Source organism: Pholcus phalangioides, unplaced genomic scaffold, assembly GCF_987345545.1.
Source record: "Pholcus phalangioides strain wild (caught in Gottingen) unplaced genomic scaffold, Ppha-v1.0 ptg000011l_1, whole genome shotgun sequence".
NCBI classification, from domain to species: domain Eukaryota; kingdom Metazoa; phylum Arthropoda; class Arachnida; order Araneae; family Pholcidae; genus Pholcus; species Pholcus phalangioides.
Window position 1 is genome coordinate 5,263,706 of NW_028301604.1, and position 117,555 is coordinate 5,381,260.

General features: G+C 33.8%; 3 protein-coding genes across 7 annotated transcripts; 2 read left to right on the forward strand and 1 right to left on the reverse strand.

Annotated features, from left to right (window-relative positions):
* Positions 1-6,834: 6,834 nt before the first annotated feature.
* Positions 6,835-63,132, forward strand: LOC149079974 (protein Wnt-2b-A-like). Of its 3 annotated transcripts, none has more exons than XM_089238891.1 (5): positions 6,835-7,527; positions 52,017-52,273; positions 56,934-57,202; positions 60,738-61,003; positions 61,486-63,132. In XM_089238891.1, the coding sequence occupies exons 1-5, from the start codon at positions 7,454-7,456 to the stop codon at positions 61,688-61,690; spliced, it is 1,071 nt and encodes a 356-aa protein (XP_089095017.1). In that variant the 5' UTR covers positions 6,835-7,453; the 3' UTR covers positions 61,691-63,132. The 3 variants fall into 3 exon arrangements, with proteins under 3 accessions (XP_089095017.1, XP_089095019.1, XP_089095020.1); XM_089238893.1 differs by having other exon boundaries at positions 6,862-7,527; positions 61,489-63,132; XM_089238894.1 differs by lacking the exon at positions 6,835-7,527 and adding an exon at positions 50,753-51,053.
* Positions 63,133-76,120: 12,988 nt separating this feature from the next.
* On the forward strand, positions 76,121-99,345 carry LOC149079975 (5'-AMP-activated protein kinase subunit beta-1-like). 3 transcript variants are annotated; one of them, XM_089238895.1, is made up of 8 exons: positions 76,121-76,242; positions 83,120-83,338; positions 85,214-85,374; positions 86,942-87,035; positions 88,733-88,850; positions 89,201-89,334; positions 92,487-92,555; positions 97,795-99,345. In XM_089238895.1, exons 2-8 carry the CDS (start codon positions 83,150-83,152, stop codon positions 97,870-97,872), a joined length of 843 nt encoding a protein of 280 aa, XP_089095021.1. In that variant the 5' UTR covers positions 76,121-76,242; positions 83,120-83,149; the 3' UTR covers positions 97,873-99,345. The 3 variants fall into 3 exon arrangements, with proteins under 3 accessions (XP_089095021.1, XP_089095023.1, XP_089095022.1); XM_089238897.1 differs by having other exon boundaries at positions 89,222-89,334; XM_089238896.1 differs by lacking the exon at positions 76,121-76,242 and adding an exon at positions 76,555-76,723.
* Positions 99,346-102,429: 3,084 nt separating this feature from the next.
* Positions 102,430-109,607, reverse strand: LOC149079976 (trace amine-associated receptor 8c). The gene is made up of 3 exons (XM_089238560.1): positions 108,760-109,607; positions 107,083-107,379; positions 102,430-102,830 (listed from the first exon to the last, which is right to left on the reverse strand). The coding sequence occupies exons 1-3, from the start codon at positions 109,192-109,194 to the stop codon at positions 102,531-102,533; spliced, it is 1,032 nt and encodes a 343-aa protein (XP_089094686.1). The 5' UTR covers positions 109,195-109,607; the 3' UTR covers positions 102,430-102,530.
* Positions 109,608-117,555: the final 7,948 nt, after the last annotated feature.

Sequence of the window (117,555 nt, forward strand, 5' to 3'; positions counted from 1 at the left end):
TGATTAGTTTTCGTACCGGTGGTCATTAGAGAACTTTTTCGAACGAAGTAATAATATAGTGACGAAAACAGTGCGTATTTTTAATGCTTTATTTGATTTTCCCATTTAGATGCTGATAAACATGACCATTGAAATAGTTACAAATTTTTATAGCCTCTTCGCTCCAAAGGTACCTCATTTGTAACGGTTTTATATGGTTTCAAATACTTTTTAATGATACTTTTTTCAAGTTAAAACGTGAGGTACACATATATGTACCTAAGTAAAATGGTTCTAGTAAAGATATCGATCCAAATAAATTAATTTTTTTTTCTTTTTAAAGGGCATTTTGACATGCAACAAATACAAATCAATCAAAAACATTTTTTTGAATAGTCTGTTACGGCTCAGGTGTGAAGATGCTACGGGAAACTGTTACACATTGGAACACATTATTTTTCAAACATTTTTTTCCAAATCAGTTTTCTCCGTAAAATTTCACTTAACTCATTTTAGTATCTGTATACTATACGAAACATCAGTTGACATTTAAATTACCTTTCTTTTCTACTATACCCATGAGATATGGATTTAATAGCGCGGGCTAAAATGTTCCAAGGTACAACATTGAGTCTTGCCCTGAAACGGTAAAATTACAAAGACAAAAAAGTACAATATCACTGGAAAAGTAATGTAATGAGTATTTTTAATAGAAACCATATATTGAAATAATGACACAAATATACTTATTAATATAGAGGGTGCATAGCTAACAGCACGGTATTCGCGAACCGTTGATCCTAGGGGCATACTTTCAATTGGAAAAAATTATCCAAATAACGTATAGAACTCAGATACGTCATTCATATCGAAAGAGGCTTATATAGTTATTAAAATTAAAAAATTAACTTTTCATACGGACACCCCGTGCTCAAAAACCCAATTAGAAAGTTGTTGTGCTGTTTCCAACAAAAAATTCCATGTTACTTGGTGCTAACAAAAAAATTCCACCTTTCTAAGTGTAATATTCACGTGGAGAAAAAAAAAGTTGGAAAAACAAAAACTATATATATAACGGAAAACACCTTTTACCCTCATTTAGACTGTTTTTTCTCAATTTTTTCTCCATTTATCGAATTCAAATCTCTCAGTAAATATTGCACTTGAAAATGTGGAATTTTTTCTCGTTGGTATAAGGAGAGACAGGGAAACAAATTTCTAATTGGGTTTTTGAGCACAGGGTGCCCGAATAAAACGTTAATTTTTACTTTTAATAACTATACAACCCCTTGCAACATAAATAACGTATCTGAGTTCTATACGTTATTTGGATACTTTTTCTAATTGCAAGTATGCCTCTAGGATCAACGGTTCGCCAGTAAAATGCAGTGCTGTTAGCTATGAACGCTGTAGATGCTACAGGTCAAGAATTCCTTGGTGAAGGTGGTTTTTTTTTTTTTTTTGCAAGCACCCATGCTTTCTTTGAATTTTTCGAGGAAAGCGTGGAGGATGTGATTCGCCATTTGAAGAAACATTGGAAATTCCATTTTTGTATAAATTTTAGTTTTTCCTCAAGCTCAAGATGATTTTTGGTTCATCGGTTACCTAAAAACCCGTTAAGCATGCGAACAGATATATCCCAAGCTTCTTTATCGGTCTTTGACTTTTGTTTTAGAAGTTTTTGTATTCCGCATTCTTTACACAATAATAACAATAATGGACATAGGGGTATTTATGTACTGTATATGAAATGTATAACTATTCTATATTATAGTTGTAGAAAAGAAAAGTAAATGTTTTTAAATCTTTAGTGTTCTGTCAGTTCCGTTGATTCTAGGTGACTTCATTAGTGATACAACATGCGTGATGTCAACATTTGCTATATCTGGCGGTGATAAACCAGAAAATATCTTCTCGTGTGTTCCCTCCTAAAAAATTCACTTAGTAAAAGTATTAGTTGAACGCATCCCTCACTGTAAACTTTGTTTTTTCAACAAATTTGACTAAGAAATAAGAAATAATCAAAGGTGAATGGAAAAGAAATTATACTAGCTGAAGTTTTTGTAGGAGAAGTATGAATAGAAACTTGAAACATAAATTCCATTTAAAAGCAAAGTAAAAAGTACTAAAAGATAGTGTATAATTTGAGAGTATGCCAGGGTAAACTAGAAAAATTTCAAGATTTATAGTGTTCCAATGTAAAGGATCTTTTTTATTTCAAGGTACACGAGAGAGAGATGTTCCATCATTGGTCAAAAATATTAGTAACTTTATTCACAGTGCTTGGTGTGATTGAGCACTTGTCATGGTTCATCAGGTGATCACGTAGGTTATAATTATTAAATATAGTTCACTAAACTTGTTGAGAAGAAACACGGCAAAAAACAAGCTTACAATTATTGTTTTACTAAAACGTGTCTATTTGCAAAATCTCTGTCAGCTCATAGAAGAGCTGAAACAACATTCAGTTGTCAGGTTATGTACTTCTAATCTCTGCACTCCAAAAACATCAGCCGGAATGCAATACTATAAAAACTATTGAGATGTTTCAATGTTCATTATGGTCAAGGTAGAAGTTTTCTCTACTCGTAGAATTTTTGGTATTGAGAAAAAAGAAAGATACTCTAAATATTTGTAACCAGGACGTTTTTAAAATAGTGAGTGATCAACCAATTTTTCTGATAAAAATAACTATTCATGTGTGGTTGATCGGCAAAGAAGCTTTGAATAGATGTCTGTGGTTTTGATTACTTACTCATATACATCTTACTTTACAGTTTTTCATGAACAAGTATATGATAGGATTATCCCCACCCATATTCAGGTGTTGTGAGTGCCATGAAATGGTCTCGATGAATCCACCTCAAACTGTCACGCAAACACGAACGTCGGCGACAGGAAAATGATTTTACTCATTTCGTGATTATGAGTCACTACACGATGATAGCGCGTTCTCAGTGATTCAGCGGTGAACGTTTTCAATAACCTATGAGTTAAGAAATCCTTCACTTGATAAAACTCGAATATTAGTGAATTATATATGTTGTTTTTTGTCACCGTTTTTTTACTTGATTTTTTTTTTCACTAGACAGGCCAAAATTCCATGATCATCAGAATTCCATATTAAGTATCAAACACTTTGAAATGAAAGGTAAAAATAAGAAAAAAAGACATTAATAGTTACAAAAAATTTTCCATTAGTGTCTATGAATGGTTTTCTGTCTTAATTCAAAAAAATTTAAAGTAGGTACAGAGTGGTTATAAATAAACTAACACTACTCAGACCTATGTAGCGCCCATTCTGATGGAGGTATTTTGATGAAACTTGGATTATTTAGACCATGGAAAAATGGTAACTGCAATAAAAAAGGGCCACTTTTTCACCTGATGGACAAAAATTGGACTATTTTTTATTAAATCTTTATTTTTCCCATGGTCCATATATCCTACGTACCAAGTTTCATAAAAATACCTCCATCAGAATGGGCGCTACATACGTCTGAGTAGTGTCAGTTTATTTATAACCACCCTATATTATTATTTATAAGGATGCCTTTTTAGTTTCTGTAAGTGTTATTCGAAATCTGTTCTGACAGCTCTTGATAATTTTTAATAGATAATCGTGGATGAATTATTGTAAATCGTGTAAGAGTTCCAAAATATCAAAATTGAGCTTTTTTAGTGGAACATAATGTTTAACACTTTAAGCTGTTAATCAAACTGAAATCTGAATGAGCCTACGATTATTTCATTTATAAAAACTGTAAAAGTGCCCTACTAAGTAAAATAATTTTTCTCTTTCAGTGAACAATGTTATTTTTGGCACTTAAAAATATATGGTTTTTCCATTATAACTCATTAATTCATGCAAGATATAGGGGAAAGCGGAGATTAATGGGACAAAGAACTAATCAGACAAGACCAAATTTCCCTATTTTGTTTTGTATTATTTAAATATTTCTTTCACATCTGAATGATTATAATCAAGCTGCTTTCATTACTTACAAGAAGCGAACCATTCCTGAGTATTTAGAGAAAAGGAAAGGTGAAAATCAGTTTTCCACCCTAAAATGTGTTTGATTTTTTTCTTTTGTTTAAATCATTTTGAATTATTAAATTTCTTTACATTGGTAAAGATACTGCTAATCTCTATATTTTAACATTATACTTTTTATAAATTTCAGTTAAATTTTCTTTTGATAAACGTGATGTTTATACTTCAAACAATGCAGGGGACTAATGAGGCAAGCAAAATGGGGTCTAATTGGACATTTAACAGTGATTTAGAGAAGGTTTTTCTGGTTTATATATATATATATATTTGATGTATTATTTTTCAGATATTCAACAAGTTAGGCTATATAATGGAAAAAGGAATGCTCACACAACTTGGATGCATTTAATTGTATACTTAATTAAAATAACGGTTGCATAAAAAATAATGTAGATGAAACTCACAAAATAGTTTGCTAGTGTACTATAACGCTACAGTATACTTCTATTAACCTATAAGAAAACCAATTTTTTTAATACTGTCCAAATAAGCATAAATGTGAACTTATTCGAAATAAATTTTGTTTTGAAACAAAAATTTACATTCGGTATGGTTTAGTATGCTTATGTGACCAAAGACAACAGTATTTGATAGGGTATATCCAGATTTCAGTTGGTATATTTTTCTTGTCCCATTAGACTCCAAGCTGGTGGTCTAATCGGATAAAAGAGTTGATGCACCAATGGTTATAAAATACGGCAAACTCAACAAGTTTTGGATTCAACTCTCATTCATTCTTGAAAGATCGCAAATATAGATATTTCACTCAATCACTATGACTGTTGAAAGGTATTAAAGTTTTTATATGTTTTTCCAGAAACGAAATAACAGCCGTTTTGATATGATTTATCTACGGCCTATTTTCTAATCTCAACTTTGATATTTTTTTCCACCGCCTCAAAATTCGTCCTCTATCCTTAAATATTTGATAATGATTCGATATCATTCTACTGTTATAAAACATCGGCACACAAGCAATAAATTACTCGTACCCGTAATAAAATGCCAACTGAGGCTTTTATCTCATTTCTTCTGAATATCGTACGTTAGGGGGGAAATCGTGAAATTCAAGCGTTTCGATTCCAGAGTAGATATTGCAACTACAATTAAAAGCAAACAACTGCTCCAGAGATATGAATTTGCCTGTATCAGTAGCAGAAACGATATGTTGCGGTGGTTCTTTAAAATATCGCATTTCACCCCTCCTACTCCATTTATGAGTCATATTGGATCGGCGGCTATGCATAGGGAGCATCAAACATTGAGTGAGATGTACCCACAACCATCCACTTTTGTAATTTTATCGAGAGGTTTCTGTATCGTTTCCAACCTGCTCCTCCTCCATTCGATTATTAGTGCATGGGTGAGAGGAACAGCCTAATTTCGGTTAGTGGCTTTTTCGGGATCAGCAATGAGGGGAGAAAGATATAGAAAAGGTTCGTCTCTCTGCGCAGAAAAACAGCATCTTAGCCCTCGAATAGGCCAGGAGTTGTAGGAAGCAGCTCTATTGGTCAGAAATAAAAGAGTTTCCCATTGCGCAGGCCACAGATAGATGACGTCTGGTCATGGAGGTTACCCGCCAAGTGACTACACTGTTGCTTTCCTAAAAGGCTGTTTTATCGCCAAAAAAATTATATCTCCATCCCTATTTTAATGTTGACGGCAATAGAAAAACTTTCTCCAAAAAAAAAAAAAAAATTATTTTCTGTCTAAAACTTTTCTACAGTAAAGTGGATTTTGAAAAATCTAACAAAATCTGAAAGTTGAAATTGATTTAAAATTTTATAATTGGTAATTTTTTTTAGATTTTATTCACCAAAAAATTGTTTTGGCATATCTAAAACTCCATTCCATAACTGGATATTTTGAAATGAAGCAGAGCCTCTCTTATCATGAGTAAATTGAACGGGTAAATATCTCCTGTAAATGGGACTAAAATGTTAGGGAAATTAATAAAAATGTGAAAATTTGCTTCTGTAATTTTTAAAATTTATACAAATACAGAATCTGAAACCACAACAGGTAGATTTCCTAACGAGGTGGCTAAAAGAAAATTGAAGAAAAAAAGATAAACAAACAAACAAAGATAAAAAACATATGAGTAAAATTTTTTGTGTGTAATTAAGGAATAACATTGGGAAAAAGCAAGCTAATAAAAAATATGGTTGGCAAAGCAACCATAATTTTATCCTACCAAATCCGGTAAAAAATTGCTTCGATTGTTCTGGGCAGGAGCACAACTAGATACTTCGTCAGCCAGGAAAAACACGAAGTTTAGCGCAGCCATGTAATATAGAAGAAGTTGAAGGTTGTTGAATTCGGCGCCTCCTCTAGTCCAGCACCCGTGGCACTAGACTCGGCTGCTCCCACCTAGTAGTGGCCCTGGTTTTGGGTATTAGAGTATTAACTATAATTATATTTATCTATAAAAATGAAATCCATAACTTTGTGAATCAATTAAAAAATATAAAATAGATAACATCATTGAGTAAAAAAAAAATTGAAAATTCCCAGGTATAAAAAATTTAATTCTATAAAAAAATCCCAAATATTTTTTCTCTGAACTTTTCTTTATTTAAAATACTATATATTTATAATAGTTGATATTAATAAATATAATATATTTATATAACATTTTACATTTAGAACATTTAATATCAATTTATTATAACAAAAGTATTTTTCTTCATTCGAAAAAAAAAACTTCTCAGATTCCAGTAAAAGATGGGAAAAAGTCGCCAAATGTAGCAACCGAGACGAGCGGGAAAACGTATAACGTGGTCGGGCGTTGCGGGAGCGATACTTTTCGGACGGTAGTGTTTCTCAGAGTGAAGAACAAATAAAAGCTTTAAGCGAGAGCCTCTCGTAACATTCCTTTCCTCTAACAAGGGAAGCCAAAAAAAACGGAGGAAAAGTTAAAAAAACGAAACAAAAAAATTGAGATATATATATATATATATATGTATTTTTTGCTGTTATCTTAAAACGTCGAAAGGCGACTTCAAGTCCTACTTCGGTCTTATATCAGCTTATCTAAGCTATAAGAGATTAAACAGAAAGTAAATAGGAAAAAAAAAAGAGAACTAACAATTTCTTTTTAAATAATATAAGAAAAAAAAAGAGGAAATATATAATATATTTTTTTTAAACATCATTTTTTGCATTCTCCCTGGAAAACACGTGGACATGTGACTTGCAAGATCATTACTTATACAAAAGTGTTGGCTCTTTTAGAAATAATAGTAACAGTAATTATTGTTATATCTAATAGAAAAAAAAAAAATTAGGAATCGAATAAGATGTGAGAAGAGTTGTCTTCTCACATTAATTAAGAGTTTCTGAATTCGAAACTTTTGTTGGAAGATGGCTTGTATGCAGTGACGGATTTGGTAAACGAATCAGCAAGGATCACACCTGAGGATGCGATACGTAGTTAGGGGAACACTACTTGCTCTTCTTGTTCTCTTACTACCGTTCGTTCGGGCTAGTTGGTGGTAAGTACTAAATTTATTTTATCAACTTAATTTTATCTAACATTTAAATTTCTAGAAGTTATTATTTTTTCAACTTTTGTGGTATATTGTGTGAAAATTTCGTTGATATTGATATATTACACATTTTTCTTCCCTAGTTAAACTGTAAGTTCCCCACGATTTTTGGAATAACAAAACTATTCTGTCGTCATCATTCAAATTGAATATTTATTGATTATATTCTGAATGAAATTATATTGGGGAAGAAAAAAAACCACTCTTTTTTCATGTTTACGAGGTATACGTGTTGTTGTAACAGTTGATATACATTGAAATTTTGAAAATTATCTTCTCAACCCTCTATGGTTCACCCCCATAAAAAGATAATGAAAAATATTTTTTTTTTACAAAAACAGACATAAATTGGTTTTCGCAAAAACAGATGTAACAATACATCAACACAGCAATTTAATTAATTAGTGCGGATTTTTTAGTTAGCTAAAATGGTTAATTAAGGGTGAACTATATAGTTTGGCTTGATTTTAATGTAATCTATAAACAAATGAAATCCTGGTTAGCAAAGTTGAATATTTTTTACGTTAAATTTTATTTGCAATCATCTCAATTTGGTGCGATTTTATAAATATCTGAACAAGTAAAATTGCAGCAGCTCTGAAAAAATTACACCAACGAGGAATCCACTCTTTCTAGGTAAAAAAGTTTTGTGCTTATATATCCGTATTTTTTGTACTGAAATGACACTAAAATATGTACTTTATAAAATACCAAAAAAAATTGAGAAAAGAAATTGGTATACTGGGTTTTTTTACCGTGTATTTGCCATGTATATTCAAATATACACTTCGCACACTTGACCATAGAGGATCAATTAATCTAAAATGAATTATAATGACTTAAGTAAGTAAATAATTTATTATATTAAAATAATTTCAAATTTAAAGTGCGATAATTCTGAATTATAATATGATTTTATTTCCTAAATTTCAAATGTGTAATCTAATGAAAACGTTTTACTAATATAAAATCATTGTTATATTAACCTAAAATGTTTGAACATGAAATTTTCCCCATTTTCTACTATTATTTTATCAAAATAATCTTTATTTATCTAAACAAAAATCTTACATTTTACCGCTTTTTCATAACTTTAGACTCCAAAGTTTCGTACACTACTTTTTTATTAGAAAATAATTGATTTTTTTAAATAAATTTATCTTCACGTAAAAGAATGTAAAAAAAAAGTAAAAAAATCTCGTCAATATTTTGATAAAATTGCAATTTTAACGACATTACTGTATTATGTAAACAAAGATAATTTTTGCTTGGATTTACGATATATTTTAATAGTTCCTTTGTTTTACTGTATGATAATTGTATTTGTGTGTGTGCGAAAAAAAAAATGTGAACGATGATAATTTACATTGATTAATAACATCATATATATACGAGGTTATTATAAGTTAAAAAAATTGCTAATAGCTGAATAAGCTCACGAAATGATGATGAATCGAATGGCTGAGGTTATGGATGCGTATGCCGATTCGAAATCGGTTCCTATTTCAAATGAAATTCAGATTTAAATGTTTGAAATTGCGTACAAAAATTATTTATCGACTATAATTTATGAAATTCATAAATGTATTGTTTTTGGAAGACATTTTCTTTAAAAAAAAAAGTTTCCTATTGAAGTCCATCTACTTTTCACTCTTACCAGTTGCTTTTCTAGAATTTTCTTTTCATCAGAATCGTTTAAACTGCATTTGTACATTTTCATTTTTTTATTTTTGACTGGTATTTCATTCTTCTGTAAAAAGATGTGATCATTCAACTTGCCGCTTGTAAGCGTAGACAGTACCAGTTAATTTTTCTCTGCAAAATCTTGTCCCACCATCTCGATAATTGATACTGCGGCTCTTGAAGAAAGAGGATCCGTAACCCCTACCCGGTAATACTTGTCACATTATCGGACTTTCAATCAGTCAGGTGCTGAATGCTACTGACAAAAAACTTTCCCATTAATATTGTTAGAAAAATTCCACCTGTAATTTCACAGAACTTTCTGATATCTTTTGTAAGAGTTCACTCTATTTCTCTTCTGATGTTATTTTGCGATAACTTTTTAACATTTTAAGAACGTTTTAATCGGATTTCTTTACGAAATGGGAAAAAATACATCAAAGAGCACAAGAAAACACATCATTCTTTCACATAACATGTCTCATCCGTTCTTATAGAAATATCAGTTGATATTTCCAACTGTGATGCTGCGACTGTCTACCTGAGGCACTTTTTTTGGTGCAGTTTTACAAAACACATGATTTTTATATAAAAAAAATTGGCATTTAGTGGAAATTCGAAAATATTTTGATACTTTTTTAAGTTTTTAAGGCAAATTACGCTACACGTTTTACACGGAAAACCACTTGCATATATTCAAACACTTTTGATACTGTATGCTGCTATGACAATTAACCGTCAGTGGGCTGAAGCTTTTAGCACACGTTAAAAGGTCTTTTAAGTATGTCAATTTTGGTAAAATAATACTTAAATATCGACAAAAAATGTCAATATTTATCTTTAAAAATATCTGTAAAATAATAAATTCTTGACATGTACCCAACTGTGTTTAGTTTCTCGCACAGAAGACAGTGAAAACATTTCTTGAAGGTACCTCACATATTTTTTAAGAAACTAAAATTTTCATGCGATGAAGTAAAAAAAAAACACAAATCTTCAGAAAACACATTTGAAAAATTATTTATTGTCGCTAAAAGTTACGTTTTTCATGCCAAATACTGGCTACATTGTTGGGATTTCGACTTATTGCATGCATGAAAATAAAACCATTTCAGAATTTACAAAACCAACGCTTTCAATTAAATAAAAAAAGTAGGTAATCTCAGCTGCCTTAAGATTATTAATTTCACTCATTTGATCTAATATAAATTTTACTGATTAGATTTCAAGTGTTAATAAGATAATAATCAACTTTAAGTGTCACGAACTTTCAGTTCCTATTTTTCTCACGATTTTGTTAATATCAGATTGATAAATATGTGAATAGGAATATTTCACTGAACTAATAAAATTTCTTAAACTTCGATATATCTTTCGCGTGTTTTGCTAAACGCGTTATCAATTCGTAAGAAAAATGTTCCTACTTGAAAAATAAAAATAAAAATTTCCCGCGATAGCTGTAATAATTGGGTGATATTGACCGAATATAAAGAAGTTATATATTATTTAATGAGTCCGATTGGCGACGCAGATAGGTTTTTTTCTTCATGATCGAATGTTGCTATCGGTTGATGATGCTCTCTTGCGCTGATAGCACTGGTTAACGCTTCCGATTAACGTGTTATTGAAGTTTATCTGTCGTCGCCGCACTCGTTCCCGTCGATGATTAAGAGTAAACGGTTCTTTCTTTTTCCCGTTCTTAAGAAAACGTAAAAGTTCAAAATTGATGTTGGGAGGTTGTGACGTCCAAATTTATTGAGTGATGTGAACCATCTGGTACTATCACATGATTAAAAGCATGCCGTGTTCGGCACGTGCTTCTTAATCCTTTAGACAAACACAAAATGATAGATATTTTTCAATTTTGTTTTTGTTTTCATGTATTATTTTCACTTTTTTCCCCCATTCGATATGGTAATTTTATGCCTCCAGATGTAATAACACTGAACAACAAATTTTGACGAAGTTTCTGCGTCCGAAGCTAAAAGAGTAATTTCGTGTGTAATTCGGTGTGCTGAACAGGAATTTGACCATAAAAGGATAGATTGTCTAGGGCCGGGGTTCCCAAACTGTGCTCCGCCAAAGATTCCTTGGTGCTCCGCAAAGACAGGAAAATAAATAAATAATTTTTCAAAATATTCAAAAATTCACATTTATTCCAGGTAAAAGGTAAGAGAGATTTTTTTATAATCTATGAAACAAAATAATGTTATTTTTAATATAATAAAATGTTTTGGATCAAATACCGGAGCTTTCGTTTTGCACTAAACTGCATTTATCCAACCCCCACCCCCCAGTGGGGAAACATTCCACTGGCATTTCTTTCCGGGTTAGGTCAAAACCATCTATAGCCATCTGTTATAGATGGTGTCGGTTGGGCCCACGCGTTAAAACGCCCCTGTACCATAAGTCATCACTGATCACTGCACTTTTACCTACAATTTTTCAAACCACTTCCTAAAAGAATTCTGAAGCTTTTCAGCTAAAAGACTGTTCAGAGTGTGTCAACCATTCCATTAACTGCTATTAGTGCATTTGGAAATCATATTTGCCATGAAGTCCCTATATAGATTTTTTTCCAAAATATTAAGTTCTAAGGACATTGTGAGGCCTGGCATCGTTATAGTTCATAAAACAATTAACGGAAACCTGACTTTCATCATTGCTCCAGAAATGTATTGAACACAGTTGGCTAGCGCACTTCTCAGTAACATTCTCAGGTATGAGAACTTCTGGTGAGGAATGACAGGCGCTGCTCGAAAATTTTGAAATAAAGTGACAAACATTTGCTTTACAGTTTTATTTTATTTCATATTTTTTTTCTTTTTCTCCTTTTTTGAGATCTGGTCCGATTCTCTGAAACAATGGATCTTGTATGCATGAATCAAGATTCCATCGTCTTTGACGGTTTAGAAAAATATTTTTAATGTCTTCTGTGGAATTTTTTTAGAAGAAACTGTCACCTAACTTGTAAGATTTAGATATTTTTTCACGTAAAAAGCGATATAAATCAATAGACTTTATAAACAATATCTCGATGTGTTGTTTTCTTATCGAAGAAAGTTACGAAGTAAATTTCTTTCGGTATAAAGAAAAATAGCACAATTTTACCTATTGACCTCTTGTTGATTGGGGAACATGAAAATTTCAATGTCTCCGCAATTTTCAATTAGCGGGGATGAAATTATCGCTACTGAATTTTAGCTGATAATTTTTATCATTTACGTGCCGCTGAAATTGTACCTTGGAATGTCTATCCCTATCAGCCACCCTTCTCAAAAAACACCAAGTGAACATCGCAGTTCCCCCCCCCCCCCGTTCAGATGCATAGACGTGTGTGAGTGGCGTTAGAAGAACGTTAGGGTGGCCAACCCGCGGCACGCCATGGTAGCAGAAGTAGCACGTGAAGTATTCTTCCAAAATATTCTCTCTGATTTCTGAACTATCTTTTCCTCATCAACAATCGTCTTGCAGGCCACCAAACCTATATTTAGTATGGTAGGCGTAACTAACAAAAAAAGAGAGAAGATAATTTTAATTCAACTTTTCTATTTAATTTTATTCAAATCAAGACACATTCGAGGAACGTTATGAGATAAGCAGGGCAGTAAAAGTATCCCTACCAACAACCGGGCAGAGAACATACTGAGTCCTTACATAGCTTAAAGCAGTGGTTTTCAACATTTTTTGACTCGCGGAGCCTTTTTTGGCATGTAATTTCTATGGCGGAGCCCCGTAGGAATATTTTTTACTTATTCATCAAAGTTACTGATTTAATTTTATTATTTAAAAGTAATTATAATTATCTTTTTCAAATTAACTGTTTTTTTACTATTTTCCTCGAGTGGCCGCGGAGCACCGGTTGAGAACCGCTGGCTCAAAGCATCTACCTACCGACATGACCCCCCCGGGTGAGGCTGAGAAGGCTCCAGGCCTGGGGCACGGACAAAAAATTGTCATCAACCTTTTTTTTGTTTTTTCATACTATAAATTCACTATAGAAAGATCCGTGAGAAGTCCGACTTAGGAGCCTGTCAAAGATCCCAGCCTAGGGCCTTACGTCCGAGTGGCATGGTGGTAAGATGCTCGTCTCCCACCGTGGAGGTTGTCATCGCAGTTCCAGGTTCAAACCCGAGGAAGAATTTAGGTAAGACATTTTCCTTAACGAGCTGTAGGCGATTACGATAGATGGGGCGTTCAATTCCAACTCATTAATGACAGTCAATTGCGATATGGCCAAAGTTGGTGTTTGGTGATGTAACCTAGGACCCCTTTCTCCAGGATGTCGGCCAATACCTACCGGTTGCTTTATATACTTTCGACGAATCATAGCACCAATCTCATTGTCACGAGGCCCTCTGGCCCCATCCATTGAGACAGAGACAACCTTGTAGGTAATTTTTATTAAAGATGGTTTCGATTTTAATTTTTAAAACAAAAGTGTAAAGGGGGAATAAGGGATCGCGGAAGAGGAGGCCAAGTTGATGGACGTCTCACATGTATGAAATTCAAGGACGTCCCCATAAATCAGTTAATTCGTGAATTATTTGGGAAGGGGGCAGTACCCTGAGCTTTCGGATTCCGATGCCTATATGCACATCATACTGTACATAAAATAAGCTTCTATCGACGCACGCACACGACTTGCATTATGGGAATCAAATTTGTGAATGAAAAACCTAAAGAAAAAATATTGCTCAAAAATTTGAGAAAACTAGTATTTTTATGTTAAGACAGCCAAAAGGTGAATTGAAAGTGCTGTATCCCGTGAAAGCGGTTTTTTTTCAGGGGTTTTTTTCTTTATAGTGGCACATTCGGGAAAAAGTTGGCCACCCCTCCCCTGCGTTAGAAAATCATTTGCACACGTATTGCTTATAAAATTGCTTATTCCGTGCTTTTAGGTCGTATAAGTACTAAGTGAACATTAATGCTCCGCGCGGAGAACGTTTCGCCAAAAAAGTTCTCCGCGACCTAAAAAGTAAGGGAATTGCTAGTCTGAGATTTTCTCTGAAACTGCACATTTAGCACATGCATATAATAACACAATGCAATGAATTGAAACACAAGTACTTATATAGAAAACAAAATAAATATACAGAAAAACAACACAAATAATATAGAAACTTTCCCAGTATTTGGAAGCACAACGTTATATTACATAAAGACACGACACAAATATATAGAAACGCAAATGTATTATAGCACAATTAATTCATTTATCGGCGTCTGCCATGCACTGCGTTTTGCATCACCTTGTACTGGACATAAGGAACATCTCTCAATTGTTCAGTAGTCAGCCAGCATCGAGGTTGGCCATTTTCCCTCTTAACGTTGTTATATGGGGATACTTATAACTTTTTCACCATATAATACCTTTCGTATAAAGCACTTTTTTAACTATTAATATGGTAATATCTCCAAAACGGTAACCAATAAAAAGTTTTCATGGCGATATATTCGTGTTTAGCAGGTCAACCGAAATTGTATATTTTCATGTTGAGCGCAATTTCATTATTGTTTAGTGAGACTGGCATCTTTAAAGTTCATTCCAAATTCCCCGACCTGTTAAACCGAATTTTTACAAGCTTATCCTTTCTCTCGCTAATGACTGAGACTATGTGAGATTACCAATAATAAAATGGTTTGCTCAAAAAGGAGGTGTAGCTCTATTTTCATAAAATTTTGGAAGACACGAAAAAATTTCGAGTTGCGTTAGCGTTTTTTCCGGTTATTATTTCTATTATTTTAAGTTATTTTAGTCTAAAAACTTAGAGCAATCTTCCTAACTCACCAATCAATAAAAGTGAAGTTTTGTTTCTACACATAATAAAATGTATAATTCAAATCTCATTTTTGTCGCACGAAGGTCATTTTCTGCACACGAGCGTTAATTAGACCGGGACCTTGAAGACTCCGAATGGTAGCCTTTTTTATACACACCGAGGGTGCGCTAACCCCTCGGATTGAAACTCCCTGAGACAATCTTTTTCTGTGGTCATGTCGCCGTTTCTGTTGTATTCTCGTGCCAGGAAAGTTTCTGGCAAAGACGAACCGGATATAGAACTCGCGACACCTCTCAACATCCTTTGGTACTTTAGGCGAGCATCTTATCGACCTGGGGTCCCACACCCTTGAATTTTCGGATAACGCTAATTATTACAAATACAAATACAGAAGCCGCAACAGACGAAATGTCCAACGAGGTGGCTGAAAAAAAAAGATTCCTATAGCAACAGCTATACAACAGCCCAATAAGATCAATAAAATACCAATAATTTTTAAAATATAAATATACTGCCCATAAAAAACACTAGATAGACTTGCTTACGAAAAAAATGTATTAAAAAAAATGTTACGGAACACACTCTTACATTTTAAATCCTCCCTTTGTCATTGGCTTTGAGTGCATTACAGCAAAAGTGCATTGAGGGAGAAAATTAATTCACTTCTGTCTCAGATAAATTCACATATCATATTTTTATATACATGCCTTTAGCTTCATGACTCTTACCACGAAGCTGAACTGGAAGAGATCTTGGAAACGGGTAAGTCCGGCGGCGCAGAACTCATTCAGCTTCATGTTTTCAACACGAAATCCATTAAATAATCTCGAATTGAGACTTCGGTCTGAAACGTAGATATTATTCTGCTAAAATTATGAATACATTTAGATACATATAGATGAATAGATAAATATATTTCTTTTAGATACATAAATACATTTTCAGTATATCATTCTTAATAATCGATTTCAAAAGAAATTTTTGCTAAGCAAAAGCGAAAAATTGCTATAATAACTAAAAAATTGAATAGTTGCCTAATTGTCGGAACGGATAAAACATTTATTGGTGGAGAATTCGTAAACAAAATTTTCATTCATCCACTTTGATTCTTGTCCCGTATTTGTGAATTTTCTGCTGAGCATTAGCAATTTTACATTTTTAGTAATTAATCTTAAGTTTTACTGTTTTTTTTATTTATGAAAAATAATGGTAATTGTCTCTAGAGAGTGGGAAGACATATTTTATTTTTTAACAATATGGGGAATATTTACCTAAAAATAATTTATGGTTAATTTAATAATAAAAAAAATTTAGTATTGGTAGTCAGAAAGAATTAACAGTTATTTTTTGTGACTTTAATTGTCATAATTTTGTTATTTTATATTGTCGTTTATTTCGTGAAGGAAAAATAATAACTTTGTTACTTCTCTTTAGTTAAAAAAATATTTTCAAACATCTTTTTTAATCCTATTATCAGATGAAAGTTATTGTATACAAACTAGTTTCTAATTTTAAAAAAAAAGTTCATATCTCTCTGAGTTTCATGTAAATCGCAAAACTTCGAAACATTCAACTTGCGAAATTTTGTTTTCAATCATTACTGTGTCTGTCTCTCGTTGTTGTTTCTATTTTATCTACAAAACTTCATTAATGGTGGGATGGAAATCATTAAAAAGCACTAAAAAAATTTCCTCGCAGTGTTGAGCAATATACGAATTCTACTGCTCGAAACAGAGGGAGCTTTTAATAGATAAAGTGGAAAAACATGTGGTACTAAATGATTCGTACTATCTTGGCTTGCTTCCGGTGAAGTTTAAATCGTTAGAAAGGGAATAACCGGGACTTCATTTGGCATCGAAGCGGTATGAGAAAAAAAAAATTGTTAAGATCTGTTATCTCATTACGAATCAACCAGAGATAAGGTCTTAATTAGTAGGTGGTCCCACGGAATCAAACCACGAGAAAGACAGTTACGCAGAAGGAGCACAATTTCAAAAATTTTACGTATGTTTTACCCTCCTCCACGTATCAAATAATGTGATCTTCATTATAACAGGTAAGAAATAGAACCAACATGCACAAACAAGCGATTTCTTTTATATAATAATTTTAACCATGAGAATCTAAAAATAGCTGAAGTTACATGATAAAACCAGATTGTTTCTTTACTGTGCTTTGTATAAAAAAAACTAAGTACCATACATATTCACCTATAAGACGATTTTTTTCCTCTCCAACATTTGGGTACATCTTATATGAGAGTATTTTTTTTTTTGAGACGTGAATACTTCTTTTAAATCATCTGACGATACTGGGAGCATTCGCAGAAAGTTGCATGATGAAATTTTTCAAACGCTTATATCCCAGGTAGTACCCAACGCAGGACAAAAGCAATGGTATCGTCAGATGCACATTGCAAAAACAAATCCAATGATATTCCGGTTTTAATGGGTTTTAATATCTTTTCCCGTCTGGGCACCAGGCCCGCTGCCCTGATTCGTAACAAAGTGATTTTTGCTATATTTCGAGCAGTTCACAACAAAAATAAACGACATTGGTATCGTCCGTTAGCTATTCTAAAGACAAAGCCGATGATAATGACATAATTTCATTATGACTACCTATCACGCGATTCAAGGCACAAAAAACGTATTCATATCAAAACTTGCGGCCGTGTCGATGACACAGCCTAGTCCAATTTTTTGTTACGAAGCCTCAGATTTACTTGTATTCGAATTCACAGTATATTTAAGAAATCGTCTTAAATGTGAATTTATTTTACAGTGATGTGATAAAGGAATACGTTTAATTTTTAGTTACGCTGATATCTAGTGAATATCATGTAACATATTTTGTAATGATTAGCAAACAAAATTTAAAACCATTGACTGTCCTGTAGAGTCTCTCTACTATGAGTTTTTTGATATAACGTGATTTTTACAGTGATATATATATATATATAACCATATTTCTTCAATTAAACTTAAGATTGAAAATTATTTAGAATATATATATATTTTTGTATTTCATATTTCTTAAATTTTTATGATCACATTTCGCCCTGGGTAATTTCGTGACGTTATTAAATTAACTCAATGATGGAACCGTGTTGATTTCGCTCGATGATCACTAAATTACAATTTTTCGATATCTCTAGTCAAAATCCTACAAATGATATAAAGAATCACATGATATATTTATTGTTTTAACTTAACCCTTCATCTATAAAATTATGAACGGTAGAATAAGAACAAAATGATAATGAATGAAAATACAAATATAATGATGATAATAAATAATCAGCATGTGAACTACTTGGTTAATTTTCTAACCTGGTGCTTTAAAATATCATCAGTGGATGAAAGACTAAGTACATTAATTATAAGTGCAAATATTTTGCTCATCTTCAGAGTCATTTTGACAATTGTAAGATATTAAATCATATTTTTTTGTACAGAACTTTTTATCATACGACGTTTGTCATGAAATATAATCCATATCCTAGTAATTATATCGTCGTATAGTGCCTATAGGTCTCATAGTGTAGGCTATTCTTGTCTTATTTATGCCTCTTCCAAAATATGTATTATGCAGTATTTTGTTTTAGTCTTTGTGTTTTTCAATTTTGCGATTGGTCCACAAAAAATCTACACAGAACAATTTCTGTCAAAGACAACTGCAAGATTTAAGCCGTTTTCTAGTGACATAACTGTGAGACCGAGTCCAAGTTCTTACATGGTAATTACGTAACGATAGCTTCATTGCTCAAGAACAAGGATTTTCATAATCTATTCAGAGCCATATTAACTTCATTCAGATCTCGGGATCACTCCGAAATTTCTTAGAGGTTGAACCAAAGAACAACACACTACTTCGATGTTTTTATGCGTGGTAATATACGGGATGCAAAGAGATAACAGGGTGCATGGCATTTTACAGGCGAACCGTTTGAGGCATACTTCCAATTAAATTAAATTTCCAAGTAACTTGTAGCACTACGATGTATCATTCATGTTGCAAGGGGTTGTGTAGTTATTAAAATAGAAATGTTAACTTTTTATACGGACACCCTTTGCTCAAAAATCCAGTTAGAGTTACTTGCCCAGTCTCTCCTGATGCTAATAAAAAAGTGTTCTAAGTGCAATATTCACTGAGATGTTCGAATTCAAAAAAAAAAGGGAGGAAAGAGAAAAACAGCATTAAATGCGGGTAAAACGGTTTATCCGCCATCTTTTAGTCTGTTTTTTCCCACTTAGAAACGCGGATTTTTTTTTTTTTTTTTTTTTTTTTTTGGCATCAAGAGAGACAGGGTGGGCAACAACTTTCTAATTGGGTTTTTGCGCACAGGGTGTCCATATCAAAAGTTAACATTCCTCTTTTAATAACTATACAACCCATTGCAACACGAAAGACATCTGAGTACTGCACGCTATTTGGATGCCTCTAGGATCAACGTTTGCCAGTACAACGCCATGTGCCCTGATATTTATGCACCCTGTATTTTTTTTCCCGAACTAGATGCGTAGCGCTTTATTAATATATTTGCTATGCGTGGGAGCTATTCGTCAGCCACACCATGTTATGTGCGATAAAAAAACTCGGTAACTCGGAGATAGAGTTAACTGAACTAAAGCATAACTTAAAAAATAGTTATAGTCATATATCAACTGTAATATAACTAATAACTAACTATAATTTTTTCATCCATTTGAATTTTATTCGTCTTTTTTAAGTTAGATTAATATAACTTTTTAAATATCTGCACACATTCATCCAAAAACCATTTCTTTTACCAAACCTCTAATTAACTAAACAACATTAACTAAGAAAATAACTAATTGATTTCTCTTAAAATTAATAAAGTATGTGAAATTACTTTGGAAAATATAATGCAGACTTACATACCACGAGAAGTTGAAATACCTTTTCTAAGCCTTCCAGCACTCACGATAAAAACACCTCATAATCTAGGCTCAAAATAGCTTTAAGGGGGTTGGTGCACGCAAATTTTCCAAAAAACACATTTTCCAATTTTTCAATTTTTATATACTATAAAATTTTCTACGTCTAATTGTGTTCAAGTTTTTGCTCTACCTGTACTAAAAACATTTTTAAAATATTTTAATATAAACTGCTGGCAGGCATTACACTTGCTAATGTTTTTCACTAAAAAGCGTTTTTCTCAAAACTAAATTTTTTGTTAGAGATGAGGAATATTTTTTTAAACACCACTCATTCAAATGTCTTGAAACTTTGTGTGTCTCTCAACACTATAGTGTTACATATTTTAACACGAGGATTTTTTATTAAATATATTTTAAAAAATTTTATGGCCCAAAATATTGGTAAATTTTGATGATTTTTGAAAAAAGTTGCATGTTGTTGGAGTTAAAATTCGATAAAAAAATAACCAACAATTAAAACCCTAAAAACTCGCGTTAAAATATATAACACAATAGTGTTGAGACACAAAAAGTTTCAAGACACTAATTTGAATGAGTGGTGTTCCAAAAAAATATTCCTTATCTAACAAAAAACTTAGTTTTGAGAAAAACGCATTTTAGTGAGAAACATTAGTATGTGTAATGCCTCCTAGCAGTTTATATTAAAGTATTTTGAAAATATTTTTGATACAAGTAGAACAAACACAGTTAGACGCAGTTAGACAAAGAAATTAATGGAAATTTATCCAATTTACCAAAATTCTCGATGATTATGCATAATTAGCCAGTTGTTTATGTGTAATAACCGGATTTATCACACTTTACCGTAACAGATACATCTAATTCTTCACTCAAACTACCAAAAGTTAAGATGTATAATCAAAAGACGGATAGTATCACCCACATAAAGGAAGATTAAAACTGCTGATGCTGAAAATAGAAGACTATCTCACCATCATCATTAAATTCCCTCATCAGACATACAAAAAAACATAATAGTGAATTTCTACTCATTGCTACGAAACATGAATCATATCCGATCTACACGGTGAGAGAAAATGAAGGAAAAAAAAACGAAATTCGATAATTCTCTCTCTCTCTCCATTAAAAAGAGAATAATGCAAAATCTATTCAACGTTTTTCGATCTTTTTTTAAAAAAATTAAAAATTTCTTGGTAAGAGAGTGTTTTGGGCTTTATTTTTTCCTTATCTCTAAATCTAAGGATTCGAAAAGTAAATGAGACTACGCGATATTTTTTTATTTTTACATACAATATTACTAAAGAATTTTTCTTAATATTTATGTGTCCCTCTGTATTCACCAATGGCGCTTCCTTCTCGCCCCTCCCTATAATAACATATCATCGGAATATCTTTATGGCAATGCATAAAGATGAAATTATCAAAAGAAAATAAATTTATCGTTTTGCCCTTCGACTGTTTACTCAAATATCCGGGGGCTACTTTACTTCGATTCCTAGTGTGCTCTTCCATTTTTCTTTTCCTTTCTTTCGACTTACTTATTATTATTTTTCTTCTCACAGTCCTCAATTTGAATCAGTACTTAGACAAGGAAACCACCCAGAAAAAAAAAATGCTATTTTTTCCCCTATTTTTCTTATATTATTTTTATTCTTTCTCCTCCCATTTTATAGCTGTTGCAGCGATGAAAGATATCGTGATTATCTTCGATGAGAAAACGATAATCATGACTTGCTTCCAGGGGCCCACACACGTTTTATACGCTTACATATTTTGCTTCTTTATTATCTTTTTGGTTTGGTTTTTTTTCTCTCTGTTTTTGCCATAGGGTATGACAGAGAGACATAATTTGCGGTCGTCTTTCTACACCAATTTTCTTCTAAGTACGAATTTCATTAGAGGTAAGGATCATTGCATCGGAAAGCAACCTGGTCTTATACCTTTTCCATTTCTCTAAGATGGCTTTCGTCGTGTTATTAAGTAATGATAATTTAGAATCAGATGATCATCTTTCAGATCAGTGCAATGTGTGGAAATTTTTTCCACTTTTGCCAGGAAAAAAATGTTACTCGCTTGGAATACTGATACTTTATCTACATAATGAATTACATATTCGGTTTATTTGATATTGTTCAGTAGGAAAAGAAATGAGTGGTATTTCTCTTCCCTGTTCCTGTTATATTTATATCTGATTTTTCTACCTATTCGTAAGCCTATTGTGAGTTTCTTATAATTCTGAAGTTTCAGTGGTCTTGTAGATTTTGATAAAAGCTTGATGGATATTTTATTATGCGCACGTAAAAGTGGCTTCAAAAATTATTAATAATAATAATAACGGGATCCTCACGTATTCCCAAGGGATCAGCACGATCCGTCCAGGGAATTTGTTAGTGTTAGTAAACATCCATGCCCGAACCCAGACCTGCACAGTGAGAAGCTAGTTCCCTAACCAGTCTACTGCCAGGCGGACTTACATATCGAATATTACCCACTTAAACTGAAAATATTTAGACGTTTTTAAAAATAAAATAATTACAATTTTTCTCATTAATAATAGCTAGTTTGTGATTTCTTCCTCCCCTTCCCCATTCTGTTTTTATCTGATTTTCCTACCTATTAATCCTATTCTAAATTTCTCATAATCTGAAGCTGCAGTGATCTTTTTGTCAAACGGTTTGATGAAAGCTTGATAGTAATTTTAATATACGCACGTAAAGGTGTCTTAAATGTTATTCACATGGAATTACAGTATAAATATTACCCATAAGAACTGAAAATATTTGTCGATTCTTTTTTTTTATTAAATAAATTTTTAAATTTTTAATCATTTTTTTTTATTTTGTGTGTGTGTTAATTTGAATAAGATTGGGTTTTTTCTACCTATTTTTAAGCCTATATTATAAATATCTCTCTCTCTTATAATTGATAAAAACTTGATAGAAATTTTAATGTTCGTCCTATAGGTGCTTTAAAAATTATTCACAGAATTACGGTAATAAACAAATATTACCTATACAAACTGAAGATATCTGTAAAAACGAAATGATTTAAAAAAATTCTCATTAATAATAGCAAATATATTATGTGGGTTGTTCATTGAAAAAAAAGTTACTTCATTAAATTTCTCCAAAGTCTTGAGACATTTGTATCAATCTGCATGCCGAATAAGATTTATTCTTCACGATTACATGACGTTACATTATCGTGATTTTATGATCGAATATAATTATATTACGTGGGATAAAAATGAATATAACCCAAATGTGTTGAGTCAACTGATTCGTTCTCGCAGTAACCCGTAATCAGGTGAGTTGTTATCAAATTGTATCAATTGACTTCATTGTTATGTTGGCATGGGCATCCATTTTTCAAGAGTTTCCTGCCATCTAATGCATAATTTCCATATGTGTCCCACTTTGCAGCAGATTAAAGAGGTTCTCGTACGGGACCCAAGATCCCGTATTCGATTTCAATGCGCTCTGTTGATCTGTCTGTTTCTGAAATTTCTCAACATCTAGATATAGAGGCGGTTAAGGTTTAAACCGTTTCGGATTTCACTCAAATATGTTCATTTGTCGTTACGATTACTTTGTATTATATAATTGTGATTCCGCCTGAATGATTCGTAGACTCCATCTTAATAATATCCTATTTCGTCATTTTTTACGCGGTCTGCATAAATCTCCCTAAGCGTAGAGATTTTAGAGTTCTTTGAAATGGATTACCTTTTGGGTTTGATAATACGATTAAATACTCGACGTTTGGGTTTACCCAAAAGAGTCAAATTCCAAGAGTCGAATTTGACTCTTGTCTACAACAGCGAGTAACTCCCGCTATAAGGAGTTTTTTCAATATTTCTTTTTCTTCTTTGTTTCTGCTACTGATGAAGGAACTTCATATAGTTCTGAAACGCGTATAGCCGTGATCGTTTTGAATTTTGTGTAAACCCAAACGTCGAGTATTTAATCGTATTATTTTAGAGTTCATCTTCAACACCATATCTTTTATGGGCATCTTTCTTTCAGCCACCTCGTTGGGCATTTTGATTGTTGTGACCTTATTTATTGTTATTTATTTGTATTTGTATCTCATCAGAATATCATCCTATAGTTTTCTGAGAAGGGTTTCGTGAAAAGCAACATGTGAAAGCCCGTGTTGAAAGTCCTAAGACCGGAAAATCCTAGGTTTTTCTCGGTGAAACTTGGGATTACCAGAAGCTAATGGGCAAAGGCTACAAATAAAAACGTTTATAGGTATCTTTTATAATAAATTAATAATGAAAAAATTGCAAGACGTAGAGTTAACCATTCAGACCGATTGAGACTCACCAAGCCTCTCGTGCTGGGTGGATGGCACTCGCAACTCAGATCCTCAGATCCAACTGTATGCCCTTAGGGGAGGGACAGGTAACAGATGCATTGCCATTCAGAGAATTTATGATCAACTTTAATAATATTAATTTATCAATAAGGTATCTATATAGTATCAAGTAATAATAAGTGAGTGATGATTAATAACACATTGGTTTTGCTAATTGGTTTGGCGAAAAGCCCAAAATAAGAACGCTCACCACTGTGCACAGAAAAATTCCTCGCTTGGAATACATAAAAAATATCCAAAGAACTGTACCTGTATGACCCATAGTTTTCGAGAAAAATGCGAAAGAAAAGTTTGACGTCATATCCGGTGCAAGGAAAAAACTATTGGAAACATGAACATCGGTATTTGCATATGTTTACGTAGGAAGATGTTCAAAATGTCCACCGTGCATATCGAGGCATGCATGCTTGCGCCGGATATGACGTCACACTTTTCTTTCGCATTTTTCTCGAAAACTATGGGTCGTACAGGTACAGTTCTTTGGGCATTTTTTATGCATTCCAAGCAAGGAATCTGGCTGTGCAGAATTTGGGCCGTCTTGATGGGACACGCTGTATATCCACATTCATTTCTGTTATTTAACCCAGAAGTGAGCGTTATCTTTAAAGCGTGAAAAATCAACATTTACCACCCACCATGATGTGATATCTCAAGATCTATTAAACATATGCCGGTAAAAACCAAAATATCAGACGTTTATTATGAAATAAGAGTTTATTATGAAATATCTATAATAGAAAATTATAATTTTCTTAATTTTCAAGCCACAATACGTAAAATGATACATTACGTATAATTTACTAAATAAATGACCGGTCTTGGATTTCTCTAACAACTATGCGCGAGGTTCATAATAATGATAATACCAATCCTACAAAATGGCCAGACTTCAATGAAAAAGTTCTATGGTGTCTGGTTGGCAGGTTTTCCAGACTGCACAGGTATAAAAAAAAAAGCGAAGAAAAATATAGAAAAGCGATCGCTATGGCCATAAAAAAAAAATATTCAGTAACTGAGTATGCAATTTTCTATAGAAACGATGCTAGACAACTACCCGTGGACCTTTAGAATTATATTCTTCTCCTCCACCTGCCTCAAGCAACAACCCACGGCCCATCACTCCGTATCCATGTTGAATAACACGAGAAAGATGGAGGACCTATAAAATTTATAGTTCACGTGTATTGTATGTATTATTGAGCGTACGGCTACCGAGACATCGTGTGCATGATTTTTGCTTAGAGGCTTCGGGGATGCCTCTGGTTCTCAAAAAAAAAAAAGAATATAAAAGCCGCATTCAACTAACTTCATTCTAAAATTCTTTCTTTCTTTTATATATTATTTTCCTTTACCATACGGTAAATAGCGAAGGAGGCCACCACGAGGGAAAAAACGCGTAATTTAGTGAGGAGTGCTATGTCCAAAAAAATGTATTTTTGGGGACGAAAAATATTAAGACTCCCCAACCGACTACGGGTCATCGCACACGTCAGACGTGGGTGGGCTTCTCTGATCTCGGTAATGATAGCAGTGAAACCGCAAAACAGTCAGTATCAAATTACAGCCCTTCAACATCTTCTTGACGTACATATAAAAAAACATGAAATGAATTCCTTTTGGTTCTGGAATCAAAGCCTCAAAACATACAAATTCTTTTTAGAAAAAAAACGTAATTATTGTTTGTTTCCATTTCCGCATTTTTAACCTATTAAGCTATGGTGTTTTTTTTTCTTTTTCAGGTGAGTGTAATAAATTAAATTATTGCTGATAAAGCTAGAGGTATGTAAAAACAATTAAAAAGAAAATTAATTCAGGATCTGAGTTCGTTGAGGGGTGTCATCTCATACCTTTCAACTCTCTATGGTTTACCCCCATAAAAAAAGAGCTGAAAAAAATTACAAAAACGGACTTAAATTGGTGCTGATAGTATATTTTTAATCAACAAAAATGCATCAACACCACAATTTGGTTAATTAGAGTGGATTTTTTAATTTGTTAAAATAGTTTTACCCTAATTAAGGTTGAAATATGCAGTTTGTCTTGATTTTAATGTTATCTAAAAACAGATTAAAATCTTCGAAACAGATTTTAAGACGTCTATCAAGTAAATGGTTTTTGTACTTTGGTTTTATTTATTTTACTTTTCTGTACTTATTTTGTACTTATTATATATTTTTTATTTTGTACATCACATGCTGTGTTGTAATACAAATAAATGTTTTTTCTACTTATTATTGACCTTTTTGTCCCAGTCGACGTCACACCCTTCATAAGCATTTTTGCGATTTTCCCCGACTTTACGTGGTTTGCGTCGCGATGTTCTATGGAAATTTTTGTTCCTCTTGTTGCCTTATATCACCCCTCTGAGTTCGGTGCCACTTCAAGGCAACACCCGGTATGTAGCCGTATTTTTCGCAAGATGTACTTTCTGAAATATCAGAAAAAGTAAAGAAAAAATTTCTATAATGGGGTTTTTGACCATGTATATGCAAATATATATGGGACCATGGACAATTAACATGGTCAAGTCTCGAAAACTGTGCTTTTCTAGAAATATCATTAAAATATTAATTAACCATTGATTTATTTCGAATTCGATGCACATGTGTGCGATTGTATATGCTATGATATGCCAACACAGTGTATGTGACTTACATATCTATAGTAATTATTTTTTTGGGAATTTTCAAACATTGAATAAAAATGTGTTGTTTACACCTTGTGCGCATGAAAAAATATCAAAGGATCAACAAGCGACGTCACTTGAATGAACGCTTGGCCGCCACAAATCAATTAACATGCATGATATTTGTGTAATTCAATAGAAATTAATTCCGATAAATATATAAAATTGTTTAGTTCATCAAATGACGCAAAATATTAGAAATTCCTTTATAAATTCATAATGATTTATGAAAAAAATAATTTGATTTTTCTAAAATTTTAATTTTAAATAAGATTGAGCCAATGAAATTTCAATACTTTCCTCATTTGATGGACAGAGCAGTTTTCTTTCTTTTGAATCAAATTTTATTTAATCATATTGATATCATGCTGCTTTATCATGTGCGCAAGTTTTTATCAGTACACTTTTTTTTATGTTTAAAAATTTACAAAAATATAAGTAAAATGAGATATGTAAAATATTGTCTTGGAATAGCAAAGCAAATAAAATCAAAAATATATACAAATACAAATACCAAGGCTAAAACAGGAAAATTGCCCATCGAGGTGGCTGAAAAAAGATGCCCATAAAAAATATGGATGTCAAATATAACCAAAACTGAGCAACCCAATATAAAAGCACCACATTATCACGAAAGAAAAACTAATAAATAAATATATAATAAGCTATATAATATATAAAAAAGATTATGGTTGTCTTAATATAAATATGTATAGCTTCTCGATTTACTCCACTTTACTCTACTATGTCTATCGTACTTCTTTATAAACGCATCAATTGTGTTAGAATTCACGACCCCCGGGTTTAAGCTATTACATTTATTATATAACAACCCTATTAGAGATCAACTTCCACAACCTGGAATTTTCCCTTACTAAACGATATTGGTGTCCCCCTTGTTGAATCAGTTGATTGACGGTGTATTAATAACTTATGGTCCATCCGGAAAAGCGGCAGAACGACTTTAGGAGAACGCGAAGATACCTTTTTAAAAATGAAACCGAACATTTTATATTCGCTTTTCTGACCGCCGCTGAACAATGTTCAGAAAACCCAAGCCGCTACATATTTGAAATAAATCAATAATTAAATATAATGTTAATGATTTTTCTACTATAGCAGTGATTCCCAACGTGGGCGTTAACGCCCCCTTGGGGGCGATGGAATGTTCCAGGGAGGCGGTAGAAGCTACAGGTATAACATAGGATCCTATGGGTTAGATTGTGTTGGGGGGCGATGGGACAAAAAAAGTTGGGAAACTATGTACTAGAGCATGGGCTTTTTGTCCATGTTAAAAAGTATGAGTTCCCTTAAGCCATAGAAATTTTGTTCGGTGAGTGTAATAAATTATTACTGATAAAGCTAGAGATTAATAAAAATAATATTAAAAATAAAACGAATTCCAGGACCTAAGTTTCTTAAAATGAATTTCGAAATCATGTATAAGTTATTCGATCAATAACGTTTCTTTCTTTCCGCAAAATTTATATATTTCCCGAAAACACTAAAAGCTTCAAAGGTTTGTAAATGATAGGACTTTCTAGAAACGCCTACACGATGTTCTTTTTTCAACTCAAATATTATTCAATATCTTACGTAATGATCGAACCGACTAAAGCATTATTACGATGTATCTCAATGATGGTTAGAATTTCGATTTTTTCTCCCCTAAAGTAGACTAAGTACAATTTTTTTAGATACTAGAAATAAGTGAAATTATTCTGGGAAAGCGTAGGTGTCTGAAAAGTTTAGTTCATTCACGAATAACTAGAAAGTGTATTTTTCCTAGAAAGAAGAATATATTCCTAGAATGACAAAATGAGTGACTGTTTTTTATGCATACAATAAATTTTTTTTTCCTCAAAAAAAGTAAAAAAATAACATTAATAAAACGTGACCAAGAATGACATTTATATCAAAGTTAATATATATGTAGGCCTACTGAAATTTTAACCAGACCACACGCATCGCACTGTAACAATACGTCATAAAACAAAAACCCCACACCTTAAAAGTTTCATCATCAGACTTTTATTATCTTATCGGATCTGCCGCTCCTGTTTTTTGTTATAATTATAGTTCTAAGAAATGACAGAAAATTTCATGAACACCGTAATATACCATTGCAACAGAAGCAGCGCAAGTTTATCATTTCGGGAACCATAAAATTTCCCACGCAAATTGGTGGTAAAAAAAAGTCAGTGAAGGCTTGAGAGGTTTTCCCATCGATTTATAGCTCTGAATCAGATGTTTTTTTTTAATATGTTACTCAGAGAATCTACGGACTATACAACAAATTCAGAGAATTTTCAAATTCATTGTCATTACTGAATAACAATGACAATTTCTTTTAGATACATATTAGATTTTATTCTTTAGATACATATTAGATTTTATTCTTTAGATACATATTAGATTTTATTCTTTAGATACATATTAGATTTTATTCTTTAGATACATATTAGATTTTATTCTTTAGATACATATTAGATTTTATTCTTTAGATACATATTAGATTTTATTCTTTAGATATATTATCGGATTTATTATATTAGATTTTATTTTCAGTTGTATATTACGTTCTTTAGTAATACATTTGTTTAAGGAGATACGGGATGTTCAAATCATGAAATATATATATATATATATATATATATATATATATATATATATATATATATATATATATATATATATATATATACGGGAAATAATATCTCCACACTAGTTTTCTCCGTGTTTGTTTTTCGTCACAAACTGATATTCAAAATGTCCCTTTGCGAACCAAATTTCATTCAATTTACTCCAAATTTTACACACTTGCTTGCTATCACATATTTGAGATAACTAAGCATCCATTTTTAAATCCATCAATATTTACTGCTAAAAATGTGAATTAATTTTTAAAAAGGTCAAAAAAACTGTTGTTTGATACGATTATTTTAGTCTTTGCTTTTTATTTTTTTCTCACATACCGCTCGACACATCTTAAAATGCATGCTTATAAATGTTTGTGCGTGTCTTTGGAAGCATGCTAAAAAATATGAATGGATTTCATAAAATAGGAAATAAGACACAAATATAGGTCATTTCATCTTTGCAGTTGTTTTTCGATAAATTATTCATTAAACATAGAAATTTTCCAAATAATTTGATTAGATACGCCAAAATGCATTTATTGTGTGTGTTTACGCGATTTAAAAACGCATTAGCTGAAAACATTAAAGAAATATAATTTTCATTTTGAATGTTCCTTAGCCCTTTAATTTTACATTTTTCACAGTAAGGGATACCATTTTTTTTACAAATTTGTGAGTTAGGCAGCAGGTTTAATCACGTAGTTAAGAGATTAAATAGTGTGCAATATGGTAAATGCGGCAGAAAATTCAGCAAAAATTTCATAGAATATACAATAAATATAATGATAATAACATCAACATTTTTCTTGAGGATTATAGCGGTAGTTTTTAGTGTGCATCTGAGATGATGTAAAAAATCTAATTTAGTCAAAATTCAAGTTGAAAACATAACGGACTGTACTATCTGTACAGGCTGTCCCAAATTGTTTGCAAAGCAGATATCTCTGCAACAATTGACTTTAGAAACATGCTTTCAATAAAAAAAAGCTTTCAATACGTTTGTTTGTGGGGTCGGGGTTCGTATACGTAACAAAATAAGGAAATTAATTTTTTATACAGTCCCCGTGTGCTCAAAAACCTAATTAAAAGTTGTCGTATTTCTTCAGAGGCAAACAAAAAGAAAATTCCACGTTTACAACATTGCTGGAATATTTGAATTCAAAAATTGGATAAAAGTTGGGGAGAAATGGTTTAAACTAACATAAAACGATTCTTTCCCTCATTTATGCAGTTGTTTTCTGATTTTTCTTCGATTTTTTAACTCAAATATTTCAGCGAAGATTGCACGCAGAAACGTGGAATTTTTTTGTTGGCCTCAAAATAGACAGGGCAACAGTTTTCTAATTGGATTTTGAGAACACGGGGACTGTATAAAAAGTTAATTTCTTAATTTTTTATGTATACGACCCCTCAAACAAATTTTAAAATTTTAAGTAACTGCACGTCATTTGAAAACTTTTTGTTATTGAACGTATACTTCTAAAGTCAACGGTTACTGATATATCCGCTGTGCAAACAGTTTCGGACACCCTGTCTATTTAGATCCTTATTTTTTGAAGATCTGGATTCTCTGATAAGACTGCGGTTATAGTGGAGCAAAGAGGGTTAGCGGTACGAGAATTGAGAAGGAAATAATGCATAGGTGTGGAGGAAGAGACGTCCGCGCATAGTAAAAGAGCAGGAGGATTAAGAAAATGGCCGGAGTGGTTCTGAAATGTAATGGTGTGGTGATGATGATCCCTCCGCAGAAGAAGGAAAGAAAAGTAGGGAGAAACGGACCAATCAGCAGAAAGCGAAAATCAGCAGTTCGAGGTGAAAACAAACCAGATTGTTCAAGTCGCTCACCTCGTTGAGTGGCCTCTTTCTCTTCTTTGTCCCGCTGCTCGAGTATGTGAGGTGTAGGAAAAAACAATACAATCGGTTTTTTTTTCGTCGCTAGTTGCTATTATGCACTCCCGTCACTCGTGGTCGTCTCACTATGTGTTCCGCCCAAGTACCAATCTTCAGTTTTCCAGGACTGCGTTCGAATCTCGCTAAAGAGAGCAGAAGCATGCAATTGAAAATCAATTGTAAACTACATGGTGTGTCGGTCTAATTATCCTTCGTATTCATAAAGCTATTCCCGGTCTAAAAACAGTTTCGAACGAGCTCCAGAAATACATACTGTCTACACATTGAGTGTACTGAAATTGAATCATTTCTGGGATATTCAACGCTTCGAAAATTACGCTAAAGATCTACTTTAAATGGATCTTATATGGAAATTTAAGGTCTCCAAGTTTACTTGGTTTGGCAAAAAAATTAGAAACAGGGAAATAACTCTTAATAAAATTACCTAAAATTTGAAGAAATATTTTCACTCTTCATCAATATTTTGAGGAGTGAAATTGAATTTGGCTGCATGAATCACGCATCTAGATGCGTATTGGCCGACACTGGATGTGTGGTAAAGACCTGTGGCGCCATATCATAATATATTTTATGCTAAATGTGAGGAAATGCAAGGTGTAGATAAATGTTAATGGCCTTCGTGGTTAGATCCCGTTCCGATGTACTAACGATACATCTCCAGCTTTGCTAACTCGACTGAGCAGGTCGTATTGCTCTATAATGAGGTGTAAAAGACACTACGTATTACGCATAAATACAAAACACTATTGAACTTGCTGCCATGTCGACAACACAGCCACTAACAGCCTACGCCCCATTTCTTTGTAGTAAATATACGAATTAAAGTATTAAATTTTGGAAGTGATTTCCCATGTACACAATAGCTAATGTGCATTTATATATGATATTAATAAACTTTTATTGGATATAATTTTTATTCACATTTACCGTTTTATTTTTATTCAGCTTTGTCTAGCTCTCTTATCTGATTTTTTCAGGACTTCACGTACCTGAAAATATCTCCCCATTCCAGCATTTTTTCTAGCAAATAGAAATAATATCTTCCTACAAATTTAAAGCTTGACTTCCATACACTGGACACATGATTTTTTTTCCTCGAGGCATTCTGAGTCTAACATACAGACCACAAAGATAGAATAAATACAATAAACTTTCAAGAACGTGTCAAATGAGCCTGACATTCATTGTCAGAATATATATTTTGGCGATAAAAGAAACCATCTCTGTGCTGATTTAAATTGCCCTCCATCTGGTCTTTGGTGTAACGGAGAGCCACGGAAATAAGAAATAGTTAACAGAAAAATATCAGGCTTAAGAAATATTACATTAAGTCTATTATAAAAATTACTAGCGCATTATATTTTTTTATCAGCCAAGTCCATCGCTTTTATGAAATCTCGAAAAAAAAAGTTTTTTTTGGCTTTTTGATAGGATAAGAGAGATGGTCGCACGAATTTCACCATTACCCTCCATGAGGGATTTACGATAAACGTTTTGGCATTTGACTAGAAAATTCTAAGACACGTTTCAAGTCGGAGGATCCAGAAAATTTAATAAAAGCCGCTTTATCGATTTCAGTTGAGAACTTCATTTCGAGCAGCTAAGTAATACTGACCTTTGCATTAACAAGTGTGGTAATCTTATATGCCATCTTGCTTTTTGAAGGACGTAATGGAAAAAGAAATGAACGTGACTAGCACCTTTTATGTGAAACTTTTGAAATGCTTATCTTTTTCCCTCCTGAAAGCTTTATGCAGTAGATCTCTCTTTTGCCTTTTCAAGCATCAAAAATATACTCAGATACATTAAATTCCTTTTTCTTTTATTTCCATTTTTTTGTAAGGAAGCATCAACCTGGTTTTTCTTTCTGTATAAGCTCGCTTGATTGTGCAAAGTAGAGAAATGCTATTTATGGATAGTACAAAAAATGATATCCTTTCAATGTCTAAGATTACCTGAACCTTTTTACCATCTACTTGAAAATATGATCCACAAACAACATATATTGTATTATTGTTCAATAAGCCATTTTCAAGATTGTAGAAAATCTAAAAATGAAGGTAATGAAAGTTAATAAAGAAGTCATTTCACGAACATGATACGTTCTTCATGTATATTAAATGGATAAGAGAACTAAAATTAATTTCATTGGTAGAGAAATATATAATAAGTTAAAAGTAACGTGATATCAACATGCATCATTTTATATTAATTTCTCTTTTAGTTTACGACCACAAATGGGAACAAAATTTTAGCTTCAAATATTTCCCTTGTCTAGAAATTCAACAAAACTAATATAACGATATAAAATATTCTTGCCTGTAATATCTTTATTCATCATTCCCTTTTAAGAATGTGGTATCAAAAAAATAAAATCGCTGATTTTTATCTACTTTTTATTTCCCACTCGTACATGGCAATTTCTATATTAATGTATTCAAAAAATATTGATAAATGATACACAGTAGTTACTCAAGAAATTTTCGACATTTCAAATAGTTTCTTGCAACTTCTGCAATTTGGAAATCCCGGATGAGGATTATATGCAAATTTAACCCCTAACCCTCTATGGTCCTGTGCATATTTGAAAATACATGGTAAATACATGGTCAAAAACCCATTATGCCAATTTCTATTCTCAATTTTTTTGGTATTTTAGAAAGTACTTCTTTTAATATTCATTTCAGTACTAAAATGGCTGTATAGGTACAAGGTAAAAACCAAGTATATTTAGCAAGAGTTGACTTCTTGTCGGTGTCATTAGAGAGACACCAGTATTGATTAGTAAGGGACAATTCCAGGTTGCGGTGTCGCAGGGAATTTTTCTCCAATAGGGTTGTTAACAAATGGAATAGCTTACCCCCGGGCGTGGTAAATTCCAATACAATTGACATGTTTAAAAATAAATGCGATAAACATGTTGGGGTAAATCGGGAAGCTATCCATACTTAGAATAAGACAGCCATAAATATTTTTATAGGCATTGTATAATATTTTCTCACGTATATATAGTTTTTAGTTTTTATAATTGCATTTTTAATTGGAGGTTGCTGTATTTTAGAAATATATGATATCCATATTTGTTATGGGCATCTTTTTCTCAGCCACCTCGTTGGCATTTTACTTATTGGGGATTTGTATTTATATTTGTATTATTTGGTAACGGCTAGAATTTTTTTTTTTTATGTGTTCAAAGATTTATAAATCGCAACAAACTGAGTAAATTGGAAATAAAAATCAATGTATTCAACTTTATGCTAAACAAGATTTCTCACCTGGCTATAGATAACAGTAAAAAATAAAGGCAAAGTGTTACAGTTTACCTTTAACTTTTTTGCCATTTTAGCTAATTAAAAAATCCACTCTCATTAATTAAATTACCGTGTCGATGTATTATTTCAATTAAAATTATGCCAAAAAAACAGCACCCATTTACATCCGTTTTTGTAAAAAAAAAACGTTTTCATGGAGGTAAACCATGGAGAGTGAAGTATGACTAAATAATCATTATAAGGGGAAAATATACAGAGAAAACATTGATATAACGATATTTTGCGAATCAAGAAAAAATGCTGTTGTAGAGGGGCTATCGCGTTATATCGAGAGATAGCGTTATCACCAGGCCCCGACAAATTTCTGCCCTTGTTGGCATCTCTTCTGAATAGGCGTTGTTAATACCACGATATGAAATGCATTTTTTAGTATTTATTCGCGGCAAAAAATTCTAATTGATTAATTGATGAATAAAATATAATTATGGTTTCACCCTGTAAAGTAGTCTCCCTGCACAACACATTTGTGTGTAATACACAGAAATTAGCTTCACAGCAACTTCATTAACACTTTTGTACATTAGAGAGGGCAAAATACCGATGTTATTGAACACCCTCCAAAGAACAAATACTAATGAGAAATTTGAAATAATACTGAAGGTGATTTTGAGTGAAATACAAAGAAGATCGTTGCAGCGGTTTCGAAATATCCTAAAAAAATATCGTTATAGAGGGATTCATCGTTATAAAGAATATCATTGTATCGAGCGGTTTTAAATGCTTCCGTAAGAGGTCCGCATGTATGAGAAGGTTAATGGTGTTTTTTCATGATCACCCAAACATTTACTCGTACATTGTTATTAAGTTTTATAGAATTATAAAATCTCGATATATGTGTCAATATTCATCCTATCATTTTAAAAGTCATTATTGAAATCAATTTATTAACTCATTAGCCTATAATGATACCATTTATACTCATCAGGCTATTTCAATTCTATAATCTGGATGATCCCTCTGAATGTTGTGGTTACAGTGTATATCTCCGTATCAGTTGATTGGCATTCATTCGCAAATGAAGCAAGACAAATCTTTAAACTGGAAGATATTCATCCTATCATTTTAAAGTCTTATCAGGAATGAAACGTCGCGTAACCACAGCATGTCACGAGTGTCATCCTCAGGACCGGGACGTGATTAAGTACTCGTATTGTTTCCCCCCGTGGACACACTTCAATAAGAGGGGCATATTGAGAGAGAATTCCACTTTGGAGTCACTCAGTCCTCCGGGGTGACCTCTTCTCGTAGTGATACACCAATATTCGCTGATTGCCGTTGTTCCTCCTTGGTACTGGTGAAAATTCCAGATCGTTGGTTTTCCACCATGATCATTTCAGCAAGTGGTGGTTGCTCAACCTCGAAATCTCGTTCTTTTTAACAAGATGAAGAGATTTTTGGGGAGGGAATTGCTCTCTTGAGAAGGCAATAACAATCCCTGGAGGTAGCAGTCATTATCGTATTCATCTTTGAGCAAACTTAGAAAACTAAACAAGCACTTCTTATATTCGGACATTTTTTTCTTTATGGGGTAGTTGTATCAGCTCGTATTTTTTTTAATCCACAAAGAAATTTATTTAATTTAAATAATAAGTTATATTTTTGTGTAGTTCGCTAAATTTGTGAGAGACTGAAATCATTCTCTCATCTCTCTCATTTTGTAAACAAGATTTATATGCATAACTAATCCAAATTTTCAAATGAGATACCGTAATCCGAGGTTACTTTGCACCTAGAAGTGTAACTTGTGCACCAATCCTGTGAAAAAAGATTCATCGTTGCCTAGCCGCTATTCTAATGAAAATTTCCGAATGGTTTTGATTTTTCGTGACAGGAGACACTATCTTTCAACTCATATATATGACCGAGATAGTGATTCATTCGCTATTTTGGATATCGTTTGCTAAATATATCTGTGATAGTTGATTTTACCTGGAATTTTTGTCACGAAAAAGTTGCATCTTGCTGTCAAAAAACGACTTACCGTATATACTCGTGTATAAGCCGATCTCCTCACTTCAGGACCACCAAAACCGCAATAAATTGAAAACCCGTGTGTATATATGTTACAGTAAAAGCTCGAAGACTGGTAAAACCTAGGTTTTTCTGGTAAGCCCTAGGTTTTACCAAAGCAAGTTGGTAAAAGCTCAAAATGCGCTTATAAACGTTTTTATTTCAACGATTATTTATATAGTCGGAGTAGATTAATTAGTAAATTTTTCATTATAATTACTAATTGCTTTCCGACCCCCCCCCTCCCCAAATTAAGGAATAAATTTTTCGACAAAAAACTTGGCTTATACATAAGTATATACGGTAACCAGAAAGTAAATGTTGTTTATTTATACGTAGAAACTAATTGTCTTTTAAATCATACCTATAAAGTTGTAATTCAGTGATTATTCATCATTATATGCTCGATAGTAATTTAATATTAATGTTCTGGGCATAACTGAGACTGTCTTGCACCACCCAAAAAGTGGTGTTATGCGACCACTAGTTTTTTTTACTTCGTTTTACGCTTAACTCAGCTCAGAAAATCGATCCTATTACGTTCAAAATTAATACTGCTTGTGTCTTGTTTTTTGATAAAATAATATACCAGAGATCTTATTCATATTATTTACTTCTTCTACACGTTAAAATGAGATGAGTAGCACTTTTGTGAATTTTTATCATTTTTTCTATTCAAGACTAAAAAAATCCATATCCTATCAGCTTCCCGTAGTACTATGTGGTAACAATAAATTTCAAGTGGGTCGACAGTTCTATAAAACATTGTCTTGTGGATAAAAAATCAATATATAAGGTGGTTCAAAATAACCCACAGGAGTAGATTAATTTGCATCAATTTTAAAAAATTCATATAAATTTAAAAAAATTGTGATGGTTTTTTATGGCAACAGACCTGTTCTCACATAATCTTAGAATATATCAACATCATTTTCAAAAATCATTTTACATATTTGCTATGACTAGCATGAGGTTTTCCTAATAAACTCTCTGAAACGGTGAAAGGTAACAAGGTAATCCCGTGTTACGGTATAAGTAATTAAAAGATTTTAACAAACGAAATTGTTTTGTCCATTTCATTAAATTCAATAATGCAAACCACGTATGGAATCCAGAAAAGAAATCGAGCTATCAACTAAGTATTTCAGTCGTCTACATAGTGTTGGGTGATAATTTAACTTTTTTCCTCTTAATTCTTATCTTATTATTATTATTTTCGTGGAAATGAATCACTTTCACACGATTCACATATTCGCGCACGTATTCTGATAGTGTTAAATTGAATTTCATATTTTCAGTTAGAACACACAGAAAAATAATGAAAAGATAAAAAAAAGAAAATATTTGACGTCAATACGATAAGAAGAAGCAATATCAAGGAAATTCTTTCATGGCTTTTTGTGGAATTTTCTGTACGAATGTATGTTATCACAAGTTTTACGCATATCATTTGTCATGCCGTTCAGGAAAAAAATACATTCATATTTATAATCATCTTCCTATAAAAACATGAAAAGCACCGGCACATTTAATGTGAATAAATTTTCAATACATTGGATTAATTATATATGCGATCATATTATCTCATAATATGAACGTTATTTACAGGAATCTATAGTGTGTTTATTTTAAGTTGCTATATCAGTCACCCATTATTTTTATATATGTCTGCACGTAGAGCTTATTGTCTAATTAACTGATTTTCGTAACTTGAAGCTTGAACTCTGTGTTTGCCACAAATTCTATCTCGCCAATTTCTCAACTTATCACTACAGATGACAAATGTTTCGAGTCTAGCATAATCTTTCAATTCGTTGGGCAGTCTAGTTTCTAAATTAAACCCAATTAAAACAAATTAGATCAAACTCTCATTTGATAAAACTCCCTCACTAGAGATATATCAACTGCTTAGTAGACTTTAAAAAAGAGCATAATGTGAAATATGATGAGCCCTTGGTAAGTTATCACCACTTGAACAACGAAGCCGATTCGTTGATCACCACAATTTAATTTTTTTTTCTTACAATTCAATGCGATGAGAAGATCAAATTCTAAGAAATTTACGAGGACCAAACGCTTATCTTTCAACAGTTCATATAAGCCAACACTTGACACTTTGACTTGAGTCGCCATCTCAGTTTTCGTGCTGATATGCGTGTTCGGTGAACGAACGTGAAAATATCCTCCCTTTTATTTAAGATATCTCTGTTTGCTGTTTATTTATTGCTTTGATCAAGTTCATAGGCGACAAAAGTTGTCAACACATGCACTTTTTTTAATCTTGCAAAAGAAATGGTTTCAGTTTGTATCAATTTCTTTTAAATGTGCCAAATACTGAGTAAGTAAATAAATGAGACTCAATCTTTTTACATCAAGTAAACACCGAAACAAATGTTAAAATCAGATTTTATAAAGACTAACGTTTGGAGCTATACAAAAAGTTTTGCAGAAAATGAGAAAAGCTTTTGTGAATGCGGTAAAACTTCTCCGAAGGCACCACCTTCATTTTCACAATTATTTTTGCTTTATCATTTTTGACAGCTCTTCCAATTCGTGACCAAATTGCACATTTTTTTTATGTATCGTCCTCTTCATGCTAGAAGCACGAATGTGAAAAATTTTCAATATTTTTTTTATCAGGTGGTTGGATACCTTATTGTGCTAAGTTTTTCCTGAAACGCGAATGTGTATTGTGTATCCTATGTGTATCCCTATTCAAACACGTGTTACAAAACATTTTAGAAAAATAACTTTTTTCTCCAATTACATTCCATTTTCATGCTTCTAGCGTGAGGTGGACGATATGATAACCAATCAATAAATTTCTTACCTCTGGGGGTCGTGGATTCTAACACTATAGACACGTTTAAAAAGAAATATGATAAACATATTGAAATAAATCGAGAAGCTATCCGTACTTAGATGAGACAACCAAAATTTTTTGTGGGTAGAAGTATATTTATATTTTATCATAATTATTTGGTTTTTTATTACTCTGTTCAATCGGGTTTTTGAACACACGGGGACTGTATATAAAAAGTTAATTTCTTAATTTTATTTTTTTCATTTCTACGAGCCCTCAAACAAATTTTAAAATTTGTAATAATCACATACATCATTTGAAAATTTTTTATATGAGAATGTTTCCAGGGGCGGCTTAAGCGAGGGTGCAAGGGGTGCGACGCATCCGGGCGGCATGTTATGAAGACGGCAGTTTAGCTTTTGATGTTTAAATTTGGACATCAATTTAAAAAAAATTCAATAGCACAAATTCATATGATACAACGCTTTATAATCATACCTCAACGATGGAGATGATGAAACTTCCTGTCGGGAACAGACAGCGACTGGAAACGTATAATACCAGAACTTACTCTATCACAAGAGGCAAGTGTGCACTTTGGTGAACACCAGCTTTAGTAGAGCTAAAGCAAGTGTGCATTTTGGTGCCCCCACCCTGTCATATTTCCGTAACAATCAAATACGTCAATGGTGGCCAACAGCTGGCCCCGACAAGATGAAAAAAACTATATTTTTGGTATTAGTTTCGATCGACGAAATTGTGGTTAATGTAGAAAAAAAATTATTTCTGATTAATTGGGGCAAAAACAATTTGTATTTTCCACTCACAAACACAAAAGCTCTTTAAATAGACAAGTCATGATTGAATTCAAAAACCTACTGTGAGATTTATGTAAGTTTGCCTACAGTAGAGCAGATTTTCTTGCGCAATTCATCGTAGGTCAGTGATGGTAATCTCGACGAGCAAAATTTCCCTCGAAAAGTTTCCTTTCAGTAGGTTTTTCCATAAAAATTCAAAACTAATATGCTGCTGTCTATTGGTAAAAATATTCAGTCAAGTATTTAGCAGGAAAAAAAAGCAAAAAGCAGACTATAGAAAAGCACTTTGTGCATGAAATTCAGAATAACAAATTTCGAAATATGAAATTATTTTTTTTTGTTTCATAAACTTTAAAAATTTTATGAAGTAACATTCTCCAGACAGACAATGGTTAGAGCATTCATTCATAATTTTCTGAAAGAAAAGAAAGATGGAAAAGTTTTCTCAACAATAATTCATTAATAATTATTTATAATTAGTATATTTAATTGAATGAAGAGTTTAGTTAATTAGTTGAATCCCGTCAAAATGCTTGTGGCCCTCGATGCTATAGAAAACAATCATTGTGAGTGCAGATCATATGCCACGACACTGCGTCTGACCATTATGTTGGCCCTCAAACAGAGAGAAGTTGGCCACCCCTGAAATACGTAAAGGCTAAGGAAAAAAATTCGGCTTCCCACTTGTCTGGTCTCTGGAGCACCCGAAACGCCTTTGAAATAAATTTCTTAATAAAAGTCACCTCATTATAATTGCTTTTCACAGAATAAGTATAAATAAGAGCAGGGACGATTCTCATCATTTTTTTGTTTATCACGCTTTAAATTCACTATACAAGAGCCCACCACCAAAGATCCCAGTCTAGGGACACTGCTCCTGGCTGTAGGGGGAGGGGGCATAATCTGGAATAATTAAGAATGATAAAATAATACTGGACCAAAGCGTTAAACAGTTTCTTCAAACGTGGGACGTATGATCATGCACATTCTGGTCAGTGAACAATTGTGTGCGACTGTGTGCTATAAAAAATCATGTTTATCACAGAGTCTATCACTAGGCTAAAGCCTTGTCGGCTTCTGCAAGAGTCTTCTTCATGGAGCGGCATATGGGGCTTTGCATCCGTCCGGCAGGTAAGCTCGAGCAGCCACTGTATGTTTTTAAAGTCAACGCGGTTATACAGATATCCGCTTTGCAAACAATTTGGGACACCCTGTATATTTGATACCATGCTACGGGGGAAGAAATCGATGGCAAAACGTTCGTAAATGAGTTTTTATTGAGTATAAATTAAATGATTAGTAAAATAAGGAGGTTGGTTACTGGTTTTTTCCACGATTTATACAGGGTGATACACTACCGCGTGTACAAACTTCTGGGAGGCGTAGGTAACTCAAAGACGAATGTAAATTAAACAGCATTGCAAGGTCGGAAATGTTTCCTTGACGCGGTAGCACACACCAGAAGTGAAAGAACGCCACGTAAGTGTAAATGTATATCGACAAAAGTATAACTGGGATAAAAGGTGTTTTAAGTACCGTCCATGAACTGTAATGCAGGACTCAAATCTCTCCAACGCAGGAAATTCCGAACATTCAGGAAGATTCCTGGCACGTCTTGGAACTTCACTGCCATTCGTGCAACCGGTTCCTCAGCACTGTCAATGAGGGCGGGGCCAGACTTGGTCATTTAGCGCCGTGGTTCTCAACCGGGGCCATGTGGCCTCTTGCGGTCCCAGAATATTCTAGAGGGCCACAGAAGAAAATCAAGTCAAGGGGGAGCCATGACAGGTGCTCAAGGGGCCACAGAGAACTGTGGAAAAATTGCAGATAAGAAGAAATTATGCTTTCAATCGAAAATATGGTCAGAAAAAGTGTGCCACTTTTTAGCAAAATTGTCCTTAGAACCAGGGTCGTCCTAAAGCATGTACCAATCCAGGCACTGTCCATGGGACCTCATATCCACAGGGTGCCTACTGAGTACCGTCTTAGCTCGTGAGATCCCGGCGGGTATGGTGTGTTTCTTCGGACAGTGGGCAAGTAATATTTTTTGGACCCCTTATGTTTTGTATTCTTTGAGGCAGAGGTATGGGTGGGATATAGGCCCGTGCTATAATACATAAAGCAGCCGATTTCGCGGCCCTAAAAATCTGTAGGCCTTGGGCACGTGCCTCGTTTACCCATGCGAGAAACAGTCTCTGCTCTGGGGGCATAATGATAGTGAGATGTAATTATACAATTCTCGAGAATGAGTATGTAAATGTGTTGGCAGTTACCTCTAGCCAGGTAGGGAAAAATCAGAAAAATCATTTTGCTATGATGCTGTTAAGAACACCCTGGGCCTACATTATCAGATTGGTACTGAGATAGATCTATTTCTATGGTTTCAAGATTAAATTCACAAATATATATAAGCTGTCAGTTCCAGCTCCAGAACATCACTTTACCCTGAGGGGACCATGATGTTGATACGGCCCTGCATAGAACCGGGGCAAAAAGGGAATTCTAACCCAGGGATCCGGAATCTGACTTTACTTTTTGTTCATTATATACATTTACTTTAAAAAGTCAATTCAATAAGTACAAAGAGCCTCGCTCTGAAATGAGAAGGGGAATACAAGACTGGGGTGGAAGGGTTCCGCGGGAAGAAAATATTGTCCAAAGGGGGGTCATGGATTGAAAAATGTTGAGAAACACTGATTTTGCAGACCGGTGCAAGAAACAGTTTCGCGACCCTCTTCAATATACGAGAGAGATGAAAAATAGGAGTTAGGCACAGAGAGAGAGAGATTATCTAATCTTTGCTCCATCCATCGAAATTCAATTTCGTTGATCCGCTAAGTCTTTGAGTTCGGATCTGTCAAAAAAAAACCTTTCTGAGGATGTCCCAGAAAGTAGTGCCGTCTTAACGCATAGGAAATACTGGATAGTGCAGGTGGTTAAAGAGCCGCACGTTAACGAGACATACTGTATGCAAAACAAAATAATGTCTAACAAGATTTTTAATCGGGATTCACTGGTACTTCAAGTCTGATAGAGTGACGGGCCCAGAGATTCTCTTTTACCGAGGGCTCATGGCACTGTTAAGACCATTGCTCCTTCATGGAAAAGGCTAAAAGGGCTCCGGGGATCTTAAGTATCGGTCTTATATATTTTTCCGATATTTAAAGCTATATATATATAATTTTTAAAAAAAATCAATATAAGGAGCCGGCTAAAAATCTTAGCCTGAGTTCTTGTCAAAAATCAAGACCTCATTAAAGGATGTGCAGGCCACTGATTCACAACTGCTGTTAATAAATCAACAAGTTCTGGCTTTTTTGACTTTAATTAAATAATTAATTAATTTTTTGAATTATTTAGATTAATTATTTTTGTTGTTTCTGAAATGTGATGCTCTAATGAAGATGGTAGCTACAGTGGGAGGTGGAAAAATAGCTTACCATGGACATTTAAAAATTGATTAATTTTGTGGGAAGTATGCTTCCCACAAAATCAATGCAATAAAATTCATTTTTAAGCCTGCCCCTAATATTTGCCGCCGGTGCGATCGCACTCTTCTCACCTGCCCGTTCGGCCCTGAATGGGGGCTGTCATATACCAGTGTTTTGATATGACCCCAGTCTGGGGGCCCCAGAAGAAGTAATCAAGGCAGGGTAGATCCGGTGATTGAGATAACAGGGCTAATGAAAAAAAACCGTAACTCTTGCGCCCGTACAACGCCATTTACCACGTTAAGCTAGCATTTCCGACCTTGCATTGCTATGTGATTCCGATTCGTCTCTTTGAGTCACCTACTCCTCCCAGAAGTCCAGAAGTACATGCGGTATCCAATCATCCTGTAGATATCATATGCAGTATTAAATTATCAAAATAGGTCACTACATTTGAAACTTGAAACATGGTTTTTTCCATGTTACGCCAAGAATATCCCTCGCTAATAAAACCAAATTTTACATATTATCCGCTATCAATATAATTGATTTATCTACGGTGATGCATTAAACAGCTAGAGTAATAATGGGCCGTTTGGAAAATAAATAAGGCAAATATAATTCTGATAGAGATGGTTTCTTCTTTAAAGAAATAGCTAGGAGGGAAGCCACAACATTCCGATATTTTTTGAGTGTTCTTTTCTTCTTTCAACTTTTTTAGCCGTTTCAGTTCTTTATTTGGAAACAGGAGCTTGAAAAAAAATAGGAACGAAAATGCTCCTTCGCTTTTCCAGATGAGAGAACGTCATGACAGGTTAAAATCAAGAATAGAAGATGGGGTATATATATATATATCCAGATATTCCGATACAAATTAATTACTAATGCTCGTCAGGTTACATTTACATTTCATACTTCTCAATTACTTTAGTACCTTTAGAATGTTGTAACGCTTTTTCTTTACGAAATATTTCCCTAGAAATCCGACTAATCCCTTTTTGGTGCAAGTAATTGACTTGAAAAAGAAATGACTCTTATTTTCAGGTAACCCTAAAAAAAAGATATCACCGTCTTTTGCTCTCGCTTAGGGTATCTGGGAGAAGGGTATATTCTTCTGGCTTAGCGATTCTTTGGAGTGCCATGTGTAGCATGAAGCATGATCTCTTTTTTCGTTAACCTCATTCTATGTTGTGAAACAGATGCCGTTACAAGCGCCTCACTAGAGCAGTAGATAAACCACAAAGCAAATTTTTCATCCCTCTCGAAACCATAAATCCTGCATTTGCGGAAAGTTCAGTGAAATCGTTCGAGAAACTTTTTACGCATTGCATATGTATACGTAAGATTAGTGTGGGTACGTTTTCAATATAATTATAATGGGTGCGAGATGTGCTCATTATCTTAGGTTCATTTCCATAACTCTATTCGAAATATTATTTCGTATTTTACATGCCAATCCGATTCAAATAGTATTTCTAGTAGAATTTGAGAAAATATGGTGATTCTTTTTCTTGCATATCATGGGTAAATATTATAATACTCTCCGTTTTTGTCTCTATGGTTTAACTCCGTATGTGAATATTATACGCAACTGAATGGTTTTTCTGTTCACTTTTAGAATTTTGAGTAATTTTCTCACCACTTTCAGGAGTTCGGATTGATTTTGATGAAAATCCATTAAAGAGTTCACAGTAAAAATTTATATACATCCATCGTTTTTAATCCCACTGTAACTCTCACCGTTCCTCCAACATGAGAGAAAGGTACCACCGGGCGTGACGGAGGTATCATGGTCTTGACAGATATCATGTTAAATGGTCGCACACAGCTTCATGTGTTTGACAGAGTCAACTGAAGTCTCAGAAGGTATAGCAAGGAGAAATAGTCATTTATGTGGCTTTTCAATGGCGCAGTTGGCGCATATTTCATTTTTTATGGGCAACACTCGTCCACATCGAGCTGAATTTGGGAACAAATGTCGAAAAAATGAGGATATTCTGTTGATTGATTGGTTAGCCAGATTTCCAGACTTTAATCCAATTGAACATTTCTGAGTGTACTTGTAAGTGCAATTGCAAATTGTCAATAACCGAGAACCATCCAGGAGCCAAGGACTGCTTAGTCCAAGATCACCACAGGGACTCGTCAACTGTCTCATCAATAGTACTATCGGTGTATCAGTTAGAGATCTGACCATACATCCTACTATCCTCTCGTTTCAGAGGACATCTTACAGTTTCAGTTTTGGACATTGCTATTCTCTTGAGCATTATTGAGTGTGTATGGTTTCACTCTGTATGGTGTAATTATTGCTTTCTCTCTTATAATATGAATACATGAATAATTTGTCTGGGCCGGGGTAAGACTCAATGACTACAATATATTTTTTTTAATATTTCAAATTGACACATCTAAGATTTTGCATTACTGATGTAGTTAAATTTGTGGCATCTTTTTATTCTCAATCACATAATCATCCATTCTGATAAACCATGTCACATATCTCAGATTCTTACCGAGAAGTGTTGGAGTGGAAGTAAGGTATTGTTTGAGTAAAAATAGAATAAAATTAATTATCATCTCGAATATTGCTTGAGGATTTTCAGAAATCGTCAATTCACTGTCTCTTCAGTGAAAACAACAAATTATTTCTGAAGATCTACTTCCTTGGGAATGAAATAATGTGTATAAGAGTACGTAAATTTAGAAAAATAAAAAAAACTAGCATATAATATATAATGTGCAATACAAATAAGAAAACGTGCCGTTCAATGCGAGTAGAAATCTTCGAAGTTTTCCTTTCCACTCGGTTGTGATTTCTTTATCGTTCTGATGAGAGGATGGCAATAAAATAATAACAATAGAAATTCCATCGGTATAATCCAGCAATGAAGACTGAAATGGCTGTTAAAGAAAGGATCACAAAGATTTTTGGGCGTGATATCATCATTTTCCATTCTAATCTCGGTAATATTTTCTTTTCCCGGAGGGGATCGGGAGAGTAAAAACTCTTTATTGCTAACTATATTCTTGTCTAGCACTAGAACGTTTTGTCGTCGTAGCCTTGGGTCATTTTGGAAAAGGACATCACATTTGATTTATACGGTTTGAGGTCCCTTTAGAGAGGGAAAAAAATATAGAGAACAGAGGAGAGAGAGAAGAGGAATATATATATATAAAGAAAAAAAAATCTGGAGTTTTTAAGTTGGGCTCACTCTTGATTTATAGAGCGGCTTTAAAATCTGCCCACTCTTTTGTTGTACGAGGTATATGATGAACGCCACAAAGCGTAGCCATTGTCACTTCGCTTTCCCAACTACACACGGTTCGGCATAAATCTTTTCCCGCTCAGTTTCCTTCGGTTATCTTCGGTCAGCAGCAAGAGAAACATATATATATATAAATATATATAGTAAAAAAAAATAGCATTACAAGAACCAGAGTTTTAAAAACTCTATTTATGGCCCTTACTGAATCCCACTGTCATAAAAACGACTTCCATAGTGGAATCTCGATCCCAGCTAGTCAGCTATGTGTTTTATTTTCCATGAACCCGTCCTTGCTTTTTTATACCTAGGAGGTGCTACCGTACATACTGGAAAAAAAAAAGAGAATTGCTACGATATTCAACTCTTGAAGGTGATGATAGCCAAAATTGACTATATGTACGCAACAGTTGGAGCCAACAATATGTACGGTACATCGTGCGTTCATTTGATCATTTTTGTTACACACGGAAGCTGACTGCGACCAAAAAATTCTAGCAGATTCCAAAATAAGAGACCAACCCCCCTCCAGTGTCCATAGACGAGACTGTCATGAAACTGGGCTAGAAGAGATCTCAGCAACGGGATAAGTTCGTCGGCAGAGTTCCGACGTTAATGTTTCTTACTTTCAGTGTTTTTATAGCCGTAAACATTTTTAAAGACGGACTCGCCCCCTCCAATATTTATCACTCTTTCCATAACACCTTTAGAAATGTTGGGTTTGAACCCCTTTCAATATTCTTGAGCCCTCCCAATATTTCCAATATTCTTCGATTTCTGCCCACCTCCAATGTATAATGAATTCCAGGAAACCATAAAATATTGAGGAACAAATTCACGCAAAGTAGTCTTGCCGCCTGTGCTTACATTTCAACAAATAAGAATCAGAAACATGGTGCAACAAAATATTTAGCTTAATGTTCCAAAATATTTTTCTGAGAGATCAATCGTTAATGTTAAAATTTTTTGAAATTGATAGCTAATTTTTTCCCAATTTCAAAGTCTATGCCCATATTCTTTGTTGTCATTGCTGACAACCAATAACTTAAATGAGTTTCGCGAAGCGGTAGGTATTCGACAGATGCTTGTCATCAATTAGAGTGAACGTAAGGATAGCGTAACTCCGAGTTCCACGGATAATCAACTTCCATCTGAAAGATAAGAAACAGAGAATAAGTAGCACAAGTAAAGAATGGATGGTACTTTGCAGTTTTTACGTTGGAGTAGTAAAGATATGAACTAAGGAAGCGTTGATGTAGCTCGTCAAAACAATAGGCGCCCTTGGCAGTTGCTTGGGATTCCTAAATAAACAAAAAGGGTATGTTATTTGAGTTTTTGGCGCATGACTGATAACAGACCCAAAAAGCCGGCGCCAAATCTCCTCGAAAGAGCGTCCTTGCTAAATTTCTGTCATTAGTGGCATTCAACCTTCCGGTACCTACTATCATTAATGACTATCAGAGGTTTATTTAGCATAGTTTTATATGAAGAAATACCGATGGATGGTAAAGATTTTGCAAATTTCAAAGAGATCGGTATCCTTATAAAACTTACGTAACCTTTCCTTCGAGTTTTACTATATGCCTCGCAATCATCAATATCTATAAATTTCTTTCGGCAATTAAACTTTTTCTTTCAAACCGAACACCACTAAGCCTCTATCGACTTTTGCTAATTTTCGTCGTTGTTCCTGTTTAGAGAGGGGGCCGTATTGGGGAATTATCCAAACTAAATTCGGGATACAAGTAAAATTTTAAAATAACAAAATATATAAAAATACGATACGTATAGGCAAACACAAAAAAAATAAATCGTCATACTTTTCAATAAACACAAATACAAACACAAAAGCTACTACAGGCAAATTACCCAACGAGGTGACTAAAATCTGAGGTTAAATGCGGATAAAATGGTTTTTTCGCATTTAATGCTGTTTTCTCCCAATTTTCCTCCGTTTTTTGAATTCAAATATTTCAGTGAATATTGCACTTAGAAATATATAACTTCTTTTTTGGTTGGCATCTGGAAAGACAGGGTAGCAACTTTCTAATTGGGTTTTTTGGCACAAGGGGACGGTACAAAAAACTTTTTTTATATTTTATTTTAATAATTATGAAACCCTTTGCATCATGAATGACTTACCTAAGAACTACACATTATTTGGATACGTTTTCTAATTGGACGGCTTTCATATAAAAGGAACCAAGCGCCATTAAATCTCACAACTGAGAAAAAGTTATTTAAAGTTATCTTCGATTCAGTTATCTCTTCGGTTTGGTTGTTGGTTCAAGTGCGCAAAGACGGCATCACAGCCTATATGTCAGAACCAAGTGACATTTTTTATTTAGGTAAAAAATCTCACCTCTTTCAGATGTTGGTATATCTCAAAAATGTTAAAAATGGCGCTTGGTTCCTTTTATATAAAAACCGTCCAATTAAAAGTATGCCTCTAGAATCAACGGTTCGCCCCAGTAAAATTCAATATGCTCTGTTAGCTATGCACATGCACCCTGTATATACAGGGTGATTCAAAACTCAACGTACAAACTTTTAGGGGAGATAGAAAACACAAAAACGAAACAGAATCACATCGGAATGTATGATCGGAAACCCCAACCTGATCAGCTGGAGTATAAACGAAGAGGCAGAAATGACAAGCCAATAATGGGTGGAAAAACTCTTTATTTAGCGATACTTTACACGAGGACAGTACGTGTACACGTTAAGGTTCACAACAAGTGGTCAAAGTTCTTACCATCCACAGTTATGTAAGTTTGAGGGCGCTGATAAACCTCGTCGCAAGAATCTCCGTCACAGCTGCAAACGTCCGCTAAATGGTGGGTATTTTTGAAAGGACTCGACAATCAGTGCGTCGCCGATGTGAAGCGTGGTAAATAGAATTTTTCTTTTTACCATGGACCATATAGCGTATATACCAAATTTCAATGGAATACGCCCTCTAGAATGGGCACTACATGCATCAGAATGGGAAAAAGGAAAATTCAATGAAAAAGCGCCACTTTTCCACCTGGTGGTCGAAAATTGAACTTTTTTTTATTTCATAAATCTATCTCCCATGTTTTCATTAAGATGTCATAAAAATTTGGCTGTATTCGGATAAGCAGTTTTTGAGAAAAACTACTCAGAGTACGGGTACTTTAATTATATAATCACCCTCTATATCAAAACTTCGGAAACCAGAATTTCATTATGACAGTGACATACGTGAATCCGACGTCGGGAAAATTGTAATTGCGAGAAAGGCCGGATGTAAAATTTCAGCAGCTGTGGAACTTTTGTAGGTTTTCGGGCACATGTGTAATGCCATTTCCGTTAACATTCAAGGGGCAATAAAATTTAGGGATAAAAGTGAAAAAATTATTTTATCTCCGGAATATAATGCAAAAAAATAAAAATTTCATAGAACTACGGAGTTTTCCAGTGGAGGGGGGAAATGCAAGATAAATTTTGCCCCTACTGAAAAAAAATTCTAATTACGTCCCTGGCTCAACACATCGCTCACGAATAACGAAAAATTATCTTTAGGAGCATTCTAGTGGGACCACAAAAATCAATTGATGTCCATCGCCTGGTTTGAATCTAATCGAGCACTTACGGGATCAACTGGAACGCTAACGTCGAGCTCAAAGCCCATCACCAGGCCACCGGAGTGCGTTGTGGCAGTTCTTTCTGAATTCCTCGACAACAATACCAACATCTCGACTCCAGCACCTCATTAAATCATTACCATAAAGTATCACTGCTGCTATTCGAGCTAAGGGGGAATCTACACGCTACTAGATAGGTATGTATAATAATTTGTCCTCTCCGTATATATGACCTGATGTTGTACGAGTATATTATTTGAGTGTTGCAACATCATAGACCCTTAAACCATAGAAAACCGAAAGAGTTTTTTATAGCAATAAGAGAGAGAGTTAGAGAACGTGCAATTCATATGAGTAACAAGCTGGTGAAATGTATAAATAAATAAATGCATTATAAGAACATTAAAAAGTGTTGTTTCTACATCGCATTAGCCTGTCCAAAGACAGTTCATCATTTCTACACACCATTGAAATTCTGGACACTCGTATGACAAAAAAATATTGAGAACACTATAGAAAATGTTCAGCGCCGTAAAGAGCTAAGTTATTCATTCAGTGGATTTATCGAGTGTCTCCAAACTTGCAAGCAAAATATGAGCGGGGGGGGGGGGGAGAAGAAAGTTATAAATTACCTTGTGACGACCACGTGAGTCCCATAGGCCAAAGTTCAACTCCCGTGTTATCGCTAGAAAAAAAATTATACGGACCTCCCAAAATAGAAAGCCCGTGTTATAAATTCTAGTTGTTGCAAGTATCTTTAGCAGCAGGAATTGGGCTGGGACACTTGTTTAGAGGTCTTGCATGTTGTTAACACCCGTGTACTCTCACATGTCGGTATCTAAGCATCTATTACGCTGCTCAACTGAAGATATAGCTCGACTGAAAAATAATAACAAATGATAGAAAAACATTCACTTTAGATTTGCCTCTAGGTAAGGAAGTACAAAACAACGAATAAGTGTGTATTTTCTAAACAGGAATGCACTGATATTAATGTTCATTGTCTCATTGATTTGTAGTTGTAAGGAAACAGATATAAATGGATCGTTTCTTTTTTTTGTGTACGAAACATTTTTTTGGTATTTTATTTAAGTGTGTAAATAATCGTGTCATCTAACCCGAGATTTATTTTGTGCATTCGTTTTGTTTTTCTCTCACAGGCTGTTAGGAATGCCAAGCACTTACCAGAGTACACTAGAGTTGAAGCCAAGCACATACCTGAATTACTGCAGAAAGCTTCATTACTTAGTTGAAAGGCAAAAAGAGCTTTGTGGTCTCAGTCATAACATTTTACAAGCGGTAGGAAGAGGAGCAAAGATGGGCATTGATGAATGCCAACATCAGTTTTTGATGAGCAGATGGAATTGCACAACTTTCAATAACTCTAAAACAGTGTTCGGTGGAATAATGGATGTCAGTAAGTATTATATAACAAACTGCAACTATATAAACAAAGCCTGTCTCTAAGCTCTTCCACCCTTTTTCCTCATTACCTTCTTCATGATATAGCAACATTCGAGAGTTACATTTTGTAAATACACAAAAAGTACGTTGTGTGACGACCTATCATAGAAAAATGGCATATATATCGTCTTTGCTTCAGAGCTGATCTATAAATTTAAATGCTGCATAGAACAGATAATGCAATAGCAAGAAAATTTTTTAGTTCGTCTAAGTCACGTATTATTTCCAAGTTTACTGAATTATTTATCAATGTTATGGAAATTAAGTTTGAGAGAAGATGGGGTATTAAAATTTTTCCAGTGAGCATGCGCTATTAGTTTTGCATAGAAGAATACAAACAAAATTTACTCGGTCAAAATCATGTGTCAGGCCGATCCCAAAACAGGTGCTTAAATGTAGCACCTAGGGGGGTCTGGGTAAGTTCGATCCCTTTGAGTAACTAGGATACAGGATTTCTCAAAAGGAGCTTTCGAAAACTCGTGACTCGTTGGGCGTGACTAGTTCTCAGCAGCTACTGAATCAGTGATATCCGTGTTGGAGATATGATGACTACCTGATAATGATGCTACTAGACACGATTTGCCCTTGAACAATGGGAAAACTTCCTGGAGGGCCTCCAATTCACAACAAAGAAATAGAACTTCTGGGTTTTTTTTGGTTTTTTTTAGTTCAGGACCAGCAATTAAATACAGATTAAGGGAGAGAAAAAGAAACATTTTTCTTCTACAATTCAAACAAATAATCTCATAAATCTTTAACACAAAATCATTTATCTCAGTTTAAAGATCAAATCTTTGACGTCACTTTTCCCAATCAAAATATTGGTGACTTGGTTTGTTGTAATAGGAAAGTATATTATTGCCAGGTTTACCTCTTTCGTAGCATTGAACTTGTTTGTGACAATCAAATATCTCTTTATTACACAACAAAACTACAACATTTAAAGTCTAATCAGTGGGCCTATATTTCTCACTAATTATACGCTAGATAATTTACGCATAGTATATATACATAATAAAGTTAATGCCTTTCGGGCTGATATGCCGTGTTCCAGGCTTCTTTGAAACAGACGTTTTCTCCACTACTGCGGTGGATAACTGCGGCATAACAGTCCGAAAGGTATGAAATTTATTATGAACTCACCGACCGATAAACTGATGCAGCCATGAATAATGAGAAGGGCTATGGATGTGTTCTGTCAGAGTCATTTAAATACAAATATAAATACATCTATAGCAGTGTTTCTGAACCGCCGGGCAGCGACCAGAAACCGAGCCATGACATCAGTCAAACTGGGCCGTGGCAGGGGTTTACAGTTTCATTTTTGCTCATACATTTCACATTAGTCGTGTGTATGACCGGGACTTCCACTCACAAAAAGGTAATAAACCTCGTTGCGGGCTCCCAAAGGTTGAGAACCACTGATCTATTGCTAGATGGCAATCTTCCAACTATATATAGTGCTGGTTCTGTTCATTCTGTTCATTGCTGAATCTTTCAAATAAAGATTGATCGTCGTAACCACAGCTTCGTTTATGCCAGCGTTTCTATGTCTTTGTAAATCCCAGGATTATTAAAATGTCTGTAGCAGTTCAATGGACCACTTAAAGCAACGGTTCTTAAACCTTTGTCATTCCCGGCTCCCTTGCCTCAGTCAATGTTTATTCGCGGCTCTTCAGAATAGTCTAAGACGGAGTTTCCAAAACTTTCTATTCCACATCGTTCCCCCTTCTTCATAATGTTTTTTCCTCTCACCGCCCCCAACTCAAGTTAATCCAAAAGATCGTATGTTATTTCTGTAGCTCCTACCACCCTCCCGGAGCATTCCATTGCTCCCAGGGGACGATATTGCCTGGTTTGGGAAACACTGGTCTAAGAGAACCACTTAAAATCTGAACTGACACACATAAAATCGACAGATTGTCTCTAACATAGGTTGGAGACACCCCTACAGCCACGACATAGACTTTGATAACCACTGACTTACAGCATATGGGTCTAATATGTTTTATTCAAGTCCATGGTCTATGTGAATATCGTAAATATTTATGGCATACGTGAATAATTTTCATTTGAATTGCACTGTTCAAAACAATTAAGGGATATGTATTATTTATTTAAATTTGTAAAAATTTAGTTGACGATTAACTCTTGTGACACACACAACACTTTTTTAATACCTAACAATGTTCTTTGTCAATAATTTATCAATTAAAATGTTTAAAAATAACAATTAAATAAAAACCACATTTCCCCCCCCCCTATTAGTTTTGAGTAGTGTATTGTATTATTAAACTTTCAAGTCTGTCTGAGTCTAGCTGTCCCATATTCGCGGACCATAGGTTGAGCAATGCTGCTTCAAGTAGATTCCTCTCATCAAACTTGAGCATTTGTCGTGTATCGGTTATAATGAATATCGGGCATTGTGAATGTTTTTTTACCTTCCCGTGCTACTTCGTTATATCGTGCTCGACTGTGTATGAATTTATATTTTGCAAACCAGGGTTGTTGTTTTTTTCCTTATGAATGATTTTATTAATTCTTATTAGTCAGAGAGAAACTACTTTTTTTACGTTAATGAGCATTCGGCAAAAACGAAATGTTTCTGTGAATTCTTACTAATTTATAACAAAAAAAAGTGATCGAAAAAAAAAATGATGTAACAGGGACCGAATTTTAATTTCGTTATTTTTAAATGGTGGCATATAAACCTCCGCTTCTAAAAAAACTGGTGCTGTCATTTATGGAGAACATTAAACTGAAAAATCTAAGTTTAGGGCAGCTTTTAAGTAAAATCTCATAAAGTTTTCTGTAAAAGTCGTAAAAAAAATATTGCCCACGTTCGATGTGTTAAAGTATAACGAGAGAGAGAGAGAGACCATTGTCCAGGAGAAAGTTTGTTGTTCATTGCTCCCGTCTTCAAATTTATGGCCTTTGGATCAAAGCAGAGAAATAACGCAGACCAGTTCTAAACTAAACTGAACGACATGTGAAATTGCATTTTCACACGTTACGTTAGCTATAAATCCGTTCATATCTGCTTTCTAAAAAGTTCGCGTTGGCTTGGGAATTTATACAACACGTTCCATACAACAATAAAAAAATTTAATAACATCATGCTATCAAAATTTAAAGAAAATTACACACACACACATCGAATATATTTTTTGAACCTATAAAAATTGTAACGTTCGTTTAAAATTACGATATCCTAAGACATCGAGAATGAAAAGAAAAAAAACAAATATATTCTACTTAAAATTTATAGTTAAAAATTGAATTCCCGATTACTAAAATTTTCAACCCTTTCAGACCCAAGCATTTTTTTTTTTTTGGAATTTTAAAGATGTTTTTGCGCCATTGATATTCAACAAATATATTAGAAACATACATTTTTCAGCAAATACTTTTTAAATTTTAAAATTTTTTGTCAAAGTTTTGAGAGTTATAAGTAAAAAAAACAATTCACCTCATTTTAATTTTTCAAAATCAGCCGAAATGATGCAAGGAAAATATTTATATTCACTATATTCACCTACAATTTTTTTTTCCAGAATCTTATTGCTAAATTTTATGTAATACACTCATGCTCAAAAGTTAAGCAACAACCTGATAATTCCCTATTGTAACAGTATGATGATCTGGACGGAAATTGCTATTGCTCCCGCATTGACCTTCATGTCTTCACTAGAGGTTCAGAGACGGGAGTGCTCTATCGGGATGACATCCTTTCGCCATATGTTCACACCATTTCTTTCTGTCATGGGACTCGATGCCATGTTTATGGACGATAATGCAAAAGTTCAGTTGAACATTTCGTTCAATCCCACTCGTGTGGAATAGCCACTCATTTCTTTTGACTTGAACCCAATAGAGGATATATTAAACATCCATGGAAAAAACATTCAACTGCTCTTAATGACTCTTCCTAAAGCCTCGGTGAGCTGAGAACAAGTCTTTCGTTCAAACGGACCCTGATACAACAAAACGTCATTGATAATATTATTGGTATGAATCGACATTGTCGATCCTGTGCATCCAGCATAGGTCACCATATCCCATATTGCCCTACCTTCTCCATTTTGGGGCTCAGTATATGATTATTCTTTTCTACACCGGTTATTCGATTTTGGATTTCCTATTTTCTTTGTAATTTCACCAGAGAGTGTCCTTTGCTTCACCCTATGATCTGTGTAAACTCCAACAAAAAATAAAAATAAAAACATTTGCTTTTATAAGCATTTTTTATTTTGTTGCTTAACTTTTGAGCTTTAGTGTGCATCGCCCTTTCTCCGGAAGCACTCTCCTGTAAGCCATCTTGGAAAAACATTAAGTTCAACTTTAAGTGCTGCCCTCTTATGTAGCCCCCAAAGTTCATATTCACCATATTTAACGCAAAACATTCACTCCTTAAAGTCAGAGGTTAACATCCTGAGGTTGAAAAAAAAATCTTATAGTGACAAAAAGAAACCGCCACATTTTTGTGCATAAAGGTTTTGAAAGGGTTAAATCAATGAAGAAAATTAAATAATTTACACATATATTTCAATGTTTTCTGATCCTTTTCATTAAGATTTATAAGATTTTATTTAATTTTTTTACACCATTTCTAGAAAGTAGAGAGAAAGCGTATGTATACGCTATATCAGCCGCCGGTGTAGCATACAGCATCACTCGAGCCTGTAGCAAAGGCGAACTGGCCGAATGCCGATGTGATGAACAGATAAGAAAACGTGACAACCGAGGTCGGTGGAAGTGGGGAGGTTGCTCAGAGGATATCAAATTTGGTGCCAAATTCAGCAAGGATTTTGTGGATTCTGGAGAAGACATCCGATCGGCGGAAGGTCTCATGAATATCCACAACAATGAAGCCGGACGAAGGGTAAGTATTTATCACATCATTCACCGGCTAATCAACAAATAAGAATACTGCACGTTCTTCATAATAACTGGAAAAAGACCAATACGTTCGAACAAAATAAAATTGTAGGCCTATGCATATTATTCAGATCCTTGAATTCTCACAATATTCGCTTAAGAGTTTTTTTTTATTTTATTCTTTTTTTTTTCTTTTTTTTGTAGAAAAATATTATAATCTCTCTAAATTTTTAGAAAAAGCATTTCCAAAAAATATAAAGAAATACGTTTGTGTTTCACTGCTTTGCATATGGAAATAGAAATCCCCCTACTTTTTTAAAGTAATTCATCGGTAATTCCAGTTTGTTTCAAAACAAAAAAAATTTCTTATCAAAAAATTGAATAGTTTTTGCTAGAAATTTCAGTCATCTCAAAATTCTTTTCATTAAACTATGATGACTGGTCGTAGAAATGAAATGTAAAAATAAAGTGTTATTATATATACACACTATTATTTAACTTCGTGACTTCTGAGACGTTCAAAGAGGTTTCTTTAAATGGTATGCGTGATATTCTCCGCCCTTTTTTCTAATGTTCTAGTGCTTAATTTTTATATGTTTACAAGGAAATCGTTATAATGAGAATGTTGATTTGTTTTTCCCCTCTCCCTTCGAATTCTATAACCGTTCTAAAATCTAGATTAAAGTCACGGAAAACGTACAATCCAATCACGAAAATCTTATTACTGATACACAGAAGAACGAAAGTATCGAAACATTGGTGTTATTTGATGGAAAAGTTTTCCTTATGATACCGTAAACATTTTTATAGAGTCAATTCAAAATTCTTTCTCGAATGGAACACACTGGGTTCAATCGGATCTTGCGATGTTTAATGGTATTTCCATTTTGATTCGAGGTATGAACTTTAATCTATCTTGCAATTGTTTCTAATTATTCTTTCGCAATCACTGTTTTATACACGTCTGAAAGGCATTATATTCAACCTTCTAGAATTTTTATGATAAGATAGGGATAATTTCTCTCAAATATTAGTTTTTCCCAGCGTAGTTGAGAAATCAAGTGATTTTTTTTATTCGTAAAGATATTATATTTATTTTTATTTTTAATTTTTAATCCAACAACGATGCATAAATTTAATTTGTGAAACCAAATGTTTTAAACTATCTCAATCCGATTATATCTTCCCTACTTGTTAATCAAAATGATGCTATTAGAAATAAATAGAAAGTGCATTGCCATCATTTATTATCAGACTATAAAAGATGAGTCCGAATCCCGTGTTCTTCGAATGAGAATAAATTACAGTTCAATTTGGATAACAGCTCGATATTTTAAAGAAAACTTCGTCTACTCTGTCATTCAATCTACTGAATTATTCGGTTAATCGATTTAGTATATATATAGCTAATCAATTTTTATATCCTCACATACGAAGTCATTTGTGAGCATCAGACATGGAATCACAGCACAAACTTGCAATAGAAAAATAAAAGTAATTTTTTACGTCGTTAGTTGTCTGTCTAGCTTTAGAATAACAGTCGATATCTTGTGGCTAAAAGGGTATTTCTGATGTAATGCTATTGTGAAGATTTCGGACTGATGGAGTGCAGCTGCCCGTTCTGGTTAACCGGAGAACGAGGCGTCCGGATTTTATTATGGGATCCAAGCGAAAGAGGGAGAGAAAGAATAAAAGGAACACGAATGCCTGTGTTGTTCATTGCCGTTGCTAAACCATTACTTGCCAAGCTCTCGACGGCTGTATTTCGGGGGGCCATTTACAGCCCGAAGCGGAATGTTATTCCAGGCCAGGGAGAAGTTATGCCCACAAACAATAATGACCGCTGGGCTTAATGGCCCAGCATTTCAAGCCGCGCCGGGCCATTTCGTGTCCCTGTAGGTTAAGGGACTATAAACACCGAATTCCACCCTCACTCGTAAAACTTCGCTTCTCCCACACATTCTTTTTCTTGAAAGCATTTCGCTACACCGTTATTGCAACGACATCACAAAGAGAAGGTCTCGGTTGATAAACCAGGGCCTTACGCTGTAACGAATTGCTCCGAGGGGGAAAACAAAGGATCGAATTCTATTTGAAATAAGAATGTTACCGGAGATGTAAATTTTAAGACCTACCCCGAAAGAGACATAAACGCGAAAGTATGTCTTCTGGTAAACCGTCATTAGAGAAAGCCATTCTCGCGAATAGGTTTCGAAGAACAATTTCTGGAATTTGCTGTAAAGGTAGTAAGCAAGAGTGAGAAACAGAGAAATACCGGTTGAAAATCGTTTATGTTTTCTTTTCTCGCCTAACCTTTCAAGTTGAAACTTTTGAGTTTTCCCTTTTAAGGAAAATTTCCACTTCATTTTCTTTTTCCTCACACCCATCCAAAAATAATAAATGGCAACGTATGGCCCGAAAATGGACGGCCATTTCAGTTCTGTTGCACGCAATTTGTTTCGGAAAGGGAGAGCACTTATATAAACGTGAAAATCGGAATATCTTTTGAACTATGTTAACATAAATAATATTAATTTCCTTACGCTTTTTCACATCCACAAATGCATTTCCTTTGCTGACTACAGTTATTGTCAAGTTATTTTCCGGGAAATAAGGGAATGCTGCAGCCGTCTGTGAATACTTCTTTTAAATGACGTTCTTTATCGAAGCATTAGCAAAGTAATAAGGTTTTAAATCGAAATTTTCGGCACTTTTTGCGTTAAATAACAATGCATCATTTCAACCCGGTCATTAGCAATAATTTTCCAATTAAAAAAAATGAGATTCTTAGTTATTTCCTTCAACTCTGCAGTTTAGTTATTGCAAACTCATTAGCGACATTTCTCATGAGAGAATCCTATCGCTAGGAATTTGATTGTAATCATAAGTTGAACGACGTACAAAATCAGAAGTGAAGATCAGCAATTGTGATTCCAAACATGCCTGTTTAAGGATCTCATTTCACTGATATATGTTCTCTGAATACAATTACATAAGACTGTTCTTCAATAAATGTGCTCAAGTTTATGCAATCGGTTAGAGATATTCTTAATTGTGCAAGTGAAAGCATTAATTTAGTGATCGGGCTGAATTTATCAAGATGGGACATGTATTTTCATCGAGGTGTCTTTTCGAGAAAACATGTTGGACTTACTCTCAAGGTAAAAAAAAATTAATTGTTACTTCAACTCTTAACATCTTTTCCATTCTGAAAGCAAAGGATTGAGCAGGTAAGAGTTATGCTTTTCGGGCACATGCAACAAGTTTTACTGCTCCTATTTTCTTATTATTTGAAAACCAGTTCTAGAATTCTCTAAAAACAAACCCTAACAGAGTCCTAACATCGAAAACCTCTGTAAACTTTACAACAAACAAACTACAGTTGAAGATCAAAAATTAGTTTATCTGATCATTTAAAAATCGTTATATTGAGATTCTAAGAGTTTTCAGAATTATTGTTGGCTTATTATTTTTGCACTTATGTGAAGTTATTGAACTTTAAAGAAATTTCTACAGACACAAAAAATTTTGCTTTGAAGGGTTTGCGGGCAAAAATGGAAGTAATTTGCAAATGCCATGGTGTCTCTGGTTCCTGTTCGATGAAAGTTTGCTGGCGTCGTCTACTACCTTTCCGAGAGATAGGGGATTTGCTCACATCGAAATTTGATGGAGCCACCATGGTAAAGGTCATCGAAAGGAGGCATAAGACAAAGTTGAGACCCATCAGAAAGAACATCAAGAGGCCCAGCAAAAAAGATCTGGTCTATTTGGAAGAATCTCCAGATTATTGCTATAGAAATGAGACGTAAGTATCTGCTCCTTTTTTCTATATTTTAATGAGCAATATTTCTCTAAGAAACATCGAAGATGGGTGAGTAAGCTATATTGCTTCCCAACTAGGCATTTCCTCTCATTAGATCGTCTACCTGTTGAAGTAAGCTCGAGGACTTTTTTAGTTTAATATCATTTTATTCTTCATACCTTCAATTCTCAAACTGGCATTTTACACCTCTTAAGATTCAATTAATAGTCTTAGCAATGCGATACTATAATATAGATATGAAAATGTTTTTTACAAGTTATAATCAATTTCCCATTCTTAATTTTACATAAAACTGACTTCTGTTAATTGTATATAAAAACACCATGACTATATATAAAATCTGTTTATTTTATCTTTACTACGATATTTTAAAGCCATTATTCATTACATCCATCAGCAATTGATGTTCATGATTGATCATACTTGACTGAGATAACGATTTCAGAAACCTTATTTTGTCTCAGCAGAATAGGTGTACTCGGTACCCAAGGCAGGCTTTGCAACAACACAAGCTATGGTATGGATGGTTGCAGGCTCCTCTGTTGCGGTAGAGGATACCACACAGTCATCAGGGATGCCGAAGACAAATGCAACTGCAAATTTGTCTGGTGCTGCAAAGTTCAATGCCAGATGTGTAAAGTTAAAAGAGAAGAACATTATTGCAATTAAGCAGTTTGACAAGATGGAAAAAAAAGAAATCTCAAGGTCTATATACTTCTGTATATTCCAAAAAAACCAACATCATTATATTATAAATGTGTCATAACAGCTGTTTTCTTGTAGATTCAATCTCAAGAGAACATCCTTAGTATAAAAAACTGTTAACTGTGCATATTTCATTAATTCATCGCATAAAAATCGTCTCATTTTTTTAATGAAACGTCCATTTTCCTCAATGTCTCTTTCAGAAGAGGTCATTTCTTGATTTAAAAAAAAAAGAAGAACAATGAATATTTCGTGCCGGTTCATCATCTCCCAATCACCTGATTCCTGTCTTTTACAAGTAACTACACATAAATGTTTCGTCTGATTGTACTGCTAGTAAAACATTAAAGCATTCTCTCAACATGAAAATTTGTCCCCCCCCCCAACTTTCCCATCGCTGATGAAAAAAAAATGTTTTGTTTAATTAATTGTTCTAGTCGTGTACGTGTTCATAACTTGACTTTTCAAAATCAAAGAAAACGAACTCTATCAAAATACCTACCACGCATGTATACCTATCCTACCATGTATGAATTACGAATATCACCTATATTGTATTATTAAAAATCAAATTTAAATTGTTGTGGCTTTTACTCCAGTGTGTGAAGTATACACTTTGTTTTCATATTCTACATATGTATATATTATACTTTGTATTTTTGTTTTTTTTTATATATATTTTTTGTTGAGTCTTCATTTTTTCTCTATTTTTGCATTTATTTAATTTCTATTCCCATTGCGGTAGCAAATTTTTATAGTAAAAAGAAAAATTTTTTTAAAAAAAGTCCTCCCCTCTCTCTTGTGAATATCAAGCCTTTTGATGCTGTATTTATAACGTCATAAATTCTAGGTTTAACTGGATCGTAACTAATTATTGTGCAGGCTGTATAATATATGTTGTGAAAAGCTATTATATGACTAGTTGTTTCATTATTTCTAATATGCTTCATGATATATCATTGCGTATTGATTTTACACGTCTATAGTATCACCAAGTATTTTTTTCTGATTAAGGTCTCATTAAAATTTCCTTTTAACGGAATAAAAAACTATATGGTGTTTTTTCCCGTCATATAATTTATTGATATGATCTGATACGCAATTTTGTATACGTCGTTAATCAGCGGTAACGTATTCTGATATCTAAGCATATGCTAGCGAAATAAATGGAACCGTCTCTGAGTTAGATGTGCTGCAGCGTCCACTTAATAACATTTTACGCGTAAATCAATGGACATGAAACTATCAACATGACAACGACAGTATCATTAACATGATTTAGTTATTCTGTTAGTGATTAAATTGGATGTCATTCAAATGCATGTTGTACGTTTTCTTTTATGAATGATCCCTTTCTGTACAAAGTGCGTTGTTTACATGTAACAATAAATTTTTCATAAGATGTGTGCATACGGCTGTCTCGTTTTTATTTTTGATGACTTACTGTGTATATAAAGCTGAACTTTTTAATTGGTAATTTCTTCAAATGGTGACTAGTTTGATTAACATGTGACAAAACTCACTGACACGTCGTCTTTCACAACAAAAGTGTTTTTAGGATTAAAAAGTTGTCTCTTTTCTCAATGCTTTTAGTCAATAAAAATAAATCAATCTTTTGCGGTTATACTTCGATAATTGATTTTGTGTAAAAGTATAAGTTAATATTGGCATGAATCGGATTAGAAAAATATTGAACAATAATTTTGTAAAATGAATTAGTAAGCATTATGTGAGATAAGGCTCGGTGTAAAGCCCGTCAGTGTCACTTCGGATAATGAGAGAAGATATTTTATATTATTCTCTTAAAATAGCGATTCGTATCAAAACGATCTAAACATATAGAATCGTACTTAGTTTGTTTTAGTCATATCATATGTTAATTTTTCGTTTGTTAATAGCCTAGGCCAATGGTTCTCATACTCTTAAACTGTGGTCCACTGACCACCAAAAGTCTCCAATGTAAAATTTTTCTATTTCGTGTTTATTATTGGTATTTATTGTTTTCTTCGTGAAAAAAAAGGATAGTATTAAAAAAAATGTTTAATTATGTATTTCTGTGTGCCTTGCACTCAGTGTTCTGAAGAAGAGAATATCAATAATTTCAATCTTAAAGTCTGGTGGGATTCTGAAAGGGTGAATGATGGAATTGACTTAGCCTATTTGTGCTGGCATTTTTTAGCAACCTTTAGGCTAAAAAAAGTATCCGCTTAATAGCACTATGATTTCAAGTGATTCTAGAGATTCAAGTGATATCTCTACTTCATCTGCAATTGTGTTTAAAAATAAATATTTCCTTCAATTCTCGGAAGTAAAATAATATTCACCTTAAGAGCTTTTTTTCCCGATTTCGGTATCTGAATCAAGTGATCTTTTCAGTTCAACTTTCTATGCAACGAGGAAAAAATGGCACAGTGGTTAAACATAGGCCTACACATATTACAATGAGAGAATTATACGAAAGTTGTGTTTACCACCCACAGAAGTTTCTTGCCGAGTCGGAGCTTCTGAGAAATCATTTGATTTAGAGATAAGCTAAATAACGAGAACCTTCCGTTCCAAGTTTTTAAGACACACATGTGTTTAGACTGCTATAAAAAGAATGTCGGGAGAAAATGACATTGAAAACTTTAACATATGTGATAGATTTCGTTTCGGCAGGCTCATATTGAGCTTAAAGAATGATTCACGTTCGTTTCAAGGGAAATCTTTCTTTTTTCAAGAAATGTTTAAATTTTATAATTTTATTAATATTGCGAATACACGTGTGCTACGTATGAAGTGAGTGAAAAATAAATAAAAAAATTTTAAAACAAATGTTTTCATGAAATTGGCAAATTATAAAAAGAAAACTTTTTCAATATGAAAAATATTATTATTAAAGCAACCTGGCTTGAAAAATAAAAATTTGACCCGGTTTGTGGCTTCACAGACAAGGATAATAGAGAACCATATTTCTTTTCTGACGATCGTGGCGCCGTCTTTATTCTGAAATATATATCAATCATGCGATATAGCAATTCACAGTGGAACTTCGGTTAACGAGCTTAATGCGTTCCACCAACGTGCTCGTTAGGGGCCGTTAAAGTATTACGTAAGCAAATTTTTAGCCATTTTTGACCCCTCCCCCTTGTCCGCAGAAGTCAGCAAAACGCTGACCCCCGCACCCCCCACCCCTCGTCAGCAAAATTTCGTCAACAGCTCTGCCCCTCTGAATCCTAACTCATATTTTCATAAAGGGTGGCTGATGACGTAAGCATTATCCTTGTCATCAAAAGTCAGCAAATCGGAGACCCCTTCCCCCCCCCCCATCGATGATGACGTAATACTTGAACGGCCCCTTATGCAAATCAAACTTCCTCATAGGAGATAACGGAAACTAATGTATAATTCGTTCCACAATGATTCTTTCGCATGAAAATGACTAATAAAAACGTCATTCATTCAATAATGCAACACAATAATAATACAATAAGTAATACAATAAATAATACAATAAATAATACAATAAATAATACAATAAATAATACAATAAATAATACAATAAATAATACAATAAATAATACAATAAATAATACAATAAATAATACAATAAAATATTTAAAAACTAATAACACCATAAATAAATATGCAAAGTACGATCATGTTTACAAATTTACTTACTCTAAACGACCAGAGAGAGGAAGAGGAGGACTACCGTTTAGGACGACTTATACACTGCACTCAAAATGGAATCCTATCTATAATACTTGCTTTTGCCTCTTTTTTTTCGGTTTTTCGGAAATGAGAAATCGCACTATCGTTGGACAGATTTATTGTTCACACTGCTACAGCTTTATTTGGGGTGATTCTCTTCCACAAATTTTTGCACAGATTCCCACGTTCTACACATCTCTTAATCTCATTTGAAGTGTGTGTGTGTGTGTGTGAAGGGACTTCTCATTTCTCTCTTCGTCTTTCTCAGACGAGATCATAATAAACTCTTGCGTTAATCATAATAAGCAAGATCATAATAAGTTCTACGTGCATAAGCTCTTGCTATTATGCGCAATGGAGATCCATCAGTTTATCTGTGGATATGACCATGTTCCTCCACTAATTCTTGAATGTCAGGCTCATGCACCTCCAGTTTCATGGTCTTTTCCCCAAGGACACAATCTCTTCGGAAATGGTGGCTCTTGTTGATGAGCTAGCCCCTCAAAGTCACGGTCAATAATGCAATCAGCCCAAAGTTTTTCCTCCAAGCAGAATAAAAAAAAAAAACTTCAAGCGCACATACGCGTGGTTACAATGCTACATCCAGTTTCATATCGTAAACAGTCACGTTCGTAGGGGTGTTCATTTTTCGAGTTACGCACGCTGACCGTAACCTGTAGGGGAGAATATTACCCACAATTTCACAGCACTTGTGTTGATGAAAACGAAAAACCATCAGCTCAGTTGTGGTAACGTGAAAATAAATAAACAAAACGCAAAATTTTTGCTCGTAATGCGAATCATCGCTCGTTAATCGAATCAAAATTTTTGCTCGTTATCCGAATTGCTCGTTAACCGAAGTTCCACTATATATGAATTTTTCTCAAGAATGAGATCGAGTACACATAATTGCCTGTTTATTGACTTTTTAAATTTCCCGGCTGCTTTCTTTTTTTACTATTAAATGAAATTAAATTACCATAAACATTTTAAAAATTTCTTCTCTGCTGTTAAGTAAAATAAAGCATTTTATGTGATTAAAAAAATATGCCTTTACACATATCTTACTTCTGAAAATTATAATTTATGCTGATATCGTGTTTATATGATATATGATTCATGTGCCAAGGTGAAATGTTTCAACTACAGATTCTCAGAAATAATTCATCATTTGCTGACATAATAGCCGATACTATGATGGAAAATATGCGGCATTTATGAGATGTTAAAGAATCATGGTCATCGATTATCTTAGAAAACATAATAAGTTTTTCTTTTTTAAAGTAAGCGGAATTTGTTGAATGATCATAATGAAACAGTGGTTCTTAACCAGGACGGACTTAAGTATTTTGCGGCCTGGTGCGTAAACAGCTTTGCGGCCCTCCGAAATTATTTTTCATTTTCTTTGAGGGGACTGAAATAGCCTCAGCCCTCAGGTTCCGGTGCCTATGATATGAACTCTGCTGCAAAATGTGGGTACAGGCAAAATGCATGCTTGCCGCAACTGAAAGGGTATTTAGTTGAAACTCTGGACAGATATTTCGTCGTCTAGACCCCACAGCCCTTCCATTGTGGTGCTACAAACATACAACGTTGTATAATATCTGTATATATAAATACTCTTTCAGCTGTCACAAGCACGCATTTTTCCACCCCTGGTAATTTTAAGTGCAGTACGTCGTTAGTGTGAGAATTCAGGGCTCGTTCTTGTCCAGCATCCGGAGCAGCAAATCCGTGTGCACTCTTAGCTTGGGCAGGGCCTGTTTCTCGCTGGGCAAATGGGGCACCCTGCCCACAAATTTTCAGGATGCCGAAATTGGCTGTCTTTTGCATTATAGACATTCCCCCTCCCCACGCCTCTGCCTCAAAGAACACTACATGTATAAGGGGGCCCAAAAATATTTGCCCAGGGCCCGAGGGAGCGATTCGTCAAAATCCTAGACTTCGAGGGTCTTCTGTCTTGGAAAGAATTTTAAGCCAGCCTTTGTTAAGAAGTCAAAATGTAACTCGATGTAATCAAAGTATTTTTCTTAATGTAATCAAAGTATTTTTCTTAATGTAATCAAAGTATTTTTCTTAATGTAATCAAAGTATTTTTCTTAATGTAATCAAAGTATTTTTCTTAATGTAATCAAAGTATTTTTCTTAATGTAATCAAAGTATTTTTCTTAATGTAATCAAAGTATTTTTCAAATATTTTTCAAGTATTTTTCAAATATTTTTCAAGTATTTTTCAAATATTTTTCAAATATTTTTCAAGTATTTTTAATCCCTTTTGTGGCCCTAAAGTTTAGATGCCCGGTGAGGCTGCACCCTTCGCACTTGCTTAAGTTCTGCCCTGTTCTTAACCAGTGGTCCAAGCACCCCTTAATGGCCCTTATAGAGATTGCAGGAGGGCGTGACTTTCGATAAGAACACAGTTAACTTTTTTATATATTATTATGTGCTGAAATATTATTTTGTAAAGGGGGTCCGTTACCTTCATCTTATTGCCAAGGGGGTCCTTAGCACGCGTCTTATTGGCACGAAGGGTCAGTGGAACGCAAAAGGTGAAGAACTCCTGCTAGAAAAAAAAACGATAAAATTTCAAAGACACGACGTGTTGTCTCTGGAAAACCACATGAAGATTTGATCCTAGACGTAGAAGTCGACTGAGCAAAAGCTGATGAAGGCTTTACCAGCCCATTCACCGTTAACTAACTGGAGATTCATATGACAAACTAAAAAAGTACTTTTTAAAACAGCAAAGCTGTAAATTCGGCGGTACATTTTTCCAGATTAATCCCTGAAGGCATGGTCATAGCCAGAAGTGAATTTATGGTTTTTCTGCCTGTGGGATGCACGAATTTTGCCGCCCTTCTCCCATTCTAGTCTAATTTACTTGACTACTCTTTCCTTGCATTTCCCATATTGTGGTATAACCCACTTGGCCCCCCCCCCTCCTGCAAGTACGCCTGTGTCTCTAAAGTCACTCCTTCAGTCATTCACGTGCGTGAACTCTGTTTCATTCACTCAGACGCATGAACACTGTTTTGGTTATACAAAAAAAATTCGCTGCCTTTCTCCCATTCTACTAATTTGCTTGGTCACTCAAATGCTAGCACAATGTTTTGGTCATACATACTGTTTTGATCACTTACACGATTGCACGCTGTTTTGGTCACTCACATGCTTGCACACTGTTTTTCTTACCCAAATACTGGCACACACTTTAAGTCACTCAATGATCTTGTCCCTTGCTCTGTAGGTCACTCACTGACCTGGTCCCTTACTCTGTAGGTCACTCACTGACCTGGTCCCTTACTCTGTAGGTCACTCGTTTGGTCATTCACATGCTTGCTCACGCTCCAGGTCACTCAATAATCTAGTCCTCTGCTGTTTGTGCAGAGGTGGGCTTAAGGAGGGTTATACAAATTTCGCCACCCTTCTCCCATTCTACTAATTTTCTAACCTGCCGCCCTGGGTTATAGCCCGCTAAACCCCCTGTAAATACCCCACTAGTCATAGCGAGTGAGGAAGTGGGCCATCCAAAATGTTGAAAAATGACTGGTATGTGTATCCAATAGACACTGGAGGTCACTCATATGGTCACATAGATCTACCATCATAAACGGTTTTAATTTTTTTGTGTAAATCTCACAGGTAATGAAACCAAAATTGAAATACTGTAAATTCCTTTTTAATTGTGAGTCATATTTTGAGACTTTCAAGTTTGATAGAAACTACAAGAATGAAAATATGGGAAACGGCTATAGCATATCACTGGGGTTCTTTGGTTCTCTCGATGGTTGGCCAGGAAGTGGGGAGGGGCTCCTAGATTCATAGTACAGTAGATGGTCCTGCCCGAAGAAAGGGGTTTCTCTTCTCTCTCTCTCTCTCTCTCTCCAGCCCATCTGACTGAGATTCTAGCTACACGCATTCTGAATATCAGTAGATTCACCATACATACAGTAGAATTGTGGTTTTTTTTCTTCATTGTAAAATAATGTGTACAATAGAATTTCAAAAATCGATTGAAGGTCTTTTATCAAGTTCTTTTGTATGACTCTTCAGATGTTTCTGCTATTTTCATAGTAAATCCCGTTGGCATATGTTAGTTCTAGAGCAATTTTATTTTCCATGAATATTTACAAAATCAATCTTGAATGAATTTCGAATTGATTTTGGTTTTTACCTTTTGTCACTAAAAAAAAAAAACACCTCTTTTCAATAAAACAGATGTTTTGGACACTGACAATAAAATAGCTTTAAATCTATGCATCTTGTTGAATCCTTTCTAAAGCGTGTTCTTCCGTTTTAAAAACATTTCAGTTCATCATCGATTCATGAAAATCATGAATATGTAAACATCATGTAAGAGTTATGAAGTTCATAATTCATCATTATCACAAAAACATATTATATAATAAAGGTGCACCCGTGATTTGAAAGGAAAAAAAACCCTTTTTTTTCAATGAGGCTTTTTAGATCACGTGATATTTCCCTCTTTCTTGAGTGAAATACAAGTTAACCAATATGGCGACTTCCTGTGCGACTCATGAAAGACACAAATCTAAATTAAAGAAACATAGGAATGAATCTTTTTTTCTTTTTAATAGGAGCTAAAATATTTCGATTTTTGTTTTCCACTTCAAGTTATCGATCTGTCTGTTTTTCCTTCAAAAAATGCTTGATTAAAGCTGTGGAATTTCTTCAATGTAATTTATATGGGCCCATAATTAATTTCAAAACATCCTAAACTATATGGATTGATGCAATTTGATAATATAAGACAATACGGAGACATTAATTCTCATTTTTGCGCTTGAGAAGATATAAATAAAAAGTTGAAATTAATGTAATTGCATGGATATCCACCTCAAAAGTGGGTCTAGCTCATTATTTTATATTTAATTTTTCTGGGCTTCGTATCTCTAAGCAACTCAATATTTCGAAAATCAAAAATTCAATTCAATTTTTAAAGTTATTGATGTAGTGGAAACCCTACAAAATTTCCGCATTTCTACGCTAAAATCAGCAATTTTAACATTGATCTCTACGGGAATCATCTATTGTTCGTCCCGCAGAGTGATGCTAATGATGATTATGACGTCTATTCGAAAAGCCTGATAGTGAAAAAAAAGTGGTGTCACACCATAAAAGTACTCTCTTAACGCATGGGCACATCCGGCGAGAAAGGGTCTGCCCCCCCTCCCGCCCCTCCGCGGTTGAAATGTCAGAAAATGAATGATATACAAGTGAAACCTCACTACAACGATACTCAATATAACGATAAATCCCTCTACAAGGACATTTTTTTCGAGTCGTGTTTGGAAATGCCTATACTCTAACCTTAAACTGCTGCCTCTCGATATAACGATAATCCCTCTACAACGATATTTTTTCTAAGTCCGCTGAGTATCGTTGTATCGAGGTTTCATTGTATACGGAATAGCATGGTTAAATCAATTGTTCTAGAACTTTGATTCCTCCTCCATTCAGAAATACCAGCTTTCCCTCTCCAAAATGAATTCATGGCAACGGCCCTGAAATCCGCGCACCGCCGGGGCGACTCAAGTACGTAGGGGGCTTCGTGATAATGAGATTTGGTACTCTGACTTCCGAGAGTGTGAATCGCGTAGGCAAGCACTTCCAGCTTAGCAGGAGTTATCGGGGGGGGGGGGCTGTTACTGTTTTAAGACGGCCCTGATGGCTGTCTTTTATATATATGTTACTGCCAAAGAGCCCGAAGTTGGCTACTTCGTGAACTGGCCAGCCTAGTTAACTCGATGACCCAAATTTGGGCTTTCGATGGCCCCTATACATCGATTCCTGTGATTCGGGGTCATCACTGCGTTGGACATTTTTTTTGTGTGATAATTATGGTCATTTATAATTAGCCACAGCTAACCATAATTATTTTGGTGAGCTATGGGAACCCTAACGGTCAAAGGAATCTGAATATCGATATCTTAGTAATTCATATACAGAGATGTATAGGGATCGGCATATAGGGGCCGACCAAAGCCCAGCGAAAGCCCGAATTTCGAACATTGGTCGGATCAACTGAGCTGGCGGTTCGCAAAGTGGCCAACTTCGGGTTTTTGGCAGTAACATATATAGTATATGCTATTTTTTATTTCTTTAGTATATTATTAATCTTTTAGTAACCCGCAACGTTAAAATTACAATCATAAAAATTATCACCCATAGCTAGGGCGAGCGTATGACCCTTATTTCACTGGACATAACAGTGTTTTTCCGTTACTTTGGCCATCCCGACTTTTTTAGAAAAATGTCCCGTTTTTCCCCTCACTTCCAACGAAGTCCACAAATTTTTAATTTTTTACTGAAATCAAGGGTTAAAATTATTTTCCTCAATTTATAAATTATACTGTATTACAATAATTATGACCGAAAATATATAAATATTCGTCTCACTTACACTCATTGTTTCATTCATGTTCATATTTTTCTCATGCATTATATTTTGATTCACTGCGATTTACAGTAGTGATTTATTTCTCACCATGTGGGAATTTTTCAGGTTATTTTTTTTATTCTCAACTGGCAGTTTAGATTACTTTTGACACCATTTTTGACGTCAATTAGCAATTTCCTGTGTTTTTCCCAAGGAAATACGGTAGGCCTACCCATTGAAAGTTTCAAGCTAATTCGTGGACGAGTGGCGCAGCGGTAAGATGCTTGTCTTCCACTATGAAGGTTACCGTCAAGGTCCACGGGCTCAAATCCGGGCATAAAACATTAGAAACAAGTTCTTTACCTACCAAACCGGGGGTGATCACCGATAGATTGCTTCTGCATTTCTCACCTAACCTATCACCACAGTATGGCGATATATGATCGGAGTAAGTTTGCGGTAATGTAGTTTCACACTAAGATATAGCAGCCCCTCCTGAACGTATAACATGCATGATACACACATATACTGTAAGTGCCACAAACACAATTCAGACGTATTTCTCCATTTCAGAGATAAAACGGTAGTATATAACCTCAAGGGTGATATATATCGGGATTGTGAACCGTCAATAAAGCATAAAATTAATAACAAGAGACTACTACTAAATCAAACGTGCACCTCGTCCATATTACTCTGCGAAACTTCTAATTAATTGGTACATGTTGGAATGTGTGTTTATGTATAGTGAACCTTCCGTGAAGTTTGTTTCTGTGTATTGCTTGCTATGTGTAGTGCTGCAATTAATTTCTTTTACAAACATACAAGAGACTTGATCATGTGCGGGGACGGGAAGGCATCTGCCCCCCCCCCCCCAGCATCAAAGGTGAAGTCAACTGATCTAATGCATATATGTATAGATGAATAAAGCAATACCAATCATTTGAATGGCATTGCTCAGCAATACCAATCATATCAATCACCATTTGAACATAGCTCAAATATTGCACTGAAAGCGCTTTTTTTTTAATTAAAATTTTTGAAGAAATACCCTTTCCTTGTGAGGAATTGCATAGCTGTAGCTCTTTTTGTTTGCTAGTCATTTCACGTCCAAGGGACTTTCCCATACATCAGGGCCATCTTAAGAGCATCATGGGCCCCCGGGCCAAGTGGTTTTTCTGAGGCCCTACCTGGTAAATCCTAGAAAATTTCAACCGGATCTCATTTTTGTGAGAGCCGTGCCCGGGTAGGCCCATGCGTTCAGACGGCACTGCCATACACCCTGTATATCCATTAAGCATGAGAATAAAATGAGCATCATAGAATCTGAATACCACAACGGTAGTCACAGCAATAGACTTGAGACAGTACATTTCATCGCTGATTTCAGACGGATCTCAACCGTTTGAGTGGCATTGACAAGATAGCTCGCCTTCCTATTTTAGCATTGGCAAGCCCAAATATTTTGTAAAGTTAATCCCTCTCTCAGTGGAACACTTTTCCCTGTACCAATGGTTCACAAAATTTTGTCGACCACTGCTCCCTTGCCTAATTCATGATTTCTCAGCGGCTCTTCAAGATAGATTAATAGATATTTTCCCGTATAAACATTTCCCGTAATTTCTTCAAAGCATAGATAGGTACAAAAATCAATATCTCAAGCTCGCCGCGACACCTCACATAAGGGTTGTCGATGCTCCTAGAAACAGCGACGCACACTTTGAGAAAGCTGCTTTATACCATAGGCGGCGATAGACTTGGAAGTCTGGGAAGGCACGGTCAATATTGCTTCACGATGATGATGTCAATTCCTATGTAAATATATACATTAGTCGACTCCACCTTTAACGCTGGGGGGGGGCATCGTAACTCCGCCTATGCTCTATACCCATTACTTTTTCATTACTTTATACTCATTTACTGCTGAAAATCATAAGGAAGCTTATTGCTCTTATACGTGTAAGTTATATTGCTCTTATGCCGTGTATAAAAGGGATAAAAAACATCAATCAATAGTCTCATCAATGCAGTTAAAAATACAAAAAAAAAAGTCGCTGAGAAAATAAAACTTGTAAAATAAAACAAAAAATAATAATAAATGCAATAATGACAGCTTTGTTATCTGAAGTTTATACCACAAAAAAAATCATACTACAGAATCGTTTATTCCAGCGCTACTACCAAAATTAAAATTTAAAGCTCAACATAAGTATAAATAAATACACACAGACACAGAAACATGTATTAAAAAAACATCCTAGTAAAATGAGAACTCTATTGAAATAATGGAATAAGATAATTTTCAAAAATTTTATGATATTACGACAGAAATACAAATATTCACTTCATATACAGGGTGATCAGCGAATAAGCCCTTATTTCAAAATTAAATATCTCTACAACAAAGATCAATAGAATTATGCGGTAAACGGTACGTTTATTAGCAAAACTGTAAGAATGTTGTACAGAAATTTCGAATTTTTTTTTTTTTTAATTTTTTAAAATTTAAAAAAAAAAAAAACTGGAGATTTTGGGGTTCCGAAAATCCTCATTTGTGTGAAGAGAAACCACTGCATTCGCCTAAAGTTACTGCATGGGCTGTGGTATGCGCCAGAGGCATTATCGGCCCCTTCTTCGTGCGAGAAACGATTACTACTGAACGTTACGTTACAATTTTGGAACAATTTGTCAGCACACATGGCGCATACCGCAGCCCATGCAGTAACTTTAGGCGAATGCAGTGGTTTCTCTTCACACAAATGAGGATTTTCGGAACCCCAAAATCTCCAGTTTTGGTTTTTGTTTTTTTAAATTTTAAAAAATTAAAAAAAAAACAACTAAATTTTCGAAATTTCTGTACAACATTAAATACGCTAATAAACGTTCCGTTTACCACATAATTCTATTGATCTTTGTTGTAGAGATATTCAATTTTGAAATAAGGGCTTATTCGCTGATCACCCTGTATTTATCATATCTAACGTATTTTTCGTGAAGTACATTTTGAGTTACTACTGAGGTGACCATACATCCCGTATTTACTGGGACATTCCCTGACTTTCACGTAATTTCGACTTTTTTGTAAGAAAGTCAGATTTTTTAAGTGTTTTGAATGAATCTACTTGAATTTTTATTCTTCATTGAAATCAAGGATTGAAATTATTTTTCAACTCATAAATTATAATACCATAATTACAACTATAAATAGGAATAGTAGCTAGAAATTTTGTTCGCACGGGGACCACTTGCATTTCGGGGAGGGGGGGAAGAACCAAAGTGGTCGAATTATATAGATTTGGTATAGATTTGGTATATTCATATAGATTTGGACATCTTTTCCCCTTTTTTCAGTCATTTTCTCACATTTCGGGGGGAACCAGACCCCCAAGTCCCCCGCTATATACGGGGGGGGGGCCTTGATTATAAATAAAAATCTTCACCTCATATATTTGTCATGTTAAACATTACATTTCGTGCAATTCATTTTAATTTACTGTAATTTTCAGTAATGCTTCATTTATCACGATTGACGTTTTTTTTAGTGATTTCTGCAATAGTTGACAATTTTGTTTACATTTGGTATGATTTTTGGCGATAATTGGCTATGTTCTGCATTTTCCCGTATTTTTCTCGAGGAACTTTAGTCTGTCTAGAAACTGCGTTTTGCAAAAAAATGCTCATTTTGTCACTGCTTAATGTTTTTTAAAGAATGCTCAGCCTCGCTCAATAGTGAATTCGGTACTTCACAATAGACAGTTACAGACATGCGGATAAAATAAATTAACTTTTTTTAAAAATATAAATATTTTCAAAGAACGTTTGTTTAAAATATATAAAATCAATATTTACGACTGAGACGAGCTGAATTTTGCTTAAGCGCAAAATCACGCAACTTTCTTTCAAAATCATCAAGATTTCTAATAAAGTGAGCTTTTAATTGGTAACAACGATGAGACAAAAACGTACGTGGAGGTTTTAAAATTAAAAAAAGGAAGCATTTCTGGCAACTGAATATTAAAAAAAATTAATTTCATGAAATATTTTATCAAGAGAAAACCGATACAAACGAACGTCCCGAAAACTTTTGGGAGAGGTAGAAAACTGAAACTGTGTCCCAGAAAACTAAGAAAACATACAAGATATACACAAAGTTTGATTAAATTTGAAAAGCAGACTTGATGGAAATGACAAAAAATGTGAAATAAATTTATATTTGTTACTACAGCTTAAAAAATATGCAAATTTTTTATCCATAATTACGTAACTCGCCGCATAAACCCAACAACTGGGTGAAAAGAGCCCAGCTTTACTAATACCCAAAGTAACTATGTTCCTAATTTCTATTTCGTAATAACGTGGTTCCCTCCAGATGATTTTATAGATGGTGGATGATTCTATATAACAACATAATTTAAAATATTAGGTAATTTATCTTAAGCTATAATTTTGAAAGACGCCACATATATGCCTATCGCGGAAGGAACCAATCAAAGACCTGCAACGTAATAGGGTTCAAATATTACATTGTTGACATTGTGTTGCCAAATACCAAATTTTTTTCAACTTCTATTTTTATATATTATTGCATGTAGTAGAGGGCTCAACTTTTCGTTTCTTGAGATTTATTTTTCAATATTATCGTAAAATTCGTAGAATCGGAGTTAAGTGTCGTAAATGACCCATGGGGTTTTTACCTTGTGTGATTGTGGACGATATGAGATAAATCGTGACAATTATGTAGAAAAGGGTAAAGCATAAACTGGGCCCCACTGACTGAGTGGTCATTTTCATCTTAGCAAGACCATTGTCCGCAGCATCGAACAGGGATTTTTTAATTGCTCTATTATTTTTTTTTTTCGTTAATTATTTTCAATTTTTTGATACTTTTTCAGCTTTCCAAGATGGTATGTTTTAAATATTTATCTAATTTTATCTCTGGTGAAGTACAAGTAATGTTGGTAAAATAAATTTGCCTTGAAATTTTTGTCAAGTACTTTAGGTACTAGGGTGGATGTTAAAAATTTCCATTCAGCTTCATATTTAAAGAGTCGAAATGCTGTTGCAAGCACCTGTTTTTTTATATTTAAAAAAAGTGAAACTTGGCAACTGATTTTCCAATGCCAAGATTTATAATTGGTTGGTCTGTTTTTGATAACTTTTAAGCAGAAGCACAGATATTAAAGGCGGCTGAGAAAGCTGCCAGTTGTCCTGTATAGGTCTTTTTTCAGGATTCTAACATGTATACAGGAAGGGAAGGTTTCACTTTATATTCATCACTTACTGGGGGCCCCCCTCAAAGTCAAGCCGTGGGATTTAGTTTTCAGTACAGTAAAATTAAGTGTTGTAAATAGTGGGTTTACCTTGTGTAGTTTTGGTTGGTATGAGATAAATTGTGACTGAATTATTTACAAATAGGTAAAGCATAAACTGCGCTTTTAGTGGTCATCCTAGCAAGGCGATTGTCTGTAGCATCGAACAAGGATTTATTTTTATTCATTTACTTTTTCATTTTTTGATACTTTTCAGCCTTCTCCAAGATGGTATGTTTTTACTATTTATTAAATTTTATCTCTGAAATCCAAAGTGATGTCTAAAATTTTGGTTAGTTTTCCATAAGTTTGGTCAACGTGGTGTTTTTCCCGCCAAGTAATCGATTCAAGGTGTTCGACAAATAACACAATTACACAAAAAATGAAATTTATTACATGAATCTAATAAGTGATATGCGATAATCATTAGGAATATGGCGTGAAATGTGAAAAATTAGTTATACATAAAAAAATTGAATTAAAATATTTGGTTGGTAAAGGGTTGTTAAAACTAGCAAATATTGATGCTCTGTCAGGGGTTTTAATTTTGGCTGGAAAAAATTGCGTTATTATAGAACTGGCCATGTTTATGGACAATGAACATAAATTTGCCTTGACCATGGGTGGAGATACAGGGAGGCATTGCCCCCAGCATCAAAGGTGAAGTCAACAGATCTAATGTATATATGAACTGACGTCATCATGTCCCCCATCCGCCTATGGTCTTGACGTTTTATGTTAATCTATTTCAGAGCAGGACAAATTGCCAAGAAATCTAAGCACCAGACAAATTTTTAGGTAAATTTTTACCCAAAGAAAAAGGTCTAAAATATTTCTTGACTTTTTCAGATCATACTGACCCGCTTTCGTGTTAGCAGATGTGCTGTTATAAATTCCAAATATTTTATGCTGGTCTCAGCCAGCAATTTAGTAACTAGCCTACACCAAGAAAAAAATTTTTAGGTCCCAATACACCAACTTTATATGCGCTTGGGATTTGTTCAGACCTGTTCTAGGTACTGTGGTGGATGTTGAAAATTTTTGTTCATCTTCAGATTTAATGAGTTATAATGCTGTTGAAAACACCTGTTTTTCAATTTTTAGTCTTTTCTAAGATTTTGTTGCATTAAGCAGCAATTCTTAACTTTTTTTTTGATCCACAGAGTCCTTTCCGGTATATAATTTCTATGGTGGAGTCCTGTAGGACTACTTTTTATTTATCAAAGTTACTTATTTTTTTCATATGTACTGAGTTTTTTTTTTTTTTAATTTTCCTTGAGCAGCTGCAGAGTCCCTAGGAGTTTACACAGAGTCCTTAGGGGTCCGCGGAGCACCGGTTGAGAATCGCTGCATTAAAGGGTTGTAAAACTAAAATTTATGTGTAGTTATAAACGTTGATGTTTCATGGCTGTCATTTTATATACAAATGGTTTGTGGTATATTAATAGAAATTTAAAGGAATAATAATTGTTTTAATTTATTGAAAAATGATAGGCCTAGTAAAAGAATTTTAATGCAGGGGATTCAACAACCAGAGTGAATGTAAACTTGGCAGCATTATTTTCCAATGCCAAGATTTATAGTTGGTTTTGCCTTCTTTTGATTTAATTTGCAAATAGAAGTGTTGAAATGAAAACATTAAAGGGGCTGGAAGTTGTCTCTCGTCCTGTATAGTCTATATAGCTTGTACAGGATTTTGTACGTTCCATCATAATCCTCCACACAATTTTTTTTTAACCATCAAATTGGTACATTTTGGCTTGGTTCTTTCCGCATGCCTTTGGTGCAATACTTGGTTCGTTGACACACAATGTTCTTTTCACGCGTCTTCGACGTAATACTAGGCTTGTTAGCATGATAATTAAGTTTTTGACATGATGTTTCACAATATTATGATAAAAAATATTTAACAGAATATCTATGTAAAGCTGTACATCTGAAAGCTGTATCAAAGATAATACACCTTTGACTGACTCTCCATGTCAATAGTTCTATTGTAACGTTGAAGATGTTGCTTGATTTAACTTATGTTGCTGGGGGAAACAATGTGGTTTTAACTAAAGAATAATGAAAATGTGGTTGCGTGAGAGAGCTAGACTCTAAAAAATATTGCGAGGAAAGAAGCTGAGCCAAACTGGCAGAGCGAATTTGCCAAGACCTATTGGTCCAAGAAGTGGTCCCCAAGACAAATGCGTCAAGTGGATGGTTATAACGGGAAAAATACTAAAGATCTAAGCCTGTAGACGGGCTACCCCAGGGAAAAAGTGTTGTATATTCATTATTGAAGGATTCTCCATGTCCTTAACTGAGGCAATGGTTAAAATTGATTGTTTACAGAGCCTAGGTGGTGTACTGTTAAAAAACCTTGGCGCCCCAGGTTCTGGTGCTTATGCTTGTAAACATATTGCTTTTGTATTTCTTCTGACCACGTTTTTAGCTTTAAATGCAATGAAAAAAAACATGGTCAGTAGAATTGCATATTTCCTATTGAAAAACAAATTTTCAATCAATTTTGAATTGACACAAATGAAATTCATCAAGTGTTATCAAATCGCTTATAGAATCATAGCCTGCAAACAAACCTAGATCTTGAAAAAAATGCCTTATTTCCTTGCATTAGTTATGTTTTAAAACAGTGAAGAAGATGGACATGCTGGAAAATTTGTCATAGATTATGGGAAATATCTAGACTCTAAGAATCTATTGAATTGGCTGATTTAGACCTTGCCTGTTTTCTTAATTTTAGGATCCTTTCTGTTTTACCAACTCCATTCAGATAATTCGAGCACAATGTTTGTTTCCACAAATCTTAGTTTTTATTGTTGAATACAGAGCATATTTGTTCACATAAATTTGATAAGTTGAGTGGAGGGAAAATTTAAAGAATAACACCGCATATATAATGATATTGTAATATATAAAATATATTCCGGAATTTTTATATCTCAGGTATTTCACTTTTCACATGCTATCTACATTTCTTATTAGGTTGACAATCACAGCAATAGTGAATGCTCAATTTCTATTATTTTAAAATTCCTGAGAAAAAAATGCTTACTACATTGAAAAACTATTTCATTCTTTATCTACCTATTATTTTAAAATTCCTGAGAAAAAAATGCTTACTACATTGAAAAACTATTTCATTCTTTATCTACCCATTATTTAATATAAGGGTCATTTCAAAAAACAAAAGTGTATAAACTGTTTTCAAGACTTTTTAATTTTTTTTTTAATTTCAGAGCTCTCTGGTAGTGATTTTAATTTTCCTAGTACTTCATTTAGTTGTCGTGGCATTTCTTTTTTCAGATTGTAGATTTTTTTTTAAAATCTTGGTAGTGAAACCTCAAAATCTGGCTGTCCCAGCTTGAAAAAAAGTGTTAGACTTGGTGCAAATGTGGAATTTTTTCCAAAAAATTTCACATTTTATATATGTCATTGATGAATAAACCTGACAATAAAATTTTGAGAAATTTTTTCTTATGAAAAACTATTTGTTTGTGTCCCGAAATTTTTCCTATTTTAAAATGTCCACTCTGTTACGGTCATTTTGGAAATACATTTTTATTTCAGATTCAATGAGCTCAAAAGTATCAGATTCATTTTTACTGCTTTTTAATCAATTTTGGGTTTTACTTTGCAAAACGACTTATTATTCATTGTCTTTAGTACCAGATTTTTCTCTGAGATGTCCACTCTGTTAAATCATTATCATAGATTTTTTTCCCTCTGTATCAACATCAAGTGACTGTACGTGGAGATATACTTCTTTTTATCAATCATTTGAATTTATAATGAAAAAAATAATTTAGGCTAATTTGTCCACTCTATAAGTCTTCCAAAAACTCAAGTAATGCAACAGAATGGAAACTATGATTTTAAATTAAATTTTTCTTAGTTAAAAGGTTTTGAAGGTTTAAATCTAATTTAATAAGTTATCTATTCAATTGTGAAACCCTTTACCACATTTTCTATCATGTTATTTTTTCAGTTAAAATACGAAAGTAAAGTAGGCCTACAGATAGTTAAAATTATTGCAAGGCACAGATCCATTGAGATGTTATAAGGAGCACACAAATTTTAGACGGTCGTTATATGACCATACATTCTGTATTTTATGGGACAGAACTATTATCTTCCTATATTTTTGTTTCTAGACCTAATCCCCTAAGTCTATGGATCACTAATGTGAGGCATAAACGTGAGATTTATACCAATTTCTCAAATTACTATTCAATTTCAACAAAGTTTGAAATAAAGGAAAATCATCCTGATGTAATATGCAGCTGAGCAAGTCCAGTGTCCACTAGCGAGTCCAGATTTTAATTTTGGCAAACCAAATTTTTTTTTCAAACTATGTGGGATGGGGCATGCGTTTCTAGAATTAGGTCATGGGGTAGACGTTTTTTCAAAGGTTGTAAGAGGAGTTTCTGGGCTACACACCTATAGCATTTTATATATAATTTTTGCGAAAATAAAAGTGTATTTGCATGGCCTATCTAAGAAAGATATCTTTCTCAGTTAAACATTTCTGTGCATTGTTACAATTGTGTCCACTCTATTCTGGGGAAACATTTTTGCAGTTCACAGACAGAAAAATTTAAGAACATTTCTCAAACTAAGACGTTAAATTATAAATTACCACCCCATTGTCTGTCAGAAATGAAGTTTTGATTTTAAGTAGCTAAATATATATAAAACTAAACTTTTCCATGTGTTATATTTCCGCAAAAAAATCATAAAAAAACAAAAGTCAAATTTTAAACTGCCTTTTTTAGCATATGTGTAAGAAATAAGCTGATTTTTTTGTTATTTTAAAAGATAAAAAAGCAAAAAAAATTTTAGAGCGATATTTGTTTTTGTAACAGAGTGGACAAAATCCCAATAAAACCCAAAAAAAATAAAATATTGCAAAATAAATGTGAGAAATATTTATGAAATTATAGCCAATAACTTGAAGTTTAATACTTGAGATCTATTTTATTTTGAAAATTCAATTTTGAATTTTTCATTTCAAAAATGTGGAATGTACTTTTTTGAGAAATTATCCATAAATTAATGTCTGTTTATATTGAATGTATTCCATGATACCTACTTATTAAACCTAGTTTTTCCTGGCATGCTGTAAAAAGACAACATTCAAAAAGCTGTCTCTGCAGAGTTTTACACCATGCCGACTAATGTGTGGGAATATAGTAACTTTGATGTTAAATTCAATCTAATTTTTTTTACATATTTTTTAAACCGTTGCTATTTTGAATTGTCTTAGCAAAAAGCAAGGCATAGATGTTACAATATTCTTTTGTGTTTCTCTTTCAAGAAATCGTGGCGGAGAGAGGGAGACGATGTCCTGCAGCATCAATGATAAGTGCTGACTGACCAAATATACAGACAAACCACAATATAGGGTCTCCTGATTTAGTGCCAGTCTTATTAAGTGCCATAAATTTTTCTATGAGTAAACCTACAATATTTGCAATAGATTGCAACCTTGATTCGTTTTACCAGAATTCTGCTAAACGAATGGTGGCGTTAAATCGGGGGTACCATAAAGCTGGGTCCACACTGGCTGCGTGATTTCAAGCTGTGTAAAACCCAGTTTTTTTCCAATGTGGTTACACAAAATTTACCATTAAAATCGCATGCTCTCTTCTAGCCACATTTAAAAACCGGTTTTGCACTGCTCAAAATTATGTAGTGCATCCAGTGTGGACCTTTCTTGAATTTTTTTCTTACTGTTCTTGAAATTCTTCCAAAGATTGTTCTTGTGATGTATGTCAATTTTTGATATATTCTCTAGGGTACATTGGTAGCATGAATGTTAATTCTTAAAGTTCTCTGTTGTGACAAATTAGTCTAGTTATAATAGCCAAATATAACTATATAGCTTTAGCAATTTTCAATTTAAAAGTTTGAGAGCAAGAAAATAGTTTTGAGTATTATGTGTTTATATATAGTAATATGTAATATTTTTATTGTGGTGCGTTTCAGAATTTTTTCAGGAATTTAAAGAAGCGGATAATGGGTAATACCAGTTCTGGTAAGCGTGAGCGTTCATATTCATCTGACACAGACTGTCCACCTTCATCCCCTACAAAGGATGACAAGATCTTTGAATATTTGAATATATTTCCTTCTTCAGGAGGGAGGAAAATCAAATTTATATGCCAGCAGTCATTAGAAGAAAGTGAGGATTTTCATGGATTCAGGGTCAGTTATCAACTTCCTTTACATCATTTACAATTTTTTGAAAATTTATCGGTATGCTTACAGGATTTTTCGAAGTAGGGTGTGCCTCCTTAGTCACAGAATTTTCCTGGGTGGTGGAAAAGACCTATTAGATTAATATGGATCAGTGGTTCTTTAACTTTTGCCATCCCGGTTCCCTTGACCTGACTTTTACCTTGCGGCTCACAAGAACAATCTAAAAAGAGCAATATATCAAAGCACTGAACGGGAAATGCATCAATGTCTATATAGCTCGTCCCGATGCCCTTGACAAAGGTTGTCAATGTGCACTTGAGAAACACTTAGATTCTTGGTAGTAAATTTTTTTTCCCCAGTATTGCCTTGATGAAATGATGAAATGAAAAGTGTACTTGTAACTAGAAGCTCAGGGTTTCGCTACAGCAAAAATTTAACCTGTTTTCTAAGTATGTTATAGCAGTGCTTGTGCTGAAATAAAAATTTGTGCCAGCCAAATTTCTTTGAAGCCAAAAATTAATTTTTCTAATTAAAACTGAATTTTTTTTATTTTCAAAGCTTTGTGAACCTTTTTGTTACTAAACATGCTGACATAATTTCTAATTTTATGTCTGTCTGGAACTCCAGTTTAATAATTCCACGTAGAATATTTTAGGTGTTAAGTTTTTTGTAGTAACGATTACCTGTGATTTGTCAAGCACTGCATTATAGGTTGTGGTAGTCTGTCTATAAGACACTAGCCTGCTGTGCTGAAAGATGTTCAAAGGTGTCAAAAGTTTGAAACCTACCCTGTTCTTGTCAATTTTCCCTGGTGTGGAGATATAATAGAAATGGGGCAATAAGATGGCCTCAGACAGCATTGCTACCGCAGGTAGTAACAGAGGTCAACATTTCTTGTTATATAGAGATTGATACACCAGTGCTTTATCCAAGAGCTGGTGTATCAATCTCTATATAACAAGAAATGTCCAACTCTGATCTTACATTTTATAGCCAATTCTGAATAAGTCTAATTGACTCTCGTGTATGAGAAAATTGTGTTGATAAAAATTATCTAGTAAATCATAACTTTTGTTCTCAAGTCTTAAATCTTGTGCAGGATGTTTACAAAAGAATGGCTATATCACTTCTCAACCAAACAAGTAAGCGTATCATTCTATGAATCGTGGTGAATGAGAAATTTGTAAGTTCTTTATTTGGTGAGAGATGGTGTTACAGGCCTTATGAGTACCCATCATTCTAATTATACAAGTTTTAGTCAGTTCGGATCAAGATCATAACTGAGCAAAAGACATTCTGTGTTATTGAATTTGCAAAAGGAAATTGGTTACGACTGTTCAATGAGTATTTCGTCACAAATAGGCAATTTTTCCTACTGATTGAGTATCTTGAGTTGATTGCATCAGTTTTCTGAAAAAGGGGTGCATTTGCAAAAATAAAAGTTGTAGTCAGCCACTTGTGTCTGTTTCTCAAATCAGTTCTATATTTTTTCATTCATAAACAGTCTAGAAAAATTCATAAACAGTCTAGAAAAATTGACTTAATTAGGCAGCCGGTGTGTGTGTATATGAAAAATTATAAAAAAAATGCCTTGCAACATGAAACCATATCTGAGTACTACACATTATTTTGAAACTTTTTTAATTAGGCTATGCCTCTAGGATTGATGGTTTGCCAGTAAAATGCCATTTTCTCCCTTTTTTGTTACGCACCCTGTATATAAAATATTTGAAACATTTTATCAACTCTTTTTAGCTTGAACTATAATTAACTTGTTGCTAGCTTTTCCCTTCAGTATTAGACAAGAAATAACTAACACTAATATTATGTGAATGTTTCATAGTCTTGATAAAACTGAACATTGATTTTGAACACTTTCAGGATAAAGGTGATGACATGCGTCCCCGTGCTACAACTGTTACAGGTAGCACAACCATTAATGAAAAGTCTCTTCCCACTGTATTCAAATGGGAAAGGGGTGGTAAAGACGTTCACATAAGTGGTACATTTTCTGACTGGAAGCCGATACCAATGGTACAAAGGTAATCGGTTTCATTAATTCATATAAAACTAAATTTGATTCCATAAATATTTACAATTAAATTTTGAGGACTTTTTTTTCAAAAGTTAAGATTGAAAATTAAAAGAAAAGAAAGATCGTTTGTGAAATAAACCTTTTCCTTTTAGGATGGTATAGAAATATATGTATGCAATATAAATAATAGAAAGTTTCTCTCTTGGCTTTTAATGTTCTTGGAGAGGGGGGGGGGAAGCACCCTCATTTGCACAAAATTGGAGAAAGTCTGGAAGAAAATATATTTTGGATTTAGTTATTTATACTGTGCCAACTATAATGTGGATCAGTAAGTTTTATAAAACTGTGGAGAGGGTTTATTATAACATTTTTAATGTTTGAACTATGAATATGTAGATAAGCCAGAGTACGAAAGCCTGGATAACCAAGCGGAGATCGAGAAGTTGTTCGGAAAGAAAATTCATTCCTCTGTGGGGAATCGAACCACCAATCTCTCACTGTCCAGGCGAGTGTTCTAACCATTGAACTATAGAGGACAGACATTTTCAATCCTTAGAGCATATGCATGAATGCTGAACGGGACTGCGCATGGACAGCTTCCAAGCTCAGCTAATAGCCCTTACGATGTTAGCCCCCAGATGGCGACATATAGAGAGAAACGATGTCACTCTCCGCAGGCTACTCTCCAGCCAGAGTAGCCTGCTGAATCACTTACTGAGGGATTGTGATTCGGGGGAAAAAACCCATTCTTCAGCATATATATAGAGAAGTAATTTCAGACTATTTTCATAACAAAAAGGGTTAATGCAATATCAATGATTGTTGCTTTAATGATTGAACCTGAAATGCTAAGTGACATTCAATTAGACCAGTATTAAGCCAGGATTACACTATAAAAGTTGGATAAAATCCTTTTTATAAAACTTGAAAAATCCAACCAATAAAGCTCGTAGATTAAATTCGAGCAAATGCAACCAATAATGGTTAAATTTTTCAAATTTTATAATACATTTATCAAGTTCGATAAAAGTCCATTTATAAAACTTGAAAAATGCTACAAATAAGATCAGTTTGGTTTACATTCTAGAAAATTCATCTTATTGGTGGCATTTTTTCAAATTTTATAAAAGTATTTTTATCAAACTTTTATAGTTTAATCCCGGCCTTATACTATAAAATCTCATAAAAGATCTTTTACAAAACTTGAAAAAACTAAGCATATTGGTTGCTTCTATTTACATTTGCTTAAATGTAACCAATATGCTTGTTGGTTGTATTTTTCAGGTTTTATAAAAGAACTTTTATCAAACTATTTATAGCGTAAATACTGGTCTTAGAAGAGGAAGGTTTGGTATTTTTTTTTAGATTGAGAGTACCTTAAACCTTATGCATGTACTTAGTTGTACAGAGTTTGGCAGTTGATGTGTAAGATATAGTTGAGCACGCGCCATATTAGATTGCAGTATTTCACTGAGCTTGATGTGGGAGGGGAAAGTGCATCGATGGTACATGTTTTTGCGTATAATGATGCATTAAAAATTAATTATTTTTATAACTTTTGCATTCTATTATAGTCATGGGGATTTTGTTGCCATATTAGAAGTACCAGAAGGGGATCATCAGTATAAATTTCAAGTTGATGGTCAGTGGGTTCATGATCCAAATGAAGTGAGTATATTTTTTTCACTCAATGTGTTTTCTTTTTTTTTTACAGTATGTGGATTGGAAATATTTCATTGTTTTATTTATATATGTATAAATTCTATTTTCCTGATTTTTTATTTTTTTCTTCTAGCATATATTTATACGCCAGAGGTAAAGGCCACTTTGCCCATTTTTGTCAATATTCTGATAATGCTTTTTGCTATTCTATAGTTACACTACACATAAATATAGGACACTAAGTTATATTTCAATAAATAACAGATAAACACATGCGAGTTCAATAGAAAGACTCCATACAGATATAAAAATTGTTACCATCCCCCAGAATTTAAATATGTAGCAAAATAGAAAATCCACACAAATAAGCCATTGTTGGAATTATTTTCAAAAACTTAGAGCACCCATATGGCTGAGTACCTGGTGCTTGTGTTAACAAAAAAGAGGGTGCACGGGAGGAAAGTTTTAAATTCTGAAAAATTTGTTAGACCCTTCTAATAATATTGGATCTGGAATTCAGAGTAAATGTTTTTATGCACTTAGTTTAATATAAATCTTCTAACAATCATGAGCGTAAAACTTTTAGTTTCTTCTTTTATTTGGGTTAAACATTGTATTCATTTTTAAGGATTTTGTACAAGGTATTGTGTAAAGCATAACAATTTGATTTTGAGGTATCCTCTTTTATTTCAAAATGTGTAATGTCCATTCACTATTAGTTTTTATTCAGTTTAATTGTGTGTGGAAGACGGAGTTGAGCCTTACAAAATTTAAAAAAATTCACTGTAAATAATAGTTTTTCTTGTACTATCCCTATATTCAAATTGTAAATAAAGCTCTTATAACTTAAACTTGCTTCAAGATATCTGAAATTTAACTTTGATTAAAAAAAAATACATTACACCAAAGTACAGTAGATCCTCAATGATCCAGGTTAATTGTGGAGAAGGTGAACATGGGTAATTGAAATACTTAAACTGTTGGGAGTAAAAAAGATTTAAAATAACAAAATTGGGGAAAAAAAGTGTAGGCTATTACTTGTTTAAAATGACTCCACTGTAGGGAAGAACTGAACATTAAATTTTCATAGCACAGTTAATCCGCACACGAATAATTTAGGTTCTATTGTAGTATCAGTGAAATCACTGACTTGCTATAGCATGCCAAATATCTAGAATTTCGGCATAAAATGTATCAAGTGAGATTTTTTCCTCAGCCAATATATCAAGACTTTTCTGGATGTTATAGATAAATGTCTTCTGGTCTCTGCCAAGAATCTAATCCTGGTCCTTTTGCAATTCAAACAAATGTGTAACAGTGTGTCAAATAAAAGAAAAGCTAGGTCAGTCTCTAATGGTTTACGTGGTAGCTCGGATAGGAAGAGGAATAGGGTTCTATTCCCAGAAGACTTTTTTTAGAGTTAAAACTTTCTAGATCTTATGCCAAGGTTTCCTTGAAAGAATTTTATAATTTAATTTACACAATCCACGCTTTTACTCTGTAAAAACTCTGGAACCCAGTTCTTGGGAGAAACCTAGGCAAGTTAATATCACTGATTATCAATTGCTGGAAGCACTTCCAAATATCCAAGTTTGACTTTACTTATATGTAGCATTAAGTTGTATACACTATTTTTCATTGAAATTCCTTTTTTCACAGAATATCTTTTGAAGTGTTTTATTTGTAATATATTCACATTTCAGCCTACAGTTGACAATGATATGGGCACGAAAAATAACTTGATCTCAGTGAAGAAGTCTGATTTTGAGGTATTCGAAGCCTTGGCTGTTGACAGTGTTAGTTCAACCAGTGGTGGAAGTAGTGAGTTACTTTTGTTCTTGAAAGAAGGATCTATTTTATTAAAACAAAAGACATCGGGATACATTAAATGGTACTAATCTATACATAGCTGAATTATGGGTTAGTTTTTGAACTGAAATTTGAGTTGTATAAAATGAACTAAAAAATTTTTCTTAAATTTTGTATGCAAATTTTCTTTTCAATTCACAATTTTTATAATACATTAAAATTATATTTTCTCAAAATGCAACAAAATTGTTGAAATAAAAAAAATTAGCATAATAGTGATAAATTTAAATGCTTCAAATTTTATCTAAATTCAATCTATTTTGAAAATTTAAAATTAAATTTTAAAGTGTTTTTTTACTTAGCTTCTGCTGGATCTCCTCCAGGCTCTTATTCTCAAGAAGTTCCTCAACGAAAACCATATGAGAAATCATCTGGGCCACCATATTTGCCACCTCATTTGTTGCAAGTTATTTTGAACAAAGATGTACCTCTATCAGTTAGTGTTATTTTTTACTGATGTGTGCAGTTGTGTTAAAAATGCTTCATTTTAAAACACTGGTTTTTAAATATATAATTTTGCATATTTCACATGTTTACACATCAATGAAAATCCCTTATTGATGAATTTTTTCTCCTAAACTGATTTGACATTTGAATTTGCTTCACAATTTAAATGAATAGGGAATCAGAAGATGTGTCTGAGGGAGTCAGTACTGAGAATCTCATTTGCTTTAAATTAGAAGATATTGAAAAAGCCAAGATTTTTTTAAATGAAATGGAAAATCAATCAGAAGAGTTTAGATTTATTAGTAAATACTGTATATAAATGTGTGTGCTTAACTTTTAATTACAGTCAATCCTGGTTATAATGCTTTTCAAAAAGAACTTGTAAAAATGTAAGCAGGGAAACACTTAAACGGGAAATCTTGATGAGAATTAGAGTTGGAACCATGAAAGTAAGTCGTTCTAAATGGAAATGTAATAAGCGGGATCTCGACCGTATATTTCTTTCAGATTTATTACATGTTAAATTCTGTTAAGTGGCTTCTTTGCAAGCTTTTCTTACCAGTAGACAATTAAAATAAAAACTTTTGGATAGAACATGTTTTTAGAAATTAATTATTTGATTCAGAGATACTTCCTTCTACCCAGAACATGGCCTCATCACTCAAGGCGATCTTAAGAGCATCATGGCCCCCTGGGCCAAATGATTTTTCTGAGGCCTTACCTAGCAAATTTACATGCATGCTCGTCGAAAATTTCAACTGTCTTATTTTTTTTAGGCCCCTGGGCAGGCTCGTGCATTAAAACGGCACTGCTGCTGTTTCTGTCTCAATGAAGAGATTGATCACCTGCTTCTGACATGGGGCATGCTGGAACAAATTCAGAGATACCAGTGAATTATGGAGGGACCCCATACCATTATTCAAGATAATTTTTCTCAAGAGGGATCCACTTTCATTCAAAGGACCCAGATTTTTCAAATAACCTGGGTCCCAGGTTAATTACAATACAGCGACATCTGACTTTAGTTATATATAATCACCCTGTGTATCGTAAATCATGCTTCATGAAACATATTTGCCTAATTTTATCAGTTTTTGTGAAACAGTATCCTAATTAAGTGTATTGAAAGTAACCGGAGAAAACACACATCTTTATAGGTTTAATATTAAAGCCAAAACTCTATTTCCTTGAGTTAAGCTATAAAATAACTAAATTGGAAAAGTTGGCTTTTATTAAAATGTAAGAAATATTTATTAATATGGGAATTGTTTAATTACATTAATAAACATTTTAATTAGAAGTTTGAATGATTTTTCAGAAATTATATTTTTAATGTAAATGCTATTAAAACCAAAGACCTGTGGGTGAGGTTTACCACCTTCTGATTCTTAAATGACCAATCATCTATACATAAGAATTGAGCTCCGAATGCAACCACTGTGTGATTAAGTTATTCTTAAGGTCATGTGACGATGGACAGGCCGAAAAATTTCCCTTTTTGGGGAATTTCACCAATCAGCACTCAGCTAAAAATTAACGTGTTAAGATGGGGGAGAGGAAAAGGAATTTTGCAGCGACGCTGGCCTGAGAAAATGGAGATTATTTAAGCAAATGTGAATATGGTTGAGAAAAATATATTTTTTTTTACATGTTGCAGTAAAAAACATATACATACTTAATCATCCGATATGATTAGAATTTAAGACTCATCCAACGTTCACTAGGATGGATCGCTGCCATCCTCTATAAAGAGGGGCTATGCTACATATGTTACGGTGAAAGTGATCGAGCTGCTATTATATGAATAATCACCGGCCATTTTGGTAAATTTGATAAATTTTGCTCATATACTGTGAATCACTTTGTTGGTCATTATGCATAATTGTCAAACCATGGTTGATGGGATAAATGAGTTATCGTCGTGTTTTACATTATGTAAATGAAGCTAACATTACAATGCTTAATGTTTCTTTAAATTGTCATGGCGAAATGAGTATGGTACTGTGCATGTATTGCATAGCTGCTTCGTGGTTAAATAAAAATAGTGATCAGATAATACATTAATATTGATAATGGACATTGCCTCTGTAATGTTGGCTTTTTTACATACACACTGAAGCGTGTGGAAAAACACTCAGCAGCAGGTTAATGATTTTTAATTTATGTATACAATTATATTTGGGCTGATTAGAGCTTTATCTCATTTTGTGGGAGAAATTCAATTTTCTCTTAAGTTTTAAACTGATAAAAACTTCAAATCTACAAGTTCCCATAACATGGTTGTATGTAAAAAGTTGTATTATGACCCATCGATCATGATATTTATGGATTGAAAATTTGGGAATTATGCATGATCACTGGTAAATGTGATAAAAAATAGCAAAATTCATCAAACTTTATTGAAATGATCTAATATTTTATCACTATTATCAACATATATGTGCTTTATACACTCCAACACTGTTTTCAACTCTCCCACACAACCTTCAGATAACTTTTCAATAACTTAAAAAGTTGCATTTTTATTTCCAAATAAGGAATTCATCTTAAGTTTTTTTTCCCACTTTTTAAAATATGAATCAGAATCATAAAAAAACTATTAAAGAAAGGATTTAAGTTCTCTTTTTTTGGAAGAAAAATTTTTTTACTAAGAATCAAGCTAAGAAGTGGATAGCCTCGGTTCTTAACTACGGAAGAAAAATTATTTTTAGTTAAGAATGTGGTAGCGAAATTCTCTAGATTGTTAACTACAGATTGAATCCATAGTTAAGAAGCAGATTCTTATTAAAAATCAGAAGGTGGTACATCCCTAGGTTTATGTTTTTGGTTTTTTCAAACACCCTGACATTTAATCCATATAGATATTCCACAAATTTAATTGATTTGGTGGCATCCTTGCACTGTTTCTTATATGCTTTGAGTCTTCATACAGAAAGTTTTAAAACGTGTGTACATATAAATTTTAAATCTAACATTAAAAACCTAGAGGCAGTGTTGTAGTTGCCAAAGTAAAATATGTATAAAATTGTTAAGTATATTTTTAAATTTTAATTATTTTAATCCTAGATAATTGCCATTTTACAAGCACTTTTATATTTATTACTGAATATTAATTTTTTATATTTTGTTTGTTGCATATAGTGTGAACCAACATTGTTGCCCGAGCCAAACCATGTCATGTTGAATCATTTGTATGCTTTGTCCATCAAGGTTAGTTTTTAATTTGAACTCCAATTTTTTTTCAATGATATGCTTTTTACACCAACACATTTCTAAAATGATCATTGTCACTGTTATTTTCTGTAGATTTGTTTTAATGGATTTGTTCTGTATTCAATATTTTTAAATTTATTATGATATTAAATATTTTTTTTTCTATAGAATTTGTCATATGTTAATGCATATCAAAGTTACATTAAAATGTTAACACTTTGTACCCTGCATGATGTGAAATTAACTCATTTGTATCCAGAAGCAGAATCTGTTTGCACAGCAGGGCTGTCAAAAATGTGTGCCTGAGTCAGTTTTATATGCCAGCGTCATGCATGTGGTTTTAAAAAAATATGCCCAGTCCGAATTTTTACATGTGTTAGGTAATTATTTGTCTAGCCCTGCCCTGTTGTGCAGTAAGGTAAATGCACCAGTAGTGGGCCACTTACGAACATTTAATTCATTATATTTAACTTTAATATACGTTTGATTTTTTTTTTTTTTTTTAGCATGATCTAAACCCGTATCCATCATTGTTTTGAGAATAGAATTTGGCATTGACAAGTGCATGGTTGCTCATTTTGGTTCGCACAGCCCACGTTTCACTTAAGAGTTGAATGGTGTCACTATCTCGGATGCAACTAGGGTCACCGATTTTAATTTTCATTGACGAGTGGCTTAGGTTTTCTGAGAATTGTTCAGCAGTGGTCAAAAAAGTGAATACAATGCTTGTGGTTTCATTCTTAAAAAGGTCTCTTAAAGTCATTCCTCCACTTTCCGAGCCTTAGTTCGTCCTGGATTGGAGTATGGTGTAAGGTTTTGGGGACCATAAAACCTACAGAAGGACAGACTTGGTGGAAGAGGTGCGCAGAAGAGTTACGCGTGTCCTTGTTGGTATACAGGGCTTGAGTTATAGACTCATTTTTTTATGTTTACATTGGAAGAACACAGGTGTCGGGAGATATGATCAAAGTGTATAAAATTTTCCACGGAATGGATAGGATGGACCATGAATTAATATGCAGGCCATCGACTTCTTTGACGGGCACACCAGTATCGATTGCTACAAGATTTTACTGACCATACCTACAGAGGGATGGATTTGGTTGATGGTATTGTGCATAGAAGAGCTACACGTGTCCTTGTCAGCACATGGGACTTGAGTTATGAAGAGACTATTACTAAACCAGACATATATACACCTCGTCCATATTCCTCTGCGGAACTTCTAACGAATTGGTACATGTTGAAGTGTGTTTTGAACCTTCCGTGAAGTTTGTTTCTGTGTAATGTATATTGTGTAGTGCTGCCATCAATTTTTCCAACTATGCATGAAGTGTGATGATTGAATAGTATACTATTATAGGCCTGTTGCTCTCTGCGGTGAGACTTTTAAATATGAAGAGAGACTTCGATTTTTGAATGTGTTCACATTTTCAAAGATTGCAGGTGTCATTGAAATATGATCAAAGTGTTCAAAATTTTCAACGGAATGGATAGGATGGACCATGAAGTATTAATAATAATGTCAATCAGACCTGCCAATTCTCCCGATTTTTCATCCTTCCTCCTGCTCTCCGGATTTGTTAAAATTTCTCTGGATTTTGGCAGAAAATTAGATTTTACGCGAGCTTTCACATTGCTGTGGCGTCAATGATTACTGTCGTCGTTAGGGAAAACACCCATAGAGGACAGCCGTGGTCATTTCCATCGAGCAGCCTTAAAAAAAAGTTTCTGACCACATTTAAGCAACTGGCAAAGACGAGACTTTGTTTTCGTTGCGTTTATCAGCAATCATTTATCAGGAGCATGACCTTGGTTGCCGAAATTCCTGTATAATCGTTATTGTATTCCATTAACAGCCGTGCGGTAAACACATTTTTTCGTCGGCAGCTTTGTAATTTGAGTTTTTTTTTCTTCCGATTAAATGTGTTCAGAAAGAAAATATAAAACTTTAAACTATAATAAAGCTGAAATATAAAGCTTTTAAGAGTTCATATACCCAAGATAGAATCCCTGATAGCATTCATGAAAGGAAACATATTTTATGAAAAGTATGTAGATGTGATTTCTCTCTATTCTGCATGGAAAGACTGACATGAAATTGTATTCTGCTCAGGAACAATGCAGAACCTGCCTTGGGGGGGGGGGGGGAGAGGAAATGTAACTTTCTCAATTGATTAAAAAAAAATTAGAAATATTTTTTTGTGAATTTTTTTTTTTTGATCGAGTCTGTGAGTGCCCCCGCCCCGGGAGAATCTTCGGATTTCTGGATTTCAAAAGTTGGCACGTCTGATGTCAATCGACTGCTTTGACAAGAGGGCACCAGTATCAATTGGTAAAGGAAAATTCTAGGTTGTGGGGTGTCGCAGGGAATTTTGTTCTAAAGAGGTTGTCAATAAATAGAATAGTAAATTCTAACACAATTGACATGTTTAAAAAGAAATATGATAAACATGAGGTAAGTGGAGAAGCTATCCGTACATGGATAAGATGACTATATATATTTTTTTAAGGGCATTGTATTTTATGTGTATATATAGTTTTATAATTAAATTTTTAATTGGGTAGCTGTATTTTAGAAATATGACATCTGTCTTTGTTATGGACCACATCTTTTTCCTCAGCCATCTCATTAGGCATTGTGACTGTTGTGTCCTTGTATTTGTATTGTTACTAAATAAAAATTTGGAGAGATTAAAATTTTGTAACAAAAATAATGTCCACTTAGTCTATGCACTAGTAGCGAGTGGGGCCCACCCAAAAATCAAGACAAATTTATACTTTACCTTTATTATTAATGTAACTGTAAAAACACTATTAAGAAAAAAATATTATATAAAATTAATATCTATCTTTTTAATAACTTTCCATTGAAAACTATTTAGTGTGTACCAATATTTTATCAAAAATATAAGATGGTGCTTTATTTTAGTTGTGGTTATGATACAATAATATCTAGAAATGTTATATTGAGCACATTTTCTACTCAAACAAAACTTTTTTTCCTATTGATCTCAAACATTGAACAGATAATTTCATTTCTTGAACCATAACATAGATGTGTCTTTTGTGTTATTTTTAGGTCATTAAACTCTAATTGCTTAGTCACTGAAGATTCTTTAATTTTTCTTTTGAGGTGTTTGTTATCTCCACTTTCAATTCTGTATGCTTCTAAAGCTTTAGTGTGTTTATTTTTGTAAATACTGAAATGTTTAAGAAGTAGCCACTGTAGAAACTATGGTTTTTTTTCCCCTGCAAATGCCCAGAAAAGCTTTTGAAAAAAAAAAGTGGTTTAATGCCCCAGTAATGTAATATGGTCAGCAATAGGATTTAGATTGTTTATAAAAGACATTATATCTAGTGTGATTTTATATACCCTGCAATAAGGCCATGTGGTTCGCTATTGGAACAATTTGAAAATTATTGACCGTAAAGTAGGCCACTCTTCTAACTTTACGTACCACATCAATTTCATCTCTAAAACAATTAATAAATTATTCAGAATATACTGACATGAAATACACTTTAAATTTAAAGCAAAATGAAATGTACTGTGGAAGGGGGAAATATTTAAAACAAATTTCCTAAGAAACAGTAGAAGCCACGTACCTTTTCACTCACTTTTCAAAAAATTCATCCAGCTTTCAACACAAACTAAAACAATGTGGCTTGCTTTATAATAGATACTTTACAGCACACCAACTCTGGTCATATATCACCATGCGACAATTTCCAACCAGTGGAGTTGGCTGGGAAATGAAGACTCCATCCATTGGTGGTCGCCCCAGGCTGGGTAGGCAAAAAACTTGTTTTTGACGTTTTATGCCCGGATTGAAACCTGTGGACCTTGATGGTAACCTTCATAGTAGAAGACGAGCATCTTATCACTCTGGCACTTGCTTTGTGGTAGAAAAAGAGTTCAAACTATTTAAATGTTTTCTTATAATTAATCTTTGATTTTAAAATCTGGTTTCTTTTAAAACGAGTGGCCCACTACTTGTGCACTCATTTTTATGTAAAAATCAGCTTTTTTTTATTGATGTGTGGTGGTTCAGGAGAGAACTTAGTCTGCAAATAAGTTGAGCAAGCTAGGTTAAATCTTTTTTTTTCATTAAATCTAAATTTCATGAACAGTGGGTTCTGAAGAATTTGTATTTTTTTTGTCATGTTCTGTAGAAAGGCTAAACTGATTCAGCCAAAACAAAAAACTGTTTGTATTTAGCTATACAGATATGTTTTGCTTTACGCTATTAGTTCCACAAAATGATCGCTTAAGACTAAATCTCAAAGCGAGGTAAAATTTAACATGGGTAAGATATGGACAGATTTTTTCAGAAGGATAAGAAAAAGTAAATCTAACTTCCAGCAAGAAAATAATTTTTGTTAATGAATTACTCAAGCTTATAGTATAAATTGGTGAGATTTATTTATATGAATAAATTTAATTTCACTACTTCTGATTGATTCTAATGAATGTGGATGTTTTTTCATCCTGGATCATACGAGAGCCTATTACAATTGGCTGATAACTTTTGTTGAAAGCAGCAGAGATTCAACTGACAAGTAGCTTTCTGTCTTTTCATAATAACTTTAGGAGCAAAGGTAAAAAATTCTGAATATCCTTCGCAAGTATGACTATTATAGATTCATTAAGATTGCCATCAGAATTTCAATCAAAGAAAACATTGTCAATGTGTTATCAAAGGATGCTCATTAGTTTCATCTGGTAAGATGGATTTGAGTATTTTTTCCATGTCTCATCTACATCAACAAATCCAATGGATTTTGTCATTTTATTTATGTCGCACCTCAAACTTGCAAGCCTATTTTTAGGACTAAAATCAAACTACACACCAAATTTTGTGGGTTGCAATTTCTAAAATCAACTTTTCAAAATCATGTTATAGTGAAACAGCGTGAAGCAAGGGATACCCATGCTAGATTCTCTTGTCAAGTATTTAGACAGTATGCCCCTACATCAAGTATCTTTTCGGGCACTGTTGATCAGGTCAGCAAAGCTATTTTGGGTTCAAAGCTATAAATTAAAGAAAGGTGTACATCCACCTTTTTAAAACCAACCTTTCACCTGTATAAAATCTGAGGAAAGTAGTCTTGAAAAAAAATATGGTATTTTACAGACAGTTTGGTTATTTCTACTTTGCTGTTTATGTGGTGAAATGATTTAAGAGAAATGGTTTGAAATTTTTCATTTGCAAAATGTTTTTCTTTTTTGCAGGATGGTGTTATGGTATTGAGTGCTACCCATCGACACAAGAAAAAGTATGTGACAACTCTATTGTACAAACCAATTTAATTTTCTTGTATAAGAAATTAAGTTTCAGAATGTGAACTCTTGATTTATTAAGAGCTGTTAAAGTTATTTGAATGATGCCTTCATGCAATAATTCTATACAAGTCACAATATAATATGTACAAAACAAAGCCACTTTTTGCTCATTTTATGGTGCTCTGCAATAAGTGTGTAATTTAAGCTTTGCATAGACTTTTGTGCAGTTAAACTCTGCATAAATAGCTGTGTTAAGAAATACCATTCTGCTGAAATGTACCATCCTGAAATATACTTGTTCAGAAATGTGATGCTCTATTGTATTGGATTGTTTAAAAACTGTTGATGTATATATGTGTAATTATAAAAATGCTAGGGAGTCTGAGATCTGATACATAATGTCATACACTATGTATTGTGAAAATCCATTCTTTCATCTTTTGTGAAACCTCGGTCAATATTAATTAGCCGGTTTGAATTACAATCACTTTTGGTAATAATTAAATTTCACGATACATTTTGGCCTTGATTTTAGGATGAGCTGAAGTGTGTATTCCTAAACTGTTTGCTGAGAATATTTTTATATATCTGAAGTCATAAATTTTATTAATCTCCACAGAAGAATAAAATACGTTGGAAGTTATTACTGAATGTTTATATATAAATAAGGATTCTCAAATTATATATAATTTCATTGCGTTTTGTTTGGTAGAATCAGATATTTGAAATTTATTTTAGTTTTTTGTATACGTAATTTGGCTTTGCATCATGTTTTTTCAATTTAAAAAACATCTGTCCAGTTTTGTGTGCTCAAATGTTTAATTTTGGGATCAAATTCTTTGCAGCATTAAATTCTTCAAAACAAAATTGTAACCTAAAGAAAATTAGTGATAAGTAGTTAGAGCATGGTAGGTTTACTTAATGTTGAATTTTGTATAGTTACTGAGTATACTCTTTATTCCATTGGATTCTAAATGTTCATTTATTTTTATTTTTGGGAATTTATATATTTTTTTCTCATAGGTGAAAGCTTATTTCTCTTTAGTGATTTATAATTTACATGTTTTGATTGCAATATTTTACCTGTGTGGTAAAGTTGTAAAACATAAGTTTATGCGATATTTGTTGTAGAATAAATACTTTTTGTAATTGTATTCTATATATGCACATAATTTCATGTAGATTGTCAATGTTTTAATTGCACTTATGTTTCCAATGAGTAACAAACAAATGATCCTTCCTAGTGCCTGTCATTTTTATTAATGAAGAGCTTGGAAGTGAGAAATTACCAATATTGTATTTGTGTTTTATTTATTGTACATTTTATGCATATTTTTCAATGATTTCACTTGTATATTGGTTCTTGTGTTTTTCATTTTTTGTTTAGTTCAGTTGAAGAAATAAACTTATTTCACATGTTTGTCTTATTTAAACATGAAATGTCATAATTCTAATTTCATTCTTGTATACATGGTTAAAATTAAATCCATTTATAAAACATTTTATATATGGTGATGAATTGAAGAAAAACCTCATTTAATAAGCTTTATACAATTCTGGCATGTTCCTTATTCCAGGATTTAACATTTAGTCGGTAAAATCACATTTCAAATACTATGAACCTCATAACAATTGTTGATATAACTAAATCCCTCTGCAATAATTTTTTCTTGGTTTGCAGTGTTATATCATTCAAATAAGATTTTTTTTTAGGCTGGGATTATATTTATAAAACTTTTATAGTGTAATACCTTTCTTCATCAGAAAAACTCATGCCATGATTTCTTACTCTTATCTGGTGTAAAATTCTTCATATTCAGAAGATTGGCAAGCTCTAAGATTAATGAACTTTGAGATACTTTCTTATTGTAAATTTTTTATTTAAATAACACTATGTTAGGGTCTAAAGCACAAGCGGTATAGGTGCAATGTTTTGTCTCTCATGCTCTAAACCCGATATGAATTTAAGATTTGGCAAATTTTGTTCCATCTTAGTTTTTGGCATTTGATTAGCTATTCGTGTCAAAATCTGTTGCTTGGCATTTATAAAAGCACTCTATATTGGGCCGGCATTACATTATAAAAGTTAAACTTTATAAATGCAACTAAGCTTATTGGTTGTATTTGTGCAGTTTTATGAAAACTTTTATAGTGTAATGCTGGCTTATATATATATATATATATATATATATATAATATATATATTATTCAATATGGATAAAACCTGACACCCAGCTATTAGAAATGAGCATTATAAGAACACAAGCTTAGCAAATAACTTCACTAAAAATTAAATTTTGTACTCTAGAGTAATTTATATTCATACACCAGTGATTTTTTTAAATACTAAATTTTATAGATTAATGAAAAAATTTGTATAAGTGTTTATCCGCCAAAATAATTGTAAATATAGGCCAGCTTGGTTATCTAAACATTTCATTTACGTACTTTGATTCAACATGTTTCTGTTCAACCCCTTTTGTTACGGCTATAACTAGGATTTTTAGGTGTTTTTATTCCCCACCTTAGTTTCAACCCTGCCTTTACATACAGGCTTTTGGCAACGAATTTACACCATGTGCAGTCGAGCTGGCAGAGACTGATCTGAAACTGATATTAACAGTAAATGTGGGGAGAAAGATGAAACAGGTTTTCTCTATTCTTTCCCTATTTATGTAATATTTTTTTCAGTCACCAAACCATAATGGGGGGTGTAGTAACAAATTCAACACATTCTGCCCGATATTCCTTGATTGTTCAATAAGAACAAAAAAGCCATCAAAACTAGAAAATAAAGTTCAATCAACTCGCTGACTTTCGCGCCGTTGTTTTGAAGCGAAATCTTGACGAGACGACTTGGTAGGCCGACCCTCCAACCTACATCTCTTGGTTGTCAGCTGGTCCTGTGGCGAACATGTCGCGGCGGATGAGTTTCAATCCGGGGAAAAATATAGCCACGCCGCTCCTGGTTGGCAGTAGATAAACGAGTTTAAATAGAAAATTAGCAAGAACCTCAAGAGAAAATTGTTCCTGCCACTTGGTAAATGAAATACACATGTGCATGGATCTCAGACACAACCCCCACATACCGACTCGTACTAACCAAGCATCTTTGACCTTAGTCGCAGGGAGCCCCATAATTCCTGTTTTGGTCCGGGCCGCCCTAATTAGACGTGGGGCCCGGCGCGAAAATAATTTCGAGACTGGCCATTTTTTATATTTCGTGGAGAGGGAAATCGGCATCCAAAGATATATTTACACACACACTATCTCAGAATATAGTGATAGCTCACACACAGAATGTAGTGACAGATTCATCACAAAATATACAGTGCAAGGGAACAAAGAAAAAGGATGCTTAAGTGAGAGGCGTGTATGAATAGCATTATGCTATATATGATCGGGAGTGCAGAAAATCATCTTACAAGTGAAAGATCACTGCACTCGTACAGGAATGCGTAAAAATGTAGACAATTGAATGTAAATTAATGAAAACTTTGAAATTAATTATGGGGCCCATAAATTACATTGAAGAAATTCCGCAGCTTTAATCAAGCATCTTTTGAAGCAAAAACAGGCAGATCGATAACTTGAACTTCAAGAAAATTTCCGAAATGTCTAGAGTGCCCATAAAAACAAAAAAAAAAAAACTATTCATTTCTACGTCTCTTTAATCCAGATTTGTGTCTTTTATAAGTCGCGCAGGAGGTCGCCACCTTGTGTACGGTTTGCATGTCCCTCAAAGAAAGAAGGAACTATCACGTGATCCAAAAAAGCCTCATACGTTACATGCGAAATTTCTGTGACTACTTGGTGTTATTTGACATGGTGTCTTTCTGCAAATGTAAAAATATTTATCGATTTTATAATATCCAACTATCCTATCTTTAATGAGCGCTAAATATTTTGAATTTTTTTTTCTTTTGAATTTAAAGTTATCGTTCTTCCCCTGTTGTGTGTGTTTTTGTTTAAAAAAATGCTTCACTTAAAGCTGCGGAATATCTTCGATGTTATTCATAGGCCATTATTAATTTTGAAAAATATTAAACTATATGAATTGATGCAGTTGAATACAGTATTAGAAGACAATACAAAGACATTAATTTTCACTTTTATACTTGAGGAAATAGAGTTGAAATCTATCTCTCTCAATGTTATGATATATGAATCTAATTTACAAGTGAAAAATAGGTCCGGCTAATTATTTTATATTTAATTTTCTTGGCTTTGTATTTCTAAGCAAATTCAATGCTTCGAAAACCAAGAATTCAATTGAACTTTCAAAATTATTTATGCTGCGGAAAATCCCACTAAATTTCAGCATTTCTACAGTAAAATCAGCGCAATTTTAACATTGATTTCTAGATCATTCTGTACCTGTCACTCAAAGTTATGCTGATAATGATTATGACGTTTATGTGAAAAGCCTCATATTTTAATGAAAATTAGTCGAAATGTTGATGGTTGTATTACGTCCTTTGCCACTTTTTCGATGTTACTTTCAGATTAAAATTAAAACAAACAGTAATGCTGGTAAAAACGCATGAACTAAAATAATTGAAGCAAAAAAAGAAAAATCAGCTTGTAGCAAAAGGCTTTAATTATTTTAAATTATGGTGATCAAATTCACAAAAACATCAATTGGCAAAACTTGAAAAAGTCACTGAAACCATCATATATGGTCATCACGTGTCGTACTTTTTGGTCCTTGAGCACTTACAAAAATTGCTATACTTCAACAGTATTTCTAATGCTGCTGCCCGGAACGAACGATTCAATACTCCATAAATTACAGGATTCCAGAAGCTGTTGCTAATTGCAAGCCATGATACAGCAAATATCAAGCTTTTAGGAAACTTCAGTTCCATTGATGTGCCAATTATTTTTAGCACTGTCCATGGTGTTACAGCAATAATAAATCCTAAAGTTATAGCCGCTAGATGCATCGAAACTCGCAAATTTGTTAATCTTTCTTTTGATAATGCCTATTGGAAAATCAAACACATTTTATCTTGAATAAATTTTTTATTCACTTTATTACAGTAGAGTCTCGATAATCCGAGGTAACGGGGTCGTGGCACCCTCGATTACTGAAAACTCGGATTATCCGGAAAAAAAATATATAAATCAACTTTCTCACCGAGGAGGGGGAAATCTTGGAACAATGCATTCGTACTTACTCTAACCTATTTTGTTCTTAATTCTCAGTGACTTAGTTTTTTTTTAAGATTAAGGCTGCCAAGACCGATGGCCTTTTTACAAGGAAGGCTGACAGGGGCTGTCTCATATTGCTGGAGCCCGATATTAATGTTATTGTTATTTTATTATTATTTTTGTGCACTATAAATTTACTATATACAGGGTGTTTTATAATTAAAGTTACACTTTGAAATGGCCATAAAGGAAAACTTCTGGACAAAATGTTATTAAACTTGGTAATAGTTTATACGAGGTCATGGGATTCAGAATATTCAAAAGAAATTCAAAAGAAATTTGGAATTCGAAAGAAAAGTTAAAAAACTCACCACGAGCGGGGGAATGGTGCTGTGTGCAATATTGTTAAATAAATAAGACATGAAGACATAGGTTTAAAATGTTTTTAATCGTTTCTAAAACGTGTTACAAAGCATGTTCAATGTGGCTTCCACCATTTTCTGAAAGCAAGTTAAATCACATTACTGCGTTCTCAACAGTAGCTAAAGTATATCAGGAGGAATGTCAGGGACATGTCGGTGTACCGCATTTTTCAATTTCACTAAATTTGATGTAACCCTATAGCCTGAAGTCACAGTGGTTGAGGTCTGGTATTCGGGGTGGCCAAGAAATGGGGAAGTGTCGGCTTATAATCCGGTCATCCGTGAAATGGTGCTGAAGTAACTAGTTTGACACATGTACCAATGTGAGTTAGAGCCCCGTCCTGCATAAAAATCGTGGTGTCTAAAACGCCTTCATGTCTTATTTCGTTTAACAATATTGCATACAGTGCCATTTCCCGCTGGTGGTGAGTTTTTGAACTTTTTTTTGCGGAAAACTGAATCCCATGACCTCCTGTAAACTATTGCCAAGTTTGATAACATTTTGTTCAGTAGTTTTCCTTTTATGGCCATTTCACAAAGTGGAACTTTAATTATAAAGACCCTGTAGAAGCAGGTGAAAATTCTGGCGTGGTAGGTCCACCGAAGACCCTAAACTAGGAATCAAGGAAAAAAAAAGTTGAAACCTTAAAAAAATGAAATTATTCACAATCGTTGTTTGTGTGTGTGGAAGAATCAAACAAAATGAAATTAATGCGCGTTGTTGGTGAAAAACGGAAATTCAGAGGATTTTTTTTTTTGAGCTTCTCGTATTATCCGGAACCTCGAACTTCTGAGAGTTGGATTATTGGGACTCTACTGTATGTGTCTCAGAACAATTCACAGTACACAAGAAAAATTAATAATGCAATGTTAAAAACGTAAAAAAGGTGTTGACGTATTATCAACTTCCTGGAAAGTGACAGTTTTTTATGAACATAACAAAGTGAAAGTAATTTATAAACTTCACGAAAAAAAAATTCCTAAATCTGTCTAAAATGTGGAAATGCTATGCGGTATGGTGTCTTGGTCCTCGGATAAGGTTGATAACAAAAGACTGGTTCCTTGTTTTCGGAGAACTAACTTTGATGTTTTGAGAAGAAGGTTAGCGGAAGTTTTCAAAGACCGGTTGGAATCAGTAGGGGTGGTAAGTCAATGGGAAGAATTTAGTACGAAGCTGTCCTCGGCTTTGCACGACGTCATACCCTTTGTTCGAAAAAAGCGTGTTTGTACATCGCATTCTCTATGGTTCACGGATAGCGTGCGGAACTTTTATCTTGAAAAGAAAAGAGCATTCAGAGAGTATAAAAGTGGACGAGGTGACCTATCATTGTTTACTGATAAAAGAAGATTGTTGAAGGGAGAAAACGATAAGGAATAGTAAAAAGGAAATTGAATCTAGGTTGGCAGATAACATTGGCTCTGACCCAAAATCATTTTTTCGATACGTCAATAATGGATGTAAGGGGACAGTTGGCCCCCCTCTCGATAGGAGGCTCTAGGGTAGAGAGCAATGTAGGCATGTGTGGTGCTTTCAAGGACTTTTTCGCGTCGGTTTTTAATGGAGATAATAATGATATTCGATATACGGGTGTTGCATGGGGTAATAAAACCCTCAACGATATTCAAGTAGCAGACGTGGAGGTCCTAAATCTTCTAAGAAATGTATGTGCAAGCAAAGCACCAGGACCAGATGATATCTATCCCAGGGTCCTCAGGGATATGTGCTAATGAATTGTTGGGGCCAGTCGAACGGATGTACAGGAGTAGTGTTGCTGAGGGTATCGTCCCAAGAGATTGGAAACTTGCTAGTTCCGATATTTAAGAAGGGTAGTAGAGAAGCGGTGTCAAATTATCGTCCGGTGAGTTTGACGTGCTCTCTCTCGAAAATTTTGGAAATTATCATCAAAAGGCAGTTTGTGAAGTGGATAGACGAGAATAATGTATTGTCGGATAATCAGCATGGGTTCAGGAACGGGAAGTCATCATTCTGTGATCACGTGACTAAGGCTTTGGGTAAGAGCAAAAATGTCGACGTTGTTTACCTTGATTTCCAGAAGGCATTCGATCGGGTCCAACATGGCAAATTCTTGAAGCGTTTACACGAGATTGGAATTGGGGGTAACGTGCTGAATTGGATAGAATCGTGGTTAAGCGATAGGTCGCAACGAGTTACGGTGAACGGGGAATTCTCTGGTTGGACAGACGTCACAAGTGGAGTTCCTCAGGGAAGTGTCCTTGGCCCCATACTTTTTTCACTTTTCATCGATAAACTCGATCAGGGTATCGATGGGATTACTAGCAAATTCGCAAATGATGTGAAGCTAATGGGGGTAATCGGGAATGAAAGCGATAGGGAGTTGCTCCAGACCAACTTAAACAGGATTGCAACACCAAATGAATGGAGCATGACGTTTAGCGTTGATAAGTGCATGGTCGCTCATTTTGGTTCGAACAACCCGCGGTTCTCTTACGAGTTGAATGGTGTCACTATCCCGGATGCAACTAGGGTCACCGATTTGGGAATTCTCATTCACGAGCGACTTAGGTTTTCTGAACATTGTTCAGCGGTGGTCCAAAAAGCGAATAGAATGCTTGGTCTCATTTTCAAAAAGGTCTCTTCGCGTTCTCCTAAAGTCATTCTTCCGCTTTTTCGAGGCTTAGTTCGTCCTGGACTGGAGTATGCTGTAAGGTTTTGGAGACCATACCCGCAGAGGGACATAGACTTGGTTGAAGGGGTGCAGAGAAGAGCTACGCGTGTCCTTATTGGCACACAGGGCTTGAGTTATGAAGAGAGACTTCATTTTTTGAATATGTTTACATTGGATGAACGTAGGTGTCGAGGAGATATGATCGAAGTGTTCAAAATTTTCAATGGGATGGATAGGATGGACCATGAACTTTTAGTACACCGCCAATCGACTGCTTTTACAAGGAGACACCAGTATCGATTGGTGAGGTACAATGCGAGGCTATGGTGTCGAAGGGAATTTTTCTCTAATAGGGTTGTTAATAAATGGAATAGCTTACCCCCGGAGGTAGTAAATTGTAACACACTTGACACGTTTAAAAAAAAATACGATAAACATGTTGGGGTAAATCGAGAAGCTATCCATACTTAGAATAAGACAACCATAAGTATTCTTTATGGGCATTGTATAGTATTTTATCATGTGTATATATTGTTTATAATTTGTGTTAATTGCATTTTTAATTGGGTTGCTGTATTTTTGAAATATATGACATCCATATTTTTATGGGCATCTTTTTATCAGCCACCTCGTTGGGCATTTTGCCTGTTGTGGCGTTGTATTTGTATTGCTCAAAGTGGATAATAATTGTACAATATACATAGTGACTGCGTCTTACGATCTGAATTCAAACACTGATTCAAATCATAAATGCCTTTGAAATGCTATAAAGTGTTTTCACTCTTATTATTATCCAATACATAATTTCTAAACTGTAAGTTTCAGAGGAAACTTTTGATTAAAAAGAAAATGTTTCAAATGTTTTCACCCATCATTGCAAAAGCCGTTTAGGTTGGGAATTAGCTATTGGAAAACGATAAGAGTGGACACTTTTTGTATATGGAACCGGACCTGTGAATTCGAAACCCGTATTAGTGAATGAGAAATAAAATAATTGTAGCACTTGGAATCACCTTTTGGATAGTAACGGATTCCGCATTCACTCCACGATAAGCTATGAAGTGCAATTTCTTGAACTTGAGCTGCTTCCTCACTACAATAAAGATGCCGAGATAGCAATATATAAGAACAATTGCTGGTGGCAGATAAAAAACAGCACTTGCCATCAAAATGAGAAACATGTCTTCGTAAAAAGGTTCACAAGAGAAAACCCCTTCTGTGTCAAAATAGTACTTAGATTTCGGATAAATTAGAAGAGCTACGACTGAAAATGCTGTTGCCCAGCAGAATGCAATCATGAATGTACACACCTGCAATATAAAAAAATCATAAGTCAACTGAAATTTTTTCAGACGTGAGAAAGGCACAGCAAATTAAAAAGTTCTATTTACTTTTTGTGTGACTAATTTTCTTATTCCCTTTCAGGCCCTGGTGCCACAAATGTGTGGGTAGCTATTTCTCACTGTAGAATTTTTTCTCTTGACCTAGGGATGTTAAGTCCTGACTCTAAAGAATTGTGTAAGTTTTGAGTTAGAAATATGGTGAATACGAACTTTGGGGGCTTTCATCAGATGGCAGCACTTAACGTTGAATTTTCAGGAAATTTTTGAAATGGCTTCCAGAAGAAAATGCCTCAGGAAAAGTGTGATTTGTTGCATAAAATTTAGCAATAAAATTCTGTAGAAACTTGTATGTGAAAATGAATATACTCTGCATCAAGATTTTCTGACATTTATGTTTTTAATGCATTTTTTGAGTATCAAAAATACAAAAAAACCTTTTAAAAATTTCAAAAAATGACTGTTCGGGTCTGAAAAGGTTACAATCTTATCAAAATTTAGTGCTATTTTTGTCAGTAATCAGATCATTTATTCTTTCAAAAAATACCGAATTCTTTCTGCTACGAACTCTTTTGGGAGCTTTTGTTCTTAACGAGATCAGCTCAAATTATTATTGAAAAACGTACAGCTCGTCATGATAATCATTTTCTTACGAATCAAATGTTTAAGTTTTTACATAAGAAATTAAATTGAAAATTGATTGAATTTTTCAAGCATCGATCATTTTGCAAATAAATTGGTATTTTTTTTAATATTTGCAAGTTTAAACAATCATTAACATTCATTCTCATTGAACTACTATAAAAATAATTAATTTATCAAATTTTTTTTTGTACTTGTGATGTATAACACTGCAGTAAAAAAATTTTGTGAATAAATTGGGAGAGAAAATCATGGGATATAATTGAGATAAGAAACATAATATTGAACTGTTTTCTTTAAATAGAAGAAGATAATATATTACAGTAGGTTTTATATACAAAGGTTTTTTGTTTTCTTTACAATAGAAAAATATGGACAAAAATATATTTTAAATTTCGTGTTTCAACATTTATGTTTCTGTTTCTCCGTGGTCTCTTCGAACAGTTAAGTCGCTTTAGCTTTCACAGTTTTTGATAAATAGCTTGACATGAATAGAAACTATTCTGAATGAGGTATCGGACATTTTAATTGCCTACCACAGTTAAACATGTCTTAAAAATGCCTAACATAAAAGTATATAGGTAATTATTCGAAATTCCTCAATCATAACAATATAGAAATTCAGAGAATGCTTTGTGGTTATGCATCGTGGTATATAAGAGATTCTATTTTCTAAAGAAAACTTACCATAAGTTATTTTCTACATACCTTTGCTGTCATGAGTACTGGATAACGGAGTGGGTAAACGATAGATATATACCTCTCTATAGCAATACACATCAAACAAAGCGTAGACTGGTGAAAAAAAGCTGATACCATCAGAGCTTCAATAGCACAAAATGTTTTACCGAACGGCCAACAGTTGAACCAAGATGATAAAATGCTGAACGGAGCTACTAATATTCCCACAGCCAAATCCGAAATAGCTAAGGAACATAAAAGCATTCGAGGCTGTTTGTGAAGAAATTTTACTTCCGTTCGACTACTAAGAACTATTATCATGAGCACATTGAAGCAAACAATGCATATCATAATCACTAATATGACTGCACAATGTATAATATCCGTCGTAGAAGGAACATAAACAGTTGAAAAAAGGCTTTCATTTTTGTTCCAGCAGAGTGAAAATGTTATGTTTGTCATGATAAAACAATCGCAGGTTTTTAGCTCTCAGTTTAATACAGAATAGGGGGGAATTTCGAAAATTTTTTACAAGCACAATAAACATTATTCGAAGTTTCTGATCCTCCACATAGTTAACAGAAATACTATACTTTTAAACTCACTTCAAAGAATGCAATATAACCACAAAACGTATAGAATGTGTCATCCAAGTTGATTTCTTACGCATACAGGAGACAACAGACACTTCTACTTCGTAAAACGCGAACAATAAAGGTTTTTTACACCGTTAATTTTCATCACTTTAACCGTTGTTTTCCTGTCATCTGACGTACGTACTCTCACAGATATTTTTGTCTAGATGGAAATAAAAGAATAATCACAAAGATCTCGAACATTAACGAGAAAAATTTAATCGTAGCGGAAATTTAAACCACATTTTAACTTCTGCGCCATTTGTAGATGCCAAACTCATCAATAGTTATAACGTGACTTTTGAAATATTCTAATATAAGAAGATAAATGATAAGCTATTTTTTGTTCACGCTGATGCCAACGTTGGATTTTTCTGCTGAGTTGTCGTAGAAAATTGATGCGAAATGAACGTTATATACCGTTCTTATATTTGATACGCAAATGATATCACGTCCGCTCAGAGCGTTTCTTTTCTTTTGTTCATTTTTTCATTCATAAGATTCCTCATTCACCAAATCAAAGTTGTGATTCATACGGGAAAACCTTTCGTATTGAAAAGAAAATTAGATTGCAATTTTTCCTTTCTTCTTGTAAACATTCCGATAGAAAACAGTATTTTCATTCTTATTAAAAATTTAAATCTTAAAATGTGGAGAAAAACATACCAAGATATATTTACATACAAGATACATTTTTCCATGCTACATATTATTTAACTTTTTTTTTTTTTCAAGGAAAGAGCATTAATTAAAAAAATGAATTCTGACAAGTAAAGTATATACTCATAAGTACATATATATACGAAACACGATAATTTTATTTTAACGCAAAACATTTATTTTAAAGCAAATTGAAAGCATGATTATATGTAGGGCGGGTCCGATTGATCGATTAATCGCGTCGGTTAATCCAACAATTGTTAATCGCAGTTAAAAATGTTAGATGAGTTAATCGACTCAATCAATCCGATTAAAGTCCGATTAAAATTTGCGTAAAAAGTAATATTAAGTAATACCCTTAGTAAAGTAATTTAAAGGTTCCCCTACCTTTTTAACTATGTAAGAAACTTTCTCACATGTAGAAAAATTATCAAAAATATTATTTGTCCGTTGATTTATTTCAAATTTTTACCACATATATTTGATTGTATATGCTATCCCATGCCAGTACAAAATTTTACATATCGTTAATATTTAATTTTTTACAAATTTTCAAAAAACGCATTACGAACAGCTTACGCACATTATAAAATAACCCAACATCAATGAAATTGAATAAAAATTGATTCGAAATAAAGAAAACTATTAAGTTCATAAAATGAAAAAAAGATTTGAGATCCATTCATAAATACTTGGGTAATAAATTTTTAAATTTTTTTTAATTTTGGAAATTTTTAAAATTTAATTTTGAATAAGATTGAGTCGGCCTGTTTCATCATTCTATAAACTGAACAGTTTTCTTTATTTTGAATAATTTTTTATTCAATTACATTGATTTGATGCAATATCGTCATGCGCACAAGTTGTTTTTAATGCTTTTTTTTTTGAGAATTTGTAAAAACTTAAGTATTAGAGGTATGTACAATTTTGTACTGACATAGGATAGCATATACAATCAAATATATGTGGTAAAAACTTGAAATAAATCAATGGATAAATGATATTGTTAATAATATTTCTACATAAAGTTTTTTATCATGTTAAATGATAGTAGACCGCTTAACTCAATGGTTCTCAAAGTTTTGTCACCTGTGGCTCCCTTGCTCAATTCATGGCTATTCTGCGGAGGCCAGTTATAATTTAGTGGATTTTTCACTTATAAAAGGAACACTTAAGAACTTGACTTGAATGATTAGTCTTCTATACCTGTAAAAACTAGAACAGATACACAAATCAATACCTCTAGCTGCTCGCGTTGCCCCTAGGCGTCGGGACACATACTTAAGGGAGAAACACTGTCTTAACTTGATATATTCAACAAAACCGATTAGATGTCTTAAATTAATCTTCCTATATACAGTGAAATCTGGATGTAAGATACTCTGTGGACCATGAAAAGCTATAGTTGTAGAGATCGTTATGTAGAAAGACGTCACTCTCCCCTGTTAATACAACAGATACGGAAAATTGGCTGAATGAAGAGATATCGGTGTTTCAGGGAAGGAAAATCTCTGCTCTCACGGGGACTCAAACCCAGGTCTCTCTCGTTTGCCGGACGAGTGCTCTACCAACTAAGCTACGAAGACAGGCAGAATTCACCCCCTTGAAGCGTATCTATATGTTGAATGGCTCCGTGTAATGTACGGCGGCAACATTATGCTAATAGCATATATATAGAAAAAATATTTGAATCAATATTTTGATCAAATTTTTCGGCATTGGAAAATACAAGTCGATTCAACGGAAACTCGATTTCTGTTTCAAATTGAGTTTGATGGGAGTTTTGCAAGAGACAAGACCAAAATTTATTGTCTCTACTATGAAAAGTAGTTTTTCGTATTCTTGGGAGCAATCAAGTATCTCCTTGGGAGTACTATTTGGGAGAAGTGTGCAGAGGAAAACAAGCAATAGTATATGATTAAAAGTAGTTTCCAAATCAGTGACTAACCTAAAATAACCGATTTAAAAAAACGACAAGATCCAAGTCAAGAAATTCCAGGTTTTGACAAAATATTTTCAGCATATTAAATTGCTTCAAGCAGGCAATCTTAATTTCTTAGTCTTTTTTTTTTTATTTGTTCATATCTAGAAAATAGTTGCGCGTTAAATGAATAAAATATGTTTTAGTAGCTTCAATTAATATTATATAGTTACGAAAAAGATCAAAAATTTTTGATTAATCAGTTAAAAGTTTTAATCGACTCCCGGGCCTAATTATATGGTGATAAACAAAAATAACTCGTCAAGTCAATCGGTGTTTGTTTTTTCAGGTTTCTTCCTAACGATTTGAAAAAACCATCGGAATCGGTTTTAAACTTTGTATTCCGGCCCAGGGCCGGAACTAGAAGGAGAAGGGGGCGGCAGCTGCCCCGGGCTGCAAACTTGAAGGGGCGAAAATTGCAGGCGGAGACAAAACTGTAATAAATCACGTCCCCCCCCCCCCTTAAAAATTCTTGTTATGGTCCTGTCTCGATTGAATTACCCCCGTATGCAAAATATGCAATATTAAAATGAAACAATTTATTTGCTACTGTTTCGAAAATTTTAATGATTTTTCTTCTCGAGAATATTGTAAATTGGCCGACTTTAATAAAATGAAAAACTTACGGTATTTTTGTCTTAAAATTGGCGCCTTTATAAAGCCCTAAACTCGCCAATATTGTATCCCAGTTTTTTTAAGTATACCTTGAAATATCAAGCTACGCGGGAAAAGTCGCGGGATCATTTAAATCAATCCTCAATGGGACAATAAATCTTTGCGGTCTCGCGGCTGTAGGACTCATCCCATGAGGATATGCCATGTTTTCGGTCCCTGGGGCATATATATACCAAGGGGTTCAGACTAACAACCGCTACTCATTGTGGGAGGCAGCTGCGATCATCATTCAATCAAGCTATCAATGGTTCCCTCGACACGTGTTCTGTTCAGTATGGTTGATCCAGAGTAGTAATATTTAGATGCTGTCTTTTTTATAGGACCATGCACATAAAAAAGAAATTTCCTCATGATTCACACAATTTTTTTTTTAAATAATATAATTTCCAGCTCATTAAAGGTATCAGATTTAGAAAAACTTTGCATCACCCGTATAGATTATGAAAAATTATGAAACACTTATTTGAATTTAGTGCAATTATTCTTCTTAAATTAGCAAGGTGCAGTGAGACCTCACTACAACGATACATCCCTCGTCTACAACGATATCTTTTCAAACCGTATTTGGAATTGTCTATAGTCTAATGTTAAACACCTTTCGATACAACGATATCCTTACTACTATAAATCTCTCTATAGCGATGTTTTTGGAGATTTCGAAACTACTTAACGATATTCTTTATATTTCTCTCAAAATCTCCTTCAACGTATTTTTAAATTCCTCACAAGTGCTTGTTCTTTTGAGGGTGTCTTAAAGCATCAGTATTTTGCACTATTTATCCTCCGAAAGTGTTAATGAAATTGCCGTGAAGCTGCTTTCTGTGTAGTACACAAATCTGTTGTGCGGTTAGCTACTTAATAGGGTGAAACAACTTACTGACTTATTCATCAACTGACCAGTTATAATTTTTGCTGTGAATAAACGCTCATAAATGCATTTTATGGTGATACCATCAATGCCGATTCAGAAGAGATGTCAAAAAAAGCATAAATTTAGCGGCGCCTGATGATAATGTGTTACCTCTCTGTATAACGAGTAAATCTCTCCACAACAATATGTTTCATATCTAAAAAAACGTGTCAATTACCTCTCATAACATAAAAATTATTCATTAAAAAAATCTGTTTAGTTTTAATATTTTCAATTAGGTGCTTGACTCTGCGTTATCTGATTTGAAGGATAATACACCAATAAATCTTTTTTTGTATCACAAATAATTAGATTTAGTTAATTTTTTCCAAATTATTTTTGTGAGGGATTTATTACAGTCGTCAGTTTTAAAAAGATCACATCTGTCCATTATGCGAATAAGGTAGGGAGAAAAGAAATTTTCAGACACTGAAATCGCATTTATGAGGTATATATAATTCGCTCTCTTCAATGTGTGTGTGTGCGCGCGCGCGTGCACCCAAAGCGTGGAGAGTCGATCAAACTCACAGGATAGTGGCACACACACACTTTAAAAACGTAATCCACTTGAAAATTTATAGTCACTTTATTGGTTTAAAAAAAGAATTTATCGTATGAAGGGATTCTTTTGTAAAAAGGTAAAGCAGCTAAAATCGGATTATCGATAGAGGATTGAGGGTTTACGGGTTTTCTAATCTCAAATGTGATCATATACCAGTAAAATGATGATATATGAATGAAATTTAGCAGGATGGCTTTAATCAAAAAGTTTTATACACACCGTTATCTCTAATAAATAAGTCGTATCTAGAAAAATGTCAGAGAAAATTTTTTTTTTAGAAATGCCGTAGTTTCAAATGTGACGCACATAAGTTTCAGTCAAGAACGAGAAAGACTCCAACATTTGAACATAACTAAATTTTGTACGTTTGACTTACATTTTAAGGTTTCTTTGACAAATTTATAATATTACTGTTTAAACATGGGTAAATATCCATGAGTAAAAAATCATTTTTTAACTGTGGCCCGAAGAAATGATGTAACTAAAAACTAACTTTTAAAGGTGTATAAGCCGCGGCTTTATTAAGTCGATTTTTCGAAAATGAATTAAAAAATATTCCATTCAATTGCAAATCAAATGAAAAAATTTCGAGTCAATTGGTTAATGTGTTTTTTCAAAATAAAAGAAAGAAGTAATGAATTGTAGTATAAATTAAATTAAAAAAAAAACACTTTGAAAGTATTTTTCCTCAGATTGCAGTTTTTGAGCTCACGGGTAAGTAAAAAAAAATTACTGCATCAAAAATTCTGAAATTTTGCAGAAATGTTTATTCGACATGTATTAGTGAAATTAACTTCGAACTTTCGTATCTGACAATTAATTATAATTTTATGCATTTTTAGAGTTTGAAAAAATTGTAAATTTAGAAAATCTGAATTTAAAATTTTTTAAAAATATTTCCCATTGGTCAAGTGCAAAGTTCATTTTACTAGCACATGTTGAATAAAAATTTCAACAAAATTTCAGAATTTTTGGTGCAGTAGTTTTTTTTTTAACCTTACGGATGAGCTCAATAACTTGCAACTCAAGAAAATCGCGTTCAAAGTTTTTTCTTGTTACACATTTACACTACAGTGGAACCTCGTTTATACGTCATTCAGTTATGCAATCTTCACGTTTATACGACGTTTGGCTTCGGTCGCAATTGGTTCTTGTACATTTTAATGTTAAAATAATTCATACTTCGATACAAAACCTCAATTATTCGACGTTTTCACTTCGACTCGAACTCCGAATCTTTTGAAAAAACATCATCTATAGCCATCAAATGCACAAAATTTTTGTATGGAGTGAAAACGCGTTGCTGTAACCGTTTTTCTTGCATATTGTCGCCACAAATTTTATGGCGATTGCTGACGTGCACGAAAATAGCCAGTGATCTGCCTGATAGTCATTTAGAATGGACACATAAGTGATTTGTTTATTGATTGTTTCTGAGAATACGCTGACGCGGCGAACCTCCAAAGTAACGAGTTTCAATTGTTTTGATGGCCATGTGTTCTTTCAGAATATTTTTCTCCCAATGTTTTCAGCGTTATCCCCAGAGAGTAACAAAGCTCACACACATCGTAAGCATTTGGAGGGTACAGGTCTGCGATAAGAAATAGATAGATACAGTACATATACACAGTACGTTCTTTCGTTGTGGTGCTTTGCTTGCTGGCTGTGTCAAATCCACCGTTTGTAATGTTAAGAAAACGATAAGCGCTTTCTCTATACAAAAAAAAACTTTAAATTTTGAAGACTTCAACAAGAATTTTAAACTAATGACAAAAAGTTGATCTTGCAAAACAGTTGAATATCCCCGTGCCAACTTTGAAAACGAATATAAAGCAGAGAAACAAAATCAAAGACGAAGCTGCTGGTTGTGAATCATCAACTGCCAAAAAAATTCCAAGAGGGGAAATTTTTCCTAGTCGAGAAAATTTTGTTGTAAATTTTTTTCTTAATACCGTGTCCCAAAAAGGTAATTTTCTGCTAAATTATATTTCCTAAAGTGATTTAAATGTGATTTAATTTGTTTTCCTTCAAGTATGATTGAGATGATATTTTTTATAACACAATTGGAGATGCAATTAAATACGTTGAATTTTATTATATTTTGTATGTCTGGGGGGTATGAAGTCACTTTTTTAAAAGTCTCAGTTATTCGACTTACACATTTATACGACGTTTTGACTCGGCCTCTTGAACGTCATATAAACGAGGTTCCACTGTATAATACAGATAAATATAGATTTATTGTACATTAGAATAATTTTCTAGACCAGTGATTTCTGAACGATGTGTCGTCAAATAGGTGTCTAAAATATTTCAAATGTGAAATATTTTAGTGCTGAAATTTTATTGAAAGCCAACTATTAAACATCGATTTATCAACGGTGTGTTACAGTGCTATGGGATGTCTCTAAAGTGTCTTGTATTTGGGAATTGACGCTGCGACATATTTAAAATATTGACTTTATTCATAAGGGGGACAAAAACTTGAAAAAGTTTGGGCATTATTGTTCTAGAAACCTATGCAGCACCTTGGCATGAATAGCTTGGGGAGGAGAGTCATTTTATTTCTGAAATAGACCGGTTTACAAACATAAATACAAACTCATAGGCCACGAAAGTCAATCTGCACTACGAGGTGACTTAAAAGGTAAAAAATATTGAAATAACGACTACAAAGCATATTAGATATGTTAATGAGCTATGATGAAGGGGTCCTATCCAAAAAATATACCAAAATTAAAATCAAGAGACCTCAATCTTGAGTTCGTCCGGAACTCGAAAACGAGACCACTTACACCCACCGAGTCTCAAAACAAAACTAAATATCCAACCAATAATAATCAACTAAAATAACTGTGGAATCATTGAAAATTGAGAGCTTCAGTGTAACGTTTTCCGATTGCCAGTTCCTATGGTCACTTGATAAAAAAAAATCCGTAAAAAAAAAACCACATCTTAAAATAAATATCTACTAATACAATTGCTACAGTATCATGTTAGAGCATAATTTCCCAAACTTTTTGTTCCAGCGCCCCCTTCATCAACAATTTTTTTTCCTCTCATCGCCCCCCAAGTGAACCCATAGGATCCTATGTTAAGTCCATAGCTTCTATTGCCCCCTGGACCATTCCATCGCCCACCAGGAGGCGATATTGCCCACTTTGGGAAACACTGTGTTAGGGCATTGAGATATAACAGATTGAACTTTTAAGCTGTAAAAAAAAAAACTAGCCATTTTTCAGGGTTTTTCATTCCGACCGACACCTGTTACGTTGAATGAAATAAATCCAGCCAGAGTCGTACATTATTAACCCCTTTGTAACCAATCGTACTTCTATCGCTTCGTTGACTAGCATGTAGATTTGTTATTGAATATCTGAAACTCGAACAGTTGGCACCC

What these genes read in the sequence shown, in the direction of transcription:
- LOC149079976 (XM_089238560.1), bottom strand. Translation starts at nt 109,194, where the DNA reads ATGACAAACATAACATTTTCACTCTGCTGGAACAAAAATGAAAGCCTT. An exon ending in CAGTACTCATGACAGCAAAG is followed by an intron (nt 107,380 to 108,759) that starts GTATGTAGAAAA and finishes TTTATATTGCAG; the next exon opens with GTGTGTACATTCATGATTGC. An exon ending in AATCCGTTACTATCCAAAAG is followed by an intron (nt 102,831 to 107,082) that starts GTGATTCCAAGT and finishes ATTTTCCAATAG; the next exon opens with GCATTATCAAAAGAAAGATT.
- LOC149079975 (XM_089238896.1), top strand. An exon ending in CCGATACCAATGGTACAAAG is followed by an intron (nt 85,375 to 86,941) that starts GTAATCGGTTTC and finishes ATTCTATTATAG; the next exon opens with TCATGGGGATTTTGTTGCCA. An exon ending in TGTATGCTTTGTCCATCAAG is followed by an intron (nt 92,556 to 97,794) that starts GTTAGTTTTTAA and finishes TCTTTTTTGCAG; the next exon opens with GATGGTGTTATGGTATTGAG.
- LOC149079974 (XM_089238891.1), top strand. Translation starts at nt 7,454, where the DNA reads ATGCGATACGTAGTTAGGGGAACACTACTTGCTCTTCTTGTTCTCTTA. An exon ending in TTCGTTCGGGCTAGTTGGTG is followed by an intron (nt 7,528 to 52,016) that starts GTAAGTACTAAA and finishes TTTCTCTCACAG; the next exon opens with GCTGTTAGGAATGCCAAGCA. An exon ending in TATTGCTATAGAAATGAGAC is followed by an intron (nt 61,004 to 61,485) that starts GTAAGTATCTGC and finishes ATTTTGTCTCAG; the next exon opens with CAGAATAGGTGTACTCGGTA.